The sequence below is a fragment of the Lissotriton vulgaris genome, chromosome 7 (genome assembly GCF_964263255.1).
Source record: "Lissotriton vulgaris chromosome 7, aLisVul1.2, whole genome shotgun sequence".
Taxonomy (NCBI): domain Eukaryota; kingdom Metazoa; phylum Chordata; class Amphibia; order Caudata; family Salamandridae; genus Lissotriton; species Lissotriton vulgaris.
The window spans coordinates 987,513,419-987,657,597 of record NC_141695.1 but is presented as its reverse complement, the minus strand read 5'-3'; positions in this window follow the sequence as shown (position 1 = coordinate 987,657,597).

Below are 144,179 nucleotides of genomic sequence, written 5' to 3'. Positions count from 1 at the left end.
TCTTGAGTCTGAAATAGTAATAATTTATATGAGGTCACATATTTGGAACTTATTCTTTCCTTTCTTTGCTAACTCATATCTTGGTTACAGCTTTTTTACCTTTGAGTTATCCACAATTTTTCTATTGGATCTTCTCAGTTATTCCCTTCATTTAATTTAAGGGATTCCCCTAGTTTGGAGGTTTTTGTTTATTCCAAGCTATAAGAGAAAGAAGTTATCAATTACCTCATGCTACTAAAGTCTAAAGCATCCTGCCTCAGTTAAGTATTCCTACTAACACTTACTTGTAGTAGGAAGAATCTTGGTCGACGTCGTCTCTTCTCTCTTCTCGTTCTGCAAATGAGTTAAGGGAGACTTCAAGTTCCTATATATACTCTATCTAATTGGTAAATTACCAGTTAATGAGCTCTAATTTGGGCTATTCGTATTATGTGCTTTAATCTTTTGCTGTTTTGTGGCGGCGATCTTGTAGGATGTTTTTATTATGCCTCTTTATCTTACTGTTTTTATTTCTAGCGTGCCTAGATCTTTTCTATTATTTAATTCCCCACTATTTTTATCTTTCCTTTATTTAAAAAGCCTTACTTGCGCTTTTTCGTTAAAAATTGTATGTTTATTATTACGACTACGGCGTTTGTATAATTACGCGCTTGTGTTTATATATTTCCCTATTTGTTCTTTTACCCGTTCGGGAGTCTTCTCGTTCTTTTTTTCTGGGGTTAACTTGTTCATTCAATTACAGCGCGTCTTATCCCAGCACCATGTTGCGCATTGGTATATCCTGTTTCCCTGTTAGTCCATTTTCTATGACTATTACCTCCTTCGAGTCTAATGTAGTACTCTAGTATATTCTTCATTATGTTAATGGCAGCCATCTTTGACTTTCTATGGTGCCTCGGTTATTTATTAACTCGTATTCCACATTTATTACTTATAATTATTTCAAACTTGTTCCTATCTCAATTTGAATTTTATATCTCACTCATACAAATGTCCAATTTTATTACTGGTTTGATATAGTTGCGATAGCTCCTTTACCATATTCCCCACGTATTCTAATTTTCACTCTTTTTTTTAAAGTTTGAGTTTATTGAAGAAATAAAAGATCAGAAACGGAAAGTGAAGAAACAGAAAAATTATAAGCCATTAGATCACACAATAATAAGGAAAATGTAGTCATAAAGTACAAATAGGTAAATAAAAGGCATTCAAAATCTTATAGAAGAAAACAAAGCAAGCATAATAATTTACAAAACGGAATAAATTAAGTAATATATTAGATACATAATAAGTAACAATCAGTAATAAATATTAGGAAAAAAGGCAATGGGAGAATCAAGGTGGTTTACGTACTTCAACAGAACTAGGATCCGGGGTGGTGACTGAAGGAGCAGATGAGGAGAGATAATTTACCAAAGGAAGCCAAATTAGGTCTCTTTTAATCGCCAGGGAAATGGGGGAAACATAATTAGTGTCTAAACGATGATGAAAACATACTGCATTCCACCACGAACGGAATGGCTTGTTTCCAATTAGAGGTAATAAGATGAAAGGCAAGAGCAATCAAAAGGTCAATGAGTAAAAGGTCAGGAGAAGGTCCTGGAAGGTCAGGAGACAGGGAACCTAGAAAAATGTAAGAAGGAGAAAAGGGGACTTGAAAGTGAAATATCTTTTGGATTTGGAGCCAAACTAGATTCCAAAACTGGAATATGGGAGGACCATCAAATAGCATATGTTTTAAATCTGCAGAAGGACAAGGACATGACCAGCAAGTAGAGGGAGTGTCTGAGGAGAAAGTTGATAAATCTTGTGGAGTAAATAAAATTCTATTATAAATAAAATAAAGAGTTTGGGTGGTATTAGCAGCTCTAGAGGTCTTATGAACTTTAGACCAAATTTTATCCCAGAAGGGAATCGGCCAATCTTGAGATAAGTCAGTCTCCCAGGGAAGCTCAATTTTAGTTTTGGACCTATCCGCAAGGAAACGAAAAGAGTTATAAAGAAAGGATGCAGAGGGAGAGGAATCTATTACCAAGGATATGGATCTGTGAGCTGTAGGAATGTCATTGGAAAGTGGTAACGATTGAAGACATTGAATGAGAATAGTGTACAACAAATTATACTGTGAGCGAGAGCTGGAGGGTAGAGAGATTTGGGATTGGAGGTCCGAAAAGGAAAGGGGAGTGTTATGAGAGAGAAGTTGAGAAATCCAGCGCAGACCATGTGAGTGCCAAGTCTTCCAGAAAAAAGTACGATCACGAATTTTAAGCTGTTTGTTATACCAGATAGGTTGTTCATGTGTCGAAGAAAGTGAAGGGTAAGATGAAGATAAAAAAGGAAGAAGAAGCTTATCAGAATGAAAGATGATAGGATTATGAAGACGAGTCAAGTTGGACGTAAAAGATAAAATTTCACGAAAGTCAAAAGGGGAAATAAAAGAAGACACTATTTTTAGCCAAAGAGGAGAATGGAAAGGGAGATCAGTTTAGAGCCAGCGAGATGATTGTTTTAAAGAGAAAGCACAGTGGTAAGCCTTAAAATCAGGGAAGCGAACACCAGCCTGAATTTTGTCTTTCCGTAAGGAGGCAATAGCGATACGAGAGCGTTTACCATTCCATAAACATTTCAATAAAATGCAGTCAACCTTTTAAAAGTAATAATCCGGAATGCGTATTGGAATCATAGAAATAGTATATAATAGGAGAGGTGAAAGAATCATTTTTATAGAGCTCAAACGGCCCCACCAAGACAGAAAGAGTGGATTCCACCGGGTGATGTCCGCATCTAGTTTCTTAGAAATATATTCAAAATGTATTTTAAGAGTGTCGGATAAGAGAGGAGCAAACCAAATGCCTAAGTATTTTATCTTAGTAGGCTGCCATGAGAAACCAGAATGGACGAAAAGATGTTTTAGGCATAGAGAATTTAAACAGAGAATTTCACATTTATCAGCATTAAGACGACAACCAGACACTGTGGAAAAAGAGGAAACTTGTTGAAGAAAAGAAGGAAGAGAAGAGAATGGGTCAGAGCAGTAGTAAAAGATATCATCAGCATTAACCGAAAGTTTAACTTTTTGAGAAGCAAAGTGGAAGCCAGAAATTGTATCATCCTGACGAATTTTAGTGAGAAAGGGTTCCAAAGCTAAAACAAACAATAAAGGAGAGAATGGGCAACCTTGTCGTACACCTCTTTTGAGAGCAAAATAGTCCAAAACCATACAGTTAAGAAAGATGGACGACTGGGGGTCAGAGTAGAGTAATGAGATGATAGAAATGAATCTGGGACGGAAACCTGCCCAGGTGAGAGCTTGAAACATGGAATGCCAACTGATCCTATCGAAGGCTTTTTCAGCATTCCGGGAGATAGCAGCTATAGGAAGATCTAGAGAGGATGCTTTCCTAAGAATGTTAAAGAAGACTCGAGAATTATCGGAGGATAGGCGGCCTTTTACAAAGCCCGATTGTTCAGGGCCGATTAATTCAGGTAAAAATGGGTCCATCCTTAGAGCTAAAATCTTGGCCTGTATTTTATAATCTGTATTGATCAAAGAGATGGGTCGGTAGTTCTTACATAAGGAGTGATCTTTATCGTCTTTAGTGATTAAGCATATTAAAGCTTGTTGAAAAGAGTCGCTCGATAAACCGGCATCAAGAAAGGATTGAAATAAAAGTAAAAGTTTTGGTAAAAGAAGAGAGGCAAAGTGACTGTAAAATTTGATAGTAAACCCGTCTGGGCCAGGGGCTTTACCGTGACAGCACGAGAAATTTCAGTAAGCGTGATATCAAGATCCAAAGGACCAAAATCTACATGTGGAGAAGTGTGGCTCAGGGGTTAGAGGCGGCAGACCCGGAAGCTGAGATCGGCCCTGGATCAGGGTTCAATTCCCCACCTCGACGGGGCTTGGGCTCAATAATTCCACGGACTCGATAATTCTCGCTCCGGTGCCTACTCAACTCACGGGTTCACACTCTGCGACTCTGGGCAATAGCTTGCTTAATCTCCACATTGGCCCCTCGCGGCGGGATGCCTGGCTTTCACCTTGTGGATACCCTGCCGGGGTTATCTCACAGGGGAATACCAGGACGGGTTCCCTAAGCAAGCGCTTAGATGCCTGCGATGTGGGCGGTTTGCGCTATATAAATACATGTACATTTACATGAGACGAAGGAGGGGAAGGAATAGATTGGGAATAGGAAAGGAGATCTGCCGTGGTAGGGACATGTTCTGGGGTATAGAGAGTTTTGTAAAAATTGACAAATTCAGTGAGAATGTCCTTATCTTTAAACCGAGATTCGCCAGAAGAAGTCTTAATTGATTTAATTTTGGTACGCTCCTTCCTAATTTTCAAATAATTAGCAAGTAGTTTCCCCATTTTATTTTGACCACCATTGTATCGAGAGTTACATTTCAATAGAAGATTAGAGGCAGCATCTGTGGTAAATGTATTAAAAGAAATTTTGGCTTCAATAAGTTCTTTAAGGGATGATTCAGAGTTAGAGGAGTGGTAAGCAAGTTCAAGTTATTTGATATCAGCAAGTAGCTGAGTAGAGTTGGCTTCTCTAAGCTTATTCCCCCACAACACAAAATTGATAATAAACCCCCTAGAGGCTGCTTTAAAACAATCCCAAACCATAACTAAAGGGGAGTCGGAAGTCTGATTAAGTAGAAAAAAGTCAGTAGCAAACGTAGTAAATTCAGTACAAAAAGTGGGGTCGAGAAGTAAAGTGTTGTTAAATCTCAATCTGCCAGAATGAGGGGAAGAGGGAAGGAGATCAATATCAACCAGGACGGGAGCATGGTCTGAAATTAAAATGGAACCGATGTCAGAGCGGATGGCATGTTGAGTCAATGATTTACTAAGGAAGATATAATCAATGCGGTACTGTGAATGGTGGGATGGAGAGTGAAATCTATATTCTCTGAGGTCAGGATTACTTAACCTCCAGATATCTACTAATGCATTGTTCTGAACTGCTTTGGTAAACTGGGAGTGCATCTTAGACAGTAAGAACCTAACCTTCGAGTGACGGTCAAGAAAAGGGTCATAAATTTGGTTGCAGTCACCACCAAAAATGATGTAATCATCAGTAAGTGAAGCTAACTTACCTGAAATGGAGGGCCAGAAGGATTTATCAATACCGGTGGGAGCATAAACATTGAAAATCACAAGAGGGATATTATCTATAAGTAATTTAACAAGTACCCAACGACCATTATTATCACATTCATGAGAGACTGAAGAAACATTTAACTTTTTATGGAACAAAATCAAAACTCAATTTTTCTAATCCACAGTAGGAGAAAAGAATACATGATCCACCCAGCAACATTTAAGTTTCAAAGCCTCAGTCTCTGAGAGGTTGGATTCCTGTAGAAGGGCAACATCAGTTTTAAGTCTGGCGAGATGGGACAACACGCGTTGCCTTTTAATCGGATTATTCAATCCTTTAACATTCCAAGTAGTAACACGGAAGGTAAAACCAAGAAAAGGTAACTAGTAATATTATACTCACTAAGTTCAAAGAGAAAAAATGATAAAGAACATTACAAAATCAGTAATGAAAGAGAAGAAGAAGCGATGAGGAAGAAAGAAAGGAAGGGAGAGAGAGAGACAGAAGAAAAAAGAGAGGAAAGAGAAAAGAGAAAGAGGGGAAAGAATCTTTGAGGAGGAAGAAAAAGAATAGAAATAGATAAAAAACAAGAAGACAGTACATGTCCGAAACAGACGACTGAAGAACATACTTACCAACACAAAACGCAAAACGAAAACGAGGGTGGAGGCATCAAAAGACGACAGCGACAACATCAAGAGCGGACATCAGGCCTCCGCTTCCAGGAATCCAAAAAGCAGCATACAGAAACAATATGACACATTGGAGTAGTAAGAAAGAGGAGAGAAATAAAATTATGATTATGATGGTTGTGAAAAAGAGGGAAACATTAAGTCAGGATGATTCTAAACAGAGGATAAATATAAAAAGGTAAGACAACATCAAAAAACGGGGACAACGAGATGAGAACAGAATCAGCATAACAAAAGTATCATCACGTCCATTTAAACATGTCTGGAGGTGTCCATAGCGTCTGCTCCATGGTCGCGAAGGAATTCTTGTAGAGTTGCAGGATCTTCAAATGTGGTAGTTTTATCTTTATAAGTAACCTTGAAAAGACATGGATGAAGTAGACCATGACGGAGTTGTGGCGGGAATCTGCTGAAAATGCACAGAAAGTCAATATATTGAGGGCGCTGGTTACACCTCATGATACAAAGTCCAGAACAGCGTTGGATGCCAGGAAGCTGCTGGGAAATCCGCCAAAATGTGTTGAAACGCAGAGGCCGATGTCGTAGCTCCGACGGGATGCTGCCATCTTACACAAGCCATGCCCCCTAATTTTCAATCTTAATTTAGGGAAATTTCGCTCGATCTCTTTGGGCGCTTCAAATATCTTATTTTATTTTGATAGTTGCGCCACAATTTATAAAGGATCTAATGCTCTTTCCTCTTTTGGGTCTGTTATACCTATCTGGTATGCCCTTCATTATTTTAGTAGCGGCCATCTTTGACTTTCTGAGGAGCCTCAGTTATTAACTAGCTCATGTTCCATATTCCTTACTTATACGTATTATTACAAACTTTTTCCTATCTCAATTCGGATATTATAACTCAAAATTGAGATATTCAAGGCTTATGTTTAACATTGTTCCCTTGAGTGGTATTGATGCCACGAGGTTCGCTAGTTTGCCCTGTTGTTGAAGATACATTTTTATGATCTACTTATTCCTTAAAATGTATTTTCCACATTTTTTCCCTTGGATTTTTTCTTTTGTTAGCTCTCCTATTTTTAGTACCTAACTTCCTAGTTGGATTCATTCTGAAGTGGGTGAACTAGTTCTACAAAATTATTTCCTATTCCTCCCTATTGTTTAGGCCTCTTTTGTATGTATTAAATCTAGACATATGGTACTGTTCCCTTTTCTTTCGTTTAGTCGTTAAATCTTCTCCTCTCTTGTTTAGGCTGACTACTTCTATTATGCACCAAGGTCAAGCTGATCACACAGGAGTTTAATGTATTTGAGTGAGCCAGTAGGCTCTAATCCCATGACACAGGTCAAAAGGCATGAGCATAATAACTAATCACTCTCTATAAAAAAAAGCTGTACTGCCACCACCGCGCTCGTGCTACTCAATTCCCAGAGAAGATAGTAGCTCTCCACCTTTAAGAGGGTAGAGTGTGGTGCGCTCCTCCAAATGAAACCAGACCGCAATCCATGAGACAGGACTAGATCACGGCACACACGCATGATCCATATTCGCTCATGACCAGAAATTGTTAACAAAAACCAGCCTGTAGAGACTTCTTCTCCCTCTTTGGCTTAGAATTATGCTGTTCCAGCCCTTTGTGAAACCTGTTAGCTAATCACTTATGAGCCAACATTGCACGTTTTATTGTATCCTTCACTGTCAAATCAGACAGGTATTGCCTAAGTGGGGGAGAGCACTTCTCCTTGAGTTGTCACCATCAGCTGGTTAAGAGACTGAAAATCATTGTCGTTCATCCCTGAACACTCATTCCAGTCACACAGTACACCATGAATCCAAGCCTCAAACAGAACACAATCCGCACTCTTGCAATCATGGAATCTCTGCAGGTAATAAGCAGTCTTCAGCCCAAATCACTTAATGAGAGCTTCCTACATTTTGCCATTGGCATCCTACCATTAACAGATGTCACTTCCAATAGCATGCACCCCATTTAGTCAGCTGCCTTAGGCACCTCATTTAAGGCCTGCACTTTGCAAGCAATCTCAAGCTCACTATTCCAAAATTTCTTGAATTTCCACATGCAGAAGATGTTTTGGAACCTTGGCCACAACCTGGCCTGAACTGGAAGTATATTTCCTTATCTCAGAAGGAGTTGCTGTTGCTACCAAACTAAGTTTTTCTCTCTCCCTCATGAAAATAATTTTGCCTTTCCTGCTCTCTTTCCTTTTCCTTCTGGTTCTCCTTCAACTCTTTCTGTTTCTCCTCTGTCTCTTGCAATTTTTTCCTCCTGAGTCCATTCAACGTGTTTCTCCCACCTCCTCTCCACTTATTCCTGGTGAGCTAGTCTCATCTTCTCTCTCTCTCAAGCTTTCTAACCTTTTCCTCTTCCTTAGCCTATGCTTTCTGAAGTGTCAACTGCAAGCTCAAGGTCTCTACTGTACTCAATGCACCCAAGGGATTTAGGACAAGATGTACAAGATGTACAACCATTTATGGCTGTCACAAATGGAGATTTGGGGTATTTGTGATCGCTAAAAAGGTTTGTAGCATGTATCAACCCTATTTTGCAAGTCAGTAACCTGTTACTAGGGGCCAGATGTACCAATTACTGGTTGTAAAATACTGCTCGCTTGATCAGAAAGGAATATTACAAACCAACCTATGTGCCAAATGGTCAGTTTGTAAAATCATGATTCAGAGTAGATCATAACCTGATCCACCTCATACTAATTAATGAGGTGGGTCACAAATTGTGACTCATCCTGATTGTTGGCGATGACAGAGATCATGTCAACCAAAAACCTTGTATTGTCAAAGATAACCAAATTGCCATGCTTCATTTGACAAGACGGGCGCTGGACAGAAAAAAAAGTAGACCCAGTCCTTTGATAACAATAAGACATTTATAAATACAGGCTGGCGTTGCAGATAGTTCTGTCCACAAAGGATTTAATTAAATCACACCCTGATCAACTGGATATTGATTATTCCTGAAAATAGATGAACCCTAAGACCATCCATCAAGCTGAGCTAAACCTACTGGACCAACCTACTACTACTCATTACAGTATGCAGAAAATAAATATTGCCTTACTTGTGACTGCATAGACAAAAAGCTAAGTCAATAATCTTGACAAAAGAAACAGCGATGCTGATATTTAGGTGCTGTCAGTAGTACTTGCCTATACAGTTCCTACAATCTTCCACTTCACCTTTTCTGATCCACTGTCTAACTTTCTGTCTTCTGTTAGCATATAGCACCAATCACCAGCAAAAATAAAGGGGGATGTTCTCAAGAACATGTGATAATTATCGCAAAATTAGCTTAACGCAACTTTGCATATCACAGTCTATCGTGGGAAAACTCAACTCGAACTCAAGAACTACCGCCCCATCTCGCTCCTCCCGTTTCCAGCCAAAGTCATCGAGAAGACCGTCAACAAGCAGATGGCCGCCTTCCTCGAGACGAACGGATCCCTCGACCCCTCACAGTCCGGCTTCCGAGCCAATCACAGCACCGAGACCGCCCTCATCGCCGCCACCGATGACATCCGAGCCCTGATGGACAATGGAGAAATAGCGGCCCTCATCCTCCTAGACCTCTCCGCGGCATTCGACACGGTCTGCCACCGCACCCTAGTACAGCGCCTCAGCAACATCGGAATCCAGGACAAGGCGCTGGAATGGATCATCTCCTTCCTCGACGGAAGAACACAGAGAGTCCGCCTACCACCGTACAAGTCAGAGGCCTCCGAAGTCATCTGCGGCGTCCCTCAAGGATCATCTCTGAGCCCCACCCTCTTCAACGTCTACATGAGCCCCCTCGCGGCCATCGTACGCAAACACAACCTCAGCATAATCTCCTACGCAGACGACACCCAGCTGATCCTCTCCCTGACCAACGACCCCGCCTCCGCCAGAGCCAACCTGCACGAAGGGATGAAAGAGGTAGCCGAGTGGATGACGACCAGCCGCCTGAAACTGAACTCTGACAAGACGGAGGTCCTCATCCTGGGCTCTTCCCCCTCCGCCTGGGACGACTCCTGGTGGCCTCCCGCCCTGGGCACCGCACCCAAACCGACAGACCATGCACGCAACCTGGGATTCATCCTGGACTCCTCCCTCTCCATGACCAGGCAAGTCAACAACGTCTCCTCGGCATGCTTCAACATCCTACGCATGCTACGGAAGATCTTCCGGTGGATCCCCACCGAGACCAGGAAGACCGTCACCCAGGCCCTCGTCACCAGCCGACTGGACTACGGCAACGCCCTCTACGCCGGTACCACCGCCAAGCTCCAGAAGAGACTCCAGCGGATCCAGAACGCCTCAGCCAGACTCATCCTCGACATCCCACGAACCAGCCACATCACCGGACATCTGAGAGACCTTCACTGGCTCCCCGTCAACAAAAGAATCACCTTCCGCCTCCTCACCCACGCACACAAAGCCCTACACGACCAAGGCCCGAGCTACCTCAACAGCCGGATCAACTTCTACGCTCCCAAACGCCACCTCCGATCAGCCAACCACGCCCTCGCCGCCGTCCCCCGCATCCGAAGAGCGACTACAGGAGGAAGGTCCTTCTCCTACCTGGCCGCCAAGACCTGGAACTCCCTCCCGACCGACCTGCGCCTGACCCAAGACCACCTCTCCTTCAGGAAGAAGCTGAAGACCTGGCTGTTCGAGCAGTAGCGGCACCCCCCCCCCCAGCGCCTTGAGACCCTACGGGTATGTAGCGCGCTCTATAAGTGTCACTGATTGATTGATTGATTGAAAATGATGCTGTGTTAACGCTGTAGTCTCAACAGGGCGGTACCATGCAATAGTCTCAAGATAACGTTAAAATTAATGCGACACCTAAAAAAGGCAAAACGTGAAAAATGGTGATGTCCCAAATCGCGATACAAAAATCAGAGATAACCAGTGACAGGCCTGCAATTCCCATGCGTCATGTGTGAAAATGCACTATAAAAGCAGAGAAAGAAAATTATAAAAAAATGTAACTGCGCAGCACCATGGACGCACCCGGACCGATTGCATATGACAACGCAAACCCCACAAGCCCCACAGACGACCAGCAAGGAACATCAGGATTGGGGAAGGCCAAGAAGAAGTGGAAGACGAAGACGCGGTTCAGTCTGCAGGAAAACAGGATCATCGTTACGGAGGTGATAGAACACTACCAACAACTGTTCGTCACCTCCAACGTGTCATTGGCTACAAAGACGCAAATATGGCAGACCATCTTGGAACATGTGAATGCAGTTGCAGCGTTGAGGAGGACAATGGAAGAGGCCAAGAGGTGCTCGAATAATGTGATGGGCAAAACCAAGAAGAAACTCAATGCCAACATAAAAGCAGCAACACAGATTGGAGGTAGGGGTCTAGCGGCACACCAGGATCTGGATGACATGGAGAAAATGGTGGCCACAATAATCAGTCAGGATACTGTGCCAGGATTTGGGAATCCGGACACTGCTCGCATGACCCAACACAACATCAACAGGGTGAGTACCAACCTGGGACTGGGTTGGATGGGGGAGATGAGCACAATGGCACACATGCACAATTAAGTAGAGCACACTGCATACACACAATGATTCTGGATCATGTGCCTCATCCCTGTGCCACACTGCAGCAGACATACAAACACCATGTAGGCCACCGTACACCATGTGCCCAAAGGAGTCCCACCCTACACATCACCAATCTCACCACCAACACATGCACACTTGCAAAACTCAGCAAAGACGCGTATTTGTGAGCCACACTGGCAATGCAAGTGACACTATTTGACGATTAGCATGGCTGCAGTCCAATCATCATGACATTGTGCATGCCACAACACTGAGGTGGCTGAGTGTGGACTACATCCAGAAAGGAGCAGGTCACACTCTGACACATCCACATGCACAAACAACCCCTAACATCAACAACATATCTGAGGACAAACCATGCCCAAGAGAGACAACCCGACCAAGAGCCCAATTTACCCAGGTCCGCAACATCTCAGCACTGTAGAAGCACAGAAGACATAGGTCTACCGCCTGAGAGGGATAAGGGGCAACCAAATCAGAGCTGCAGGGGTAACTCACCCACAATGCAGCACACACGGTATACAACGTTTAGCACGCATTTTTTACAACGCACTACCATTACAACGCAGGCATTACCACGCATACCATTACAACGCATTGCGCTGGGGGGCGCTCTAGTATAGGGAATACGTTTAATTTTATATCCAACACCTTCCCTAGTGTCCACGGGGACTGGAGTTGGAATATAAAATTATACTTACCACTATCCAGCACCTCAAAGCGCTGTGCGTTGTAACGGTATTCGTTGTAAATACCGCGTTGTAAAGGTATGCGTGGTAATAGTATGCCTGCTAACGTCATACATCCAGCACACACACATAAGTATATGAGCACCTCAACATTAACAACAATGTGGTACAAACTGCATCACTTTCACAATAGAACACAGGACACAACTGGTGCTGCATGTGTGTACAAAATGGACAATCACATCTGGCATAGCAGGAAACTGTGAGATGACAGTTTACGAGTACAACCTCACATCCGTGATGTAGTACAAATTTCTACTGTCCAACATCAAATAGGCATCTCCTTACAAACAGTCACAATGTGCATTGTCATGCAGTCTGTATGTAAACTTCGCCAATGCGTCAACATACGTGGAACACACTGTGAAACTGCATCTCCCCTTTACATTGCAGAGGGACAATCAAGACCTTCTGCAGAGCAGACCCTACATCACGTCAGTGATGATGGAGAGGACATTGACTAAGACCAACTTCAACGCTTCATGGACAATCTCCGCACCCCAACCCCTGTAGCATTTGGAACACATGTGAAACGCTGATGAGTGGGATTCCGTACTATCTTTGACACACAGAAATGGCATTTCGGATCTGTGACACTCTAAACAGCCTCTCTGTACAGAGGTGACACACCCACCATCTATTGTCAATTTCTGAGATTGTTAGAACTACATGTTGCACTTACACTTATCATAGTGATGTGCTTGTACAGATGAGTGACATGCACTCAGGGAATGTGTGTTGTAATGAATGTATTTTCACATGCTGTGCCTGTGGTCATTTTGTACTGTCCCATGAATGCTAAGGACTATCACAATGTGACGTGCTCATGTAAAGACATTGTCAATGATGGTATTCCTACGGGCTATTCCTGCTGCAGCTGCAGTTGGGTGTGGTCCACCTGCCTCTTCTTCCTCATCATTGTCCAGTGCATCTGGCACTATGTAGCCATTTGGCATTGGTGTGTACTCATATGTTGTGCAACACACAACATGCAAAGATCATCTTGCACACAATGTCTGGGCTGTTCAGGAGCCTTCCACCTGTGAAGTCCAGGCACCTGAAACGTGACTTTAACACGCCAAATGTGCATTCCACAATGCCACTGTTGTGTTTGTGGGCCAAATTGCACTGCCTCTGGGCCTGTGTGGTCGGGCTCGGTTTGGAGAGGTGTCATCATCCAAGGGCAGAGTGCATATCTTTGATCACCTGTGACAGTGCAGAGAGACATGAGCCAATAGTTGGTTATGCATGATGTGTTGGCATCCTCACTAGTTCATTGGTGTGTGATATGTGTGTCTTAGTGATTCCTGTTTGACTTGTACTGCTTGTAGCAAATGAGTGGTATCCATGTGTATTACGTAGCCTTACTGCTGCTCCTCCATCCCCCGAACCTATTTACTAGTGTGCACAGCGGGGTTGCATCACTTGCAATCCTACAACACACCATTGTCATGACTGTCTGAGCATGACCACAAGCCTAACAACGACACAGTGATGTTGTGCGTTGAAGGTGGGTGGCCTTGTGTGTGTAGGCCTATGGTTAGGATAGGGCAGGCACAGATGTAGAGTTCCTGGCTGACTGAACTCACAATGCGGTTGAGGGTAGACCTTTGGCTTATGCTGCGGTAATAGCGATACACACAACAGTTGGCATGTATGATCCCGGACCCTGAGCTGGCTTGCGCTCCTTCATTTATCCCTTCGGCCGAGCCCACACTCCGGGGGCATGCTATATTGCAACATTGTCCATTGCGGGACGGGTGGCGCCGACACTACAACAGAGACACACGCATTAGTTACTACTTTGGCAAGGGCAAAACTTAACCCTGTCCAGTGCCCCGGGGTGATCCTCCACACCCCTATGCTGGACTGTCATACACCAGCCCACTCCGCTTACGCTTACAGGGGGGCAAGACACAGCTACATGTCCCAGGTCTCACCCACTGCCTGAGGTGACATGGTTGCGTCCGCTGTACACAGCACAATGTAATGTGGTAGGGCCTGGGGCCCTCATCCATACATAATGACCACACAGACACACTTAGATAGTTTGTGGAACTAGCTACGGGCACGTGCGCCTGGCCCCTTATATTGCTAGGGTCACATGTCCAGTGTCACCTGTGCTGGATGGGTGTGGGGTGAGTGTAAGCCAGCCCTCAGGGAATGATTGGTGCTGGGAACAACTACAACAGTGAACAGACAATCAGAAGTTCACAGTTCAAACAGTAAGGGTCAAAGTCTTGAGCTGCACAGAGTTAGTGGCCCTCGGTGCACTGCGGCAGGCACAATGCCCCAGGATGGTGACTTGCAGTGCACTGAGGTAGGGCCACGAGAGCTGAGCGGGTCCTCGTCGATGTCGAAGCAGAATGTCGCGGAGTGTTTTGGGGGACAGTGGAAGGTGTTCTTCCAGGGCATGATGCAGAGGTGGAGTACGTCAATGAGAAAGGAATGCTGGGGGCCTGTGTCGCAGAGGCCATGACGGTCTGAGGAGGCTGCCAAGCTCATGGGCCTCGGGCTTGGAGCTTGCTCAGGCACGTGGTGGGCTCTCTTTGACACACGCCGGTGTCAGCAGGTGAGCAGTGAAGCCTGGTTACGCAGGGGAGGCCAAGACCAGTCTGGGGACCAGCGGCCTGGGGTGCAGCAGGCTCACAGGATCGCAGGTACACCCCGCTCATGGCGTCGGCCTCGTGTCGGGCTGAGAGGTGCCGCCCTTGCAGACACGTTGGCCATTCTGGAAGAGAACCACACCTAGAGCAACAGGCTTTTATTCACACCCCTACGCTGGCCTGCCGTACTCTGGGCCAGCCCACTCAACTTATGCTTACAGGGGGGGACGTAACAAGCTACATTTCCGCTATCTTCCCCACTGCCTGGGGTAACATTGTTGCGATCACTGTCCACTACACTCCACACAACAGCAGTATATGTCAACAGGGACATGTCTGTGGTCTGCATACTGAAGTCTGGCCAGCACATCCATGCCAAACTTGGCATTGTGTACATTCTCATTCAAGGGTCACTTGCCTCCTTCGCACATGCCTGGTTCCCACCTCTCCACTCATTCTGCTATTGTTTGGCTGAGGTGCCATGCCATTGATGTCTTGTGTACATATTATAAGAAAAATGGCCAGCAAGGGGTTTTATTGGTTTTCTATTTTTCAGCACCGTTAGGACCTGTATTAAATAATCAAGGTACCTGAATCTGAGATTGATCAGTGGCTGTCCTAGGTTATTAATTTTTTAGAGAAAGAAGTCCAATAAAATCAGGACAAACAGTGTTACCACACTAACACAATATATACAATGAATGATAAATAAAATGCGAGAAACCAGGGTTTTGTATTATCTGAAAATTATTATTTGTATTCAAATCAAAAAGTATATTTATATACAAAGAATAGGGTACATACATGGATATTATTTAGATATTCAAGGTAATAGTTGTTTCCTCCTTTGACATATCCAAACATTAAGTCCAGACTGCTTAAACAAAACAGAAAATTGATTTCAACTCAAAATCAGAAGAAAATCAAAAAATGACAAGAAATCAAAAAGTGCAGAGATGGACAAAAATAGTCGACGTTTCGGTCTTTTTGGAAGTTTTTCATAAGACCATCATCAGGACAGTATAGTTCTATATACAATTGATGACCCTCTGTAAAGAAAACAACATTGTGTTACAATATGTACATATATGTTTAAATACCTGGTTCACAAATCTTTATTCGTACAAATCTAAATATATTTACATTTTTACGCACCCAATATTAGGTTTGCTTAAAAAGTCGGTGTGGTGACTGAAGAGAATAAGCAAAATAACTTTCTAGGTAAAATAATGGTCAAAAAGATCCCAAGAAAATATACAGTGATATTTTCAACTCACTTTTACTTTTTTAAATATACGTCTATTTAGATTCAAGACGGCAGCAGCACTTTCAATTGTGGCGTTGTTGCGAGGCAAAGAGATGAATCTTTTGTGCCAAAATTTCACTGTAATAGATGGAGGCAAACGATAGTCTATCTTACCACTACTGTTTCAGACCAAGTCATTTAAATAGACCATCAATCAAAAAGAAGAAATGTTGGTAATTTACCTCGTATTATACATAGGAGTGCTGTCTATAATTTCTGACAGGGTGTCCAAGTTCGATCGATTTCCAAACACTTGTATATTTCTAATTGGATAAAGAAATATATATAGATATTTGTAGATTCACAATATGTTCTTGTTAGTTGCCAGCCTTAAAGTGTTGCAAAAATAGTGCACTATATGGTTTGGCTAGTAATTGTTAATAAATAGTGCTGGTTGACAGGTGATGGTAAGGCTACTCCCAACATCATATTGAAACGTTTATTATATTTGAAATGTAGCGTTTAAAGTGGCATGTCCATTCTGCCTTGGGAAAACCTATGGTTACATAATTCACTGGTGGTGGTCGATTAATGATATCCATTCAATAAGAAATGGCACCATATTTTTTAGAAAATAAGTAAGTACCGGGGTAGCCGAAATGAATAAATGTCTACTGGTACAGCCGAGATGCAAACATTAGTGTAACTAAAGGTACACCTTTTGGGTAACAGAGGTATACCGTGTAGATAACGAAGGTATACTGGCTTTTAGAACAAATCGACGAAACGTAAGAATTTAGCTAGGACCAATGCCAGCGGTAAAAGAGTTCTTTCCTTAGCATGACTTACTTCAAATCTCGGACGTGACCGCGCCAAAAGCTTCCAACGAATCCGGTAAAGGTTTACAACACTGTTTGCGTGTCGGTGTTTATTTATAATGCGTCCCGACTAACCGCGAGTTGCGTGTTCTCGTGAGACTACGCGATCACAACAAATACAATATTTGTTGGTACAAAACAAAGCGGCCATCCTAGCCTATGCATTTAGCTTATGGCAACATGATACTAAATATCAGTTTTGGTTATTCAATGAACCTTTGGTAATAAATATTGATTTTTAGAAAGAGGTGATTTCAACTATTATGTGACTGATTAAAACGGAGGTTTTGTCGAAAAAAATAAGTAAAATCAAAACGATAGGTTTACATAATAGCCACTGGTCCTGTCGACAGCAATGCGCTCACAATCTTAAAGCTTTTCATCATGGGGTATTCAAAACTTTTAGTCATAGAATGATAACAATTGTTCTGTATATCTAGACAAAAGAGAAAAATAAATAGAACAATGAGTCAGATTGTGACAGATTTGCATCATAGCCACTGATCCTGTCGACAATAATGCGCTCACAGTCTTGGGACTTTTCATCCAGGAAAGATCAAAAACTTTTTATCATGAAATAATCTCTAACAGTATAAGCAGTTCTTAAACATATATAGATAGAGATATGGTTGACAGCACATTGCATTCAAAATATATCTGTTGTAGGCTATATTATATGAATATGCATGGCTCTCAGTTTGACCAAGATTTAAATATACTGTTCTAAAAAGATTAAGTCAAACATGCCAGGGTATGCCATTCAGTGCAAGAATTCAATCCATTTTTCACACTGTTAGCAATTTCCATCCAGCGATTCTCTTTGATAATCAGGCTTTTGTCGCAGTTTTTTTGTCTGATAGATGGTTTTACAACATCCATTACCCACCAGGTCATCGCTTTTTCAGAATGTTTAGCAGAAGAGTAGTGTTTCACTAATGGGGCATTTTCCACTCGACAACGGATCCGCGACTGGTGTTGCAGGATTCGCTGCTTGATCATCTGTGTGGTTTTCCCTATATATAGTTGACCACATGGGCACTGTATGCAGTAAATTACACTGTTGGTTCGACAGTTGGAAAAGTGTTTGATGGTAAATTTGCGTTCATTAATCTCAAAAGTTTTGATATTTTTGGTGGTATTACAAGCCATACAATTGTTACATTTGTAATCGCCTTGTATTGGGGACAGTTGTTTCATATTATCAACAGTGTTGACATCCTGTCTTTCGTACGCATGTACTAGGCGGTCTTTCAAATTGGGACCGCGTTTAAATGAGAACATTGGTTTCTCTCTCAGTTTTGGTAGTTCTTTCATAAGAGACCAGTTTTTGGTTACAATCTTTTTGAGTTGTTGGCTGTATGTGCCAAAAGTAGTCACACATACTAGTGGTGCCTGGTTGTTTTTGGGTTTAGTCTGGAGCAAGGCTTCTCTATTATTATACCATGCACGTTTCATGGAGTTCTTAAGGAGCTTGTTAGGGTACCCTCTATCATGTAGTTTGTTCTTCAGAATTTTCGCCTCATGAAAATAGTCACACCGTTTGTAACAGTTTCTACGTAATCGTAGAAACTGCCCAAAGGGTAACCCGTCACGTAAGGATTTCGGATGGTGACTGTTGTATTTAAGTAAGGTGGTACGTGTGGTGGGTTTCGTATACAAAGTTGTATAGATGGTATTCTCCTCACTGACTCTGATGGTTAGGTCAAGAAAATTCATTTCATGTGCATGGTAATCTAAGGTGAACTGTAGATGTGGATTTCTTTTATTTAACCACTCATGGAATTGTTTCAATAGTTCATGATTGCCTTTCCATATAAGAAAAACGTCATCTATATATCTTAACCAACATGATATGTTGGCTAAGAATGGATTAAGGTTATTATGGATGAATTCTTTCTCAAAGTTGTTGACATAAATATTGGCTATATTAGGGGCGTAAACTGCCCCCATTGCCACGCCTTTAAGTTGTTGATAAAACTTTTTTTCAAAGAGAAAAAAGTTTTGACACATAGAGATCTTGATACATTCCACTATAAATTCACTAGGGACAGTGTGTGGTCTCTCTCGACTGTCTAGAAGGTTTTTAATGAGTATCAGAACTTCGTCTTGCGGAATGTTTGTGTATAGACTATTGATGTCCATAGTTACTAGATATTCATATTCCGAATTATACTCATGGTTTTCAAGTTTAGTTATCACAGCGGTTGTGTCCCTGATATATGTGTCTGCCTCAGTTACAAAAGGTCTAATAAAAAAATCTGCATACTGGGCAAGTGGCTTTAGGATTGAATTGCAGCCAGCAACAATTGGTCTCCCTGGTGGTTTCGTGGCATGCTTATGGATTTTAGGGAGGATGTAAATGGCTGGCACAGTTGGTGATTTGTTAATGAGAAAAGCAGCCTCTTTTGTGCTTAGCCATCCTCCCTCAAGTCCTTGATCACTTAGTAATTTGATTTCTTTTTCTATTGAAGAGGTGGGATCTGTTCTTAGTAGTGTGTAGTTCTCAGTTACAGATAGTTGTTCCAACATTTCTTGTCTGTATGCTTCGCGGTCCCATAGTACTAGCCCCCCTCCCTTATCGGCAGGGTTTCAAGGTTTTTTAGCGCTAAATGTTCCTCTTTACTAAGGTTGTTCCTACAAAAGATTTGTTGTGTAAACAGTGTTTCTGTTTCAATAAGAACAGCATTTTCAAAAGTCAAGATATTTTTTGAGACCATGTTATTTTGAGGGAAAAAGGTTGAGGGCCGATGAAGGCCTGTCACATTCTTTTCTTGTAGATCATCTCTAGAAGCAAAACATTTTTTAAGTCTTATTGCTCTAAAAAATCTGTAAAGTTCACATTTGGTTAGAAATTGAATATTCCTATAGGTTGTAACAAAGGATAGACCTGAAGTTAGAACAGATGTTTCAGCTTCAGTCAAGATATGATTGGAGAGGTTGAATATCTGAATGGTGGACATGTTGTTTACCATTGGTAAAACTGATTGCGAGTCTGTCGTTGGCCTGGGGTGTATTGGTTTCTGTACCAACCTCGTTTCGCTCCCCTGGGTTTCTGTGGCTGCCCCCTCCCTCTCCTGTTGTCCTGGCCTAAAAAAATCTGGCGTGAGGTTGACGGCTGTTGGTCAAAGGAAGATCTAAAGTGATCTGTTGGTATTTGGTCACCGTCAGATTCAGACCCTGTTTCAGAGAATGTTGTCCTTTTTTGTTGTTGGTGATTGGGATTGGGGCCTCTGGAATTGTTTTGTGCCTGATAGAAATCTTTGTTTAAGTATGGGTATGTTATTTCTTTATTGTATTTACGGATATCCTTTTGAAGTTTGTCTGTTTTTTTCATAGAATTAAATTCCTCAAATTCTTTTATCGTTTGCGTTATTTTATCTAAAAGAGCTTTGGCGTTGGTGATACTAGAGTCACTATTGATTTTGTTCTCTAGTGTCTCAATCTCTTTTAAGAGTAGTTTAATCTGTGTAGCCGCAGTCTCAATGCTCAGCACCATCCAAGTGCGTGAGCATTGGTTAGCTGCGTGACTAAATCCAATTTTAAATTCACGGTCCTCGGTGAAGAAGATAGGAATGTTACGGATCTGTAGACCAGTCGGAATGATATTTGCGCTAAGACAATCTGTCAAGAACTTGGCATGGAGTTCAGTTCTGACTAGTTTTTTCTTCAGACGTTCTAGTTGGTTAAGGTCCGATTCTACTGGTAAGTTAACTGGTGTACTTTTATTGCCTAGCAGGGATGGTCCAGAGGCAATTTTGAGGATGTAGTCCTCAGTATATGACAGGGTCTCTGCTTCAGACATATAAGCAGAGCTATTGGTCAAAGAAGGAACTGTTGGATAACAGTTTTACCACTTAAGAAAATGGCTCACAGCAGAGGTTGTCTGCGCAAATAAAATGGATGTGTAGGTGATCAACCCAATATACCCTTGCGGGCTTGGGCAAAACTTATTATAAGAAAAATGGCCAGCAAGGGGTTTTATTGGTTTTCTATTTTTCAGCACCGTTAGGACCTGTATTAAATAATCAAGGTACCTAAATCTGAGATTGATCAGTGGCTGTCCTAGGTTATTAATTTTTTAGAGAAAGAAGTCCAATAAAATCAGGACAAACAGTGTTACCACACTAACACAATATATACAATGAATGATAAATAAAATGCGAGAAACCAGGGTTTTGTATTATCTGAAAATTATTATTTGTATTCAAATCAAAAAGTATATTTATATACAAAGAATAGGGTACATACATGGATATTATTTAGATATTCAAGGTAATAGTTGTTTCCTCCTTTGACATATCCAAACATTAAGTCCAGACTGCTTAAACAAAACAGAAAATTGATTTCAACTCAAAATCAGAAGAAAATCAAAAAATGACAAGAAATCAAAAAGTGCAGAGATGGACAAAAATAGTCGACGTTTTGGTCTTTTTGGAAGTTTTTCATAAGACCATCATCAGGACAGTATAGTTCTATATACAATTGATGACCCTCTGTAAAGAAAACAACATTGTGTTACAATATGTACATATATGTTTAAATACCTGGTTCACAAATCTTTATTCGTACAAATCTAAATATATTTACATTTTAAGGCACCCAATTTTAGGTTTGCTTAAAAAGTCGGTGTGGCGACTGAAGAGAATAAGCAAAATAACTTTCTAGGTAAAATAATGGTCAAAAAGATCCCAAGAAAATATACAGTGATATTTTCAACTCACTTTTACTTCTTTAAATATACGTCTATTTAGATTCAAGACGGCAGCAGCACTTTCAATTGTGGCGTTGTTGCGAGGCAAAGAGATGAATCTTTTGTGCCAAAATTTCACTGTAATAGATGGAGGCAAACGATAGTCTATCTTACCACTACTGTTTCAGACCAAGTCATTTAAATAGACCATCAATCAAAAAGAAGAAATGTTGGTAATTTACCTCGTATTATACATAGGAGTGCTGTCTATAATTTCTGACAGGGTGTCCAAGTTCGATCGATTTCCAAACACTTGTATATTTCTAATTGGATAAAGAAATATATATAGATATTTGTAGATTCACAATATGTTCTTGTTAGTTGCCAGCCTTAAAGTGTTGCAAAAATAGTGCACTATATGGTTTGGCTAGTAATTGTTAATAAATAGTGCTGGTTGACAGGTGATGGTAAGGCAACCTCTGCTGTGAGCCATTTTCTTAAGTGGTAAAACTGTTATCCAACAGTTCCTTCTTTGACCAATAGCTCTGCTTATATGTCTGAAGCAGAGACCCTGTCATATACTGAGGACTACATCCTCAAAATTGCCTCTGGACCATCCCTGCTAGGCAATAAAAGTACACCAGTTAACTTACCAGTAGAATCGGACCTTAACCAACTAGAATCGGACCTTAACCAAGTAGAACGTCTGAAGAAAAAACTAGTCAGAACTGAACTCCATGCCAAGTTCTTGACAGATTGTCTTAGCGCAAATATCATTCCGACTGGTCTACAGATCCGTAACATTCCTATCATCTTCACCGAGGACGGTGAATTTAAAATTGGATTTAGTCACGCAGCTAACCAATGCTCACGCACTTGGATGGTGCTGAGCATTGAGACTGCGGCTAAACAGATTAAACTACTCTTAAAAGAGATTGAGACACTAGAGAACAAAATCAATAGTGACTCTAGTATCACCAACGCCAAAGCTCTTTTAGCTAAAATAACGCAAACGATAAAAGAATTTGAGGAATTTAATTCTATGAAAAAAACAGACAAACTTCAAAAGGATATCCGTAAATACAATAAAGAAATAACATACCCATACTTAAACAAAGATTTCTATCAGGCACAGAACAATTCAAGAGGCCCCAATCCCAATCACCAACAACAAAAAAGGACAACATTCTCTGAAACAGGGTCTGAATCTGACGGTGACCAAATACCAACAGGTCACTTTAGATCTTCCTTTGACCAACAGCCGTCAACCTCACGCCAGATTTTTTTAGGCCAGGACAACAGGAGAGGGAGGGGGCAGCCACAGAAACCCAGGGGAGCGAAACGAGGTTGGTACAGAAACCAATACACCCCAGGCCAACGACAGACTCGCAATCAGTTTTACCAATGGTAAACAACATGTCCACCATTCCGATATTCAACCTCTCCAATCATATCTTGACTGAAGCTGAAACATCTGTTCTAACTTCAGGTCTAGAATTTTTTGCTTCTAGAGATGATCTACAAGAAAAGAATGTGACAGGCCTTCATCCGCCCTCAACCTTTTTCCCTCAAAATAACATGGTCTCAAAAAATATCTTGACTTTTGAAAATGCTGTTCTTATTGAAACAGAAACACTGTTTACACAACAAATCTTTTGTAGGAACAACCTTAGTAAAGAGGAACATTTGGTGCTAAAAAACCTTGAAACCCTTAAAGACACTGTAATTAAACCTGCCGATAAGGGAGGGGGGCTAGTACTATGGGACCGCAAAGCATACAGACAAGAAATGTTGGAGCAACTATCTGTAACTGAGAACTACACACTACTAAGAACAGATCCCACCTCTTCAATAGAAAAAGAAATCAAATTACTAAGTGATCAAGGACTTGAGGGAGGATGGCTAAGCACAAAAGAGGCTGCTTTTCTCATTAACAAATCACCAACTGTGCCAGCCATTTACATCCTCCCTAAAATCCATAAGCATGCCACGAAACCACCAGGGAGACCAATTGTTGCTGGCTGCAATTCAATCTTAAAGCCACTTGCCCAGTATGCAGATTTTTTTATTAGACCTTTTGTAACTGAGGCAGACACATATATCAGGGACACAACCGCTGTGATAACTAAACTTGAAAACCATGAGTATAATTCGGAATATGAATATCTAGTAACTATGGACATCAATAGTCTATACACAAACATTCCGCAAGACGAAGTTCTGATACTCATTAAAAACCTTCTAGACAGTCGAGAGAGACCACACACTGTCCCTAGTGAATTTATAGTGGAATGTATCAAGATCTCTATGTGTCAAAACGTTTTTCTCTTTGAAAAAAAGTTTTATCAACAACTTAAAGGCGTGGCAATGGAGGCAGTTTACGCCCCTAATATAGCCAATATTTATGTCAAAAACTTTGAGAAAGAATTCATCTATAATAACCTTAATCCATTCTTAGCCAACATATAATGTTGGTTAAGATATATAGATGACGTTTTTCTTATATGGAAAGGCAATCATGAACTATTGAAACAATTCCATGAGTGGTTAAATAAAAGAAATCCACATCTACAGTTCACCTTAGATTACCATGCACATGAAATGAATTTTCTTGACCTAACCATCAGAGTCAGTGAGGAGAATACCATCTATACAACTTTGTATACGAAACCCACCACACGTAACACCTTACTTAAATACAACAGTCACCATCCGAAATCCTTACGTGACGGGTTACCCTTTGGACAGTTTCTACGATTACGTAGAAACTGTTACAAACGGTGTGACTATTTTCATGAGGCGAAAATTCTGAAGAACAAACTACATGATAGAGGGTACCCTAACAAGCTTCTTAAGAACTCCATGAAACGTGCATGGTATAATAATAGAGAAGCCTTGCTCCAGACTAAACCCAAAAACAACCAGGCACCACTAGTATGTGTGACTACTTTTGGCACATACAGCCAACAACTCAAAAAGATTGTAACCAAAAACTGGTCTCTTATGAAAGAACTACCAGAACTGAGGGAGAAACCAATGTTCTCATTCAAAAGCGGTCCCAATTTGAAAGACCGCCTAGTACATGCGTACGAAAGACAGGATGTCAACACTGTTGATAATATGAAACAATTGTCCCCAATACAAAGCCATTACAAATGTAACAATTGTATGGCTTGTAATACAACCAAAAATATCAAAACTTTTGAGATTAATGAACGCAAATTTACCATCAAACACTTTTCCAACTGTCGAACCAACAGTGTAATTTACTGCATACAGTGCCCATGTGGTCAACTATATATAGGGAAAACCACACAGATGATCAAGCAGCGAATCCTGCAACACCAGTCGCGGATCCGTTGTCGAGTGGAAAATGCCCCATTAGTGGAACACTACTCTTCTGCTAAACATTCTGAAAAAGAGATGACCTGGTGGGTAATTGATGTTGTAAAACCATCTATCAGACAAAAAAACTGCGACAAAAGCCTGATTATCAAAGAGAATCGCTGGATGGAAATTGCTAACAGTGTGAAAAATGGATTGAATTCTTGCACTGAATGGCATACCCTGGCATGTTTGACTTAATCTTTTTAGAACAGTATATTTAAATCTTGGTCAAACTGAGAGCCATGCATATTCATATAATATAGCCTACAACAGATATATTTTGAATGCAATGTGCTGTCAACCATATCTCTATCTATATATGTTTAAGAACTGCTTATACTGTTAGAGATTATTTCATGATAAAAAGTTTTTGATCTTTCCTGGATGAAAAGTCCCAAGACTGTGAGCGCATTATTGTCGACAGTATCAGTGGCTATGATGCAAATCTGTCACAATCTGACTCATTGTTCTATTTATTTTTCTCTTTTGTCTAGATATACATAACAATTGTTATCATTCTATGACTAAAAGTTTTGAATACCCCATGATGAAAAGCTTTAAGATTGTGAGCGCATTGCTGTCGACAGGACCAGTGGCTATGATGTAAACCTATCATTTTGATTTTACTTCTTTTTTTCGACAAAACCTCCGTTTTAATCAGTCACATAATAGTTGAAATCACCTCTTTCTAAAAATCAATATTTATTACCAAAGGTTCATTCAATAACCAAAACTGATATTTAGTATCATGTTGCCATAAGCTAAATGCATAGGCTAAGATGGCCGCTTTGTTTTGTACCAACAAATATTGTATTTGTTGTGATCGCGTAGTCTCGCGAGAACACGCAACTCGCGGATAGTCGGGACGCATTATAAATAAACACCGACACGCAAACAGTGTTGTAAGCCTTTACCGGATTCGTTGGAAGCTTTTGGCGCGGTCACGTCCGAGATTTGAAGTAAGTCATGCTAAGGAAAGAACTCTTTTACCGCTGGCATCGGTCCTAGCTAAATTCTTACGTTTAGTCGATTTGTTCTAAAAGCCAGTATACCTTCGTTATCTACACGGTATACCTCTGTTACCCAAAAGGTGTACCTTAAGTTACACTAATGTTTGTATCTCGGCTGTACCAGTAGACATTTATTCATTTCGGCTACCCCGGTACTTACTTATTTTCTAAAAAATATGGTGCCATTTCTTATTGAATGGATATCATTAATCGACCACCACCAGTGAATTATGTAACCATAGGTTTTCCCAAGGCAGAATGGACATGCCACTTTAAACGCTACATTTCAAATATAATAAACGTTTCAATATGATGTTGGGAGTAGCCTTACCATCACCTGTCAACCAGCACTATTTATTAACCGCATCGCTGCGGCGGCTTTTCCCGCTGAGCGCGGCAAATTCAAAATTACCGCTTTACGTGACGAGCTGGCCTTGTCATCCGCGCAGGACAGGTAAGCGCGATGACGAGCCCAGCTCGTCAATAGCCTCGAAGGGGTTAACAATTACTAGCCAAACCATATAGTGCACTATTTTTGCAACACTTTAAGGCTGGCAACTAACAAGAACATATTGTGAATCTACAAATATCTATATATATTTCTTTATCCAATTAGAAATATACAAGTGTTTGGAAATCGATCGAACTTGGACACCCTGTCAGAAATTATAGACAGCACTCCTATGTATAATACGAGGTAAATTACCAACATTTCTTCTTTTTGATTGATGGTCTATTTAAATGACTTGGTCTGAAACAGTAGTGGTAAGATAGACTATCGTTTGCCTCCATCTATTACAGTGAAATTTTGGCACAAAAGATTCATCTCTTTGCCTCGCAACAACGCCACAATTGAAAGTGCTGCTGCCGTCTTGAATCTAAATAGACGTATATTTAAAGAAGTAAAAGTGAGTTGAAAATATCACTGTATATTTTCTTGGGATCTTTTTGACCATTATTTTACCTAGAAAGTTATTTTGCTTATTCTCTTCAGTCGCCACACCGACTTTTTAAGCAAACCTAATATTAGGTGCATAAAAATGTAAATATATTTAGATTTGTACGAATAAAGATTTGTGAACCAGGTATTTAAACATATATGTACATATTGTAACACAATGTTGTTTTCTTTACAGAGGGTCATCAATTGTATATAGAACTATACTGTCCTGATGATGGTCTTATGAAAAACTTCCAAAAAGACCGAAACGTCAACTATTTTTGTCCATCTCTGCACTTTTTGATTTCTTGTCATTTTTTGATTTTCTTCTGATTTTGAGTTGAAATCAATTTTCTGTTTTGTTTAAGCAGTCTGGACTTAATGTTTGGATATGTCAAAGGAGGAAACAACTATTACCTTTAATATCTAAATAATATCCATGTATGTACCCTATTCTTTGTATATAAATATACTTTTTGATTTGAATACAAATAATAATTTTCAGATAATACCAAACCCTGGTTTCTCGCATTTTATTTATCATTCATTGTATATATTGTGTTAGTGTGGTAACACTGTTTGTCCTGATTTTATTGGACTTCTTTCTCTAAAAAATTAATAACCTAGGACAGCCACTGATCAATCTCAGATTCAGGTACCTTGATTATTTAATACAGGTCCTAACGTTGCTGAAAAATAGAAAACCAATAAAACCCCTTGCTGGCCATTTTTCTTATAATAAGTTTTGCCCGAGCCCGCAAGGGTATATTGGGTTGCTCACCTACATATCTGTCTTGTGTACATGGCTGGCCCAGGTTACCACAGTAGGTTATGCTGTCATGTCTGGTAGGTGGGCATGCTGTTTGACATGTTTTATGTGAGTTTGTAACGTGTGCATTTCCAGAGTTGTGAGTTGCATGATTGTGGAGTTGAGGTGTGTGGTGTGTTCATTTGGTACTTACCAAACGAGCAGTGCATTTCCGTAGGTGCCAGCCTCAAAGCACTGGTTGATGATGGACTGTCGGAAAATGAAGGAATCATGCACACTGCATGGGTAGTTGGCAACGACATTGGTGAAGAGTCCCCGGTGGGCCACTATTGCCTGCACATTGATGGAATGCTTGTGCTTTCTGTTGGGGTAATTGTGTGCAGTATCGCAGGGGGTACAAGTAGGGCATGTGTGCAGTCAATTACCCCCAACACATGTGGAAAGCCAGCTATGACATAGAAACCTCGCTTGGTCTCCAGCTGTTCCTGCACAGTGTGGGGGAAATAAAGGTGCTGGGGTACCAAGCTGATGATGGCATCCAAGACAGGTGTGATGGACTTTAATATGGCTGGCTGTGAGACTCCTCCGACTCTGGCGGTTGTTGGTTGGAAGGTACCAGAGGCCAAAAGGTGCAGCATAGCCATCAGCTTTGTCTGTGGAGGCATGTTGGTTGTCTGCTGTGTTGGTACTGTCAGCCTGTGGGCAATGATAGTCAGGATGCAGAGGATGGTTGTCTTTTTGAGCCTGTAATGGGAAACTACTTCCTCTGGTGTTAAGTCTGTGAGGCTGGTGCATTTTCTGAAGGTCGGCTATCTTTGTCTGCATTGCCTCTGTGGTAGTCGGGGGAGGGGATGGGGTGTCCAGGGGGAGATGGCTGGCCTGGGTGTGGTGGTGGTGGGTGTTGTGGCCCTCTTGGGACTTGAGCTGCATGATCAGTAGCTCCATGGCATCTGGTATTCTTCTAGTGTGGCTGGGGCTGGGCCCCCATTTCTGGTGCAGGTTATTGACCGACTTAATACCAGGAAAGAGCAGGTGTTAATTACTGGCTGCTAACGCAAGTTATCACATGTTTTGCGATCTTATCGCCGATCTGGCTGGTCGGTGAGAATGTTGCGAAGTGATGTTGTCACAGCTTTAATGCACGGGAACGCCTACTCTGCATCTCATTAGCGTTAGTTGCCTGTGTCATCTGTGGCAATGTTTTTTGCAGCTGCTATTGCAGGAAAAACTGGCGATATTGGCTGTTAGTACCAGCTTGTTAATAGGGCAATAAATCTATCGCCACTTTGGATGCGATAAAGTGCTGCTAACCCGGTGATAAGTCCTTGAGAATATGCCCCCAAGAGTTAAATATTAAAGAAACTGATATTTCCAAAACAAGGGGTCCATTAGGATGGCGGACGGACATCCCGGTGGTCCCACCATAGCAATTATGATGCGCCCGCCACAGTGAATGGCGCATCCAGCATTTTTAACATTTTGGCGGGCGGTGCTCTCAGCACCACCCACCGTAATGCTAAAAATGAACGTTGTAGATTTCAATGCACAACATGACAGGCACCGCGTGGTGCCTGTCATGTTGTACATTGAAATGCTGGGGGTACCGTAGGAACCCCCATTCAAAGTGAGTGTGGGGCACACATAGTGGTTAAAGGGTGCTACTTTAAAACGAGCATGGGTCAAGTGACCAGAGCACACTGTTGTAGATAGAGCCAGCCCACACCCTCGCCCAAATGCAGTACAATACCCCAGCTCATACCTCCAGCTTCCCTGATGGAGTCACCCCAGTTCAAATCCTTAGCCGCGGGTTGGAGAGGCGACAAGAGCGCAGTGCATGACCCCACCTTACCTAGGGAGTAGCCCAAGCCCATATCTTGTCACCTGGGAGCAGCAGGGGGGCAATACTACAGCTTATGTTTCAATGTCCCAAAGGCATAATAGCTAGTAGGCCATATCGGCCAGTATGGGGTGGAAGGGCCAACATCCCGGAACATGACTTCTGCTCCCAAAGGAAGTATTCCCATTCCTTTTGTGTTACCCTAGGGTGGGAGTTTTCCCCACCCTTTGATTCAGTGTCCAAAAGAGATATATCCAAGTCCATTTCTGTCACCTAGTTGGAGGCGTAGTGTTGGTCGCCAATGCACACTGAACCGTGTTCCAACCCTGCACCGGAGGGAGCCAATCTCAAGTCTCCAGAAGTGCCTCGGGGCAGAGGGGTTTTAATGCCTGCTCACATCTCACAGGTGGCATTAGCAGACCTCATCTTCTGCTAGTCCACACTCTCTCTCGGAGAGCCACGCTTCATAAATATCCGCCCGCCCGCCTCCCACCCTCAGCAGAAACATAACCCAAATCCCGGTGCCACTTACACTGCATGCTCGCGTACTGCTGCCATCCGAAGGGGTCGAGGCTGCTGAAGCAGGGGCTGAGTGGGGCCTTGTGCAGCATGCAGGTGCCCAGGTTGGTGACATTGTAGACCGGGTGTGGTGCCACCATGAAGGCTTCCGTGCAGTCATGCATGGTGGGGCTCTGGAGGGATCTCTAGGGGAGTTGGTTAGCCGACCTCAGCTCTCGTTTCCCTGGTCCTATTATCAGTCGCCCACCACCTCCTCCTGCTGCCCCTCTGTTTAGCACTGAAGATTACCTTTTGTAAGAGTCACAACCTGCGGGCCAGAGGTCTGGTCTAAGCCTGAAAAGGGGAGGGTAGGGGCTGATTCCAAACAGGCTGCGGGTATGCAAGGGGCTGACCAGCAACTGTAGGCCGTCCCTCCACACGCACCTGGGCGGCGCTTAGGGCTGACTGTCAACCTGCCTCCTGTGTCCAGGATGCTGACGGAGGCAGCCCAGACCCTCCTTTCAAATAGGCTGTATGTTAACAGTGGTGGGCTGATCAGCCCCCACCTTCACTAGAGCCCGGAGAATCTGATCGAGCACCGCCTCCACATAATCCAGCCTATCGCTCATTGGAACAAGTGGGAGGATTGGGAGAGCGCGGCCGAGATCAAACACAGTGTTTCCCTTGCGGGAGTGAGCAGGGGCACCATATGTTTGCAAGTTAATTACAAACAGATGTCACCAAAGCTCGCTCCCACAAGGGAATCGCCAAATGTGCAGGCGTTGCTATTGAAAGTTTTTAGCCTAAAAAGCTGATCGATTCCAAGAGGTCTCCTCCTAGGTAGCGCATGCACGCTGCGTAGGCGAGACCTAAAAAGGGGCCTCAGAGCTTATTGTCCATTCAAGCATTAGGACAGAGGTGATGATCCATCAGGGTGGGGAAGAGGTAAAAGAGGCAGAGGAGATGGCCTGCTACTCAGGCCTCCAGTTATCATTAGTGCAGCAGGTATAGTTGCATTGAGGTCAAAGATTGTGAGGGGCTCACAACACCCCAATTATGAGGAGCAGTTTGTTTGGGATATCTGTTTTTGTTTGTTTCATTTCCTGTTTTATAAGTCTCATATTTGGTGCGGTTCATAAGCATTAGAAAAAATATTCCTGAAATCATCTCTTAAGTCCCGCTCCCTGCACGCAGCCATGTCCCTCCTACTCCCCCAATCCTTGCCATAAAGTTTTGGAGGGGGGCCCGACCTCAAAACATTTTGCTTAGGGTTGGTGCAGAGTAAAAAAGTTTGAAGACCTCTGCATTAGAGACACCACACCAGTTTGTTACCGGGTGTTCTGCAAGGGGCCTAGGTGCTCAGCAACATAAGGGAGTCGATATTCATGGTTCATACCCCATTGCTGGAGTGGCTCTCAGGGAGAGTGAGTTGCTAAGCAGGGACCAAAGCCAAGCCCCTCCTTATTACTATTTCTACTTTTTAATACTATTATTATTGCAATCATTATTATTATAAGTAGTAGTAGTAGTACTAGTTAGTAGTCGGTTTAATTTTATTAGTAGTATTGAGCTGGGAAAATAAAACACACCAAACTCCAATAAACTAGAAATTCTTCAAAGTGAAGATACACCCCAGTTTGCGCAGTTGAACTAAGGCTTTCGTGAAATAATACATCTTATTTTTGCCATCACGAGATCAAGAAGCAGTGTGATAATGTATCTGAAAATATTATTGGCCGGCTTCGATGTGTGGCTGCCACTTTAATTATGCATGTTTCCAAGTGGTATTCTGCGACAACACCAGTTGCTGTTTTTTTAACATGCCTGCTTGTTTCAGCAACGCCTCCGCCACCCCTACATCAGCAGCCTGTGATGTGAAGACGATCGGACTCCATCTGTGGGAAGCAGATTTGGAACCAAAATATGTGTTTTGATTGGAAAAATGAGAGAGATGGCCAGAAAATGAAAAATGAAGAGGTACAATTCTCATTTGAACGCTTGTGGCTTTATAGAAATGCCTGTTTGTGAATCCTTGGATTTCTGAGAATTCTCGAGCACAAATAGTCAATCGCACATATGTATCTCATGTGTCCTTCGAGCGCGCGGAAGAACAATGAAGCGTGAGTCATCAGCAACACGATGTGAACCAGCTTTACAAAGTAACACAATTGAAAGGGGTCACGCGGTCTTTCAAGTCCAATTCTTTTTCCTCCTGTATGTGTCGAACGTTCTGCTATTTAGCAAAATTAGACACCACTTTACATCCAGATTTATTACATTAAAGGTATGTCGCCCTCGCAGCCGATTTGTGGCACTGTGCCTCGCGTGGTAATACGCATATACATTCACCTTGATCTTTCTTCAATTGAATGCTATTTCTCAATGTACAGAATGCCATTTGACTATAGAACAATGGATGAAGATTAGCAGTATAGCTCATCTGATTGTCCAAGGATACGTGAGGGAAGTAAAGGACAGTAACTAACTTTATTCACTCAATTCGCCAATAATGGTCGATGGACACAACCTGCCAACATTTGTCGCACCCCCGTTAGCCATCAGCAGCAGGTGCAGTGGCACTGGGCTACCAGAGGCATGGGGTTGCCCTGCAGCCACAAGTTGAATTTCAGTCTGCAATCAGAGGTTAGAGTGGAATACTTTACTCGCTTGCAGGGGTGGCATGGAACCTTTGCCAAGCCACTCTCTGCCCCTCGTGTTGCTTCCCCTTCTTCCAGCCCAAACGTTTCTGCTCATTCCGTCCTGCATGTGAACTGCGGGTTCGGAGAGGGATCCCTGAACATCACAATGCTTCTGAGGTATAAGACGTCTTTCTAATTAGAAATGGTATTAGGAACTGATGGAACGATTTTTATCAATCATAATGCACGACACATTTACAGGTTGAAGACACGAAAAGCTGAAAGTATACTTTACACAGGTTGGACACAGTGACACATGAAAATGAGACAAGTGGAGTAGAAGGACAGTAAGACTGCTTTAAAATAAGATGAAGAAAACATAGATGTAAGGTAATACTAGTAGATATAAATGAGTTGCACTAATAAGAGTTTTTTATGAAAATGTCGTTTATGAAGTATATTGATTGAATTATGCTACTAATAAAATGGTCTGGTCTTTCTAATGCTCTCTGTTTGAATGCACCATTTAGAAATCCGATGCAAAAACGTATAGAAACTAGATACACTCTTGAAATTGCACATAATAATACTAGAGATTCTATAATTTATGAGAACTAATTGTGGAAGTAGGGTATTTCTAATGTTAACTATTATCATGTAATAATGTTTGGTGAAGGTTATATATATTCTCTATTTTGAATTGATTTAATTACATTCGATTTGATGTTGATTTAGAGCTCATTTCATTTTAAACGTGATGGTAACTTAAAGGCTTTTTCGAAAATGCTTTTTCTCTAGTGTTGACCTTTCCCCTGACTTAATACAATTGAACATTTGCGGCCAGAAATATGCTGATTTATTTGTCGTGTAAATTTAATATTCTTGAGTGTTTCTTCAATGTTCATTGTGAAATATTCATCTGGGCACAGGATTTCACCTATTGCTAAAGATGGTTACTTTGTATCTCTTTTTCCAACATTAGACCTATGTGGGATCTCAAGGCTTACGTCTCTCAAAACCAGCATGCGAAAGCTTCTCACTGTTGTAAGTGGTGACATTATGTAAAGATAACCATGAGATAGTCTTTCGATGGTAACGTGATGTTACATTACCGAAACATTGTTATAAACTTTATAAAAGAAGAAACCCCTGAGGAGGAGCAAAACCATGGATTTTCGTTTCTTGACAAAATGCCATAATTTTTTATTTTCCCCCTGTGGGAAGATGCTTTTGTGATCGATTTTTAAGAACTTTCTCTTACTTTTAGACTGCCTTGCTGATGCTTCAGTTGATAGCTGACGGACTGAAACCTTATTTGCCGAACCATTTCTGTTTTTCATTTGCTCTACTTCCTTGTTTATACTAATGGGCTCGCCCTTAATGGACTTTCAATTTGAAACCTTTCCCCTTGTTCTAGGATTTGAGCTGCTACACAATGAACTATTCCTTCATCCTTAATGGTGGTGGGACTCTGTAACTGTATAAACTGATTCTGATAACCATTCGATAAAACCTGCTTAAATGTTTGGCGCTTTTATACAAACTATGATATTTTTAACCGACATTCTTAAGAGATTGTTTATTACAATGAACTTTGAATCTTTAATGCAATAACAAAATTAAACAAATATATGTCTCAATTTATTATTGAGTCCTGGTGGTTCTTTCATTCAAACTGTGCTGTATTAAATGCGTTGAAGGGAGATCAGCGAGCTGTAACAGAACACCAGGTGTTACTTCTTTTGCTTTGCATTCTTGTACAGAGCTTTTGGTCTGCATAATCCTAACTCGACTTAACTTCTTCAGGAGGTTGGGTCTCCATGTTGCTATCCTTTATTTCTACAGAATAGTTTTAAGAGTGGTTTATCTTTATCTGATCTCAAATTTGTGAGTTGGCTGTAAATTAACAGTCCTCATTGGACAGCTAATGTAGTGGTTGGCCACCCTTATTCCCAACCCTCTTATCAGTGGAGAAAGATTTGTCAGAGGATCATTGCCACATAGTGAATAGAAATGTTGCAGTTTTTCTAATTGTAAAGGTCTCAGTATGGTGAGAGTAGTAAAGGAGAATAATTGCTAAATAAAAAGTTTCCCACATTTGTGCTGCAACAAATCTGGCAGTAGAGGATGGTTCTGCTCAGTTCAGTGTGAATTTAAGGTGCAAAAATAGTCCTGTTCCCAAGTCAAGAGAGTCCACAATTTTTTGTTTGGAAAAGAGAAGGATTGATGGAGTGCTGATGGAGTATCACTCTGGATAAAGTTGACTAATGGCAGCAAAGGAGTGTGAGTATTAATAGGGATGTGCTTTGCTATTGATTTTGCTTATGATTGAGGAGAGGTGTGGCGCCGCGGCCAGGGTGACTGACTCCGGAATCTGGGGATCACGGTTCGGGACCGGCGGCAGATTAGCCCAGCACCATGTGACTTTGGGCAATAGCTTGCTTAATCTTTCTGACTGCCCCCAGGGCCTAGCGACCCTAACGGGTGATGGTTTGCGTTTTTTTAATGACTTTCTGTTGTTGAACGGAGTGTAGTGGTTAAGTCCACATGGTTAAAGTCCAACTAGGATTGTGGCTCTTTGTGCAAAGCTTAGGTTGTAAACGGATCTGTCGTCGCCTAAGATCTCGAGATTTTTACCTGCAGGTTGTCTCAGTGTAGAGGACACTGAGTAAGTTGTCTGCTGTTTTGTTGTGTTGGTCATGAGACATCGTCGATAACACCTTGTTTAGAGTTCTCTTGGTGTTTTAGTGGTAAAGATTGGTATGGTTGATCTCAGGTGCACAGGGAATAACTATATGATTAAGGCTGAAATCCCCCTGGTCGAGGTTTCATTTGAAGCAAATGAGTATAGAAAAGTTAGTTACCTTGCGAGAGTGAATATTCTTTAGAGGAACAGACAGTTTTATTTGTTGCTTGAATTGTATTGTCATTTTTGCTTAAAGAACAACATGCCAGAGAAAATTGCGAAGGAGGGTGAGCTGCTGTGAGGAGCAAGATTGATGTCAAAGTGTGGTCCTGTGAATTGTCAGTTGGTGTAAAGCCATGCTGGGATTGGTTGACTACGTCATAAGAGTCACCCTTTCATTTGTCATTGGTTGGGGTTGATGAACAGTTGAATTGTGGGATAATAACATTTCCTGGATTTTCGGAAATCTTTTGTGAATAAAGAGTTGATGAAAAATTAAAATTTTCAAGGAATTGTAGAAGTTCGTAAAGAAAGATGAGACCATATCTGTTAAAGCAAAGGGAAAAGCACCACATTAGGATATGGCAGGATACATTGTCATGATGGATAAAGGATTACATTCTTGTCTGCGACTCAGGTTTTGGCATAAATTCACTGAGCAAGATGAGACTTTACAGTTCCCTCGTTATGGAACATTTAATTTGAGGATTTCAGAGAATTTAAGTAAAAGAATGTATGAAATTAAAGCTCCTGTTAGAGCTACTGTAATTCAGGCTTTGAATACCTGGGTGCTCATTGCTCATTAACAAGAAAAAGAGGAATAGCAGGGGAGGTATAGAAGAACTATGGGCCATTACGCAGAAGCTAGGTGGTATGCTCAAGTAGAAAATGTGGAAAGCAGATTTAATACACAGAATACAATTGTATCCATACTAGAGGTTTAAGAAGATACTAAGGACAAGAGAAAAGAAAAAAAGAAGCATTTAGAGACAGACAAAATTGATTCAGAGAAAGAGGGAGAAGATAGTGACATAGATTTGTGAAGAATTTCAAAAGTTTTTTTGATTGACTTGAATACTCTGTTTGGAACTGTGGTTCCAGGATATTTGTGGGCTGAATGTAAGGTTATTGCAGAATAGCCTGAGTCCCAACCAGAAAAAGATTATAGAACAGGAGCAAAATCTCCAGTGGTAATGAGGAAATACCTGTAGGTAATAAATCACCTGAAGACCAAAAATTCCCCCAAGGAGTTTGACTGGTTGCAGATTGACAGGACAACTCAAGCTAAAAAAATCAGTACATACCTGTTATGAGAGATTAATACAGGTTTTCAAACAGTATAGTGGATCAGACACTATTGCGGACAAGGAGGGATATTTGTTTACAGGTTTATGTTCAGTTTGAGACCTGAGATTACCAACATGATTCAACAACAATTACTTTGCTGGCAAAGTAAGTCTGTAGACAAAATTCTACATCATGCCAAATATTGTGGGGATGAGATTGAGATGAAACATAAGAAGCTTAAGGAAAATTAGTGATTGCTCATATAAAAGCAATGCAGAAAGTTCAATATCAGATGGGTTCTGGTAACACAGTACAGGTACAGGGGGGTTATAATTAAGCTTCGATAATGCAGGGTGTTCATGGTTTTCGACAACCAGAGTTTTCTGTCCCAAGGCAGAGGTCATAATAATCCTGTAGATCCTAGAATTGGTGTTGATGTGTCGCTTTTAAAGAAAAGTAATCCATGTCATGCTTATTGAAAATATGGATATTGGAAACGTGAGTGTAAGTCTATTTTGACCATTTATTTTATTTCTCATTTATATTTGCATTTGAACACTTCACTGACCAATCCCCTTATATAGTAAAGGAGTTTATGTTCATAAGGAGAGAGCATACTCTGTATATTCTTAGCCTACAATAAAGAAATTGAATCAGAAGCAAGTCCCCCATTGTTTGGGGAGGTTTTCTTCATATTCTTCAAACCCTCATGTGTTTCAGGTATAAAAGCACATTTCTCATGAAGGTGCATCAGCAACATGAGGGAGGCCCAGGAGCAGCCACTGCAGTTAAGGCAAGTGGGGCAGGGTGTGGGGGGGAGTCACCAGATGACAATGAGGTAAAATAAAATTTCAAGAAAGAAAGAGACCTCGCGCTCGCTGCATCGCCGAGCTAGCAATGCAGTGAGCACAAGGTAAGTGTTTTATTTTATTTGATAAAATCTTATTTTTCCTTGTCGTCTGTCGACTCCCCCCACACTCCCCACGGCTCTTACCTGCATGTACCACTCTTTAGGAGACCTCGCCTGAATTGTCATGATGCACATGTACTTATCTGATTTATGTAAATTTGGAAAGTGTCTCTTATATGCCTCCAGCAGCACTGTACAGAAATCATACAAACTGCATGAGAGATATTTCATTAAATGATGATTGAGGCAGCAACTTCTCTGACCCTTCCAAGCACGGACCATCCTATAAAGGTGATTTCACCTCCTTTACAGAAGGTTTTGCAAAAATGTTTTTAACACCATGGTTTGCGCTACATCAGCGACCACAAACACTGCAGTTGCCTGTTTTGTTGTTTATTTTTTTACTTGAAGGGGAAGCCTCCTAGGATACGTGACTTCCTACCAGCTCCCAATCAAAGACAGCACTTACTAAATGTAAAATGGTACTCCAATATTATCCTATGCTATACCAGGACATATAAAGTTTAAAAGTACATATCCAACTTTTTAAATACAATGTACTCTGTCCCATGAGCCCATGAGCTTTACAGGGCATATCCTATGGATGACTTATATGTTTTCAAATGGAAGGTTTAGCCATGGCTAACAGGTTTATTTTGCCAGGTCGAAATAGCAGTATAAAATTGAGCACTCAGGCTGCACAGAGACATGTTTAAAAAGGCTACTTAAGCAGGTGGCACAACAAGTGTGGTTGGCCCTCCAGTAGCATTTCATTTACAGGCAATGTGTATGTGCGATACCACTTTACCAGGGATTTACAAGTAAATTAAATGTGCTATTTGGTTGTAAGCCATTTTTACCATGTTTAGAGTTAGAGAGAGCATATGTACCTTAGCATTGCTTAACAGTGGTAAGGTGTGCTGAGTACTAAAGCCAACAAAAATGGGCTCAGATATAGGAGGGTGAAGGCAAAAAGTTTGGTGGTGATCCTGCAGAAAGGGCCAGGTCTAACAGCAGTATTGAGAGCCTATATGGAGTAGTGTTTCCACCACCAAGATGGTGAAGTAGGAGAGCTTAAACAGCTGGTCTGGAGTCACTTTCTTTGAGCAATGGTTTCACTCTTTTCAGTAAAGGAAGCTTATAATGGAACCTCCTGTTTGCATGGTCAGCCCCTGCTCTTCGCTATATTATATTGCTCGTGCATTGACTCTGAACACTGGGGCATGGCCGTCTACCTCCCACTGAATGTGTTGTGCCCTTTAAAACATGTAGAATTGGATAATCCCCGGTTGCCATATTTAAGTCCCCAGTATATGGTACTCAGGGTTTGTAAGTTATATTTCACTACGACTGCAGCACCTATTATGGCATCACTAAAATGACAGTACAAAGCATGTGTATATGCCTTCCTCTGAAGCCTGAGTGTGAAATTTCAAAACAGGAAATTCAGTGTGCCAAAATACACTTTTTCCAAACCTAAACTTTCCTTTTTCATATTAATAAGTCACCCATGAGCTAGGCACTACATACCCACAGGGAAGGGTGCATAGAATCTAACACGTAGGACATATGTACTTAAGTTTTACATATTCTGGCAGTTAAAAATATCCAAAGTCGGTTTTCACTGTGGCAAGTATTGTTTTACATTAGAACACCTTATAATGAATACCTTAAGTTTGGGAATAGCTACAACAATGGTTCAAGGACCCAATAGTGTCTTAAAATCCAAACTGATAATAATGTCAAAAATTAAATTACTAGTTTGAAAATGCCACTTTTAGAAAGTTGTCATTTCCAAATCTAAATCCCCTGGCAGTCTTATCAGGGAAAACCCCCAGCTATTACCTGTCAGACTGCGGGGATGGTTGGATTGTTCCTAGAAAATAGATCACAAGTTCCTTGTCTTGGAAGAGGTCTTACCTCCTTCTGACAGGATGGCCCTAGGGTTGTGCTCACCAACTGCACAAGCTTCAAAAGGGCCTCTCCAGTCCCAGACAGATGTAACTCACACCTAGGCATGTTATTGCCCGAATCAGTACCAATCTCAGTGTGGGGTGGGTGGGCAGTTCTAAAACTGGTTTCCCTGGGGAGTTCCTCATTTCACTGGACTTACCTCAGGGGTGTGCTCAGAGCTCTGGCCAGGGGAATAAAGGTTCTGCTATGTTGGATTTTGGCAGAGCTGTGCACTTCGGCATTGTTTTGGGCCAATCCCACCAGGAAGTGATATCAAAGTGGGAAAGGTTGCCTCTGTGGACTTTTTCCCTATTGGTCAGGGAGTTACTCCCACCCATAGGCTACTGTCAGGCATAATAGTGTCACTCCCTGGATACATCACTCAGAACCCTGCAGGACCTGGGGAAGACAGAAGAATGAATGCACATGCTGGACCCCATTTTTACTTCAGAATGAGGACTGCACCTACTGTGACCTGTGTAGAGAAACCCCAAGGGGTGGACCTGCTCCGACTTGAACCCAGGATAGTGGGCTGCAAGAGCTTGTTGGCTAGCCTTCTGCTAAGCTACAGGGACACAAAAGCTGCAAGAAGCCAACCTTCCTAAAGGGTCTGGCTGACCAGTTCCAACTGGACTTGTCCTAGATACTGATGGTTGCTTCCGCTGGAGTATGTCCCAAGCGGTGTCCCTAAGGTCCTGTGGTCCTTGGATAACTTTCAGAGTGTACTACTACTGCCTAACCCTAAAAGCAGGAACTAAGAAATGTTTTCAAGATTTTTTGCCAAAAGAACCAAACACTACCATCAGTCCTCCGGGACGTTGAGCTGCTGGGTAGAAACAACTTACTAGTTTGATCCTGACTTCCAATTCATTTTTAATTCAGAATATAGAGGACTTCATGGGTCCAATGCCAGACAACACCTTCCTGGGCTCGACCTTTGATGTTGAGAGCTTCAAACATCCCACCAGCACAGAACTTCTCATTGAGGTCCTGCACTTCCGCAAGCTACCATCGACGAGCTCCTCTTCAGATCTAGCCATCACGTCAACTCACTGATTGCCTCATTGATGAGGATTTTCTTTAAGAAAAAGACTAAGGGCCTGATTAAGATTTCGGCGGATAGGTTACACTGTCACAATGGCGACCGATATCCCGTTCACCAAAATTTAAATGACTTTATTTCCTATGAGATTTAGATTTCCTTCTTTTTGTCACGGAGTAACCCATCTTCCGAAATCTAATTCTGGCACAAAGTCAGGAAGTAACTTTCCATCAGACTGCCTCAGATCCACACTCCATCATGATCTGCCTTTCATTTTGATTTTGATGTGGCCTAGGCTGACAAACTATCCGCGGGTGGCTTTGCAATGCTAGAAACACATACAACTTAGAAAAACATATCTCTGGTTCCTTCATCAAATTTTTGCCAAATTGGTTCTTCACTTGAAGATTAAAATATCTAAATTTTTATCAATTGGAATGAGTATTTATTGTGTTGTGTTTTCCATTTATTAACTGTTTTGGTACTGATAAATGCTTGATACTTATATTCCTAAGTTCAGCCTGTCTGCTTTGTGCTGTAGCCATCAACCCTAATTTGACCAAATAAGGAATAGTGCTGTTATTATTTGAAGAGCACTACAATCCACTTCAACTAACAATCTAATTTCTCACAGAGTTGTTACTAAGTTGTCCTATTTCCATGGTAATGCACTCCTTGAGGTGAGGTTAGTGTGAATCTGAATGGCTTGGCTCTGTGTGAAAGTTGGGGTTCGTAGTCGTCAAGGTTTCGCTCATTGAGTCAGGTTTGCTTATTGGTCTTGACAAATAACAATATTTCGGTCTTGGTAGACTTGTGCAAACAACCCTGTTTTTTGTTTGGTGCAAGCAGTATAAGGCATTGAATTTCTTGAGCAGAGGTGGCTGTCAAGTAACATTCATTATTTCTGCACTACTTATGTCATTAAGCTCTGCTTGTATACATTTTTTTGGGGGGGGAGAGTCATTGGATCAAAATAGTTTCCTACTAGGATAATATATATGTGTGAGGAAAAACAGTGTAAACTTTAAAAAGTGTAGAAAATAGATAGGAAATATCATATTTTTTAGGAAGTTATATACAAATATATTGTTCAAAAGAAAAATTAGGATGAACAATGAAAAGCAGCTCTAAGTGTTGCTATGAAAAGCAAAATTGTTTCAAGTTTAAGCAATTTCATGGAATATAAATGGTTATCACTAGTTGTAAAATTTAATGCCATTGCATTTACCTAAGTTGATTTGGGAAAGTCATATCGTTTTTTGGCTGAGTCTACATAATATTTCACACATTAAGTTCTTGGCAATTCTGTATCATGCCAGCCTGGGTGAGGTCTTTTTCACATGTCCATAATGTTTCCAGACAAATTGACTAAAACCTTTTTGTTTTTTGCACCTAATTATTACACTAATATTTTTCATTCTTTTCTTTTTGCTGAGTTTTGTAGATTTACTTTATCAATGACTAGCAGCCCGTCCCGACCTTGTCCGGGTGCATTCAGGCTTTCCCTACCCCTGCCTACCCCGACATTGCCCAGCAGCCCGTGCCCCTGACCGCCCCGTCCCGCGCCTGCCCTGTCCCGCCCCTGCCCCGTCCCCTACCTGGCCTGACACCCGCCTGCCCCGACATTGTCCCAGGAGCCTTACCTCAGCCGCCGCTCCTCAGTTCACCGCTCCTCGCTGCTCTGCTCCTCACCGACTGTCCGCCGCCGCTCCTCCCCTGCGCCATGTCCGCCTCTCCGCTGCTCGCACCGCCGCTGGCCTGTCCGCTGCTCCTCATGTCACCGCTCCTCCCCCGCGCAATGTCCGCCGCTCCTTGGACGCTGCTCCTCCCCGTGCTCCTGACGTGAGCACGCACGTCGCGACCAGCGCTACATTGGAGGGACTACTTTTTTTTTTAATATAACGTTTGTAAATAACGTTTATTTTTTATATTTATATAGCCTATAACCATCTACACACCCTGACGATTTTAACGGTGTATCGGGTGAGTAGATTGGCTCAGTAGTTCCCGAGTTTACCCACCTCAAAGCCTGAAAGTTCTTACTTTATTATAATAGTAGGGATTACTGTTTCTTGGGTTCAATTGCTTTAGCATTGTTACTGCATTTTATTCCTGATATAAAGATAATGCCTCTAAATTTGAATGTTGTATGTTTCTTGAATTCATGTATTGGTATTTTTTCAATGCTTTGTTGACATTTTCATTAATAACGGTTGATTCTGTGGGTTTTTACCACATTTGTGGATCTTTTCAATATGAATTTTATAAACAGAATCATGCTTCTGTTAAGCAAATCAATGTCTTTTAGAAATGGTTTTTGCTGTTTATTATTTGTATAACTGTTTGTTGGTGCTTGTTGTTTCTTGGTGGTATATTTGTTTATGGCATGCTACCATGTTACCTTCCAACCACATCATAGTGCTTAACTACAGAACAGTTAGGAAACACATATTTGATGTGTTAATATATCATCTTAGGGATATGTGTTGTAAAAAATCAATTACTCATTATCTTAATTACCCAAAAACCTATCCCTCCCTGTCCCAATCCATACCATGTGAGGAGTGCTTCCTCACAGACATGGTTTGGAAATACCTATTTCTTTGATTAGTTTCTTGAACCTCCCCTTTTGACCAAAAGTCCCCTCCTCATGCTGTAAAATTCTTTTATAATAGGCTGAGGAATAGAGACTTCCCGGTCTGGAGGGATGGATCAATCTTGAATTGGGAAGGGGAGAACTAAGTGTTCTTGTAATGAAGGTTACTGGTAAGTTATTTTTTCATTACTCCAAAACCTGACCCCCGCATCCCAGTCCAAATCCAGGGGTATTAATCCTCCTCCTTACTGCCAACTCCTATTGTTTGTGAAACTTAGACCAAACCTTGGGATGGAATTTCATGTCTAAATTAAGCTCTATCCTGTTGGAGAAAAATCAGATATATTCAGTGCTATTAGTTGTCCCAATACCTATAAGCATTTTGCGCATGTAATCACCACTAAGGACGTCACTTTGATCGTAAGCCATTGAAGTGTTTTAGATTCCGTTTGTTCAAAGGGGAGAGTTTGAAGGCCATGTATAACCATTGGCAACATACCACTACTACACAGGTGAGACTACAATAGCTATTTTTTAATCCTGAATCCCCCAGTAATATTTTTACATGGGAAGGTACTTTTGAAAAACCTAGGAATGACTCATTCACCCCTTTTTCACTACTGATTGGGAAACCCTCCCGAAGAAACTGTAATATTTTGAAAGGATCCCTTTGAGACAAGAAAATGTCCAGTTATGATTGGCCAAATGTTTTCACAATCTGACTAAATGTTGTCTGACTTAAATTCACCAATTAGGGTGTTTGTCTGCTTAAAGAATCTGCCTGGAAGTTGTCCTTCCTGGAAATGTGCACTGTTGAGGGACAGGAATTGATTCTCCACCCAAAGACACATGACATATGTGTGACACCCCAGAGGATCCACCCTCATCCCTCCTCAACAGTTTATGCAACATTTGTGACACCTGGTTGCCAGACCACACTGGCACTGCTTTGTGGTAAATCTAAAGGGGAAAATACAAAAGTGTTTTGTCTATGGCCCCAAATTCCCTGAAACTGGTAGGTTGGTGAGCTCTATCACTGACCATTGACTCTTCGCCTCCTCCTCCCTCAATATTGCTCCACAGCCGAATTGACTGGCATCCATGCTGATTGTAGAGCTATACCTTTTAATAAATTACCTGCATCCTAACACCATACTAGAGCCTGGGCTAGAAACTGTAACATCTTCATTTCTTTATTTCAGAAAATAGATATCAATAAGCCATCTTGATAAGAGAATTAAAGTGTCCAGTTACCCATGTAGTAACAATAGACCCGGCTAAGATAGAGGAAATAATGCTCAGTCACTATGACACAATCAATAGTCAGCAACATAGCATAGACCATCGTAAGCTAGTAACCTTCTAACTAAAGTATACAGTGCACACACTATCTCAAATTGAACAAATAATAATGGCAAGGCCATTATCCTTGGAAGTACTAGAAGCGGTTGTTAGGGAGCTCCCAAATGGGAAGACCTCCGGTCCGGATGGCCCGCCTGCGGAGTTTTTTTAAGTTTTTTTCCACGCTTTCTCTGATTTACTCCTTCAGTTATTGAATTCGATATTGGGGGGTGGTTCAATACCAGACTCTTTTAGGGAGGGCAGTGTGGTGAGCTTTTCGAAGAAGGGAAAGGATGCCAAAGACCCAAATTCATATCGACCCATAACTTTATTAAACACAGACTATTAAATAGTAACAAAACTTCTCTCAAAACGATTTATTCAGTTTTCAACAGACTTGATTCATCCAGATCAAAATGGCTTTATCGCCTTTAGGCAATTGGTCACAAACACCCATTCTTTAATTGAAGCTTTGGATTATTTTGAGACACGAGGTATTCCCGCTTTGGTTTTGTTATTAGACACAGAAAAAGCTTTTGATTTGGTGGTTTGGGAGACACTGTTTATTATTTTGAAGCACTTTGGTATTCCAGGTAAAATCATAACTTCAATTCGAAACCTTTATACCGGGGCCCAAGCTAATGTTATCATAAATGCGTCATTGGTTGGGTCAGTTTTAGTTAAAAGCGGCACGAGGCAAGGCTGCCCAGTCTCTCTTGTCCTCTTTGCCTTTTTCTCTGAACCGCTGGCAGTCACATTAACCCCCGGTAGCTTGTCTCCTTTCTGGTGAAGAATTGGCTTGGTAGTTTAGTCTGCCCTGTTCCCATGATGCACTGAGCCAGGGACAGACTGATTTGCATATAGCCAGGTTCTGAGCTGGGATGGTGCAGTGAGATAAATAACGGTGATGGATCAAGCCCTGATCTTTCGACTGGGTAAGAGTGGTCTGCTTAATTCAGACACTCTGTTCATCACCACCCCCTTTTCTGAATCGGCAGTCACATTAAGGCTCTGTGCGGAAATTCTTTCTCCGGTTCCATCAATGGCCAAGGTTAAATTATACGCAGATGACATAATGCTTATAATTAAACCTGATTTACAATCCAAGCCAAAGTATTTTTGATTATTGAGGAGTTTGAAGCTCTGGGGGGATACCGGATAAATAAAAAGAAAACAGAAATCCTGGTGTGTGGAGGTAAAAATCTGGTTTTGCATCCCAACATACACAGCTGTATCAATATTAAGCCTAAGAGATATCTTGAAGTCTTTTTCTCAGCATCAGTTAAAGATTTATATGGTTTAAATTTTGATCCCCTTCTTCAGAAAATTCGGGCATTATTTGCTGGTTGGAATGCATTACCATTGACAATTCTAGGCTGGGTGGCCCTGATAAAAAATGTCTATCCTTCCCCTATTTAATTTTTTGTTCTCCACTATCTCATGCTTTTTACTGGGGTCTGCACTAGAGTAGAATCTATGTTTTCGGCTTTTATTTGGTCGAAGAAGAAGTACCTTATATGAGGACCAGGATCAGGGAGGACTCGCCCTACCAAATCTTAGGGATTACTGTAACGCTTACTTTGCACAGTATTTATCAAGATTCAAAACCCAAATTCACAGCAGCACTTTATATATATATATATTTTTTAATTTAATGCGCTTAGAAACTCAGATACCACCCCCCCTGCAGGTACTCAAATCTCCCAAATTAGTTCGCTATAAGTCATTGTTAAGGTTCTTTAAAAAATGCTGCACCTTGTTTAAAAGATATTCACTTCCCCCATTAACTCAATAACTTTATTGGCCAGTATTTCACCATTAATAGGGTTAGATCAAGGGTCAGAGCTAGCTGAAAACTGGGCGGGGGCAGGTTTTCTCAAAGTCACTGATTTTTTAAGGAATGGAGGTTGGATAACCCCCGTGGAAATGTTGCATTTAATTCTTAGGAATTTTATGTTGTTAGGGTCCTATAATACGCTTTATAAGTTTCTGGTGCAACTTGATATTATACAGCTAAGCCAATCAAGTCAACTAATCAATGATCTTCTAGTTAGCCGAACTGATAGAAAACCGGGGGCCTGGAAGCGTTGTTTAGCACAGAGCAGGAGGTTGGATTTGAATCAAAAAGCAATTAAAAAATGGCAGGAGCAGGAAAACCATTCTTTGTCTGTGAATAAATGGACAATTATCAATAAACAGAACTTTAGTACGTTACGGGGTGCCAATTGGCGCAGAATGCTATTTTTTTAGCAAATGGTTGCTGTACCGTACACCTGCCTCCATCTCTAAAATGTACCCCAACCACTCACCAGATTGTTTTAGATGTTTACATCACTCTCCAGCTAATTGCAATGGCTCACTGCGACAAGATTGTGGAGTTCCGGGAGGACATTTTCACCTTTTTTCAGACTCAGTATAATATTATGATTTCTGTCAATGTTAAATTAATTCTATATGGCTTTTACATCGAGCTTATGCTCTCCAATCAGCTAGTCAAATTACTGTACATTGCTATGGCAGTAGCAAGATCACTGGTACCATAGCGATGGCGGTCAGAACAGATTCCATCCATGCACGAATGGCTACAAAAGATGCAGAGATTTAAGACAAGTGAACAAATTTACGCATTGCGGGTCAGGGGGTAAGAAGATTGAATAGGACCTGGGGGTCATTTTTTGATTGAAATTCAGGAGGGGTAGTGAGGATGGAAGTTAAAAATTTGTATTTTCAATGTTGTGACAATTTTGTGTCGTACCTGAAGGGATATATTTTTTTCGTTTGTGTTTGCAGGGGGTGGCAGCTGCAGGGGGTGTGGCAGCTGCAGGGGGTGAACCAGCAGCAGTGGTGGGTGGTAGTAAGTCATATTTCTTACTTAATGACAATACACTTGATGCAAGGGTGTACACTGTATTGTTGTGAACACTTGAAGAAGACACCCATTACTTGGCATTAGCATTAGCATGAGTAACTCTTCTATCTTCAAGAGAAGGTTTTATGTAGAAGACTAAGGGCCAGATGTAGGAAGCCTAATACCGGTCAGTAACGGCCGAAATTACCGAATTTCGGCCGTTACCGACCGGTATTAGGTTTTTCAGATGTAAGGGCCTAATTTAAGGATTCAGTAATTTACTGAATCGGTAATTTAAGGAATCGGTACATTACTGAATTCTTAAATACCGATTCGGTAAATTACTGAATCCTTAATGTAGGAAGCACTCAAGTGAGTGTTTTTCACTTGTAAGGATTCGTTATTTACCACCAACTACAAGTTGGTGGTAAATATCGAAAACCCTAAAAAAACAATTTTGTGCTTTTTCCAACTGTGCCATGTGGCAGACATACATTTCCTTAGGGCATGTATGTGTGCCACATGTGCACCCATGCACTATACAGGGGTGCAACAGGGTGTCAATGTGACACCCTGCCACCCTTGTAAGTCTACCCCCTTTTACCGATTCGGTATTTACCGAATCGTTAATTCTCATTCATTCCTATGGGCCTACAGGCCCATAGGAATGAATGGGGGATACCGAATCGGTAAATATCGAATCGGTATTTCCTCAATTTTACCGATTCGGTAAAATTTACCAAATGATTAGCTACATATCATTTACCGATTCTAAAATACCGAATTTGTAAAATTCGGTATTTTAGAATCGGTAAATGATATTTACCTACATCTGGCCCCAAGAGTCAAATGGCATTGATTGGTTGATGAAAAAGGGAAAGAAGGATGGAGAAAGGAAGGACGAGTGACATGTGATATATGACTGCAGAGAAGGATGTGTGGCTGAAGGAAGGGGCCCGGGATGCATATAGGTGGCTGATAGGATGCATGGGTGGTTGCTGGATGGGTGAAATGTGAAAGAAAGAATGCCTGCCTGTATGGGTGAAAGAAATCCTCTGGGGAGGTCTAATGGGTCAAATTCAAAGGCAAGCAAGCAAGGATGCATGGGTGGTTAAATGACAAATGTATGTTGGTGAAAGGCTTGTTTGAGATGATAGCCATGTTTTGATGAATGGATGCCTATATGGTATCATAGATGAAGACTGGATGAAGAGAATGTAAAAGAAAATTAAACTGTGCCAGAGTAGAAACGCCATGGGTGAAGAATAAAAAATATGCTAGAAGAGAAATGCAATGATAAATGAAAGAATCCCTGGGAATAAAAATACACAAGGACTGTTTTTTTTCAAGGTTTTCGATTCAAAGGTTTGAGGTTGTATTTCAGAAAAGTCACTTGACTCACAGTATTTTGCAAGCACACTATATATATATTGTGTTTGTACCCACCCATCATCAATCGCCTTCTTCCGGCTCCGAGGCCCACTCCTGCTCCCTACCCATATAATTTCGAATGTGTCAGCCATGGGTGGCCTCTCGCCATTGGCTGCATGGTTACAAGCAAAAAATAGTAGTACCTCTCTTCACATAAAGTTGTGACGTATATCATCATTCATATTAGTAATCAATATCACCTGCCTTGTTGTAGTAATAAGGGTGAAAGTGAAATTGAGCATTTGCCATTGATTTAACATAACCGAAACAGAAAAATAGATAATTGTGTATTATAGCTGCCCCACCTGCAGACAGTAGTAAAGTAACCTGAGTCTGCAACATAAGTATGTCTGTCTCGGGTGCAGGCTGACTGAGCTGGCATGCCTACAAGATTAATTTAGCTAAACAAGAGTGAGAAGAAGAATATGTGTCTACTTCATAGTGCCGAATGCCTGAAACTCTAATCACATCCAAATCTTAGGGGCTGAGGAAGTGAGGATACCACAAATTCTATGTACTTGTACTGCCAATGCTACTGTGCCACTATAATATTATGTGTGTAATTTTGTGTTACTGTTTTGCTAAGAGTTTTGGTTACAATTGTCTTTTTTCTTTCTTGATGTAACTACTCCTTCCCAACCCAATAGGCAGGAGTTAGCAGCTAAGACCCAGCAATGGAAGCTGGAAGCCATCAGGGATGAGTATTGGCGGCTGGTGGCTCTGGTAGAGGAGGAGGAGGCAGCAGCTGTAACCTCCAATGTCTCAGGCCCCAGCCAGCCCCACCCCAGTGCCCCCGGTAGTACGGCACTGTGGTCTGGCAGCCACCTGCCACAAGCCAACCACAGCTGCCCACCCCTGTTGTTCCTGTAAAAACCTTAAGTGCCGCATGGTCCTCTGGATGGTGCGCCTAGAGGGCAGGATGGAGGAGCGCTTCCACCTTGTTGAGCGAAAGATCTGACTAGCCCGCTGCTAAACCTCAGTCTCTTGACTCTTGTCCCTATTTAAAAACAAATGTGGGGTGGGTGGGACTTGTTGGGGAGAGATAGGGAATGTGGGAGTTGGGACACACATGGGTGTCCTTTTTGATGGACATTTGCTTTTATGGATAATTTTTGGGGACTTGCACTGCTTTACTGGACATTGGTTGGGGTTAGGGAGAGGGGTGGGTCAGGTGTTGTGGGTTTCTTTCCTTCTAGTTTATATTTGTTGGGGGAATACATTATTTATAGTTTTACATATGATGTAAATCTTTTTTGGGTGTTACTCTTTTACTTCACACTGTTTCCTTTGCTGCAGGGCCGCAGCCAGTTTTTAAAATCTGCTGAAAGTGTAACACACCAACATATATATGTAATACCCTCACTTGTACTCCTCCTAGTCTATGCAGTCTGCAACTAAAACCCCTATGGTCTCAGAAGGATGTTGGTGAGTGAATTAATTAATTTCCATTGTATATACAATATTACATCCCCCACACTTCTTCTTTTACGTTTGATTGATGCTTAGGTAAAGCAAGGGCTGCATGGTGATGGTTTGGTTTCCCAAGGTGCCATGATGGTGGAAGTAGTAGTAGACAGTAGCATATGCAAAAAGAGAAAATGAGACATTCACCTGAGGAAGACTAGGGAATGACGAGTGGAAGAACATTACACAAGAAGAAGACTGACAAACTAGAAACCATGATGATAAGCAATGATAAAGTAAAACAAAACAGAATGGTGGGCTAGCCTAGTACTAGTTATTGCAAAGTCAAGTTGCTTCGAGCTATGAAGTGGACAAGCGTAACCTTTGGTCCTGGAAGAATGATGATGCCTGCAATTAATTATGATGGATTATTTTCCTCTGGCAAAAAATTGAATATTGAATACTCTGCATCAGTGGGCAATCTCATCTATATATTGCCAGTGTGGGCTGATGGAGCAAGGATTCGCACGTAACGCGGCTTGCTTGAATTCAGTCCTCTTGACATAACGTTAATACGTTAACCAACATGTTTGCTTTATTAATATTGCATTTCACAAAGCATTGGGTATCTAGAAGAAGCTAGCATATGTGTTTTTACTAATGTTAATCCTCTTGCAATAAAATGTCCACTGCTACGCTGTATTTCTTACTGTGCATGCATCTGTCACACTCAAGTGACATGACGTACACTTTGCTTTGGAGTCACCATCCCCACATATAAAATCTGAGTCTTATTTATATTTAACTTGTACCCGGAGAAGTGACCAAACTGCTTTGCCAAAGCTTCAACGGTTGACAACGCAGACTGGAGATCAGTGGTTATGACCACAATATCGTCTACATAAGCAAGGGCTCTATATTCAACCTCACATATTCTAACTGATTTGATATGTATTTATTCTGTTAATTTAACCCAAAAAAATCAATATATAATGCAAATAATAAAAGTGACATAGGGCAACCTTGCCTTGTGGCACGTAAAATCGGAAAGAGGTCAGATTCCATTCCAGCTAGGCGAATAGATGCCTTTGGAGCCAGATAAAGAGTTCTAATTGCCTGGAGGATTCGATGCCCAAACCCCTTTAAGCGTAACACGTCCCAAAGCTAAGGCCTGGCAACCCCGTCGAATGCCTTCTCGGCATCCAACAGGGTCACGCCTATAGGAGTTTTAGTCACCTCTGCCCAGTCCATCAAAGCAATTACTCGCCGCACATGATCTGTCGTATCACGGCCAGGGATAAAACTATGTTGTAGATGTGATACTAAGGAAGAGATCATTGAGGAAAGTCGCATAGCTAAAATTTTGTAATAAAGCTTGCTATTGGCGTTAATTAAAGATATTGGCCTGTATGATGTTGGCAGCAAAGAAGGTTTATCTTTCTTTAAAAACACTGTTATTGTTGATTTTTGCCAGGAAGCCGGAGGTGAACCTCTTTGTGCAGTGACACAGACTTCCAACAAAAATTCCTTCAAGATTGAAAAGAAGGTGCGAAAAAATTCCAAAGGAATTTCGTCAGGACCAACCGCTTTCCCGACTGCTAAAGATAAAATGGCCAATTCAAGTTTCTGTGTGGTATAATCCTCCTCTAAAACTTCCCTCTGTATAGCATTAAGTTTAGGAATGTCTTGATCCCTCAAAAACTCACCAAGCTCATCTGTAGTGTCAGGGGAATCCTCATTTGCATAAAGATTACTATAAAATTCCTTAAATGCTCCCAAAAATGTTTCGGGCTCAGTATAAATTAGACTGCTAGCGTCTTGTATAGCATCTACTTTCCTAACCACTGCCTTCTGTCTTAACCGTTTAGCTAATAGCCGTCCTGAATTTTCCCCAACCTCGTACATGTCAGCACGGTGGATCGCTATTTGAGCAGCTATTTTCTCAGCAAAACATTAATATATTTTATTTTTTGAACAGCAAGGTCACGCACATGCTGTTCATGTAGTTGATTGGAGGTATTAGTTTGCATCAGCGCCAGCTCTAAGTCACGCAATTTGGTCAATTCCTTATCTTGTTTGGCCCAGATCTTGCGCAGCTTATTAATGGAGAAACTTAATTTTTCCCCACGGACACTTGCTTTAAAAGCATCCCATACTATGCCCGTGGAAGCGGAGCCAGAGGTGAACTCCAAAAACTCTGGAATCCATTTAGCCATGTGTTGTAAGTACGCCTGATCTAGTAGTAGCTGACGATCGAAAGTCCATGAGCTCCTGTTGGAATGAGACAAAGTATCTAATGTTAATTCAAGAATGACAGGGTTGCGGTCTGATATGATTTTAGGGAATGACGTAAATAATTAATTTACTCTCTTAATTTCTATGCAGGTAAGTACCTAATCAATAATAACTCAGATCGGAAGAAAGAGACAGAGTCCGTGGTGTTAGAGTTCTTAGGGGTTTTATTCCTTAAAAAGGAATGGTCATGGCAAGGATATCATGTTCTGACCACCACAGGGGTGTCAGAAGGGATAGAGCGCTACATTTTTATTAACAGTACATAGCTTATATACTTATTTTACACCATTGAAAACAGTATGGAAGGCGTAACAGCTGAGAGAAGACAAGATAACAGTATACACGTGGTACAAGTGCGTAATCAAGAGGCGTGAACTAGAGGTGTGTGCTAGAAACGTCACTGATAGGTGTCACAAAAGGGGTGGCACTAACAGAAATGTTGCAATGTCAGCAGAAATCGGAAGCTCAGATGCGCGCGCAGCTGCATGACGTGTGATTGACGTGAAACTGGAGAGTGCAGGGGGCTTGACATTTACACTGACGGAAAGAGACAGAAGTCTGGCATGTCAGATCAACTTGTGCTTCTATCATATCTGATATCTGATGTTTAGGAACTAAGCTATCTGGGCGGAAAGGTCTCTAGGGCAGAAGCTATTCTATACTTGCTGTGAATGCGTGTATAAGCGCCTGAGTGTCTGTATGAGAAGCGTGGGGGCATGGGCCTTCCATGGGAGCATGGCAACAGAGGCTATGAATTACTTGAATTAATTGCATAGAGACAGGTCGGCCCTTTGGCCCTGCAGCTGGGGAAGGATGTTTACTGAAACTAGCAGGCAGGAATGTATTTTCGGGGGGGAAACAGATAACTCGAAGGTTGTAGTCGATCTTGGCAGGCAGCAGGCTGAGCCGAGCGCGAGGGGCCGCGCTGAAAGTAAGTCAGAGTTCACGGGTACAGAGGCAGCCTGGGCAGAGGCCCTCGGAGTCAGAAGCCAGAAAAGAGGCTCGGTGGCAGAGATTCAGGGGCCTACTCAGCCAGAGCTGAAAAACGTAGGAGTACACTACAAAAAGACGTTGGCATAGCATACTTAGGAACGGACCATTCAACCCATTCATGGTGGGTCTGAAAGAGGACATGTTAACGTTGGACGCAAATGTATTTGCGTCTTCATAGCTGGTACAGGAGGGAAGTTACATGCACTGTAACTCGTACATGGAGACGGTGGGGTACGCGCTAGGGAACACATCTTGACCATAAAATTTATATTTCCTCATTCCCTCCTTGTTCCCTACGGACCCTTCATGATATATCAATCATCATAAATTGATCAGTTTGTTCTTGCAACATCATTTGCTCATCTTTCTTTCTTTGACGGTTTGAGAGGAAACTGGAATGTTCAATGCATGATGTGGCACACAGTCCACATATCGCCGGCCCACACTGTAGGCACAGGCAGCAGCTGAATACTATGACAAGGCCGAAACCTAGGAAGGATAGGATCTTCCATCCCCAGGCAGTTAACGTTGTCCAGAACCAACCGGACCAAGTCCAGGTGCCTGGATTCTGATGTATCTGATTTGCAATTTTATGCAGGCGGGTAATAGCTTGATAGACAGATGGTGCATTTTGTGGAATGAAAACACAGCAACTTGACCCGATGACCTTACAGGCTCCACCTCTATCTGCCAAGATGACGTCAATAACAAGACGATTTTGAAGGACAACAACCCGCATAGCAGACTGCTCCTCTGTTAAGTTACCTAAGGCGGAGGCAGTTTCATGTACTACAGCTTCAAGTGTTCTAGTTAATCTACGTATTAATTTACTGTTTTGGACAGGTCCTAGAAAGAAAAAGAATCCTTTATTGAAATCAGTGTATTATTCCCATGCCGTTTCTGTGTAGTCGACAAGTGGAATATCTCTTCTGGGTCTATTCTTTACTAGATTCGTATTTCTATGGTAATCAGGGGGAGCTAGAAAAACAGGTGGTAGAAGGAATGCAATATAACAGGTACCATCCCAATCTGGAGGCAAACGTATGTATGCGGTATGACCACAAACAAAATAGGAATGATTGATAGCTTTAAAGGACGATTTACCATGGTCACTGAATTCGACCACAGTAGTGCATTTACTATGACCTAAGTGTACTGAACCTTTCTTTCGGACACATAATTCACCAGTGACTGGTAATACTAGCATATGGGGCAGAACTGGAGTAGCTTCGGATTCTACAGTAAGGATCATAAGGCTAATTGTGTAGTTACCTAATCCATATACTTCATTTTCTAGATCAGTTCCTATTCGAGTAGGGAGTCCCTCCTTATCAGGGTAACAGACGTCGAGCAGGACTAAGTTCAAGTTTCCCCAAACCCAGCCTCCATCGAAAACAGCAATATCAGGATCTAAGGAATTAATTATTTTAAACCATGCCCCACAGGAGCCATTGTGAGTGAACGGGTACGGAAAGAGGGGCAGAGCTCCCTTGTAATTCTGGTAGGGAGGGAGTCGGCCACATATCCAGCAGTCTGTGGCATTGTTCGTCTGATGGGAGTGGTGTAACATACTAATGAATGTATTGTTGCGCAGCGCAAGTCTGTAAGAGAGTTCGTGTGCAGGTAATTCACTGAAAGTGTGTTCAGCAGAGACATTGTAAACAGATTGTTCACGCCTGAAAATAGGCCAATAGATAGGTAGCAGAATGCTGGCAATAATAATTAGAACACTTAGGAAAAACATTATTAACAACGTCACTATACAGTGACTACGCAGTGATTTGCAATATGTATTTCTTTTGACTTGTCTCTCTCTCTCTCTATCTCGATCTAGGGGATACATGTCAGAAACTATTTAACCGATTCACCTAGGGGAGGACTTAAACAATTAAACTGTCTGACTTGCTAGATCGGAGTTTCATGCGGTATTCTTCTTGGGGAGTTTTTTCTCGTTCGGATACTGTAAAGTCTTTTTCCTCAACACAGTCTTTGGTGGGGGTGGACGAGTCTCGATCAGGTTTCAGTCCACAAAATTTCTTCACATGACTCGTGTGGACCCACCCCTTTCTCCCCTCAATCTTCACGGCGGTCCTCGTGGTGAGAAGGACGGTCTTCGGAGATTTCCAGCGGGGTTCCAGCGGACCTTTCCGGTCGAAATTCCGGACGAGTACCAGGTCCCCAGGACGGACCTCGTGCGGCTTTACATCAGTGTTGTCAGGGAAGGCTGCGGCAACCTGTGAACGACATGATTGGAGTGCAGACATCAAGGAGGCAAGGTAATCTGTCAACATATTACAATCAACATCAGTGATTTTCTTCGGAATGGGCGTCCCCCACATATTCGGTGGTCTGCCAAAAACCACTTCGTACGGGGATAGCCCTGATCTCGAGTGGGCGACCATCCTCATGTAGAATAGTGCCACGGGCAGGGCGACTATCCAGTCGACCCCTTTTTCCTGACATATCTTTGCAAGGCGGATTTTTAGTGTCTGATTATGCCTTTCTACAAGGCCTGCTGCTTCTGGATGTCGGACACAATGGAATTTCCACTGGTATCCTAGCAAAAGGGAAACCTGCTTCATTAACTCGGATGAGAATGGCTGTCCATTATCTGAGTACACGACACGGGGCAAACCGTACCGTGGGAAGAATTCACGAACCAGCTGCTTGGCAGTGGTCGGAGCAGTGTAGTCTGGAACTGGGTATGCTTCGGTCCAACGGGACAGAGCACAAACAATTACAAGGACATACTTGAATCCTCGACAACTGTTCATCTGGATATAATCCATCTGGAGGACTTCGAAAGGGTGATCGGGAGGATGAAATCCACCTTGCTCTACAGGGACACTTTTACCTGGATTGAACTGACAACAGATCATGCACGTACGCACTTTCTGTTTTGCTGCTGCTCGTAAGTGTTTATTGTACCAGAGATTTTGTAAACTGTCTAACATCGCTTTCTCTCCTAGATGTGCCGGGCTATGTGCTGTATTAATCATGACTTGAACCATAGAGTCAGGGAGAAACCATGTAGATTTTCCCTTCGTCATCCAACCTTGATCTGTCTGGATCCCTCCTAGTTCAGTCCATTTCTTTATTTCATCTGGGGTAGCGTGTGTCTGGATATCGATTACGTCTAGGGTGGGATCTCTAACTGCCATACACTTTGTCGGTACTATTGTCTTTGTCACATCAGTAATCTGGGTGTGAGTCAGTGCTGTATGTTTTGCTGTCTGGTCTGCCAGGTCGTTACCCTGGGAAACAGAATCTGTAACTTTAGTATGTGCTTTACACTTCATGACTGATATGCCTGAGGGCAAATGTATAGCTTCTAACAGTGCTTGAATGAGGGGACCATGTTGTATCTTGGCCCCATGAGAGGTCAGGAAACCTCGTTCTTGCCAGAGGACTCCGAAGTCGTGTACAACTCCGAATGCATAACGTGAATCTGTGTATATGTTAACATTTCTGTTCTTGGCTAGAATACAAGCTCGGGTCAGAGCGATGAGCTCTGCTGCTTGAGCAGACAGTGTGTCAATACGATGTGTTTCTTTAACTTCAGTTTCAGTGGTCACGGCATACGCGGCCACTAATTCTCCTGTATTTGTTCTCATGCATGAACCGTCCACATAAAGTGTCAGGTCTGGATTTGTCAGTGGGACATCTGTTAAGTCTCGTCGTGGCTTTGTTACTGCATTAATGATTTCTATACAATCATGTTGGGCTGGATCTGTCATAATTGTAGGTAACAGTGTTGCGGGGTTCAGGATACTGCAGCGTCTGATTTCTATGTGTGGCTGGAATAGTGTTAATTCATAACCTGTCAATCGTGCTATGGTTAAGTGCTGAGTCTGGGTTCTGTTTAACAAAACCTCTACAGAGTGTGGTACTTGAACTGTTAACTGATGACCTAAAACAATTGAGTCGCTTTGTCTGATTGCTAGTGCTGTTGCTGCTACTGACTTTAAGCACGCAGGGAGTGCCTGGGCTACTGAATCCAATGTACTAGAAAAATAAGCGCAAGGCTTATGTGAACCTGCTTGATCTTGGGTGAGGACAGACAACGCTGTACCATCACGTTCTGTAACGAAAAGTGTAAACGGTTTGCTGTAACATGGTGTCGCTAAAACTGGTGCTTGGCATAATGCTTTCTTTAATTCTTCAAAAGCCTGTGTGTGTTCCTGAGTCCAAGGGAGGGCAGTCGAAGTCGCTGCCTCCTGTGTCGTTAACTGGATGAGTGGTTTAGCTAGGAATGCATACTGAGGAATCCATTGTCTGCAGTACGAGGTGAGGCCTATGAAGGCCCGCACTTCCTTTTGTGTCTGGGGTTGCGGCATATTTACAATTAACTGAATGCGATCGGGAGTGAGCTGTCTCCCCACTTTGGACAGCAAGTGACCCAAGTACACAACTTGCTGAACACAGAATTGTAGCTTCGAAGGGGACACCTTGTGCCCCTTGTCGGCCAGGAAATGTAAAACTGTCAGTGATGCTTTTTCACATTCGGGCTCACTTCGTGCGGTGATCAGTAGATCATCGACGTATTGCAGTAAAGCGGTGTTAACTGGCATTTGAATACAATCTAGTTGTCTTTTCAGTGCTTGACTATAGATGCTGGGGCTTTCTGTGAATCCTTGAGGTGCGCGTGAAAATTTGAAGCTGCGTCCATTTAAACTGAATCCGAAGAGATATTGGCTCTCTGGATCAATAGGCACGCTGAAGAAGGCGTTCTTGAGGTCAATTACAGTAAAGAACGTTGCTTCTGAATCAATGGCCGTCAATAGGGATGAGATATCGGGGACCACAGGGTACTGTGGTATAATGCATTTATTTAATTCTCGAAGATCAATCACCAGCCGATATACTGGCGGTGCATTGGGATCAGTACGTTTAAGAATCGGAATGATGGGTGAGTTACAGATATTGGAGTCGGTCTCGACGACCACGCCTTGGGCAATGAGCTCGTCAATTATTTTCAGCAAAGCCACTACAGCATCGGGTGGTAACTTGTATTGTCTGATTCTGGGTAATACAACTCCTGCTTTTAGTGTAACGCGGTATGGTGTGATATGCATGCAACCTACATCAGTTGGGCCTTTTGCCCACAAGTAATCTGGTACATTTTTCAATCTGACATCGAATTCTCGCAAAACATAATGACCCTTGAAATCCCGCAGAAAGAGTCTAACTCCCTCCGGGGAACAGCATATTATGGCTCCTAGAGCCTTCAATGTTTTAATTCCTAACAGATTTTCTGGACATGATTTTGTAAGTAACAAGTCTGTAACACGTGATAATGGACCCACAGCCAGGGGGACTGGTTCTGATACCTCGTTTACAATAGGCTGTCCTGAAAAACCCAGGGAAACATTCTGTGAGCCTGAGAGGGGTGCCCCTGGGACTTCATCATGGCTGATTGTGGTGCGACTTGCCCCTGTGTCAATTAAGAATTTTCTGTCTTTTCCCAATACTTGACTGTGTACATAAGGACCTTCTTGATCTACAGGAATCTCAATAAGAGGCAAGCCACCTTCCCTCTCTAGGCTGTTTCATGTATATCGGGAATATTCGGGATAAGCGGACTGGGCATACTGGTACATCTGTTGTGAAACTTGCTGAGACGCGGCAATGGGCTGTGGCTGTGGTATTGCTACTGTCTGTGCTGGAGTCGAAGAAGCATGCATAGGCTGTGTATTCTGTGTATTCTGTGAAGACTGATGCTGGTTATGGTCTTGTCTAGGCGGATGCGGTCTTTCTTTAGTTTTACCTGTCGCTATGTTATGTTTCAGAACTGGACATTCATGTACATAGTGACCTGGCTGCTTGCAATAATTGCATGTCCCTTTAACGGGAGCTGCGGTGTGACCTGTCTGGGTCGTACCCTTTCTGTGACTGTCGGCTGGGACAGTTTGAGCTACTAACATTTTCATCTTCGTGTCTTTCATACGTTTCTGTTCCTGGTCTTGTTCTTCTCTAATTCGGTTCTGGTGATATTGTAACATTTGTAACATCTGTGATGGCGTGTTTGCTTGCCATGTACTCTCGACCTTGTATACACGGTTTTTAACTAACGGTAGGGAATTCTCCACTAACTTTGATACAAAAAGGTGCGGGTACGACTCGCTACTTGGTTTGAGGCCGCTATTAATAATAAAACATTTCTCGAATCTTGAATAGAAGTCACTAGTATCTTCATCATGTTTCTGTTTACAGGACGAGATGGCGTCCCAATCTTCCTTTCTAGTTGTCAATAATCTGGGCAGAACCTGTACTATCAAACCTGGTAATGCTTTAGTTTTGTCCCCAAGGCCTACCCCCGGGACCCGTTTTCTTTCTTCCTCCTCTATTTCTGCCCATGCAATCTTTGTGTCCCCCACCTCCCATTCCTTTTCTTTTAATTTCTCGAAGATACCCGTGGGCAACAGTACTTTTAACATTTTCATAATGTCATCATACGTGTAATCCCCCATTAGTAACATGTCTTTAAGCTCTCTGTGAAAACCTGCAGGGTCTTTATCATGGCACGGGACTAGTTTCTTCATTTCTAACAGTTCTAATTTAGTCAGAGGCGTGTGTACATACACGCGTTTCAAGACACGATCCTCACCCATAACAGGGTGCACTTCTCGTAAGGGGTTCTGACTTTCAACGCCACTCAGGCGTTGCATGTGATACATTTTCCTTTCTGGGGGCGGGGCGGGAACATATTCAGAGCTTACAAAGGTATCATATCTATGTCGTTGTTCTAGAATTATTTGAATTAATTTGGTGCTTAAGCCTCTCCATCTATCCATGAGTAGTGCTTCTAGTGTTTCGTGTAAGGGACCTGGATCAGAATAATGCTTTCTGTATTTTATGAGAAGGTGCTGAATCATGTATACACCTGCTAATTTCTGTTCGTCGGGGGAGAGGTTCAGAAATGTCTGCGCCACCGTGTCATCGTTATATATGTCTGCATTTTCGGCCCATGATACAGCTGATCGGGCTAGTTCTTGTTCATCCATAGAATTGAGTACGTGGTACCCAACTCGATCTCGAAGCCTTTTATCAGTTTCCTGGAACTGATGTTCAGCAGAATTCGGATTTGTCAAGGCAGAGAAGAAAACTCTCTTGCTCTCTGGACGGATACCCTTCCTAAGTTAAGTTCCCTTACCTCCATATGCTATGGTACCTGTAGTCTTTTCTGGTTCTTCAGATTCTTCTTCCTCCTCGGAGGAAGCTTTGTCTTTCTCTTTTTGGTGCACCTCTATTACTGTTTTTCTTATTTTTCTGTACATAGTGGCTATGCAATTCTGTTTGTCATGTTTTCCATCGGCTATATTTTGACCCCACTTGTTTAGTGCATCTAATTCACTTTGATCTGTTCCAGGCCTATCTCGTTCTCTTATTAGACAATTTATAAAAAATCGTAGTATCTGCGCTTGTATATCAACTTTCTGGTTTTCCATGGCATTCTTGATACTGTCAGGGTCTTTCCCTGTCTGAACAAACTCGTATATTCTGTCTAGGCGGTCCTTCATTCCCACATAGCTTAGCAAGATATCAGTAGCAGATCTTAACCGTAGTGATGCCAATATCATTAGATCGTCTTTACCAGGTACTGGATCGTATCTACAAACTGAAATGTTTTCCTTGAATGCGTCCAGACACGATAAGTGAGGAGACCTGAACGTGAGGGGACTCTGTACATCCCTAACATTTAACCTGTGTGTCACTGGCGGGGTCCGAGGACCTGCGGTCGCACCCCCTGAAGCGGAAGCTTGGATATCATCTCTGTGTGTAGTCTGTATTTGACTTTGTCTTTTAGTAGGATCTGGTAAACGTGGTTTCGGTAGATCTGTTTTGAGTGCAGGAAGCGGCGGGGCTGGCGGAACAGGGGAGGTCTGTTGTGGTACTGGCGAAGCATGATCTGGGGGCGGGGTGCCACCCCCGTCCCCGTCAGTAGGCAGGGCACGAACAGGCAGATTGGTGTAAGCTGGAGCTACATCTTCTAGGTAGGAATTCAGGAATATATCTTTAGTAGTCTTATGCATTACTTTAGTTGGAACCAATGGTGGCGGCAGATTTTTCGGTATTTCTGAGATGGCGTCAGGTGTACCCTCGGCCATAAGATACATGCCGTTTACTTGGCTATTTCGGATGCGATCTATTTGTTCTGTTTTTACTCGGATTCCTTCGGTAACTAATTCGTTTTCTTGAGCTCTGTCTGATTCTTTAAGTCTGTCTTCTCTACGGAGTGCTCTTTCAGCACGTTTATGTGATTCCTTACGCCAGAATTCTATGGCGTCTTTCTGAGATTGTCTGGCTTTCTTTTTCCGTAATGCCTCTTCTACCTTTATGATGCACTCGGCATCCCATGTTCCATTAACTGGCCATCTGTGTCTCTCGTCTAGGTGCTTTGTATAATCGGTCCATAATTCTAGATACAATATGGCATCTATGCCATGCTTATTATACATAAAGTTACCTGGAGTGTCCCTAGGGGGGATAGGAATTTCTTCCTCTAACATCCCTTTCCTAGTTCCTATCTGCTTTAACTTGTTGAAGAACGGCATTGTGCCTACTTGATACTGAGATGCGCGATCCTTGATACTTAATTCTGAATATAACTAGTTATACAAGAAGACACAATAATGCACAAAAAACAGTCACATTCATACCACGACATTAATCACATGAAAAGACATTTGGGACATAGATGACTACCCCCTATACCGGATGTACTGCTAAACAGTACAGATACACTGGTGTAACAGTGCAGAAATTCAGAAATTCGGAATACTAGATATACTGCTAAACAGTACAGATACACTGCCTAAAAACAGTGCAGACCGGACTTGTGTACCCAAACCCGTCTAGATACGTCCCAGCAATGGTACTCACCGGGAAGCACGGAAACAGAAGGCCTCGGAAAACTCGACTGGACTCGACTCGATACTTCGGAAAACTTCGGGAAACTTCGGAAAACTTCGGAAAACTTCGGAAAACTTCGGAAAACTGGTGGGCCTCTTGACACCTCGGACCTTGTTTCCTTCGGCTAGGCTCTGGTCGGGATCCTCCGCACTCCTCACCGCCTCGTTTGGGCACTGATCGCAGTCTTCGTCACCTCCGTGGGTCAGAGGGAGATGCAGGAAATCCTGCCGGTACGCGTATGGTCCATCTAACTGATGGCAGGGGACAGAGCTTGCAATGCGCCAACCGGCGCGTGAGGTGGGGGAGGGGTCCCTGTTTGGGCGCCAAATGACGTAAATAATTAATTTACTCTCTTAATTTCTATGCAGGTAAGTACCTAATCAATAATAACTCAGATCGGAAGAAAGAGACAGAGTCCGTGGTGTTAGAGTTCTTAGGGGTTTTATTCCTTAAAAAGGAATGGTCATGGCCAGGATATCATGTTCTGACCACCACAGGGGTGTCAGAAGGGATAGAGCGCTACATTTTTATTAACAGTACATAGCTTATATACTTATTTTACACCATTGAAAACAGTATGGAAGGCGTAACAGCTGAGAGAAGACAAGATAACAGTATACACGTGGTACAAGTGCGTAATCAAGAGGCGTGAACTAGAGGTGTGTGCTAGAAACGTCACTGATAGGTGTCACAAAAGGGGTGGCACTAACAGAAATGTTGCAATGTCAGCAGAAATCGGAAGCTCAGATGCGCGCGCAGCTGCATGACGTGTGATTGACGTGAAACTGGAGAGTGCAGGGGGCTTGACATTTACACTGACGGAAAGAGACAGAAGTCTGGCATGTCAGATCAACTTGTGCTTCTATCATATCTGATATCTGATGTTTAGGAACTAAGCTATCTGGGCGGAAAGGTCTCTAGGGCAGAAGCTATTCTATACTTGCTGTGAATGCGTGTATAAGCGCCTGAGTGTCTGTATGAGAAGCGTGGGGGCATGGGCCTTCCATGGGAGCATGGCAACAGAGGCTATGAATTACTTGAATTAATTGCATAGAGACAGGTCGGCCCTTTGGCCCTGCAGCTGGGGAAGGATGTTTACTGAAACTAGCAGGCAGGAATGTATTTTCGGGGGGGAAACAGATAACTCGAAGGTTGTAGTCGATCTTGGCAGGCAGCAGGCTGAGCCGAGCACGAGGGGCCGCGCTGAAAGTAAGTCAGAGTTCACGGGTACAGAGGCAGCCTGGGCAGAGGCCCTCGGAGTCAGAAGCCAGAAAAGAGGCTCGGTGGCAGAGATTCAGGGGCCTACTCAGCCAGAGCTGAAAAACGTAGGAGTACACTACAAAAAGACGTTGGCATAGCATACTTAGGAACGGACCATTCAACCCATTCATGGTGGGTCTGAAAGAGGACATGTTAACGTTGGACGCAAATGTATTTGCGTCTTCATAGCTGGTACAGGAGGGAAGTTACATGCACTGTAACTCGTACATGGAGACGGTGGGGTACGCGCTAGGGAACACATCTTGACCATAAAATTTATATTTCCTCAGGAAAATATCAATTTTGACACCGGTTGCTAATTCTATGGGGGCAAAAAAATAATCAATAAGGACATGCTTTTGATGTGGGGCAGAAAAGAATGTATAACCCGGGGTTCCTGAATGTTTATGCCACCAAACATCTACTAACCCAAGCTTGTTAATAATGCCCTTAATGGCTTTAAAGACCTTGTATTTTCTACCAACATAACAACTATTACTACGAATATCAAAATCTCCAAGTAAATGAAAGTTAAAATCTCCACAAATCACGAGAGGAGAGGGCCATGAAGCAAGCTTGTTACTGATATCATTAAGCATTTCCAGGTCTTCTGAGTTGGGACCATATATAGAAAATAGGGTGATTGGAGAGTTATCGACCCTTAATTCCACAATCACCCATCGTCCGTGCTGATCTACTTTAGCGCGTTTACACTCTCCCCAGCCATATTTTTTTAGAATTGCAACCCCTCTTGTTGTTGTTCCCTGTCGAGTAGAGGCCAACAATTCAAAACATAAATCTTTCAAGCAAGCCCTATTGTTCCAAACAATATGTGTCTCTTGAACACATAGAAGCTGTACCCCCATATTTTTAAGAATCTGAGCCATAACCCCCCATTTCTTTCTATTGTTCAGCCCACAGACATTCCAAGAAAAAATAGTGAATGTAACCATTGTCAAAGAGAAAGCAAATAAACAATGCTGGCAATTTATTATTACGACATCTCGATTGCATTTGTGAATAATGAAATGATTTCCAAACTCCGTTCCCTCTGTTCCTTGCCCCCTGAACCCCTACCCACTACCCCAACCTGAGAAACCCCCCACCCCTCAGCACCCCCCCTCCCAGCACCCCACCAACCCCAACCCTGTGAGGCAAAGGGACTGGAATGTCCCTATAAGTGATGGAAAGAAAGTGGTGGGCGCTCTCCTACCCCCCCATCCCCGTGCAATAACTAGAAATCCTCCACTAGAAAAAAACTGTGAGAAAGAAGAAAAAAAGATCCAAGAAGTAAAAAAGGGAGGTATTAACAAAAAAAAAAAATGACAAGAAGACCCTACATATGTAGCCATATGTGACCAGGAAATGGCAACAGTATATACAAACTGATTAAAGGGTATCTAAGAACTCCTTTGCTTAATCTCCAATGTAAAAAAGACCTCATTCAGGAGGAGGGCAAGATGGCGGACACGGCTGTGTCTGAGAAAGCCAGGCTGTCGGTGCTCTCCTGCCGCATCACTTCTCGGACCCCCTGCTTTTCATGAAGACACTACGCTCTTTTGTAAACTAATTGGATTGTAGTGACCCGGCTTGTAAGAAAGCCTTGCTTGTCTGCTTTACCTGCTTGCACAGTCAGCTACTACATTGCCCTGAGACTTCTGACATCAATACGGGGCCATCACTCACCCAGTTATGTGGCGATGCTGCTGAGCCTACGTATATCGACCGCACCCGCCTGCCAGAAACACAGAATTCAAGTGCTGCGGACTGTCGGATTCCAACGTTTTCTTCCCGGTTTCTTTTCGGGCGTCTCGGGCGTCGTTGTGAATGAAAGTGGCAATATCTTCGGTCTGATGTGCGTAAACCTAGTGGGTCAAGTGAGGCGGTGTGACATTGGAATAAGTATAGGCTCAAACGCTGCTTGTCACAGTAAACAAGAGTCTTTTTCCTTGGGGCATAAAGCGACTTGGCAGGCAGCCTCTTTGACCAGGGTGCACTTGGAGGATTCCCAGCAAAACTTGGAGTGGAGTAAAGGCTCTCGTGCAGTTTGCTGTTGTGTACAGGAAATCCCTCCTAGGGCTACTCACACGGCCTGGAGGCAATCTGTTTTGTCGACCAGGGTGCAGTTCGAGGATCTCTTGCAAAACCCGGAGCGGAGTAGGGAAGAATACATTATGAGATTAAAGAACACAGGCTCCAGTACAATCTCAAAGGGAGCAACTACAAGGGCGGCCGCTGCTGCTAATACTCCAGGGGAGCATTACCTAGCTCTGGAAGCACGGATACTCATCCACAGATGGAGAGGAAAAAAGATAGATTAAAGAATGGTGGTCTCCAGGGAACTGAGACTGGGAATTATTCCGCTGGATCCTCAGCGGCACCTGTTTCTAATGAGTCTACGCAAGGCTTAAAGGTAACAATAGCTTCTATTTTTAATAAGAATAAGAAAAAGAATTTGCCGAGAGAGGATAAGAATGCATTGCTGGTGGTGGATGAGCCTCTGACTACTAGTACCGATACATTAGCTGAGACGTCTCCTTCATTGGTCTGCAATGCTACAGACCCACTCAATGAGGAATCTGCTCCCACTGACTCTGACTCTGCTATAATGGCATCACCCGAATTGGCGAATCCCCCCCTTGAAAAAGAAATGGCGAACGACCTAGATTCATGTGACTCAGGAGGAAAGTTCTACTCAATGTCTGATGTTTCGGCGATCTCGGAGGGTGAGGGTGAGGTTGATTTGGATCTTGATTGGGCAGATGATCAAACCTTAGCGAGTACTGCTCTCTTGGGTGAGGAGGAGGAGGAAAATGTCTCAAGTTCACCCGGGGGGACAATACGGTACTAACTGCTCAGGGGAATGGCAACCCTATACCATCACCGGCTTTCGCTGATCAGGGGTCCTCATCAGATGTGAATGGGGCTGCAGCAAGTCAAAAACTCCCTCTTGACGATACAGGGAGTAGTATCACTCTCCTCACTATATATCAGGCCATCATGATGCATCAGGAGGAGACGAAGGCGGAGAGTCTCTGCATCCATGGTGCAGTGCGGAAATTGCAGAACTCTGCCCAGAGTATCGCAAAGACAAGCTCCGAACTGTCTACTAGAGTGGCTGAGGCTGAAAATGGAATCTCTACAATTGAGGATGACTTTTCTGCTTATAGAGCTGATGTCTCAACCTTGCGCTCAGTTCGTGATGATATTAGCTGGAAATTGAGTGATATGGAAAACAGGGCGAGGAGAAATAACCTCCGAATATTGGGGGTTCCTGAAGGCTTGGAGGGGAAAGATATTCGAACATTTGTTACTGAGCTCTTTATTGACGCCTTCCCTGAGCTAAAGGGGTGGAAATGGGTAAGGGAGCTGCAAAGGGTTCACAGATTCCCCTTTCATGTTCGGGCAGGGGCGAGGGGTGCTAAAAACAAACCAAGGGCGATCCTTATTTGCCTTAATAACTTTCTATTACATGAGCAATTATATGACCTGGCCCGATCTGATCGTAAACGTAAGGCAAAAGGCTGTGAATTTTTTCGTCAGGCCAGATTATTGCCAGGCAACGGTACAACAAAGATGGCACATCCGCCAACTTATTTCAAACTTCCAGGGCAAAGGGGCGCAGGCATTTTTATTAAATCCCGCCAAGCTTAAGGTATTTTTCTCTACCCACCCTAATGTTAAATGATGAAGGTTTTGCATATTGTCGTATGTAATTGTACTGTTTCCTTCTCTCTTCCCACCCTTATGTCAAATGCGTAAAGACTGCTTTATAAAAACTCTGCATATTTTCATTCTAATCGTTATTTTCCTAATTGAGAATGTTCAATTATTCAATGCTTGGTTTATGACATTTAAAGATTTTAGATAAAGAGTATTGGTTATTTTATGAGTGCATATGTTCTTTTTCTACCTATTATTCTGACATCTTTGATTCCTTAGGACTCTAGGTACCAATGACGGAGATTGGTAAGTCAATGGTATAGGGCCTAAATGAAATGTATAAATCACTGATTAGAGTAAGTGCACAGGTCACCTGATTAAAATCTCATCATATGTTGTTTATGGGCCCAGGTGAGTATGGTAATCTGAGTCTCATGACCTGCGCGCTCTAATAGGGCTATATATATACTTAGAGCAGAAGCAGATCCTCGCCCTGCTGTGTGTTAGTTTTGCTTTCACCACATCCACCCCAGCAAGTGTGTGATCAATTACTGGTTTAAATTTAATTCAGTCACACCTCAATAAATCAGATCACATAGCCCATGGAAGAGGGTTAGGGTGTGATGAATGGTAGGGAAGGGGTTTTGAGGGAAAGGTTTGACAAAGACAAACACTACACATGGACAACACATGCATCTTGACAGCCGACCATCATAAATCTGTTAAGGGAGAAAAAGTAAAAAAAATGCATGATTGATGATGATGAGTACTACTAGACTAGCACAAGGCAGTATATTAATTATGCAATTGTCTGTCTGCCCCCAAGAGAGACCCATGTTACATACAATGTGTTCATTTGTACCAGGCTTCCATTGTAAGATTGCAAATACAATTAAAATATCTGGAGGATTCAAATATAAGCAAACATAAACAACACACACAGTCATCGTAATGATTGAAGAGAAAAAAATAAATTATTCTGTATTATTGCCAAATTGGGAGTTCCGCTTGGTCCTTCCTTGGACTGTCCTTCTGTCAATCTTGGGTACCTGGCGGATGTGGTTTGGTAAGGTAAGTGTGAGTTGTTTTTCCAGTATGGCACAGGTTGAAGGGCATATTGATGGAAAAACAAAAAGGGTATTGAAAAATCAAGGAGAAAAGTTAAACTGCATAATTAAGGAGGAGTGCAACAAGAAGGCTTTCAGAGGTGGCATGGCTAAAACATGTTTTTTTTCCGACAGTTTCCTCCAACAATAGGAACAAGCCTCCCCGCGCAACCTCCACTTAACTATGAATATGAGTCAGAGAGCACGATGAGCTCACATACACAAGCAGCAACATAGGATTTTCCAAATTAAGCAAAAAAGCAATGCACCACTGTGTGATTTTGGGGCAGATGCTCCTGATCTTGTTGTTGATGTTCATGGTATTGGTGGTTTTGGCTGCTGAGAGCCAATCACACTGCCTTCAGGCTCTGAAATTGAACACGAAGGTTGCCCTGCAGGATTTGTTGCACCCTGGAGTAGCGGGCCTCTAATTGTCGGCCTTTCTTTTTCTAGCTGAAAGGCTTGCACAAATATCCAAGTTTTGTAGCTGGCAACAACTCCTTCTGAAAATGGAATGAAAGTGTCCAGTAATGGTTTGTACCTTGGATCAAGAATTGTCGCACAAATGTAATGGTTGAATGACATAATGCCACTTTGCAACCTTGTATAAGCGAAGGGTTAAGCTCTCCACCAACTCATATGCTTCTTTGTTTCCCTCCACCCCTACATACCTTGCAGATACCTCCTTTAGCTGTTCCTGTAGCATGTGCAACAATGGGATAGCTTGGCCCATTGTACAGTCCTCCTTGCTGACTTCACGTGTGAATACCTCAAAGGGAAGCAGCATCTCTGTCAGGCATTTGACTAGGCCCCTTTGGTCTATCTCAATGATCATGCCTTTCACAGTAGCATCCCCTCTTTGCATGATATATTAATTGATTGGTCTGTACTGCTCAAACAGACATTCAAGCATGTAATAAGTTGTGTTCCAACGTATTGGCACCTCCTGGATGAGTGATTTAACTGGCATTCCATTATCACGTTGAATGATACTCAGCTGCTTCCGGGCTTTAAAAGAATGGCTGAAATGTGTACAGGTTATTTTACAGGTGGTCAGTAAGTTGCTGACTCAGTCTTCTTTTTTCAGAGAGTTTTGAACAATTATGTTAATGCAGTGCACCAAACACAGGACCCTGAAATAGCCACCATCTGCCATGACCTTAACTATATTACTGTCATTGTCCATGCAACAAAACCAATGTTAAGCCCTCTTGGGCACATCCATTCAAAGACCTTAGTGTTAAAGTCTTCTACAATGTTTGCAGCAGCATGGGATTTCTCCATGGTGAACATGGCCACTGTAGCATTCATCTGAGCGCCATTCAAAATGTCAGCAGTGTCAACACCTGCAAATATCTTTTCTCTGACCCCCAAAAAAAGAGATCCAGTGTGCAGTGATGTACATGTAATCAGTGGCTTGGCAACTGGTCCACATGTCTGTTGTCAGGTGGATAGTCTGAACAGCACTCTGCTGCAAAGCGTGTCCAAACAGTTCCATCATGTCCTGATGTAGTGCTGGAAGAGCAACTCTGGCGAAATAGGACAAGCTGGGAACCTTCCATTTCAAGTAGATGGCTGGCACAAATTCCAGAAAATTCACCTGTTGGAAATGGCCCTTTTTGCCATGTTATCCCCAAAACTTTTGCTTCTTCTTCCAATGTTGTTTCCTGACCTGTGTTTGTTGACTACAGCCCTCTGGGTACTTTACCACTGCTGATCAGTGCTAAAGTGCATATGCTATCTGTGTACATTGGTATTGTGATTGGTTATCTATGATTGGCATATTTGGTTTACCAGTAGGTCCCTAGTAAAGTGCACTGAGTGTGCCAGGGATGGTAAATCAAATGCTACTAGTGGACCTGTAGCACTGATTGTGCCACCCACATGAGTAGCCCTGAAAAGATGTCTCAGGTCTTTCACCTCGGTGGCTGTGTGCAGTGTGTTAACTGCCATGTCGGCTTGGCAAGTGTACCCACTTCCCTTTTCTTACATATAGGGCACCCCCATGGTAGTCCCACGGTACCCCCTGGGCAGGGTGCAGTATATGTGAAAGGTAGAAGATGTACTAGTGTTTGTAACATGTCTTGATAGTGAAATACTGCCAATTTAGTTTATCACTATTGAAAGGCTATCTTGCCCCGTAGGACAGAATGGTGAATGCTTTGTACCATTTTACAAACATATCTTCCCATAGGAATAAGATTGAAAATTGGAGTTTAGTATCCTTGAGCTCAGGATTTAATCAAACATCTTTTAGTAAAGATGTTTTTTAAATTGTGTGTTGGAAAATACCACTTTTTAGAAGGTGGCTATTTCATTGTTCTACTATCCTGTGTGCCTCTGCCTGTTTGTGGATTGACTGTCTGGCGTTGGAGTGACAGGGGCTGGGGAGGTACAATGGCTCCAGGAGTCTGCATCAGTCTGCAGTAGGCTGAATAGGCCTGATCTCCATTTGGAGTGGTGAGAGGATTAGCTCCGGTACCTTAATAGGGCTGTGCCTGCCTTCCAAAATGCTGGCTCTGCCCCTATGGTGTTTCTGGAGCCAAGGCTCACATTAACAATGGATTTTGTTGTGCACTTGCAGAGTGCCCCCCAGAACTGGTGTGAACTGGGCACAGAGCCCCTTGCACAAAGAGAACAAAGACATTCTGGGGTATCAGACCCCAAATCCTAGACTATAGATCATTCCTGGAATTCAAGAGGAACCTTTGCCAAGGAGAAGAGCTGGAGAGACTGAGGAGAAGTACTATCATTGCTGAGTGTCTGGGGTTGGCCTGCAGTTGCTGTTTCTGCCTGCTCTGTGCTGTGTCCCCTGCTTGAAGGAGATCTCCAAGGGCCTGAAGTGAGCTGGCCTCCTGTTCAAAGGTCTCAGGGACACAAAGGGGCCCATTATGATAACGGGCAGATCGCCGCCGCCTGTATGGAGGTGGTGATCCGCCCGCTGAAAACCACCGTCCGCTCCCTAATTCCCCCCGCCAGATTACCATGGCGGGGGGACCCCGGCGGACGTAAAGACAATTCGCTGGTTTTCCGCCCGGTCGCAGAGTCGACCGGGCGGAAAAGCAGCTAACATGGTGGCGGTGTCTGGGAGACACCGCCATACATATTAGCATGTGTGCGGGGATGTGCCTTTCCGTGGCAGCAATGCCCTAACGGAAAGGCAGTTGGTTTCTGCCATTGGGGGCCCGTTGCGAGTGAAATTGGTCGGTTCATACCACAAGTGATTTGAGCGTGGTGATTCAATTGCCACCCCTACGTGAGGTTACCCGTTATTTCTCTGCATATTTAATAGAAGGTTTTTTATATCTTGCAAAAAAACAATTATCCTGAGGATGGTCTTATAGACTGAGGCTACACAGACGGAAACGTCCACAGTCCCGTCAACTCCAAGAAAACCTATAATTTCCTTAGCAATATTTATTCATATCTGGTTAATATTTACTTATCATTTTTCAGGAGCTGATGCAGGTTATGACATGTATGTTTAAATTAATTTGTACATCTGTCCATAACGTTATTTGTAGATATCTATTTTATTCAATTGTACCCTGCTCAAAACTATTGTGCTCAAATCATATAAATTCATTTTATACGAATAGGATCTTCTGTGTGCTTTGCGTCTGTTTAAAATTATATTTACTGTGGTTGTCATGTGGGACACTGAGGGTCTGATTGTATGTGACTGACTCAAAATCAATTGAAACATAAGAAACTACGTAGTACAAGTGAAATCCCTTGTAGCCAGTCTTTACTTTGAGGCCTTCACAAAATGGCTCCCAGTCACATGGTCAGGCCACAACTACAAGTAATAAGCCTACAAAGGGAAGAAAATGCAGGCATGTGGCAAAAGCACACTGGCTGCTGTCACGAAATTGCTGCCAGCCACATTACCAGGCCACAAAAGCAAGCAATAAGCCTACCAAGGGAAGACAATGCAGGCCTCTGGCAAAAGCACACTGGCTGCCTTCACAAAATGGTCACCAGCCACATGGTCACAACAACAACAAACAGGAGCTCTGGAAAACAATGAACTCAAGCAGGCCTATATAGATGGACACAGACTTTGCAAAATGGCCCCTGGCCTCATGGGGTGACTCAGCCGAGGAAAATGCTGACCCACTATTACAAATACACTCACACACTGACCAGGCAAAGGAGGCATGCTAAACAACACATCTTTATTGCAACAATGCCAAAAACTAAAATCCACAGGGACAAAAAGCTTTGCAAGTTACAACCACACGCACATTCAACAAAGGTACACATAGAAAATGGTGAAATACCACAAAAAACACATTTTTTAATTTTAATCCAATGTCATCTATTGCCAAAATTATGTTTAAATTCAACAGAAACAGTTGTTTTATGCACCCATGATGAGTCACTCTAGGCCTACTGGCTGATAAATGCCTATTTTTGGCAGACTAAAAGGCTACATTGTGAACTAAATCAATATTGCAAATTCATTTCAAAACATGGAGAAAAGTTTAGTGAACTGTGCAATGTGTTTCCTTTATAAAAGAAGAAAAATTAATTACAAAGAAACAACTAGGCTCCTACCAAAACTACAGGCCACCCACCACAATAGATTTAAAAAAAAAAGATGAAAGTACAAATAAATCCAGGTGCATGGCCCCAAACAAACAAACATGAATTTTCCAGCTTACTTGTGAAATCTCAAATTCAAAGTCCTCAAATAAATCCAATGATATATATCATGCAGCAGACACAAAGAGTGATCCTTCCAGCTCCAAATCCAAATGAAAAGTGACCAGGAGATGGACAATGCCCTGGGAGGAGCCTGCAGGACAGGAACAGGAAGTTGGAGACTCTGGGCACTTCCTTCCTTTTGAAAAAAAAAGAAAAAGGACTTGTTGCACAAAAAAATATAGCCAATTGTCAATTTGAGGAGTTTTTTTACTCAAACTGTCATTTTATCCATGTGTGCTGCCTTGTGCAGCACCATGGAACAATCAAAATGCCAAGTTTTGTTTATGTACAGGAAGGTGTCCCTTCCTGTACATAAACAAACCTTTTTAAAAAATGCCATTTTGTCACTTTCATGTGTGCTTCATGAAGCAGCACACACGAAAGTGACAGAATGGAATTTTAGGATTGTTTATGTGCAGGAAGGGACACCTTCCTACACATAAACAATTCTCCCCTGCATGCAGACACCCTTGCACTACGGTGCAAGGGTGCCTGCATTGGCGCTAAGTTCTAAACTTAGCACCATCCCTGGGGTAAATGCAAGGCTGCATCACATTCCCGTAAATATGGTGCAGCCTTGCGTTTCAGAAGTGGCGGAGTGCGGCATTCAGCCAAGGAGACTATGCCATGCTCCACCACTTCCTTGTACCTATCCCCCCATGTGTCACAAAAGATCATAAAGGGGCATTTGTTCTGCAATGCGCTATTCTTATTGAGCAAAAAATCATTTTTCAGATCCTAGGACCTCTTAACATGAATGAGAATATTCTGGAAATACATACTTAATTTTATGCGCTTCCTCATTGAGGTTCAATGTTTTTTTTTTCAATAAGCTAACATAAGGCAATGAGGCCACCTCCTGAATGAGATACTGGTTGTCAGATTTAGACAAGAAAAAAATATGATGGATGGAATGCTAAACATTGTCAAACATTCACCCTTGTAAGTATAAATAGGCTGGTCAACGTTGCTTAACATTTAGGGATTTAAACAGTGGCTTAGTTAAAATGTGCCTCAAATCTGAGTAAAATTTGCAGAAAAATAGTATGTGCATTGTGGACTGCTTTGATGGATTATCACAGAGACAGTACATTAGATCACGTGACCAATTGTTAATGTTAGGAACGCTAGTTAGACAGTGAAAAATACCCAGCCTAAAGTGTGTCAATAAAAATCAGGGTTGGACATTAAGTACATGTGCTAAGTAAGGTTGATGATCAAAAGTGGTCAAGATCATCTGGTTTTTGAGTACAGTAGTTTTAGGCAATTCAGCTGACAACTTCATTTCTTCAAGCAGTGTTAAACACTCCAGCTTTAGCAAACTCCTCTGCATACAAATCAGGGTTTCTGGATGTTCAAAGTATTGAGGTTGGCCAATACGACTTAGGAGTTGATTGACATACTTTAGCTGGGAGATTTTTAAAACATACTCTTATCCAAGACAATCCCTTGCAATGGCTTGATTGAGCTCCGTGTAGTCAAATGACAAATTTTGTGCCAAAGCATAACTGGCTGGGCCTATATCATATCTGCTAAGTATGGTTGCACTCAGTTCCGAATGACAAACAAAAGTAGAACAGCTTTTAGGAACGGCAAGAAGATATCTGAAATAAGCATTTTCTGTCAGCTGCAAAGAATCAACACTTGCATATACCCACATCTCAAAACCATACATTGCAATAGACATTTAGGATTGTATATGGTGATGATCTCTTTTGGATGTTTAGTGTTCAGTTTCCTAGAGAAGTTGCAAAAGGCCGCATTAGATTTAAAAAAATTGAGTTTTCTGGAATTTACTGCACTTCTCCAATTCCTCTCCCAATCAAATAGGAACCCGAAATAAGAAAAAGAAGATGTATGGGATATAAGGGTGTTCTCAATTTGAATGTTAAAGCATTTTGCTGTTCTTCTACCTGTTTTCTTAACAAAGGTTTTGATCACATTAGTTTGAATCCCCAAGTTCTGCATATAATGAACAAATTCAGTGAGTAAGCCATGTAGGAGCAGCAGGGTGCAGGCCATAAGCACTGCGTTGTCTGCATATAGTAGGGCCGGTATGGGTCAATGCCCAACTTGCGGCAGATCTAAACATTTATTTGCGAGAGTTCTACCCAGACCATTGATCTACAAATTTAACAAAAAAGGTGCAATTACACACCATTGTTCGACCCCTCTTTTCATGCTAAACGGTTGAGTGCATTCACCTTTCAGGCTGTAATGTACCCTTGCAGTGCTGGTTAAATATAAATATCTAAGAAAATGAACTATAATGAAATCCACTCCCATTATAAGCGTGATGGATCAAAATTTGTTGTGTACTATGCAATCGAATGCAGAGAACAAGTTTACAAATACCATAAATAAATTCCCACATTTTATGTGCATGTATTTTCCTATTGATAAATTCAAGTTAATAGCCTGCTCCGTAATCCGAATTCCTAGTTGGAAATTATATTGTAGGTCCAAAATGAAATTGTTAAAATCAGTTAAATCCTGTAATCTGCATAAAAGCATGCTACCAACCACTTTAACTAGGGAGTCTAGCAGGGAAAAGGGTCTATAATGAGCAGAGCAATTACGATCTACTTTCTTTAAAATTGGCACAATATAGGACTCAGACCAAGAGTTTAAAAAAACCCAACATTCTGACAACATCTAAAAAAAGAGTTAGGAGGAGGCCCCAGAGATCAATGTTAGCTCTAAAAAGGTAAATCGGGATACCATCTAGATCCAGCACTTTATCTCCTTCACTCATCTTTAGAACAAATGTAACCTCATCAAGAGTAAAATTGAGATCAATCTAGTTGTGGGAAAGAGTGGTCCTGGGGGAATCAGCCGCGGGCACATATGGAAAGCAGTTGCTACCGCATTCTGTACTATAATATATTTTAGTAGTAAACTAACCAGTCTTCTTCTGTGATTGCAATCCCAATTCGAGGTCTGCCATTTTCTCTTAAGAAAGGTGAAATAATACCACGCCAAAAGGCCATGTTGTTGTTATTACGACATTTCTACCATTCACAAGAATCGCCCTCAAAGTGGTTTTGTTGAATGAATTGTAACATTGATGTATGGCTCTGTCAAACATGAAGGAGGTGTACAGCAAGTTACAAAGTCGTTTTTTAAATTTCCAAATACAAAAAACCAAAGTGGGATTCCGTATTTAAAAATAAAAAATACATTGACCCCCGCAGCATGAGAGTCCTCTCCCATAGCAATGGGTGCATGTTTATGTTTTTACTGCCCCGTACATCCCTTACTCTGTCCGAAAAGTTTGGCCATAGGAGTGATAGAGTAGTCTCTTCCAGTGACAAACCATTGTCCGCTTGCTTTCAAAGATATGTTGCGATGCTTCCTGCCAACATATAAATAGGGACCCAAGGCTCATCCCTGATCCCAATGGTTTGAGCAACACCTCTCTCTCTAGTTGTTTGTCTTAGAGCCTATGTCCGGCACCTAATTCTCCCAACTCTAAATGTTAATTGGTAAGTTTTGCTCTTTCTATGCCTGTACAATGAGCAGCCCTACTCCTAAAATAATATTACATTTGTATAGGACAAATGTTAATATGCCTGATTATTCAATTTGCTTTAATTTGTGCAAATAGATTGAAGATTTTTTTATTTTTTTTATTTATAACAGAACATTATTTGTGAAGACTAGAGGGTTTACCTCCATCCTCTTATTACAAAGAGATAAAGAAATATCAAATAGATGTATCTTTCGATAAATGCCAAAATACCTAATATATAAAATGACAGAGCTATGAATTTATGAGAACACATTCAATAGAGTGCCAAAAAATGAATAAAGGGATATAAAATCTTGTTGACCATTCCAGAAATAAAATCTTCACATATCAATCAATAGATTACAATCTATACTACTATTATGAAGCAAGAACTGTGAACCTTTGAGGCGGGTAAACTCGGGAACCACAGCGCCAATCCAAGCACCCAATACAGCATTGGAATTGTTAGGGTCTGCAGAGTGACATAGGCTATATACCACAAAAAAATATACGTTCCTTAAAAAATATACGTTACAAAAAAAGTAGTCCCTTGGAAGTAGCGCCGGCCGTGTGCGCTAACGACGTGCGTGCTGATATCATCAGGAGAGCTTGGAGGAGCGGCGGACAGGAGCACGGGGAGGAGAGGTGAACTTTGGCGGACTGGAGCGGGCTGAGGTAGGTCAAGCAAGGGGAGGAGCGGTTAACTTAGAAGAGCGGGGAGGAGCGGTAAACTTTGGCGGACTGCCTGCGCGATGCCTGATTGCTCCGGGAGGGTCAAGCAAGGGGAGGAGCAGTAAACTTTGGCGGAATGGAGCGGGCCGTTTGGAGCACGGGGAAGAGCGGTAAAGTTTGCTGGACTGCCTGCGCGATGCCTAATTGCCCCCGGAAGGGTCAAGCAAGGGGAGGATCGGTAAACTTTGGCGGACTGGAGCGGGCCGTTTGGAGTGCGGGGAAGAGCGGTAAAGTTTGGCAGACTGCCTGCGCGAAGCCTGATTGCCCCCGGACAACGTCGGGGCGGGCTGCTAGTAGATTTATATAATATGAGACATTTGTAGTCTTAATCAAATTTAACACGTTATATATGAAAACACAGCTATATAGACACAGATAATAAACCTTATATAATCCAAGAAGTTTATGAACTTCTCCAAAAGTATTTTCACCACATGCCACAGTGCTAGACTAATTAAGAAACATATTAACAGAAGCCACAAAGTGTTTACTTTTAAAGCAAGAGATATAAGTGGAACATAAGCTTTGTCCAGTCTATGGATAAAACACACAGTGTACCATCGAGAATTGAAACTTGGATTATTTGCTAAATTGACATCCTGGATATGGTTAGTCCTTTCTGTAGATAGAAATCCTAAGAAAACAACAGTAAAGACAAAGGCAATATTTTGTATGAAAAATTAAGTTAATCTCTGAAACCCTTTTGTAATTAATTGGGTTGCTGGTTTACTGGGGTGTGAGCCCTGGTGAAGCAACAGCCACAATCCCTTGGAGGGCGAACCACAAAAAATCACTAAATTAACCTGTGCATAACCCTGGGTAGCTTGGCACACAAAAGCAGTCAGACTTAACTTAGAGGCAATGTGTAAAGGTGTTTTGCAGCACACAAACTGTAGTACATTTATTCAACACATAACTGGGTTAAATGTCAGTGCTAAAACTTTATGCAGAGCAAGGTAGAACAAATGTAGGTAAAAGGTTGTATAGCTACCTAGGCATAGATTGGGGTACATAACACTATATGTAATAAAAGGAGAGTTTAAGGCTTGGCAATGGAATTTTCCTTTTAATGCCAAATCTACATTGCAGTTTAAAACTGCATTCAGGCTGCAATGGAAGACCTAGGACATTTTTTAAGATGCTACTGAAGTGGGAGGAGCAAAAAATGCTGTAGGCATGAAAAACTGTGTCTGATTTCACCTTTCAAGGGAAAATAGTCAGACATGACATCATTGGAAAAAATGGCCTTCGGTAAAATGTATATTAATACATATCCATGGTAAATGCAGCTAAGGGATTTTATGGTTTTGAAGCCTTACTTAAAACATTTCAAAAACTCAAGCATTATCCGAGGCGGAACAACATTTACTAAATCCAGACTGCTCCTCCCTGATAACATTACATTAGGTAAAACAGAATTGATTTGTAATGTTAAAATCTTTGCAATGATCAATGTTATCCACATTTACTAAGGGTATTGGCCTATGGTTTTTACAAAGCTTTAGCTCTTGACTTTCCTTGGTGATGTGATAGCCTCTTGAATAGTACCTTGGGAGGATTCAGGGCTTGTAAAGAATTTATATAAACTTAATTGCTTAAGGCGACAAATGTAAAAAATAAAAATTGATGGACAGAATGCTGATCAATATCAAAAATTCACCCCAGTAGAGAGATCTGGGCCTAAATCCATCACTCTTTTGCTCCCCCTGCCAATCCAGTTTAAACCCAGCCACATACAAGTCAGTGTTGAGCCTCTTTCCCATGGGAACAGTCCAGCTTGAACTGCCACTCCAGGTTCTCCCTGGACCAGAAAAAAGTATCCTAGAACCATTTTCAGGTTTTTACCACTAATCAGCCAGGCTAGCTCGATTCCAGTGGAATGGAGAGCACAGGACCCACGTCTGGGCATACCCGACCTACTTAGGTGATGAATGCAAAAATAACAATTGATGGACAGAATGCTGATCAATATCAACCATTTACCCCAGTACAGAGAACTGGGCCCAAATCAATAATTTTTTCGCTCCCCATGCTATTCCAGTTTAAACCCAATCACATGCAAATCAGTCTTGAGCCTGTTCCCCGTGGGAACAGTCCAGCCTGAACTGCCAAGGCAGGTTCTCCCTGGATCAGAAACAAGCATCCTAGGACTGGTTTTGGGATTTCAACCCTCATCAACCAGGCATGGAGAGCACGGGACATACTTCGGGATTCAACCCAGATCTGTGACCGGGGTAAGTGTCTGAAAAGTTTCAGCGCTCTGACCATCATCTCCTTGTGTTTGCTTTGTTTGTCCTAAATTGGCAGGATATGCCAAGATGTGGGTCACTTCCTCTCTTTGCTACTGGATTCATGCTAGCCTGGATGATGAGGGGTGTTACCCCTGAAACCGGTCCCATGATGTTTGTTTCTGATTCAGGGATAACCTGGCTTGGCAGTTTGGGCTGGACTGCTCCCATGAGGCACTGTGTTAAGACTGATTTTCATATTGCTGGGTCTGAACTGAGGTGGTGAAGTGAGTTAAAGACGATGATGGATTCAACCCAGATCTGTGACTGGGGGTGAGTGTCTGAAAAGTTCCGTCCATCATCTCCCTGTGCTTGGTTAATAGCTTGAGGCAGCATTTCCCAGACTATGGGTTGTGACCCACCATGCAATATCTGGTGGGTCATGAAATGGCAGTAATTAAAGATGCCTTTACTTTTTGTATTCATCTTGTCACATTGCTATGCATCACAGACGGAGGCCAAATATCGGGCCCTGCCTTCTGATAAACTTTGCTTATTGCTTTAACATATGGATTAATTTTTACTTTTCTTTCTCTGACTGCAAAGTGAGAGGAGCTTTTCAAGTGAACTGTGTGATACTCTTGCTGGGGTGTATGGAGTGTGAAAGTGAAGGCTTTTATATTCCTGTAAATGAACTGTATACGTATGTCAGAATGCATCAGTGGATAGATGAACAAAAATGAAGCATTTTTTGTAATACTGAAGTGTGTTGGAAACAAAGATTTTAATAAGATCAGTTGTGGGGTGGTGCAGCCAATTAAGCTCAGCATTTGAACGCACTCGAAATTGGCACCACTACACCGACGGAGCTGCAAGAGGACTTTCCTACCAGACAGCGCCTGGGTGATTCTGAGTATGGCACAGCCACGTTAACAAGGACAGTTCTATCCCGTCTGAGAGGATGCATCATTCGGATGCAATAATTTTGACGATAAATATATATTTATGTGCAATGCGCACAGGGTCCTTTTCGTCCACAGGCTCATGAGGCTATTGGCTTCTAACTCTACAAGTATTTGACCCTCCTTTCTAACTGTGCTTTTTACGTTTACAACTATTACTAGCCATCGCAAAAGGAACCAGAGACATTGCTCTGTAGTGTGTGTGATTTTTGTTACATGTGTGTATGCTTTGTCTTTTCCCCATTTCTTTCAGGACACCGCACTGGCACTGATAGTATAGTATACTCCTATTATAGACACTGTATTTTTTACTCATTCAGTTCACACATACTACATCTACAACACTCCTGATTTTTCCACGTTGTGTTTCTTTAACAGATTGCTAATTAAGGAATTTCTTTTATTTTTTTTATTTTTTTTTAGATCCTGAGACCATTGCATAACCCTCATGTTTGTAGCCTCAGTCTACACATAATACTGATATTTGACATTATAAAGACCAAACATGTGAGTAGGGTAGGGATCTGTGTACCCATCTTGAAAAAGAAGCAGCACGCATCGAAACATGTTGACACACACAAGAGGTTTTGTACATTATGACAACGCACCTCCAACCCACACCTTTTAATAATATCAGCACCAAGGCTTATTAAAATGCTTATTCCTATGGTGCCAGATATTTTTTTAATTATTCACTCACCACTCACTCCTGACCCTACCTCTCACTACCTCTCAAAACACACCACACATAGTGATTATATCAGTGCTCCCACGTACTTGTCGGTAGTAGCACGCCTCATCCCGTAGAGGGGTGCGAAGACCCTATGATGAAGCATGACAGCAAGGGCCCTTTTGGTGTGTGAGGGGTATTTAAGAAACACAATGTGCTCCCTGCCACTGTAGGAACACACTTGTCTTTTGATCAACCTTCATTTAATTACAATCTTCCCCGGATGGATCTCTCTGTTTATTAGGGAGGTGCAGCAGCCAGATTGGCTGACTCCGGAGCACGGGTCTTCCGGTTTGAGCCCCGGTGGCAGCTCATCACAGCATCATGGGACTATGGGCAGTAGCTCACTTACTTTCCCTGACGGCCGCCAGCACATTAAAATCCTAAGGAGTGATATGTTTGTGCTTTACAAATAGAAATAATAAATATTAATATTATTATTATTATTATTATTAAACAAATAAAAGCACTTTTACTTAGTGATGCACAAATGTTATATTTTCACTGAAACCTGATTTCCACAGATTCAGTTAAGAAATATTGAGTAAATAAATAAATAAAACAAATTACATTGTGCACTGCATCGCTGATTTGGCGTTGCAGCACGCGCAATGTAATTCGTTTTATTTATTTATTTATTTACTCAACTATGTTCGGTCATATCCCGGAGTTTACTACCCCCCAACCTGGCCCTATCCTGCCCCGCCCCACCACCTCGCAGCACTCCCTCAAGGAGCTGCCACTGAAGAAATCAGCCATGTCGCTCAGGGAGACCCTGGGAGTAACTGCCATTTTACATGCACACGTTTCTTAAGTTGCTTTCTTTTCTACACAATGACTTTTGACACATATTTGCTTGTATGACAGTGCAGGTATAGCTTCTCTGAAACCATATTGTTTACATTTTCACTTCATAGGTACACTATCATGAACACCTTGAACAATTAGTACAATGCCAAAACTTACATTGTGCAAATGTTGTTTGTTATTTGTCCGTAAGGACATAGCTGTCACAGGAGGATTAAAAAATGACGGTCTGCCTGGGGCTTTGGCACCGAAGCGTGGATGCTGTTATTATATATATACACATGCATTTCCGTGTTCATATCAGAGGAGCACTCTGCTGTCTGCCCGATGTTTGTTGGAGTCGCCGCCCAGCTAATTCCTGTTTTCCCTCCGTGAGGAGAGATGTTCAACTTGTGACCAAGACGGGGACCCAAGTACATTCACAGAGATAATTGGGAGTTAGATCATCCAATAGGGGATTTTGGAAGATCACCCAATTTAGGCAATTGGCTTAGGGAGCACATAGTAGGAGTGAACTACACACAGTACTTATATGCCAGCATATATACACTGCTTCAGCACAATGGTGGAACTGTTTATCCTTTTCATATTGATAATCACTCTCACCTGCTTTTGCCTATTAATCATTGCAGTGCATTAATTTTGCAAAAGACTCACACCAGCATATTGGTCTGGCACAATCCCAACATTTATGTTGGGATTATGAACTACATTCTCCCCCAGCAGCTCCGCTGTTGTGTCGCTGCCCTCGTGCACCTGTTGCTGGTAGGTGTTCAAGTTCCTCCTCCAGCCGCAGGCTCCAGCCAGTGCCTCATCCCTGGTGGTACAGAGGGAGAGCTCTTCTGCTGTTCCGCAGCTGTCTGTCTTGTGTTTGTGCTTGTTTTTCTGTTTATCTGATTCTGTACCTTTTTTCTGTCTATTCTGTTTATTGTGTCCTTTCTGTTTTTGTGTCCTTCTCTTCTTGTGTCTCTCCGGTTATTGTACCCGTTTTCTATTTGTTTTGCTGTGCTGATTCCCTGCCTGATCCCTTCCCGCCCGTGCTGCCCCCACATCCCCTCTCCCTGCTGGTTCCCGGTCCTGCCTCCCAGCTGCAGGGAGCGCGAGCAAGACCTCTGACCTCCTGTTCAGAGAACTGTTCTCACCCCCAGCAGGTCGACTGTTGTGCTGCTGCTGGTGACCTCGTTCACCAGTTGCAGGTAGGTGTTTGAGATCCTCCTCCACCCGCAAGCTCCTGTCTGTGCCTCATCTCAGGTGGTCCAGTGGGAGAGTTTTGCTCTTCTGCTGGTCCACTGTTGTCTGTCTTGTGTTCATGCCTGTTTTTCTTTTTATCTGTTATTGTGCAGTTTTTCTGTCTTTTCTGTTTATTGTGTCCTTTCTGTTATTGTGTCCTTCTTTTAATGTGTCTCTTCTGTGATTGTGCCCATTTACTGTTTGTTTTGCTGCACTGATTCCCTGGCCTGTCCCTTCCCACCCCTGCTACCCCCACAACCCCTCCCTCCTGTTGGTTCCCGCTCGCATCTCCCAACTGCGCTTCCCTCCCCCTTCCCAATTTCCCTTCCCTTCCCTATTTAATGGTGGCCGCTGTGAGGAAGCATGAGCAAGACCTCTGACCTCCTGGTCAGAGACCTGCTCTCTCCCCCAGTATCTCCTCTGTTGTGCCACTGCCAGTGACCACGTTCACCAGTTGCAGGTAGGTGTTTGAGGCTCTCCAGCATTTGCAGGTCCTGCCTGCACCTCATCCCTGATGGTCCAGTGGGAGAGCCTTGCTCTTCTGTTGGTCTGCTGCTGTCTGACTTGTGTTTGTGTCCATTTTTCTGTTTATCTGTTATTGTGCCATTTTTCTGTCTTTTCTGTTTATTGTGCCACTTTTGTTATTGTGTCCTTCTCTTATTGTGCCTCTTCAGTTATTGTGCCTGTTTTATGTTTGTTCTGCTGTGCTGATTCCCTGCCCGGTCCCTTCCTATCACTGCTGCCCCCGGGGACTCCCCCCCCTGCTGGTTTCCACTCCCTACACCCAGCTGTGCTTCCCTCCCACTTCCCTATTTAATGGCAGCCACTTTTGGCACACCAAAGGCAAACCTGTCTGCGCCTGTCCACGACCCAATTGTGACCAGCTCCAGGGACCATGTCTCTCTGACCACCCACCTCTATGACTCAGCTGCCCTCCTTGCACTCATCCCCGGAAGGAAAAACAACTTTCAGCTGTCCACGCCAAAGACCACACAAGGCCCGTTCTACTGTTGCCACTACCCACCGAACTCTCATCACCCTCCTCACCACCACGACCGCTACCCCCACACCAGACCCCAACTCCACTGAAGCCCTGAAGTGTATCGTTCTCAAACTGCTCTCCCTGCACAGACATGCCATCGAGATCTGGGACCTCCTCAACACCCTCTCACCATATTTCACCTTCTTCATGGAAACCTGGACGAACGCCTACTCTGCCCTGACATTTCCACCGCTATCCCTGACAGCTACAAGATCCAGAGAAAGGACCGCCCTGAGCGTCCACGAGGAGGACATGCCATTGCACACAAGAGCTCCCTCCGACTCTCCACCTCCACCATGAGCGACTCCTCTGCCACCACTAAACACCTTCACTTCCAGATTCAGACCATCCCCAGAACCACTCTTCATGGCATCCTTGCCTACTGACCCACATGACCCCATGCTTTGTTCGCCACTACCATTGCTGACCTCATCATGCCCTAAGCCATCACCTCCATGGACTACATACTCATTGGATATTGGAACTTCTACCTCGACAACCTCTGCGACCCCAACTCCACTACCCTCCTGTACAACCTCACCAACGTTGGATTGAAACACCTCATCACCACCCCTACCCACAAGGCAGGACACATCCTCAAACCCATCTTTGCAGGTGGGAACAACACCTGCTTCAGGCACACCAAGCAACCCCTCTGGATGGACTACCACTGTGTACACTTCTCTTTCAACACTGCCACCACTCCCAAACCCACTCCTCTCCCTCCTTGAAGGAACTGGAGCAAGGTCACACAGGAGCACCTCAACTCCACCCTCAGTCGCAACCACTCCTGCCTCGACCAATGCCAACTCTTCAGCCAATGAACTACACCGCTGGATCACCAACTGCGCAGACAAGCTCCCACCCCTCAGCAGCACTGACAGACAACAGCCCCTGAAGGCCACCTAGTTCACAACCGACCTCCAATAAGCCAGAAACAGAAAAACCACGAAAGACCTAACAACATACAAGAACGCCATGACAAAATACCACCAACGCATAAGATCCACAAAGAAGACCTTTATCTTGAACAAAACCCTCAACAACTCCAGCAACTCAAAGGAACTCTTCAGCATCATCCAGCAACCCACCAAACCGTCTAGCGAAGCCACAGACCTCACTCTCTCCCAAGACCTCTGCACCAAGCTCGGCTCCTACTTCCACCTGAAAATCAAGGATCTCTACGACAACTTCAGTAAGCATACTCGAGAAACCACCCTTCTCTCCAGCGATGACAGCCAGCCCACCATCAGCACCTGGACCCCTGTCACCATGGAAAAAAACAGCACGTCCATGAAGAGCACCCACTAAGGAGCCCCCATGGATCTCTGCCCTCCGCACATCTTCCACAGAGCCGCAGCCGCCATAGCACCCCAGCTAAGATGCACCATCAACGGCACCTTTCAATCCGGCACTTTCGCTGACAACTGGAAACGGGCAGTAGTCAAGCCTCACCTCAAGAAGCCCTCTGCATACCCGACGAATCTGAAGAACTACCGACCCATCTCTCACCTTCCCTTTGCAGCCAAAGTCACCGAAAAGATAGTCAATGCCCCACTGACAAACTTCATTGAAGAGAACTCCATTCTGAACCCCTCCCAATATAGATTCCGCAGCAACCACACCACCGAGACCGCCTTCCTTGCCACCACAGACGACATTCGCACTCTCCTCGACAAAGGCCAAACCGCAGCCCTCATCCTACTCAACCTCACCACAGCCTTCGACAACATCTCTCACCACACCCTTGCAGCCAGACTCCACAACACCAGAATACCAGGAACCACCCTTGACTGGTTCCGCTCCTTCCTCACCGGCAGATCCCAGAGGATCAGACTCCTGCCTTTCCTCTCTGAACCCACAGAGATCAACTGCGGAGTACCACAAGGATCATCGCTCAGTCCTACGCTCTTCAACATCTCCATGGCCCCCCTCACCTCCATCGTCAGAGAACATGGACTCAGCATTGTATCTTACCCGAACGACACCTAGCTCATTCTCTCCCTCACGAAGGACCCAGAAACCATCAGACTCAGCTTTCAAGAAGGAATGAAAGACGTCACAGCCTGGATGAGCAGCAGATGTCTGAAACTCAACTCAGAGAAGACATAAGTCCTAGTCCTCAGACCCTCCCCCTCTGCATGGGACAACTCCTGGTGGCCTCACGCACTCAGCACCCCACACACTCCCACGGACCACACCGTAGACCACACCCAGAACCTCAGCATCATAATGCTTTAACAACCACTGTATCTTCCGCAAGACCTTCAAGTGAATCCCCCTGAATCCAGAAAGACCATCACCCATGCACTCATAAATAGCAGACTGGACTACAGAAACACCCTTTACACTAGAATCAACAAACCCTGCTACATAAACTCCAGGCCATCCAGAACACCGCGACCAGACTCGTCCTCTGTATCCTATGACATGAACACATCACCCAACACCTGCGTGACCTCCACTTGCTCCCCGTTGAGATGAGAGTAACCTTCAAGCTACTCACCCATGCCTACAAATCCCTCCACAACATTGGACCCAAATGCCTCAACAAAAGAGTCTCCTTCCACATACCCAAAAGGAACCTCTGCTTCGCCGATCTCACCCTGGCAGAAACATGTTCTTCCATCTTGTCTGCGTGGAGTTTGAGACAGTTGTGATTCATCCAGTTTGCAACATTCATCATGCATCTGAGGAAATTTTATTTCGTGGTGGAGGAGTCTTCAGGCAGTGAGAGGATGAGCTGATTGTCATCAGCGAATTAGACGATGTTTAGACCATGTGATCTGATGGTGTCAGCCTGGGGTGTCATATAAGGGTCAGGTTGAGGGACGATCCTTGGGGAACTCCGCAGATGGTCTTCTTGGGCTCAGAGGTGAAAGGTGAAAGACGTATCCTATGGGTTCTTCCATTGAGATATTAGGTGATCCATTTGAGGGCGTTTCCTTGGATCCTGATGTGGTAGAGTCTGTTGATCGGGATGTGGTGAGAGATGAAGTCAAACGCAGTTGGCAGGTCCAGTAGGATACTCTCTCCTGTTTTCTCACAGTCCAGGAGAGCTCTGATGTTGTTGGTGACTGCAATCAGGGCTTTCTTGGTTCTGTGGTTAGCTGAAAATCTGGATTGGGAGGGGTCCAGGGGGTTGTGGTCATCTAAGTATCAGGTAAGTTGCTGGTTGATTGCTTTCTTGAGGACTTTTGCTGGATAGGAGAGCAGAGAGATGGGTCAGTAGTTCTTTACATCGGCTTGTCTGTGGAGGGTTTTGCCAGTAGGGGCCTCAGTTCAGCGTGTTTCTATTCCTCAAGCAAGACATGCTTAGTTATCCCAAAGGCTACGTGTAAAGCAATGGTACTCAAAACACACAGTAACACAATGAAAACACCACCAATGGAAACCAGACCAGTTTAGAAAAATAAAGTGTATTTATCTAAACTCACCAAGACAACTAATTCAACATACATGTATCAAAATATTTCAACATTTGTTTATTGAAATGTTCTCAGAGAGTGCAACAAAAGCAGTACATAGGCAACATTAGTCTTAAATACATTCCACCCCAATATGCAGTTTGCTCATGAAGGTTACAGCTCTTCCACAAGTTCCGTGGCGAATGAACTTTGATATATAACACAGCATCATCATAACATGTTGCTTACATGCCCATGTTTCTGAATTACAATCTACCCTCAAAAGAGAGTAGCATAGAGAGGAAATTTAATTATACCTAAAAATAAAAAGGAAACAAACATAACTGCAATGTCATAGCTCAAATTAGAAGAAAAAAAAGTGAGCGCGAGGAGTGGGTTATCAGGCCTCCACTCAGGTGCTCAACACACTATTCATAAATCCCATAAATGTGGAGTAATTAGATAAGGAACAAATGGAGGGCCCTAAGCCTTGGGTTGCAAGCCGTTAATGGAAGCCTCTCCGATAAGTAGCTGACCAACTTTCCTTGTGTCATCAATTATATCAGTCATGCGCTCCCAAGCCGAAGCCCTCCATAGTCTTGCATGCAATGGGTTAATGATGGGGCCTATTGTTTTTTCCAAGCCGTGGCAATTGCCATTTTGGCAGCCCCCAAACAAAGCCACAACACTGATTTGTCACCCTGTGTCTGTCGCTTCAAATTTGTATCGCTGACCCCCAACAGAACTTGTTCCATTGAGCTGCGAATAGGATATCTTAAGATAAGCTTGATTTGGGAAAATAATTCCTTCCAGAAAGGAAAGGTTTAATGGCGGGAAAGTCCCACCATATATGTCTGAAATCGCCTAACATCCCACGCCCCCTCCAGCACCTATCCGACTAACTAGGAAAAATCGTGTGAAGTTTCTGAGGGTACAAGTACCAATTGTACGTGATTTTATAGTGTGCTTTGCTGAGATACATTGAGCAGTTGAATTTCACTATGTCCCTACCTAGATGTTCCCAATGTTTATCCTCCAAAGGGGTGTCTGTGAGAGCGCCACAAAAGCATTTGAAACCCTGCGTCGATTTAGGACTCATTGATTGTATGAGAGCATACAGATAGGAGATACATCCCTTGGAAGAGGACCGAGACTGAGCAAACTTCTCGATAGGGAGCAACTCCCTGGTGGCGGCCACCGTACCAAGGGTTGCTGCACCCAGTGTTTCAGCTGCAAGTAGTGATATCCTTCTTTGGCAGTCAATGCAAATTGTTTCTTGCATACCTGAAAAGTGAGGAGTTCTCCTCTGTCAAACAAGTGAGAGATCATGTGGCAACCGCCCTCCCTCCAGGCATTGAAGGGACCTTCTTGTAGTGCGGCGGGAATGCAGCGTTAAAATGTTTAGGCGTGAGAGGGGAGGGAAAGGTCATAACATGCAGTCTGTTAGTGAGGATATCCCAAACCTTAAGTGTGGTGGACATAGGCGAGCTAATGTAGGCATTGAGTGGTCTGTCTTGCTTGGGTTTCCAGATCCCAGATGGTGCGCCCTGTTATCTGTCTGTCTATATGAAGCCAATGCTTATCCGAAGCCAGCAGCGATCATTCTGTAATAATTTGCATTTGTGCCGCTCGATAATAGAGCTGAAAGTCCGGTAATACTAGGACACCCTTTTTGCGCGGTCTAATTAGCAAATTATAGGGAAGTCGTGCCCTTATCCCCTGCCAAATAAATTTGGTTAGCATATGCTGCAGCTCCCTAAATAAACCTCACTCCACTAGAATAGGTAAAGTAAGCGAGGGAGAACATTCATCTTAATGGCATTATTCCTGCCCAACCAGGTGATGTAAGCCGCACTTCATTTACTCTAATCAGTCTTTAGGGATGTACGGCTTTACAACGCGTACATTTAAATCGCGTGCCGTTACAACGCGGTTTTTTCAACGCAAGTCGTTACCACGACTTGCGTTGGAGGGGGTGCGGACTTAGGAATTTTTTAATTTACTTTTCCAATACCAGCCTACGTACAGTAGGGAAGGTGTTGGATAGTAAATTAAATATTTCCTTGTCCTGCAGCGCCCTCCAGCGCAAGTCGTGGTAACGACTTGCTTTGAAAAGACCGTGTTGTAACGGCACGGCGGTGTAACAGCCGCATCGTAAAGGCTGTTCACCGTCTTTAGTTGTCGCAGAAGGAGGGGGAAGTTGACTTTATACTGATCCCGTACTCGAGGGGTAATCTTAACAGCTAAGTAAGTGATCTCCTTAATAGTGAAGCGAAAAGGTGACACCTCTTCAACCCTTTGCCAATTGTCTTTTGTTATAGTTAAATTCAGTAAGAAGCATTTGGTCAGGTTGATCTTAAATTCCCCCACCCGTTCAATCGACTCCTGCTCTGCTTGATGGCCAGGAGCGAGACAATAGGGTCTGATACTGGGAGAAGCATGTCATTGGTGAATAGCGATATCTTATGGTAGTCTGTGCCAAAACAAATTCCTTGGATCTCAGGGTTTCCTCTGATCCTGTGGGCCAGGAGTTCTATGCTCAAGGCAAAGAGGAGGGGGGATAAGGGGCAGCCCTGTCTCGTCCCGCGAACCAGGCCACAGGGGGAAGAAGCAACTCCATTAACAAGGACTCGAGAGCTGGGAGAGTGATAGTTAGCGCAAATTATCCCTATAAAGGTTTTATTGAATCCAAAGCGCTGGAGCACTTGAAATAAAAAAGTCCATTCCACGCGATCAAAAGCTTTCTATGCGTCCAGCGAGAGAAGCGCTGTTGAGATGTTTTTCTAGCGAGCCTTTTCAATGATATGGATGAATGAGTTAGCAGCGATGCAAATGACTCTCAAATCAGAACTCTCCACCCATGGTCACGGCCACTTATTGGACCCTATCTTCTCCAATTGGGAGTCGTTGGCCGTCGATCCCCCAGTGCCAGTGGTATGGTCGGATAGCCACCAGATTTCTTTCCAGATAGAGGCAGAGAGGGGGAGAGTACATAAGACAGATGACATAACTAGACGCAGGAGATGGGTAGGCTTCTCCAGAGTTAAATTCGATTATCTTTTGGAACAGGGTGGTCCCCCAGTGGGTCTAGAGATCGAGGCAGCATGCGAAGCGCTTGATAGTCACATCTTACAAGCACTGGACCACACAGCCCCCTGGACCAAAAACAGACCCTGGAGGCAAACTAAATCTGCCCCATGGTTGGGGCCCGAGCTTGTTAAGGAAAAGGCGGCATTTAAACGCCTCATGAGACGCTGGAGGAAAGGTTTCTGTGTGGCAGACAGGGTGGCTTACAAAGTCAAGCTCAAGGGCTACCATGCTCTTATTAGGAAATATCGGACCTTCTACTATAAAGATAGAATAGAGGGAGTGGAAAATTCAGCTAAGGAATTGTTTGCTGTGTTTAAGGAAGTTACCTCTCTGTCCAGCTCCGCCACACCTCTGAAAGACGGGTGGCACAATTCTTCGCGGACAAGGTTGGGAAAATGTATTCCTCTTTTCTGGTGGAGGCCAGAACAGACGGCATGACAGAAGAGGCCAAAAATCTTTCAGTACTCCCCAGCACGATATCCTTACTGACATAGCGTCTAAACTTAAATCAGGCTCCCCCAATGACCCGGCGCCTGCGAAAATACTTAGGGAAAGTAGTAATACGCTGGAACCCCACATACGCCATCTGCTGAATCTTTCATTTGGATCAGGAAGTGTCCCATCAGCGTGGAAAGAGGCAGTGGTACTTCCGCTCAACAAAAAACCTAACCTTAGCGCGGAGCAGTTAGATAACTTGCGCCCAATCTCTCTTCTCCCCTATTTCTCTACAATTGTGGAGAAAGTTGTTATTAAGCAACTGACAGAACATATCGAAACATATAAACTCCAACACCCTACCCAATTAGGCTTCAGGGCGTCCTACTCGATTGAGTCTGCCCTACTCCTGTCTACAGAGACCATATGCTGGCTGGTGGATGAAGGCCACACCACAGCGCTGATCCTTTTGGATTTAAGCACTGCTTTTGACACTGTAGCACATCACATCTTGCTGCAGTGTCTAAAAAAAGGGGGTGTGAGAGGACGAGTGCTGGAGTGGCTGGAATCGTTCCTCCAGAATCGTAGCTTTCAAGTAGCTCAGGGATCCCACCGGTCGAAGAGTATTAGGCTGAATCAGAGAGTGCCCCAAGGGTCTAGATTGAGCCCCACCCTTTTCAATCTCTATGTAACACCAATAGCAGAGATCACTGAAAGGTTTGGGGTTCAAGTTGTAACCTATGCAGATGACACCCAACTTGTCGGGGCAGCAGCCAATAACTTCTCGCTGTGTTTACAAGCTACAGCGACCTGGATGGCCAATAATTGCTTGAAATTAAATGGAAGCAAGACGGAGGTGCTTGTGGTGGGGAACGCACCATCAGTGTGGACATCAGCATGGTGGCCGCAGGTATTGGGGTTTCTACCCTCTCCCAGCGATCAAGTCAGGAATTTGGGTATCTGGCTAGATAGCAAAATCTGCTTCGAGTACCACACCAGATGTGTGGCAGGACAATGCTTCGGTATCCTGAGAAATATGCGGAAAACACTTGACCTACTCCCGACTTCGGCCCGGAAAACCCTGGTTCATGCTCTCATTACCTCCAGGTTGGATTATGGGAACGTCCTGTACCTGGGAGCTAATGTTAGATGTATCACCAGGCTACAGCGCATACAGAATGCGGCTGCCCGTATGATCTTGACGTTGCCCAAAAGAGCGTCAGCAAAGAAAGCCCTGGAATCTCTTCATTGGCTGCCGATTAAAGAACGGGTGCTCTATAAAACCTTGCTGATTAGCCATCGTATCATGCAGAGGAAGGGGCCATCTTATCTTTTGGAACTGCTGAGCCCGTATATCCCTGGGCGCGAGTTGAGATCTTCCGGGAAAGGGATGATAAAGGTTCCAAAGTTTAGAAGAGCTCGGAAGGGAGGGCGCTCCTTCAGAGTTCAAGCGGCTCAACCTTGGAACAGACTTCCATCCGAAATGCGAGCAGAGACTTCGGAACGTATTTTCCGGAAACAACTGAAAACCCACCTCTTCCCTCGGGTGGGAGAGTGAGGAGGTCCACATCTGAGGAGCTAGAGGAGAGATATGAATGACTAACTGTAGCTAGCCATATCACAACGCGGGGACAAACTGATCTCAGTGTAACCAGGCGCTTTATAAAATTTCTTATTATTATTATTAGGAGACGCTGCAAATTATCATGGGTTTGTTGCCCCTTAATAAATCCTGACTGATTTGGATATATGAGACCAGTGAGAATTGATTCGAGACAAGTGGCCAGGATTTTAGAGTACATTTTTGCATCTAGATTCAGAAGAGCAATCGGGCGGTAAGAGGAGCAACCTGAGGGATCCTTACCAGGTTTAGGAAGCACTGCCACAATTGCTTCACCCATGGAATGTGTGACTTGTTGCGTGGAATCAATGATATTAAATAGTATAGTTAAGAAGGGAACTAGCGCCGGCGCAAAAGTACGATAGAAGTGGGCTGAGAAGCCACCCGGACCTGGCCCTAGAGCTTTCTTGAGTTTGAGGGAGTCGATCACCTCAGCGGCTATGTGTTTCACCAGCTCTTCATTGGAGCTAGCACCAACCTGAGGGAGGTCCAGGGGGTCCAAAGACCCTGTTGGGTCATGCGTCCCTGGAAGCTCTGAAGTGTAAAGGGTCCTATAGAAATTCTCAAAGGCCCTTGCCTTCCCCTTCTCTGACCTGTGAGAAACTCCCTTCTCATCAACTATCAGTTTGAGATACTCTCTTTCCTGCTTAGCCCATAGATGGCGCACCAACAAGGATCTCACTTTATTCCCACTTTCATAACCCCTGGATTGTAATCGTAAGATGGTTTTCTCTGCTCTGTTGGAGTAGATAGCCTGCAGTTTCCCCCTTAGGGCCGTGACTTTCCGTAGTGCCGGAGCCAAGGGGTTGGCCTTATGGGCCCGTTCTGCAGCTGTTAATTCTCGTTCTAATTGAAGGCGATCATCACATTGTTGAGAACGTAAAGTAGTGGCCCGTTCAATGCACTTGCCTCAGACTACTGACTTAAGGGTGTCCAAGGTAGTTGCATGAGAAATAGCCTCAGGGTCATTCAGCTCGATAAATTCTCTAATGGTCTTTCTTAGGTCATCACAGAGAGTTCTATCCCAGCATAGGAAATTGGGGAAATACCATCGAGCATGTTTTGGGCGTGAGTTAGGCCAAGATTGTCATCTCTAGGGGGGCGTGGTCCAATAGGCAAATCAGGTACAGATGGGAGCAAGGATTGGCTCATGAAAATAAATGTGATCAATACGGGAATACATTCTGTGGGAATTAAAAAAGAATGATTAATCTTGTGTCATGGGATTAGCATCCCTCCATACATCTGCCAACCCCATGAGCTGAAGCTGTGAATGCTGTGCCTTTCCAAACGCCACTCCTGGCGCCCTGTGTGAGTGTGTTGTGTCCATATCCAGATCCCAGACTAAATTGAAGTCCCACAAGTGTAATATGTCCCCCTGAGCAAAGTTCTCCAGAGTCATAAGGAAGGAGAGAATGAACTCTTGTTGACCTGTGTAAGGAGCATAAAGAACTGCGTACATGCATTGGCTGCCTCTAAGGGCGTCCTTAACCATACCGAACCTCCCGCTTTTGTCTGTTTTAGTGTCCGGAACTTGAAAGGGGATCCCTGAGTGAAACAACAATGCCACCCCATTTTGTTCCGAGGAGTGTGAAGATCAAAATATGAGGGGATAAGCTTTGAGGTAAGTCTCCCGAAGAGCTGCTATTTGGACATTTTGATCAAGCTTAGGGGAATTCAGTCCCGAGCTTTCCAAGTAATCAATCTAACTGCCATATGCACCTAGAAGGAAATGACGCCCTTTTGGCAAGGGGCTCCATTTAAAAACTCCTTTTGTTTCTCCCCTCTCCCTCCCAGGCCATAAACAAAAAAAGAGTAGCACCATGACATCTAACTGAAGTAAAAAACCAAAACAGATACTTAAAATCAGTGTGTTAGATCCCCCTCCTAGAGGGGAATCAAAATATCAGAATACACTTGAGGAACATTACCATTTCCAATCCCCCAGCCCTTATCATGGCAAAGATCAATGCATATGTTGCTAAAAAAAACTCCCCCCCCCAACTGAATAACAATTAACAGTGGAATGTAGGCCTTTGCAGTGAATGAACTTATCGAAATGCCTCAGATGTAACTCAAACGTTTAGTAATGTGCAAGTCCTCGGCCACCATCACCCTCCACCCTGACCCCCCTACCACAGTATGGATAATACTGTCCCCCTGACCTGTCACCGCAGATACAATGTTCTCACATGATGCCCGTGCAAAGCCCTGGGATTAAAGCATCAAGTAGCACCTGGGCACCCAGGTCCCATCCAGGTACGGAAGATGCCAGCCCTCTGTCTTCAAAAGAACACAAAAATTGCCTACACCATTCTTACTTTAAAAAAAACTTCAGGATCAAACAAAAATTATTCTTAGTTTGTCCGGGTACTTTTATTTATACCCTTTGAATTGTTCAATTCTTTTTATATTTTCTTTATCACATTTGTGTATGAAAAGGAACAATTGTACATTCAGCAAAATTTACACTTATATACAACGATATGTACAAACACATATTTACAATCCACATATTAATTAGTGAAACTTGGACAACATACACCCTACGTGCAATAACTTATACAAACCAACAATAAATTTACATTCAAACAACAAATCAATATCCAAGGAGTGAGATAGGCGTGAGATAGTGTAATCAGAGAAACATCAGGAATTTCCGGTTTGCCTAATTCACGCAGGTAAAAATTGATACTTGTATAGCACACTACTCAACCGCAAGGGTCTCAAGGCGCTTGTACAAATACCGATGTGGAACCCACCCTGGCTTTCCCTGTGAGGCATCCACTCCTGGGCACCGCCAAGGTGGAGGCCAGGAATATTTTTAGTGTTGTGGGTATTAAGCAAGCTATTGCCCAGAATTGCTGAGTGGGACTCCATTATTGGAATAGGCACCAAGGCGAGAATTATCAGGTCTGTGGAATTTTGAGCCCAATACCCGCCGAGGCGGGGAATTGAACCCTGGTTCCGGGCCAGACCTCTGCATCAGGGTGTGCCGCTCTAACCATTGAGCCACACTTCTCCACCTTAAGACACACTTCTCCAGGTACATTTTTATATCTGCCCAGTACAGTAGTGTAATTATAGAGAGTGAAGCAAATTTGATGTAGTAAACAAAACGTTATTTTTTTTTACATCTTACACAGATAAGCGACAAAGCCCTGAAGAGAATCCGGGAACTGGTTTCCCTCGATTTGAAATGCGTCGGCATATTTGAAGGAGGGAATAACATCATTTATTGTGGAAACTAGCAATTGCTAGTTTTGCAATCAGGCGCCTTTTGGTGAAATCATCTCCTATTTTCCGACTTTGCCTCTAAATATTTTTTGGATATTGATTTTTCGTTTGAATGTAAATGCACAAAGATTTATTGTTTTGAAATATATATGGTCCAGCCTACTCCATGTCCCAGGACCTAACTCCTTAGCTTTGCAAAGCCCTCTGTCTTCTGCATGATGCTCCTTAGAGTGGGTAGGAGGGGACAGGGGGCACAGCCCCATCAGAATTGCAGCAAATTCAGTCAGAGGGACTTCCAGGCAGTTGCACTTCCAGTGGTGCAAAGTGAAGGGCCCCTCGTGGTCCCCCGATCAAAGATCTCAGACTGGTCATTTTGTGTTTTTCCTGCCCATTGTACGACATTGTCCTCCATTACTTTGATCCGGTTGACCCCTCATGTCTCGGTCCGATTTGGATGTGGGAAGTTCCAAACCTAGCAAATCCGCCACCTCCGATAGTTCCACACATTGGCGCTGCTTGTTATGCCATTGGAAAGCAATCCCAAAGGGGTATGTCCTTTTATACCTGCCTTTCTTCTCACACAGATGTTCATTGATTGGGCTGAACTGTTTGCGTCGCAGGAGAGTGGCCTGAGATACATCTTGATAGAGCATGTCCTTGGCATTCTGGAAGGTGAGCGTGTCAGTAGCCCTTGCTCTCTGCAGGACCAATTTTTTGACATTGCTACCAGTTCCTCTCGTACCAAAGCGCAGAATATTTCGAAGGAAGCCTCCATATCTGCTTTGATGTCAGCTCTGAGCTCGGTTCGCAGCTCCTGTTTGAACTCGCGAAGGGAAGACATAAGGTCATCTTGGGTCAGCGCCATGTTTGCCAGTTGTGGCATCGTCTCTTCTTCTCTCACCCCTGTTCTGGCTGATGGGAAGTAATTGGAGACCTTGTTATTGGGGGTCTTTTTGGGTGGCACTCTGGGACCCTCCGCTCAGTCAGCGCTTTCTGCCCCTTCAGATAGGTAAAACTAGTGCGCCGCTGTTCTCCACGAGTGGGGACCCCTTCGCTTGCTCTGCTGCTACTGGGACCACACTCCTTGACCAGACCAGTCCATCTCGGGGGCCCCACTGGGTGTCAAGCGGGGGGCAGCAGACTCAACCAGATGCTCAAATAGTGCAGTCTGTTATCTACTTCGGGGCTCTCTCAGCGGTGCCACTTCCCTTCAGTCAGGCGCCTCGTGGTAGCTGCAGGTCTGTAGGGGATGCCTCCATGGCAGCCATGTTAGGGGCAGGCAACGCTCACCGGTGCTTAAGCGTGTGGACCTCTGACTCCTCTGCTGCCTCCCGCCTCACTACAGCGATTTACCCGGCTATGTCCAATCAGGGGCGAGGAACATGCTCAGCTCCTCCAGATTCACCGTCGGATCTCTTTCACAAGTATTGGAGAGTGTGGCTTACATAGAGACACCAACAGTAGATTCCAATCCTCCATCCACTGTTCAAAAATGAGGCAACCTCAAGGCAGGAGGGGCGCTTCACTCTGATGCGGGGATGCCGTTACGATCAAGACCTCGCTCTCCGGTGGATCATAGCCCCGACACATCAGCAGCACACTTTTTGAGTGGCACATTGTCCGGACTGGATCATTCCTGTGTCTCGCTCATCACCTCTCTGGCGGTGACAAGGGAGTCCGTTGGGTGAGGCGAGCTCCCCTGCGAGTAGTCTTGCCAAATACCCCAGGGAAAAATCCGTGGAAATGGGACGTGGGTACTCAGCACCTCTGCCCCCGTGAAGTCGGCGCCTGGGTGGCTGCCATTTTCTCTCTTGTGACGCCAACCACTCTCCTCTCACCCGAGCCTCTCTATTCTCCCAACGGGGCTTCGTGTGTGTCAGAGTAGCTCCCTGTCATCAGCGCCACCTCGACATCACTGGGCTGTGCTTTTTTAGCCATAAGATGCCTTTTTTCTTAAGTTTCAGCACGGCCTGGGAAGGAGCCAATCGGATTCATGTCTGATCGGCCATGTTGGTTGGCCACGCCCCCATGTATCAAATTATGACTTTACAACTGCTACTTCAAAAATGGCACTTGTAGAAACAAATAGCTGCACCATGGGCTATTACAACGTTGTGACAGTCAAAAATTGGAAGTACAGCGCTGACTGTGAGGTGCATGACATTGGGCACGGAGTTGCAAGGACGCCTGTTGGAAGTGGGGGTCCTTATCCCTCACTGCCACCACCAAATGCTGGCGGAGAGAACCCCCGACTCCTCGGTTCAACATTAGGCTAAGTAAGCACACAGTCGGAGATAGCCCTGCTCACCCCCTTAGTAGCTTGGCATGAGCAGCCAGGCTTATCTCCAAGGAACTAGTGTACAATATGTGGAACCACACACACAGCATCCCAATGATGTCACCACAAATAGACTCCACACAAGTTTTTATAAAATGATGATGATCTTTATATAAGAAGTTATACGATATGACCACACAATACAAAATCAACATATAAGAATGAGTAGCATTCTTTCCGGTGGGTTGGTAGGTTCTAATCCCAACCACTGCTTCTAATCAAGAGTTAAGCTCACTTCTAACCATTTCCAAAAGGATAGGCAAGTCGTATTGCTAGAATTACACATGTTGCAAAAGGAAAGAAATACTACAACGCGTAACTATATTCTCATGTACTGTGAAACCGAGAGACAATGCCATATGTAGCGCCACAGTCATGTACTTTGCAATAGAAGGAATAATGCTATGAGTCTCACTACCAGAATGCCCTGTACCAGGAAGAAACAAAGGAATGTGTCACGCTTCAATCATGTACTGTGCAATGAAGAAATATTGCACTGCGCCACATTATGATGAGGTACTGTGCAATGATGAAATATTGCACTGTGCCACGTTATGATCAGGTACTGTGGGATGAAGAAATAATGCAATGCGCCACGTTACAATCATGTACTCTGCAAGAGAAAAATAACACTTAATGAACCAAGCATGTAGTTTATCAGGCACAAATGAGGTCAGGTGTCATACGTCAGTTTGATAGTTCGTTAGCAGCAAAAATGCACGGTGTAATACTTCTTCATTCAATGCACACAACAACCAGGCGCTCCTCACATATCGAGCAGGCGCTCCTCACTAATGCCTTGGCCTGCACCACGACGGACTCCCTGCGCGTCCGAGACTCAGCTTACTCTTGCGTGTCCACAATCAAAAGGCACAACATCTGAGGGTCTCAAGCTGCAAAAACACGCACACACCGCGTTGCTTGGGACTTCTGGAAAACTTTTATGGTCCTGTGTTTCCAAACATGGAGCCAGCTTACCTCGTGCCCTTGGGGTAACAAGACACAGCACAAAGCGCAGTCTTCTTCAAGCAGGGGGACCCAGCGCCTCCAAGCACAGTCCCATCAGCCTCTCCCTTGGTTAGAACAGCAGACTGCAGACCAGTCCCAGAAAATGAAGCAAGGATTGGTCTTTCCACAGCAGTCTCTTCAGTTGCTCCTTTTTTAGCAGATGTTCCTCTTGACCACATAATGGGTCCAAGCCTTTTCAGTCTCAATCCATTTCTGTTTCATTCCAACGTTCAGGGATTTCAGCTCTCATAGTTATATCCCCTTAATGTTTTTGAAGTTTGTTTGTGCTCAGGGGTCCCTGACCCCTCCGTAATCAGTTCTGGGTGTCTCCCTCCCAGTGTCACATTTCTCCCTTTGATACTGGAGGTCTGGATCTTTAATCACTCAGCAGGTGATGGGTCAATTGGTTTATATCAAAAGGAGGGAGATTAGAGAAGGAGATCAATCGATCGACGGACACAGTTAACCACCCAAGGGGAGGGTGGAAGGTCCAGTTACAGCTTGTGTCCGTGTTTCACACTAAGGGAACAACAAGGGGTCGCTGTACCGTTCCTATGGGAATAAGAGCAAATGTCTAGCTGGCATGACCATGGATGTTGGAGTAACATCCTGGGGCATCCATTTTGTTGGATATAATGGCCTCACACACCCCGAAGGATGTCATGCTTCATCATCGGCGGTTGCTCCTCGTCGGGGAGGCGGTGCAATCCCCGACGGGCTCACCTCAAAGAGGGGCACTTTAGCGGAGATCTTTTTCCAACTGCCTATTGGTGAGGTGGGGGTGTGTGTGACCGGGCTAGGTGTGGTGGTGTGTGGGGTATTAAAATGTAGCAAGGGGTACCGGAACTCAATTTATTCTGATGGTCCCCTGGCTGCAGTTAAAAAAGAGGGGTTTAGGCTCACTATGAGTCAACAAGTTAGGTCAGGTGACCCTAGATGAGGCTAAAAGTGATAAAGGTCGACATGTTTCACGCTCTGGGTACAGTCACCCGCGATTCATCAGGACCGTGTAAATGTGCAGTGTCAAAACATGCTAGTGTCATGTATGTCTCATGTTTACCTCTATGGGGTACTCCTATGCCTAATGGTTGAGGACTACCTGCCACATGAGGGGTCGGCGGGATTGGACATCAGGGAGAGCCCAAGGTTAAAGCTCGTTGCTCCTGTGTCTGTGCCGATAGACCTACCCGTCACCGCCGAGCTCGAGTGAGACATACATGACACTAGCATGTTTTGACACTGCACATTTACACGGTCCTGATGAATCGCGGGTGACTGTACCCAGAGCGTGAAACATGTCGACCTTTATCACTTTTAGCCTCATCTAGGGTCACCTGACCTAACTTGTTGACTCATAGTGAGCCTAAACCCCTCTTTTTTAACTGCAGCCAGGGGACCATCAGAATAAATTGAGTTCCGGTACCCCTTGCTACATTTTAATACCCCACACACCACCACACCTAGCCCGGTCCACACACCCCCACCTCACCAATAGGCAGTTGGAAAAAGATCTCCGCTAAAGTGCCCCTCTTTGAGGTGAGCCCGTCGGGGATTGCACCGCCTCCCCGACGAGGAGCAACCGCCGATGATGAAGCATGACATCCTTCGGGGTGTGTGAGGCCATTATATCCAACAAAATGGATGCCCCAGGATGTTACTCCAACATCCATGGTCATGCCAGCTAGACATTTGCTCTTATTCCCATAGGAACGGTACAGCGACCCCTTCAATTGGTTTATAGCAACAGCCCAGGCCTTTTCACCTCCCGGGCTTCTCCTACCCCTACTTTCCAGATGTAGGGCAGCCTGGTGCCATCTCAACCCCTCCCTGGGTCAAGTCCTCTCCCAGCTCTTCTCACCTCTCAGATCTAGACAGCCAATCCACATTTCAGCATAGACACACAGAAATGCCTGAAAGCACAATACTCAGCCCCTTTTTCAAAGAGTGGTTTCTGAACACAGTGACAAGACCACCTTCACAGAAAGATGTGTTATGACACTGGGAGTTCATACATACTAAACGTCACCTCTCCATTATAAACTTACAAGAAACTAGGCTAACAAACACAATACCCAGCGTCCCCCATTCTGTCCTATGGGCAGGATGGCTTTTCAGCAGTGAAAAACACCGTAGTATATGTTGTGCCTTTTATTTACACTACACCCTGCCCAGGAGTTACCTGGGACCTACTACAGGGGTGCCCAATGTGTATGCAAAAGGAAACGTCAGGCCTGGCAAGTGGTTGCACTTGTCAGTGTGCTAACTTAGCAAACTGGACTCAGGCCCTACACTGCAGGCCTGAGTTCCCTTCTCCGTGCGCCTTTGCATTACTAGCCCTGGCACACACAGTGCACAACACTAGGGACTTTACTAGTAAGACAAGCATACCAATAATGGCCAACAAATTAGCATTACACTTTACATGGGAACCACTTGTACTTTGACACTGATCAGCAGTGGCAAAGTGCACAAAGCATCTAAATTGGCAAAAGTATGTCAGGAAAATTGTCTAGGGGGAAAGCAAAATGTTTTGGGAACTTTAGCCAAAAAGGCCAAGTCCTACAACGCCCAAACAAAAGTACCTTGGAAACTAAGTCAATTGAAGATGCACAGCTTTGTGGAGGTGATGCATTGTTGCTGAGGTTGAGGCTGGTTCCCTAGTTGCCACGGGGGGAGTAAGGTGTCGGGTCCATGAGGAGGCAAGGCGCCAAGTCCAGGACAGGTGAAGTTAGGCAACGTTGTCAGTGAGGAGTCGGTTCTGGTGAGACGATGCAATGCGAAGTCAAAGAGTTTGCGAAGTCACCCTTGTTGGTTATTGGTTCTGCAATAACAGGATGCAGACGCTTGCAGTGACGGCATTGATGTAAGCTCAGGCATCAGGAAGGCCGATAACTGCAGGTGTTGGCAGGCATCGAAGGGCGTCGGGGCTGTGGTGCAGTTGGCGGTGCGTAGTTCACTTCACATGCAGTGCCCCTTACCTTGGTGCAGGTCGCGGGGTCAGTGGCAGTGTCGCTGATGGGGTCAGAGTTGCTTTTCTTGCTTTGCAGCACCAACCACACAATTCTCAAGACCCAGGAACAGATACTGGCACCCTTTTGAATGTAGGAGTCCAGGTGCTGGTCAGTGTGTTTCAGGTGAAGTCTTTGTCCCTGAGACTTCAGAACAAGAGGCCAGCACATGCAAGCCCTTGTAGATTCTTTGTCAAGCAGGATCACAGCTAAATTCTAGTCTCTGTCCTCTCCTTGGCAGGAGCAGCTACTGCAGGCCAACCCAGCATAGAACACACATCAGAGGGGCAGTACTCCTCCTTACAACTCTCCAGTTCTCCTCCTTGGCAGAGGTTCCTCTTGAATCCAGAATTGATCTAATTCTCTGGGGTCCAATACATATACTGCATTCTCTCTTTGTGTCAAAGGCCTCTAAGCCCAGTCCAATCCAGTTCTATTCTCTCTGGTGCAGCCTCACTACAGAAGATGGAGACAGCATTGTGTTGAGGAGACGCTGGCTATTCAGGTGCTAGTGAAAACTATTCCAACCACACTAAATGCAGCCAAAATGAAATTGGCAGTATTTCATCATCAGGACATGTAAACCACACAAGCACATGTTCTACCTTTTACGTACACTGCACCCTGCCCATGGTGGTACCTTGGATCTACCTGAGGAGTGCCTTACATGTAAGAAAAGGGAATTTTGAGGCCTGCCTGGCAAGTGCGTTCACTTGCCAGGTTGACATGGTAGTTACAAACTGCACGTGCAGGCACTACAGTGGTAGGTCTGGGACAGATTTGAAGGGTCTACTAGTGTGGGTGGCACAATCAGTGCTGCAGGCCCACTAGTAGCATTTGATTTACAGGCCATGGCACACACAGTGCACTTTACTAGGGACTTACCAGTTAATTGAACATGCCAATCATGTTTAAACAATCAAAATAACAAATTCCATAGGGAGCACTTGCACTTTGACACTGATCAGCAGTGGCAAAGTCCCAAAACAGCTAAGCCAGCAAAAATTAAATCCAGCATACCATCAAAAATACAGGAGATAGAGGCAGAAAGTCAGGGTAAACCATTCCAAGGATGCCAAGCCTAACAGCCCATTGCTCACATACATTTAATTCATTTTAAAGCAATGGTAAAGGCTGGCTTTGCTATTAAAAATGTACATCTACTCAAACAAATCCTTTTTAGCAACATTTGGAAGAGATAATGAAAGATTGGGGTAAAAAACTTAACATCCGAACAATTTTATGCAGTTTGCCTGCAAGCTCTTTGATGATTGTTAGTAACAGTTACTGTTCAAGTCAAGTCAAGTCAAGTCAAGTTACTGTTCTATATTAGGAATGTACCTCATTGTGTATGAAAACACAAGGATTTCGGTGACAAAAACAGTAATCCACTAAGCTATCCGTACAAAATACAGATTTGTGATATGCACAGTGTATGTTGGTTGCAGATGGCATATTAGCCCTCTGCCAACTTAATGCTACTTGACAAAAATCTCTCTCTAACAGGAACATTAATAACACGAGCTATTTTGACATTTGTATTGCTGCCTGAAAGCTGGATGCACAAGGAAATCTGCAGAAGTTGTTTTGAAATCGTAAGTTGTTGCTCACCACGGCGACTCCTCCCAAGGTCAGCCCCCGGTGCCACTACATAAGTCGACCGCCCTAAAGTCAGCCCTGCTTGTGTATAATAGAAATATAATGGATATGTTGGGGCAAATATATATTTACCTCTTTTATCATGCTTTCCACGGAGCATGCTTCAGATTTAGGTTTAATTTTTACTTACTAGGTTTCTCAATTCAATGAACAGGTCTTGGTATTCAATTTCGCTTTTGTGTGGTGACAGCTCATGCATGACTTGAACTGGCAGTGGATTGCTTTGTTTTCCGACAATGAGCATGTTTCAAACGGGCAAACAAGTAGGTCAAAATCACTATTTAAAAAATATGCATCAGATAGGCTCCACTAGAGTGCCATAGCACATCTTTTTGTGGCAATAACATTTTCATATTTGTGAGCCCAGTATGATCACTGGATTTAGGGTAAATGTCTACACGTGGAAAGTACTCCTGCAATAACCATTTACCATATGTATACTGGTGTTACCAATGACCTTTTGGCAGCGGTAGTCTGTTATGATACGTCTACATTTCAGTAATGGTGCATGACTGCCATACTCTTTAATGTGGTTAATGAAAAAAACACATGCTTCACGAGGTTGAATATATTGAGCAGCACACTTATGATTCAGGTTGTATTTTCTGTGAGTCATTGCTCAAGGACATTTAACATTTTAATGTAATTGTGACTGCTTCATCTATTTATAGATCTGACAGGTTTCTAGGAATTTCAAACGTGTTCTATTTTGTCTTCTTTACCACTAAAGGTTGTTCAGATAAATGAAACAAAATACTTAAACACGATTCACTCATTATACTTGAAGCAGTAGTCTTTTTAACTTTTGTTTGACTTCACGAATTTGATGTTACCATCCAATCTTTGTCTTTTATGCAATGTGTTTTGTATTATAGTGTTAAACATCAGGTCATCCTTACAGCTATAAGCTCAATAATTGTTATTGTGACATTCTGCACCAGGCCTTGGATCTCATTTAAACGTACGCCTCCAGCAGCAAAAATGTTGTTGTGAAAGAAAAAGATCCCCTTCACAGTAGCCATGACCAGGCCTTCTAATTTAGAGTTTTCCTTCGAAGTGCTTCGCATATACTTAGCATACATGGGAGGGATTTCAGGGGGAGATTACTAGCATGGCCGACCTGTGATCATTAAAGTTAGGCTTGAAGAGTGACTATCAAGGTCAGGCGTCCATGTTCAGCAACAACATATTAATGTAACTCATGACCTAGGATATGCCTACCAGAGCGTAAGTGAGACAGTAGCATGTTTTCTGACCGGGACTGCCATGGTTGATATGTTGGCCCCAGAGACAAAATCTGCAAATGAAAATGGCATCAGAGACATTGCACTTAACTGGGCAATGTTTCATGCAGTATCTGGGCTTGCTCGGGTGCGTTCCTAAGAAAGGTGTTAGCAGTCTCAGCTATCTGCATCTGTCTTACCACACACTTCATAAGAGTCATATGAATGATAAGGAGAATAGACAAGAAACCTGAATGTCTTTGGCATATGAACCATTACAGCCCTTACCTACGAGAGGCCCTCAATCGTGTTATGACTTTTGTCTTTTATATCTGTATTTGGCATGTCTGTGATAAACAACTATGCTTTGCCATCTTAGCAGTTGTGGAGACATGTTATAGTTTTTTCTAAAATAAAGTCGGAATAACTCTTTGGTTTTTTTCACGTATGACTATTTTTCTACTAAATTTGTCAGTAACAGATGTACATTTCTCTGTCAGGTTCAAATATCTAAAAAAGCCGCGTGAACACCATTATGTGTGCCCAGATCAGTTCTTACCCGGAAGGGGGCGTATATTATGACAAACAGCAAAGATGTAGGTGAGGCTGCAATGAACAGATATTTAATTATTGAATGTATATTGGTCTATAATGAGTGAGATCTGTACCTGCTTCAATGACTACTGAGCACTAAGAGATACCAGAATTCTGCAAGTTGCCTTGTTGCTTCTTCAGAATATAAATAATATTAGTGATATAAAAAGCATTGGCACAGTGTTGTATATTTATCTTTCCTCTATTTCCATGCTGTACCATGATTCTTACCTGTGTCATTCATTCCAGAATGTAGATGGCTCGGCTCCTCCTAGTGTTCTAGGTGGTGACAGTTTGTGCCTGGCCAGCTTGTGTCGAGGTTGTTTCCTTCTGTTTTCCTGCAATAAACCACTTGTGGTACACCTGTGGATTCCAGCTCCTTACTACAATTTTGGCGACGTTTTAATGCTGGCCAGTACCTTTGAAGACCTCCACTTGATGCCTGACTCGTTCAAGACATCGTACCAGTGAGCAGTGTGTAGCGGAACATCCTCGACAGAAACGAACCTGTTGCGTGTGGACTCTCTCAATTTCCACTTGGTCCGCCTCAATTCCGGTAGAAGATGCCCATGTGGTGAAATTGTGAGTACTTTTGGCTCTTGCGCGAGCGAAGCACGAGCGCAACCACAGCCTTCAGCAACGGCTTAGTTGTAGCTCCGACGTCATCGTCTTGTTGTTGTTGCCTGCTGTTGCCTAGGAGACGCTGCATCGGCCCGCTCTGACAACGCTCAACCTCGTGCGTTCCAAGCCTCAATAGGTTGTGTTCCAAGCCTCGTTTTCGTCTATGTCTAGTGGCGGCCATTTTAGCTCCTACTGTTTGCTTGCCAAGCCTCGATTTCGATCGAGTTTCGGTGGCGGCCATCTTAAGTTGCTTTAACGCAAATTTTTCATCGCTAAAACCCTAAAACCCTTGCTCATTCCTGTCACAGCGCTTAAACATCGTTTTTCGGACATTTGCCAGATCTTCAAGCGAGAGAGGTATGTTACTGCTATAATTACAAATTTACCTGGTTGTGCAAAATTTTCGTTTTTCTTTCATTTGACTTTATTATATTTTGAAAAATGGCACAACAGTTTGTAGTTACTTTACCTCCTCAGTTCTTACCCGAGCCTGGGGTTCCTGAGATACCTTGGGAGGACTGGTATATAATGTTTGACAATTACCTCGAAGCGCTAGATGGACAGGAATTTTCGGCCAAAAGGAAAAAGGCAATCCTTTTGAGTACTCTTGGCAAGGAAGGACAGAGGGTTTTTAGATTTTTACCGATCACTCTGGGAGCTAATGGACAAGACATTGATGAATTTAAAGAAGCGGTTGAACGTCTGGAGATCAGATTCGCTAAGGAGGAGAATTTGGTATGAACCGCTATAAATTTTATACACAACGCCAAAAAGATTCAGAGACAATAGATGACTTTGTGGCTAGACTTAGAGAGTTATCCATAAAGTGCAAGTTCGGTGCTATGAACGACAAACTTATAAGAGACCAATTAATTGTCCAGTGCTCAAGCAAGAAAATCCAAGAGAGGTTAAGGGCTGCTAAGAACCCGACCTTGAAAGATGCAATTGACCTGGCTAAAGTTATTGAGGAGTCCAGCAAATGCATGAAGGTCCTAGACTCACATAAGTCTTCTCCTCATCAAGAGGTCTCTGTTGTTTCTGACAAAGGTAGTGTGGCGGAGTGTGAACACTGCTGTGGAGACAATGTTGCTGTAGTGAAAAACAGACCCAGACCTCCTGCAAAAAAAACCTCCACGAGTAGATTCTGCAATAGCTGTGGCAGTAGTAGCCACTCTTCTGACGCGAGGTTTTGTTTTGCCGCAAACAAGGAGTGTTTGAAGTGCGGCAAAGTTGGACATTTCTCCAAAATGTGCAAGGCCAAAGCTAAACAAAGAGTAGCTATTGTTGATGACTACGTCGATGATCCTGTAGTTGAGCCCGATAGACTCCTGGTCATTGATGATGTGGATGTCATCTGCGATGATCCAAGACAAAACAGACCCAAAGCCATTTTCAAGATTGACTCCCATGAGGTGTTGTTGATGGTTGACACTGGTTCTCGCCATACCATCATACCTAAGTCTACTTTTGATGCCTTTTGGGAGGGGGTGAATTTACATGACAGTGATATTTCCCCTAAGGGTTTTAATGGCCAGATAATTGAAATCCTTGGTTTCTTCGAGTCTGAGATTGTCTTCGAGAAGAGGTCTATATTTGGGAAGGTTTATGTTTCAATTGATGGTCCTCCCATCCTGGGATGGGTACATCAATATGACCTCTACATAGTTATCAATCCTAGGGCAAAGAATCAAATAATGGTTGTAGATGACGACTCTATTGAGTTTATCCTTTCTGAATTTGGGTCTGTGTTCAGGGAGGAGTTGGGTGAGCTTCGTGGGTATACCCATCTCATTAAGTTGAAGAAGGATAGTTTGCCTGTACAACATCGCGTAAGGAGGATTCCCATTTCTATCCGCAATGAGGTGAAACTCCTTATTGAGGAGATGCTTCAATCCGGGGTGATGGAGCCAACAGAAGCATCAGCATGGGTTTCGCCCGTTGTGATTTCTAAAAAATCAGACGGAAAATTGAGATTCTGTGTGGACCTCATGTCCCTAAACAAGTGTGTCGTTGCGGACACCTTCCCTTTACCCAGCATTGCTGAGATGGTGTCCACTCTTCAGGGGGCTAGATATTTCTCTAAGCTCGACCTGAAGAGTGCCTATCATCAGGTCAAGCTCCATGAATCCTCGAAGCACCTTACGGCCTTTATCACCCCTGAGGGGATTTTCCAATTTACTCGCCTTCCCTTTGGGTTGATATCGGCAGCGAGTGTCTTCCAAAGGTTGGTCAGCGAAATCTTCAAGGGGCTCAAGAACGTAGTGTTCTTTCAAGATGACATCTTGGTCTTTGGAGACTCCTTGGCAGATCACAACCTTGTTCTAAGAAATGTTTTACATAGAATCTGGGACACTGGCCTTACCTTACGTAAGGAGAAGTGTTCTTTTCTTGTTCAGAACATTGAGTACTTGGGACATGAAATCTCAGTCAACGGAGTCAAACCAAAGAAGAATCTTCTTGATGCAATACGCCTAGCCCCTTGCCCGTCTGACAAGGACCAGTTGCGGTCATTCATGGGCTTAATCGAATACTACTCCAAGTTTGTGGAGAGGTTCTCAGAGAAGACCTTGCCTCTGAGGGCTTTGTTGAAGAAGGGTTGCAAATTCACTTGGGGCCCTGAACTGGAAATGTGTTTCAGTGAGATCAAGGAAGCTATCTGCAGTGCTAAGGTGCTGGCACCCTTTGATACTTCCAAGACTTCCACTCTGTTGGTAGATGCCAGCGCTCATGGTCTTGGTGCAGTTTTGTTACAGTCCCATAAGGACGGCGACAGGCCGGTTGCCTTTGCCTCACGCACTCTTTCCAAATGTGAACAGAATTATTCTGTTATCGAGAAGGAGGCTTTGGCTGCTGCGTGGGGTGCTCATCATTTTCGACCTTACTTATGGGGCATTCGATTCAATCTTAAGACTGACCACAAACCCCTTATCCGCATTCTTTCTCCTGGGGGGGGGGGGCCTTTGGTTCTCCAAGGTTGGCGAGGTTGGCTTCCAAACTCCAGGAATATCATTTTGACATTTCCCACATTTCTGGGTGGAGGAATTTCCAGGCTGATTGTCTGTCTAGGTTGGCTGTTCCGTCTGGTGCTGATGTTGGTTTCAGTCTAGAGGGTTTTGATGAGAATGTTGCCTGGATTGATGATGTTCTTCTACTAACTGAGAGCTCTTTCTCTCGGTCTGAGTGGGTGGATGCCATGTCCAGGGATAGTGTCCTACAGGAAGTCATCCAGTTGATAAAACTGGGTTCCCGCAGGGAGAGCTGTGTCCATGTTTCTGTTCGCCCTTTCCTAAAGGTCATTGATGATTTGTCTGTATGTAATGACAATGTTATAATGCGTGGCGATAAATTTGTGCCTCCTGTTGATTTGAGATCCAAACTCATTTCTTTAGCCCATGAGGGTCACCTTGGCCAAACCCTGACGCAACAGCGTCTCAAGTTGAACTTCTGGTGGCCCGGTATGGACTCCATGGTATCTTCTTGGGTTGAGGACTGTTATACTTGCAAGGTAGGTGAGAATAGACTTAAGGTTTCTGTGGGGTCCCAGATGGGTGTGTTGCAGTTCCCTGAAATCCTGTGGCACACTATCTGTTTAGACTTCATAGGTCCCATGGCCGAGCTACCTCTTTCGCAGAGGTTTGCTGTCGTCATCGTAGATTGCCATTCCAAATGGTTGTCAGTGGAGTTTCTGAAGGATATCACTACGGACACTACCATCAAACACCTGAAATCTGTATTCTTTATGGAGGGTTTTCCAAGTGTCCTTATAACTGACAATGGCACACAGTTGGTTTCGCATGACATGCAAGTTTTTTTGGCTGATTGTGGTATTTCTCACCATAGGACTTCCCTCTACAATCCCCAAGGGAATGGTCTTTGTGAACGCCTTGATAGATTGGTGAAAGGTACTGTTCAAATGGCCCTCTCCAGCAGTTCTTCTGTCTCTTCTCTTGTTCGTGAAATGGTCTATGCGTATTGTACCACTCTTCATGGCTCTCAGCCCAAGTCCCCTTTTGAGATGATGAGGGGTAGGGTTCCCAGCACCAAACTGATTCCCTCTTGGCTCAAGGACATGGTTTGTCAGTCGGTTTTGGGTGAGGTGCCGAGAGTCGCTCCAAAGCCTCCTTGTAAGAGTTCTGTGGGTCTGCCTGCTAAGTGTGCTTCAAGTAAGAGTTCTGTGAGTCTGCCTACTAAGGGTGTTTCACGTAAACTCGTTATAGGCAACCTGGCTCAAGGGGTCCCTAAGTCTTCTGGTAAGAGTTCTGTGGGTCTGCCTGCTAAAGTTGTTTCAAGTAAACTCGCAAAAGGTGACCTTGTCAAAGTAAAGTCTGGTCGTGTTTCGGGTGGCTTGTCTAAATTCCGTGGTCCCTTTCTTGTAAATATGGTCTATCCTCACTATGTTATCCTCTCTAATGGGGAAAAATGGAATTTAAGGAGGGTCGCCCTCTATCAGAAAGCTGGTGCATGTCCTGTTTCTGTTTCCTCTCCGTCCTCCCTTTCCTCCTCTGTTTCTGCCCAGGACCTCTCATCTTCAGGGTTCATGTTTATTCCCTCTCAGGATCCAGCTCCTGTTGTGCCTGCTCCTGTAAATGCTTTGGTGAGGGGCGATGGTGGAGGGGATGCTCCTGATCCCGTTGTATCTGTCCCAACCCTGTCTCTGATCCCAGCCCTCCTTTGTCTGTCTCCAGACCTCAGAGGTGCCGAAGACCCCTTGCATACTTGAATGATTTCTGTTGCGATTAGTTTTTTTAGAGGGGTGACGTGTGTCCCTTTCAATGCCTAGTTTTTATTGATCAATTGTTGTGTCTTACTGCTTCTTTTATTGCTCAATTGATATCGCAATTGATATCGCTGTTATCGCTAACCTTCTTTAGTTTTGCGTTAAGTTTCCTTTCCATGACATGTTTACTTTTTGCGTTAAGTTTTCTTTTATGACATGTTTCTCTTCTTTTTATTCTACGGGAGGAGATGTGTTGTATATTTATCTTTCCTCTATTTCCATGCTGTACCATGATTCTTACCTGTGTCATTCATTCCAGAATGTAGATGGCTCGGCTCCTCCTAGTGTTCTAGGTGGTGACAGTTTGTGCCTGGCCAGCTTGTGTCGAGGTTGTTTCCTTCTGTTTTCCTGCAATAAACCAGTTGTGGTACACCTGTGGATTCCAGCTCCTTACTACACACAGACAAGGGGGAAGAAGATGGTGGATTGACAGCGCCATGAGTAGCGGCGTTCTGCGAGATCTCCTGGCCGATGGCTGTCTTTTACGGGAGAGCAGGAGAAACTGCAACCAGCTGAAAAGAAAACAACGTGGGACTCGGGATTTGAACGTTCCAACGTCCCCCCCCCCTCAAAAAAATGGGAAACTTTGGAAAAAACGGATCTTTACTCTCTATAAACTTTAAAATACAAATATGTACTTCTTATGTTCCGTCGAGACGGGAGATACCCGTAGCTCTGTTCTCTATCGGTCTGGGAATCGCCGGTCCGTATTCCATTGGATTGGTCTGGCAGCTTGTCTTCAATCTGGCTGGCAGGTAATGGCTCCACCGAAAACGAGTACACAGCGAATTGGACGACTCACACGGAACTCTGCTGCAATCGGCACTGATAATTTCACTATGGAGGGGGTGAATGCCACATCCAAAAGGGCCTTTTCTCGAGTTGGTAAACCAGGGAGGCAGGAGTTACACTCACCTGCTGTTCAGCGTAAGTCACTGGTGTAGGCGTCTGACGCTGCTCTGTCGGTAAGCATTTCTAAACGTACTGAAGGCGTCTCTATCTCAGATCCTAGTGATGATTTTGGAGGCATAGGTGACTAGGGAGTAACCTCTGATCTGCAAGCTGACAAAGAATATGCCACAATTGCCATCAAGTTGCTGTGCTGACTGAAGCTCTTTCTTCTGGGAAGGTGAGTAGTAGGGAGATAGACAGACATAGGGACAATTTAGTATCTGTTGCTTTGATTTCAGGGAACCCGCACACTTTTGCATTAACTACGGTAGACACGGCTGTGCCATTGAACTCAGTAGATACTTCACCGACTGCTATGGAACTAACAGCAGAGACTTCGATATTTTCTTTATTATCTGCAAACATAGATGATTCGCCTGACCACCTCTCAGAGTCTCTAAATGTACACCCTCAGTCTATTAAGGCGGGGTGGGGGGGTAGCAATACAAAGCTGGCAAAAATTGCAAAGGCTACCAAAAGTCTGGCGTATCTGATAAAAAACCTTATTCTACAACAACAAGGTAATAATAAAAATACATTGCTAATAATAGCAACTGTAAATTAAGTACACAAGACAGCCCCTTGCGAAAATGAGTTACATCAAAGGGGGATGTCAGAGCGATTGTCTCGAAGCTATCTGGTCTAGCTCAAAATTTGCCTAATACCAGTACTCATCTCCCCCTTCTTCTGTAAACTCTTCTATAATAGATTGTTTGCCTAAACAAACAAACACAACTGGCAACTGTAGAATGGTTGAATCCTCTGTCATAGTGCCTACTGTCTCACCTTGTTCTCCATCAACATCAATGGTTTCACCAGAGCCCTCTTTAGCTTCAATCACGTAGGCTCTGTCAGAGCAAACATCTGAGGCTCTGGAATACTACATGCAACTTAGAGTGGACAGTGCTACTATACAACATTCATTGTCAGCAGTAACTAATAAAGTCTCAGAACTTGCAACCGAAATGACAACCTTGCAACAACGACTTTCTGACAATGAATATGCAGTAACATACTCCACCAAGCTGCTTCAATAACATGATACACAACTTAACATTTTACAAGACAAAATCGAAGATTTAGAAAATTGTCAACGTCAGAATAATTTACGAATATTTTGAATTATGGAAGGAAGAGATGGCTCTGATCCACGGTCATTTATCGAACAAACATTCCAGAAAGCCTTTCCTCATGTAGCTGACTGGGATTGGGACTCTAAAATACAAAGAGCCCATAGGCTACCAGCTTTCCTTAATCAGATCAGACCGACTCACACCTACCGTAACCAATACTCATATATGTTGGTAACTTTTTACTCCGCCAAGCCATTGCTATTAAGGCTCGGCCTAATACACCAGTTTTAGTGAACTCTTTCTCCACTGTTGCACGGTCCGATTTATGCAAAATTAAAATGTACAAAAGGTGGAGGACGAAGCAACGTATTGACCCTTGGAAAGCACTAGAGCATTGACTTATTTGCAAGAACCTGCCTGGTTGAAGGTTATCAAAAATGGCCGGGCACAGATCTATCTTACTGACCAGGAGGCAAAGATGGCTCTTACCAAGTTACAACACCATTCTTAGATAAGAAACTGACTCAAAATATTCAATGTATTCAATAGATATTGGATATGTGACATAACCCGCTTTAAATTATTATGCATATTGGGGGATTGTCACTTTTTTTTGTCTTTTTTCTCTATCATTGTCTGTGTACTATATTAACAGCCGATTCTTGAAACTCCTGTAGAACTCTGCTCCTCCATGCTGTCATCTATCAACAGCAAGTCACTGGAGGTTATTCCTTCTCTAGGACACAGGGTGGGAGGGTGGGCAACCTGCCAAGGTTTGGGGTGGGGTGGTGATAGGGGGTGGGGAGGATTGTTGCTGACTAAGGTGTTATGCGCTGATAAACAACTGCTTGGGGGGGTGTAAAAAAATAAGCATTGGAAAACCCAATAGGTCTTAGCTGTGAAACCTATTGGTTTTGCCAGTGCTTTTTTCATTTGAGTTAGTATCCCCAAAGTCGCCATGGGAACCAGTCCCTGCATATCCATCTACGGTGTCCATCTTGGAATGGGATTCATTTAGATTTTCCCTGCAGAACTACATACGTCTGCAGCAACCGTTTTTTGATGCATTTTCACATGTTTAGATAAATACCATTGAAACATAGACACTGTGGTTGCGCGTCTACCTCGGCTCGACATGTTTTAATGCATTTTACTTCAATTTACCAAGTCCCATTCAAGAGGGCAACAGTGGATGCATTAGCATCCACAGTGGCCTTCTTTGATGGAACTTGCTAAAATAAAACAAAAGACACTTGAAAAGGCCTGTAGTACCTGCATGAGTGGTGTGGTACATTCCAGTGTTGGTACGCATTTTGCAGTTTCTGTTGTCTTTTTAGAGTGTGACAAGTGTTTGCCCTCTGCACCTCTGACAGAAGACTTGATGCATGGCAGCACAGCTGATCACTGTTTAGAGCAATACGCTTTAATGTGTGCAGAAACTAAATCTGAGATCGTTGCCCAGCAACCATGCAAAAGGGTTGTTTGTGGCATGTTTAGATGCACACAGTTGATCGTGGTGGGCATGCATAGTGTAAGAGAGAGGAGATAAGAACACCTAGTAAATTCCTGTTGACAGGGGAGAAAATTACACGTGAGGAGAAAGTGAAGCAGGACAACTATTAAAAAATATATATATATATGTGTGTGTGTGGGTGCGCGTGTGTGTGTATATTGTATCGTATTGTAGTACATTTAGCCTATCCCAAGGAATATGTCCACCACTCAACTCAAGGAACATGTCCCGGAAATTGGGACACTTTTTGAAATGTTCCAGAGTAAACAGCATGATAAAAAAAAGTGTGTGATGAAATAATTGTAATTAAAGGAGAGACGAGCACAGAAAATCCTGAATTCTGTGTGCTCTTCTGTTTGATTGTTGGTTTCAACAATCATTTTAGATTTTGTTTTTATTTTTAATAAAAAATTGTAGCAAGGAAAGGTAATGTATAAAGGATTGACATAAGGCCTAAGGGGGATGGTGGGCTACCAATTTAAAGGAAATTGCATTTTTAGAGATTGATAAAACACAAAGCAAGTGTTGCAGAAAGTAAAGTATGTGTGTTGGAAAAAGAAGACAACATATGAGGCTGCCCACTGACTTAAATACCCCAAGGCCAAACTCCATTTTATGCCAAATCATTAGCAAGTCTACCTTTGACTTAATACTGTCTGCCTTGGGGGCGTGGCTTGCACGCCGCTGTGGAATGGCGGGTCGCGCTTGAGCTCAGGGTGACAGAGGCCGTCAGGGAAGTTTGCAACTCCCATACCCGGTTAAACCTTCCCAAAATCAGCGTAATTGGCACCGGAATATGCCGTGAGCAGTCTGTGCGGCGCAGAGCCCCTCTCTTCTGAATTCGCGGGTGGTCGTCATTTTCTGTCCTGGTGGCGGCGCTTGCGTTTTTTCTTCAAGTGCCGAGCATATCACTGGAACCTGCGCTACACTATGGGGAAGAGGTGATATTTGCCCAAATCGGTTACCTGAGCTCCTCCAAGAGGGCTTTCCTCCTGTTATGCTGTTTTTGGGAGCTTTTGTGAAGTGGAGACTTACGGTACCTAATAGTGACTGTCTTCAGTACTGACTCGACGAACCCTATACCGGAATAGATGGTGAGCTATATGTGTCATTTTTACTGCTCCCGTTGCCTCGTTTGATGCTTCTTCTATCACGGAGCCTTTCTCTGGATTCTTCTTTGCAATCAGCCACCATTTTGTGTTCTGATGGTGACGATTCCGTTTTACCTCAGCTGCTGCACCTTATATCTGACGTCTTTTTGACAATTATGGAGGAGGCAATATTTATGATTGTGGCTCCGAGGTTTTGCTACAGGAGATGTAAATGTAAATGTATTTATATAGCGCAAATCACCGACCCGGTATCTAAGCGCTTGCTTAGGGAACCCGTCCTGGTATTCCCCTGTGAGATAACCCCGGCAGGGTATCCACAAGGTGAAAGCCAGGCATCCCACCGCGAGGGGCCGTTGTGGAGATTAAGCAAGCTATTGCCCGGAGTCACAGAGTGTGAACCCTTGAATCGAGTAGGCACCGGAGCGAGAATTGTCGAGTCCGTGAACATTTTAGGACTCAAGACCCCGCCGAGCCGGGAATTGAACCCTGGTCCCAGGCTGACCTCTGCTTCCAGGTCTGCCTCCTCTAACCAGTGAGCCACACTTCTCCTTTGTCTTTGGCAACTGATTCGATCCATTGAAGGCCTAATACTAGTCATGTGGTCCTGCACTGCTATCTTTTTTTGATAAATGTCTCCTCAGATATGTTCCTCAATATGGCGACGTCTGTTTTTTAAGTGCAATACTGTTTGTTTTTTCTACTAATGGTGCCTGAGATATTTTTTCTTCCACTGGGATTTTTTCAATGGGGACATTATATGGAGTTATTTGCTGTAAATTCAATATCTGTTTAACCATATTCTGATTATGCTACTATTTCCCTTGGCGCTGTTTTTGTTTCTGATGTGACTGCACCTTTCTTAACGGAACTCATACAGGCGTGTATTTTTGTTTTTCTTGCATACCCTAATGGCTGACAACATGGTTCGTTCGCCCAAGACCAAAGACTTGAAAGGTAACCTTAAAAGGTCGAAGCTAACCTCTCCTACTCCGGAGCTAGCTCAGAAAGATGCAAGTACTACTTTAGATACTATTTTGTCTCATTTGAATGCTGTCCATGATATTACGCAATCGACCAACACTAATACTGACTTACTTCAAGTTGAGGGTGCAGCAATCAGAAATGATTTCAAGTCCTTATCACTTCGTGTTTCGGCTGCGGAGTCACGGATAAGTGGTGTGGAGGATACTGCCCAACAGGACTCTAAATCAATGCAACAGTTGGAACGCTCCATGTCGGCGTTAAGGAGAGATCTTACGGAACAGGAAGATCGTAATCACAGGAGCAATCTGCGTATTTGTGGTCTGCCCGAGGATGTGGAGAAGTCAGCGACCTCATTGATAGACTTTTTATATCAATGGATTCCTTCTGTTCGACAGATTTCCTTTCAGAGAGACTTTGAAATTGAACGTGCTCATCGAGTGCCCACATTCCGGTCCAAATCTTCACCTCATCCTAGGGCGGTGATTTTTAAACCATTGCGTCATCAGCATTCTGAACAAATGTTACCTCAGATGAGGAAGATCAAGGCGGTTACACGGGAGGGCCACAGGATTGCTATATCCCAAGACTTTGCCAGGGACACTGTTATCAGACGGAAAGGTTTTCTTAATCTATGAAGATTACTTGACATGAACATTCCGTTTTCCTTTGCTGGTCCTTCAAGATTTTGTATAACTTTTAGAGGTCATACCCAAATCTTCTATGAGCCTTCGGATCTTTCGACCTTCCTGGATAATCAGATGGAGTCCCAGAAGGATTCTTCACCTACTCCTGGCCCCTCTGGTTCTTGAGTATTTCCTGAAATGTTGTTCTTCTTGTAACCTTGTTGGTTTGTAAGTTTTGTTGTAGGCTAATACAATGGTCACTAGTCTTCTAGATATACATATGGTTTATGATAAGCTCCGCGGTTGACATATTTTAACCTTTCTTTGGATTGCAGGTTTTGTGTTTATTTTGTTTTTCTTTCTTTTATTGCCTTTATGTTTTATTTTGCTTACTCCCAGTTTGATGTTCTTGTTTCAGTTCAAAAGCTTTTATTCGATTTGTAAAACAAACCATACAAGCAGAACAAACAAATACATATATTACGTTAGTTCCTAAAATTTCATCAGAATGCTAAATCTAAAAAATCAAAATAAACATGATGTTTATAAAAACTCAAACTGACCATTAAAAATTAGGATTTGAATGATGCCCAGTCTGTATCCTGATATAGACAAAGTTCATTTAAGGTGCATACAGATATACGAACCAATCCACAGACAGGAAGCCATGATTAATAATGAAACACAATCAAATCTATCAGAGAACTATGGCTTTCCTGGCAGCAGTACATTTTAGTATATATGATGCTACGAAAAAACAGATATCCAGATCCTTTAGGGAGCATAAAAGTTGTAAAGCGTTCTTCGTAGAACGAACATTATTTTTAAAAAGATGGGTTTTAGATAAAAAACCCTGTAAGAATGATAAAATTTACAAAATAGTAAAAAATGACAACAGCTCTGGCGTGAAATGTTATCGCAAGGACATGCGGTATCAGATCTGGCTTTCATTATAGGGAATGCAACGAGGTGATGTACGATTCCCAACCTTAGCCGCGTTAGAACAAACCGATGAGAATTGCGTGTAACACCAGAAAGGTAATGTTGGAAACCGGGATTTAAATTGCAGTCCCAATAAAACATCACAGATTGTAGCATTCCGGACACCCTGTCGTGACACTCCTTCTTATTGCTTAGAAACCTGTTTTTTATGTCTTTTTTGGGAATAGAAACAGCAGATTTAGGGTCGAGGAGTATATCAATCTGGAATAAAAGATGGAACCAGTAGTATATGTACTTGATCCACTTGATACGTGGGGAGTGGTCCAGCCTGAGGCAATCAAGGATTATCTCCTCGGTAAATAATGTTTCAGTTTTTGCCCAGATTGAGCGCCATAACAGCAGGGGACGTAATGCAGCTAGGTCCGAGATGCGATTGATTCCGACTTCTTCATGAATCAGTTCTACTGATGCAGAAGTCAGTACACATAGCAATTTTCTCAAAAACTTATTTTCATCTCTCTGTATGGAAGAACCAATGCAATGTCCCCTCACCCCCGTACCATACAGCGCTGATGTAACGCACTTTACATTGTAAATGTTCATCATGTCCTTGATGCTCCTCACCCCAAGTTTGGAAGAAAATTTAGAAATACTATTGGTAGACCTCGCCGTTTTTAGACTAATGTTGTCAAACTCGGATTGCCACAACCCGTTACTTGCATAGGTGATGCCCAGATAACAAAAGGTTTTGACTTGAGTCATTTTAACTTTGTCAATGAAGAAACTGGTTTTTGCTTTCTTGGCTTTCATCCCGCAAGACATTACAAATGTTTTGGTTTTGTTTACCAATAGTCTCCTACTTTCAATAAACAACATAAAACTGTCAATAAGACGCTGTAAACCAATCTGTGTGCGGGACAATAGCACAGCGTCGTCCGCGTACAATAGGATTGGGACCGGATTTCGTCCTATCAATGGTGCATCTGCGGGGATCTGGCACAGAATGGAATCTATTTGATTGATGAAAAGAGAAAATAAAAGAGGGGCCAGTACGCAACCCTGACGAATGCCTCTTGAAACTTTGAGGTAAGGGGTGCATTCGCCCTAGGGGGCCATAACGCACCTTGCATGACAGCCTCTCATATAGCTGGCCAAAAAATGAACAATCTCCTTAGGTGCGCCCAGGTCTATCAGGACCTGCCATAATATAGAGTGATCAACCAGATCAAACGCGCTGCTCAGGTCCGCAAAGCAAAGAAACAAGCTACCAGTCTTGACTTCCGTATATTTGTTGATTAGGAGCTCAAGGTTTACACATTGTTCTAGTGTCCCCATGCCTTTCCTGAATCCGTATTGGACCTTGGTTAAAATAGCCTTGTCATTTGCCCAATTTTCCAGTCTCTTCAGCATGATACGACTCATTACCTTGACTGATGCATCCAGCAAAGAAATAGGACGATAAATGCACGCTTTCGATTTACTGCCTTTCTTGAATAGCGGTATAATAACCGACTGACCCCAGGATGGTGGAAGGCGGCCCTCTGCTGCTGCATTGAAAACCCTCACTAAGATAGGTGCCCACAGGTTCATTTCGGTTTTCAGTAAGTCTATAGGTACTCCGTCCGGACACGGAGCTTTTCCTCCTTTACTGTTGAGCAGGCCTTCATAGACCTCGTCCAGGCTTATACCTAATGGTAAAGACAGCCAAACAGAATCCGGGATGTCCTGGGTTTCTAGGGCCTTCCCCTCAGGATTAGAAATGCTAGAAAAGTGATCTATCCAGGCGTTACATGCAACGTAAGATGTTAGTTCCGGAATGCCATCAATATTTAGAAAAGGGCTATTGATGGTTTCCCAATAAAGTTTACTGTTTAGTGTTTCAGCTGCTATGTTTAGGTTGTGCCATGCTTCTTCTTGCAGAACCTTTTTCCTGTTGGAAAGCGCCACCTTGTAATTAGCACACAATATTTTGATGTTGATAATATTGCGGGGTTTATTGCTTAGTGCTTTTTTAAGTTCGCGGAGGGACGAGGTGCAAGGTTTATCAAACCAACCCATCCTGGTAAGTTTGGTTTTAGGCTGTTTCTTTGTGAAGATCCCTTCGATGTTTACATTCATCCTAATGAAGCTCGAGAGTACGGTTGTAGGATCGATGACATCTCCCAAGCAATAGGAAATTTCGTTTCTACATCCATCCACTACCTCCTTGTGTTTTTTCGCTGGATCAATTCAGGCCCATTTGATCCTTGGGCCGTTCGGTCTCGTGGGGGCTATATCCGTGGAGCAGGATTCCTTAGCGGGAGTCTTTGTACCCCATCCCAGTAGAATCAAGGGGATACTATTATGGTTACTGAGGGTTTCTTCCCTGACCCACAAACTGGTATATTCACTATCATTAGACACCAGAATGTGGTCTATATTAGTGTTGGCATTCCTACCAGTGAATGTGGAGCAGGTGAGATTAAACTTATTTTTATTGCAGCTAAGCAGATCTAGGTCTAATTTGACTAATAGTTTGTTTAATATCGTGCCATAGTTACAGTGTGGAAAATGCAAACAATCCGAACTGTCTACCACACCACCGTTACCCATCTCTTTTCGAAAACCACAGGGGTTACCCAATGCTAGAGGACATGGCTGAATATTGAAGTCACCAGCCCATAGGATGGATGCCAGTTTACATGATGATGCCAATACCCTTTTGATTTCACTTTCCAGTGCGAATAAAATGTTTCCCCTGGAAGCGTCAAAATTGTTATTATAAAAATTAACAAGAATTAGGTCGCTACCCTTGTTAGATTCCAACCGTAACACCTGACTGTGTGTTCCTACTATAGAGTATTTTATAATTTTAAAATTGGTCAACTCATTGGAGATTAGTAGCAGTAGACCCCCCTTAGCTCTGCCTGATGGAGAATTAGAAGCATTTAGACTAAAAGATGAGTAGCCTTCTACGTAAATAGGTTCTTGACACCATGTTTATTGGAGACAGATTATGTCATGACCGGCCCCAATAAACTCGTTCCAAAATGGGGTATTCAATTTACCTGCGATACCGGCTATATTCCAGGTAAAAAATGTGTACCCTACAGCTACAGCTGAGGTTAAAATAACGCGTTCTCGTTGCTGGTCAATCATTATATCAGGGGCTCCCAACTTCACTCCTGTAGACACTACCAAAGACTCCTGTTGGTCCACTGATAGAACTTCTTCTATATCAGATGTACTACCTTGATTTGGGGTGCCCACTGTCTGTATAGTGATGTTTAGGTCATTAGGTGGATTTGGTTCTATAGGGTTTTCTGAAAAAATACCCAGGATACAACTAGGCGAGTTATTACTATAGGGGATAACTAACGGTCAATCGACCATATCCAGGCAGTTTTATCTATTGCTAACCGGAATGCCTCTCCACCCCCCCTGTTATATGGTGGTCACTGCTGTGGTACCGTGGATGATGTTCCCAGTCGCTACTCCTGTTCCCCTGAGTATGCCAGGAACCCGCATAGCTCCAAGGGCGCTCGGGTGGTTGCACCCAGTTTGGGGCTAGCGGGTACTGGCGCTCAGGAGGTTGCATCCAGTTTGGAACTATCGGATAATGGCGCTCAGGTGGATGTCCCCAGTTTGGAACTATCGGGTGCTGGCGCACTGGTGGTTGTGCCCAATTTGGGGCTATCAGCTGCTGGCGTTCAGAAGGTTGCACCCATTTTAGGACTATCGGGTATTGGTGGCTAGGCCTGTGTGGATAAAAGAAGGAAAGGTGATAGGCATCTATCCCCCCTTTCTTGTCCAAGGCAGGTCAAGAGCAAATATGGTCCACAATATCTGGGTCATCACAGGTTACAATGATGCAGTCACCCTGAATACTTTTGGGTTCAGCCCCGATCCACGAGGCTCTACGTGCTGCTGAAATACGGCTTGTATGGGGTGGTTTTAGGGGCCTATTTATACTAAGCTACGGTGAGACTTTATTCCTAAGGGACCAGGACGGCTCCTCTTTGTCTATAGGCAATTCCGGGACCCCAGTAAGAATAACAGTGTAGTGGGATGCTTCCGGGGGTAGGTGGAAGGGGCGTTTGGACTTAGAACCCCTCTTTCCCTCATCCGGTCGGTTCGATGATGGGTTCGATGATGGGTGCTGGGACATTGATGTGAGAGTGGGCCTTTGGTTCAAGAGCTGGGTTGATCCCTTATTAGTACTTGACTGGGTGGGGGTAGGCTGGGAAATGGTAGGCTGAGTAGAAGAATTGGTGACCGTGGTCTCGGCCGCAGACCCACTCCCAGGAAATGAAGGTGTTTCTGGTTTTTTGGGCTTAGATTGGATAGGTTGAGCTTTTGTCGCCTTAAAGGATTTGGCTGCCTCAACTAAAGGAGCCCCTTGTGTTCCTGCTCTGGAGGGGTTTGTTATACCTGCCCCAGGGTTGGTTTGACCCAGACTATGTTGAAGCGAGGGCTTCTGGGATAGTATTGCAAGTTGTTTTTCAATTGACATAATACTCCGTTCTAGCGGTTGCAAGAAGTGCTTTAATAGTTCCCTGATGTTTGCTAAAAGCTGGGAATTAGCAGTACATGAACTACAAATACCACCCTCCTTACCCGTAGTTATTAGGTTTGCTGAAGGATCTGATGTGTTAATAAGTGAAGTGATAGAATCACTTAGGGCACCCAACGGCAATGGGGCAGTTGCCCCCTTCATGTTTTTAAGTATGTTTTGGGGTTTTTTGATGTTGCCTTTCTTCTTGTCTTTACCCTGTTTTGGTATAGCACCACCCTCAAGGCTTCAGATAGAATTAGCTGGAGGTCTGGGGTTTTCTCCAGATTCCCCGTAGAGTCAAAATCAGAGGTAAGGTTGGTAGCTGACAAGTCAACTGATTTCGGGATAGAGTGGACCTCTGCCGTAATATTTGGAAGCAATAGGACCGGAATGGGTGATACAGATTGGAGTGGGGATAATGCAGACGCTAAGGGACCCATGGAGGATCTCCTAGCAATTGCCAAGTCTTGTGACACCCTTTGTTCCAACAGGGAAATACTTAGGTTAATAGCCTCATTAGTTTTGATGATGAATTGATCAATTGGTCTGGTGATTGATGCAGTTTTCATTGCTGTTCTACTTCGAGAACCCCTTGTCATGGTTGAATGTTATACAGGTTTCTTGGCACAAAAATTATGGAGTACAAGTAACAAAGTATCCAAAGAGCAAATAAATAGCAGTACCTTTAACGGGATAAAGTGACAAACGGATCGTAGAACCAAGAGGGACGGCCCAGCCCAGCCTAGAACAGTCTAGAACGGGCTAAAACGGGCCCGCCCTTGGCCAGAGCTTCGCCCGGCGTCCCGCTAGCATCCCGCGAGACAGGTCTCACGCTCTTTTTATGCGCCTCCTGGCGCCAAACGCTTCCGTCGAATGCCGCTAGGGCTGCTGGGGTATGTCGTTTTCCCAGGGCCCGCCCACACTCCGCTCGGCGGCCCTATTCTATGAAGGCAGAGGAGTTAGGTGGCGGGAGGCGGGCAGGCAAAGACCCCAGGCGCTGCACTTCTCTTTCTGGATCTTGGCTCACTTCCTCTGGCAGAACAAGGTAGAGTTTAAATCCCCCCGCTCGTCGGCGCTGACGCTCTTTTTATGCGCCTCCTGGCGCCAAACGCTTCCGTCGAATGCCGCTAGAGCTGCTTGGGTATGTAGTTTTCCCAGGGCCCGCCCACACTCCGCTCGGCGGCCCTACTCCGTGAAGGCAGAGGAGTTAGGCGGCGGGAGGCGGGCAGGCAAAGACCTCAGGCACTACACTTCCCTTTGTGGTTCTTGGCTCACTTCCTCTGGCAGAACAAGGATAGAGTTTAAATCCCCCCGCTCGTCTGCGCTGACGCTCTTTTTATGCGCCTCCTGGCGCCAAACGCTTCTGTCGAATGCCGCTAGGGCTGCTGGGGTATGTAGTTGTCCCAGGGCCCGCCCACACTCCGCTCGGCGGCCCTACTCCGTGAAGGCAGAGGAGTTAGGTGGCGGGAGGCGGGCAGGCAAAGACCCCAGGCGCTGCACTTCTCTTTGTGGTTCTTGGCTCACTTCCTCTGGCAGAACAAGGTAGAGTTTAAATCCCCCTTGTTTCATTGCCGGTATTTTGTCAATATGTCTCCTACTTCATGTGTTTCATCTCTTTTTCCATTCCTATGAATGCATTGTTACGTAATGGCAGTGTTTCATTGTTTATTTTGGATGTTCTCTATGTTGTTCCTTATTCTTTATTTCTTTCTTGCATATTTGTCGTTTGTATTGTGATTTGATTTTTTGTGTGGTTCGGTGTTTTTTGGGTATTCTGTTTACACTGTTATTCTTATTTGTTGATACATTTATACTTCTATAGTGTTTTCTATATTAATTGATCTGCTATAGCTGCCTTTATTTATCTTTGTGTGAGTGTATCATCTGTTTCCGTTTGATGTCTATCTTATTCCTTTTTGTTTTGGCTTTATATTTATTGTTCTTTAATGTTTAAATGTTCTGGTTTAATATATTGATGTCTAGAATTATTTGTATTTTGCTATTTATTCTAGGCTTGGGCAATATGAATTAATATCTTTTTGTTCATTAGTTGTTCCTCTACATCTGCCTTTATTTGTCTTTATGTGAGTTTATCATATGTCTCCATTTTATGCTTCTCTTATTCTTGTTGATTTGGTTTTAAATGTATTGTTATTTATTGATTATTCGTCTGATTTAATATATTGGGATATGTAATCAATTGTATTATACTATTTGTTCAAGGCTTGTGAGATGTGAATTAATATCTCTTTGGTTTTTATGGCCATTTTGATGAATTTACATTTATTGCTATTTCTGTTATATTTGACTTATGCTTATACTTCTAATGTTATACATTGCGATTTTGTTTTTATCTGTTTTTATACATTTATTCTGTAGCTTTTTCTACTGTTTGATGGTCCCTGTTTTGACCGAACTTGTTCTTCTCTTTCTTATCACTGGATATACTTTTGTATAGCTATATCATGTGTTTATGAATCTCTCATATGAATCTTCGAAGTTCTCCTTATATCTCCCTTTAGCGTATGGCGTAATGGGTTTTTATTTCTTTTTCCTTGTTGGCCTCTCTGCTTCCCTCTCCATGTTCCCCCTCGTATGGATTTGGTCTCTTTTAGACCTCCCCTGGTGGGTCTCTTTCTTCTTGTTTTCCTATTTCTTTTTTCTGACTTTCTTTCTTCTCATTCTCTTTTCCCTCTCCTTCCCTTTCCTTTCTTACGTTGGATTTCCTGCTGGCGCTTATTATTTGTGGTGTCTTTGATGTTATTGTGTCTGTGTTGTTTTGTGATTATTGTCTTTGAAATATCTTCTCTATTATCAGTGATTAGCGAGTTTTTTGTTCTTCTGTTTTTATGCCAGGTTTAAACGTATTGTCGCTTAATGTACGTGCATTGAATCACCCGGTGAAAGGGCAAAATTTTGGGATTATTGTAAACATTTCTCTACTGATTTAGTTTTATTACAAGAAACGAAAATATCATACAAAGAAGCTTTACTTTTTAGTAAAGAGTGGGTCCTTGATGTTGTGTGCTCAGATGATTTTGGTAAAAAGAATGGAGTGGTAACATTAATTTCTAAAAATTCAGGGTTATCTGTGGTTTCTGCGGAGCATGATTCAGAAGGACGATGGCTGCTGACTTGACTTTCTAATGGCTCTCTCGATCTCTATGTTATGAATTTTTTTGCTCCAAACAGTGATGATCCATCGTTTTGGCGTTTGATTACTAAAAAACTGTTGGATGTTCCTCATAAGGGTAATCTGATAGTAGGTGGAGACTTTAATCTTCCAATGGACCTAATTTTAGATAGACATTCTGCTTTTAAATTCCGTCCCCCTAGGGCTCACAAACAGATGACTAATATGTGTGCCTCTGCTAATCTTCAAGATCTGTGGTGACTACATAACCTTACTGGTAGTGACTTCACTTTTTTGTCTTCTCCTCATTCTAGCTTTTCTCGTATTGATTATCTTTTAGTCAACTCAGCTCTTTTACAGTTTTAGTCATCCCCTTACATCCATCCTATTCTTGTCTCTGATTATGCTGCTGTATCCTTTTCTCTCCTCAATCTTGCTGATAAGAAAGAACCTCGTACCTGGAGGTTAAATACGGAAATTCTGTATGATCAACCTCAAGTTGCGGCTTTTAATGAGGAGATAGATAATTTTTTTTCTGATAATGAACACTCGATCATCTTTACAATAGTTTTGTGGGATGCTTTTAAATGTACGCTTAGAGGACACATTATTAAACGTATGGCGAAAAGAAAGGAACTTACTGATCTATCGAATAATATCAAGACACAAGAGTCTCTCTATCGTCATTCTAAAGACAAACAATTATTACAAAACATTAAGAATTTAAAGTTTTCCTTACAATACTATTGTCACTAAAAGAGCTCACATTGGGGTTCAAGCCCAGAAATCTAAACGTTTACTTTTAAAAAACTGCACAGGTAAGATTTTGGCGGTGACGTTAAAGTTTCAGGAATCTAATATTAGGTCATCTCAGATATCTTGTATTACTGATAGCTCTGGTACTAAGACATTTCAAACTAAGGAGATTCTTGAGGTTTTTCATGAATACTATAGTAAATTGTATACTCCTCTTAATCAATCCTCATTTGACCAGTGTCAACAATTTTTAAAGACGATCCCTATTCAGACTGTTTCGGATAATGATGGTGTGAAGTTGGGTGGTCCGATTACATCTGAGGAGATCATTCATGCAATTAAAGCCACTCGCTCTGGAAAAGCTCCGGGTCCTGATGGATTTCTTATCATGTTTTATAAGACTTTTCTTCCGTCTATTGTTCCTCGCCTTAAGGATGTATTTAATACTTTTATTTCATCGGGTTCGGTTTCGGGTTCAGCTGCAGATGCTACTATTGTGGTGATTCCAAAAAAAGGTAAAGATCATTTGGATCCTAAGAATTTTCGCCCAATATCCCTCCTTAAAATGGAAGCGAAACCTTTCGCCAACATTTTGGCCAAACGTTTAGAATCCTATATCCCACTGCTTATTCATCCATCTGAGACGGGCTTTGTTAAAGGTAGATTAGTTAGAGATAATATCCGTACCTTTTGCCATATCATAGGAAAAGCAAAATTATCTACCCTTCCGGCGGCTGCTCTTGCCCTTGATGCCGAGGCTTTTGGTAAGGTCTCCTGGCCTTTTTTACATGCAGTGCTTTGTGCGCACAGTCTTGGTGATTCTTTTGTCAATATGTTTATGTCCTTATATGCACATCCTAGAGCGAATATTAAAGTTAATGGTGCCACATCCTCGTTTTTTAATCTTTGACAAAGTTCTAGACAAGGATGTCCATTGTCACTTCTCTTGTTTTTATTGTCTATTGCTTAATTTATCTTCATCAAGATATTAAAGGTTTTAAATTTGGCTCACACTGCATCAAAACAGCTGCTTATGCAGATGACGTGCTCATTTTTTCTGGTGACATAGTTTCAGCAATTCCTGCTATTTCAAATACTATTAATCTTTTTTTCTAGTGTTTCTGGGTATTCCCTTAACAAAGACAAAACAGAGATGTTTCCCCTCAATGCTTGTTGTTTTCCAGCACATATGGGGAATGCTGGCTTTAAATGGCAATCAAAGCAAATTAAGTATTTGGGGATCTGGTTTCGTAGTACTCTATATGACACAGTAGTCTTTAACGAAGCTCAAACTTTACTCAAGATTCGTCAACTTTTAGATACCTGGTCTCCTAAGCATATCTCTTGGTGGGGACGCCTTCAAACTTTGAAAATGATGATAACGCCCATTAGTAAATTTGTGTCTTCTACTGGATATTGTGGTGTTTTTGGAGATGACCTCTCTGGCCTCCGGTTCCATAGTTGGTACCAAGTTTACCCCAACTAAATACAGTTTTACAAATCGAACAAATAACTAGGTTTTCCGCCTTTTTGATAATACTAAAGAAGTCCCAAACTGGGGAGTTGAGATTTCTGGTGGTGGTGGTGGAGGTGCTACTTTCAATGCCAGATGAAGTGGAGGATGAGCATGGCCGAATTTGACTCTGTTTTGCACTCACAGTTACAGCACCACTACTTGAGGTAACAGAGGTCGAGCTGGATGGAGGTCCCTGCCGGCCCTTCTGAAGAGAAAATATGGCAGCTGTAGGTCGTGTTGGTGTAGTAGTTACCTGTGTTGGTGGTGGTACCAGTGCCACGCCGCCCACATCCAGCTCAGCAGAAATTCTGGATAGGGTAAATATTTCTGTCTGCTGCATGCCCCCTGGGACTGGAGTGATGACTGAGATGACTGGGTCGTCATCGTCAGACTGTTCATCAGCAGCAGAATACACCACTTCTTCAACTTCTTGTTTGTCGTCATCACCCATAAGTGAAAGCCTTGCGGGAACCTTCCTTTTAGGCTTAGCTACCTTTGTCGGCTCATGGCGTGCCTCCCTCTCAGACTACATTGGTGGGTTCCAATCAAGATCTAGATCATCAGAAGGAAGGGGGTTTGAAGAAGAACTTGTACTAGCCCTCCTTGACCTTTTTCTTGCTGGGGATCTGGAAGACAATGGATCATCAGGAGGAGTGGCTTGCTCGGATGATACCTCCGTTGAATCTCGATTTCCTGATGTGCCCCTACTTCTGGAGGAACAAGCATTGTGGGCAGTTGTGCCTCTCCATGCGCCTCTACTTGCGACTCTCCATGCACCTTTACTTGCGCCTCTACTTGTGCCACTCCTTGCGCCTCTACTTGCACCTCTACTTGCGCCACTTCTTGAGCCACTTCTTGAGCCACTCCTTGCGCCACTCCTTGCGCCACTCCTTGTGCCACTCCTTGTGCCACTCCTTGCGCCACTCCTTGCGCCTCTCCTTGCGCCTCTCCTTGTTGCACCTGTGGTTGTCGTTGCAGCTGTGGTTGAACACTCGTCAGATGAGTCACACCCCTTTTTTAAATGGATGCTACTTTCTTGCGATGAGTCAACGCCAACATCACTGGTCGAAGGTGATGGAGCAGTTAAAGTGGATGCCTCTGCGCTACTCATGGCCTTGGGCCTAACTTGGCGTGGTGGCACTGAGACCAATGAAGCTGAGGTGCTGCTCCCACCTTGGTCGCCAGCAGACACCGCTGCTGCAGGTGTAGTTTTTTATCCCCCAAAAAAATGTCTGTGGGCACACCAGTCTCCTTGGTAAGTGGCGCCACTTGCTTCTTCTGCTCCTTCTTACTGGCAGTGGCACTGGCAACTTTCTTGGTGGAGGAGCTACGGCCACCTTTCTTTGGGCCCATCTTCTTCAGATGTCAGAACAGCAGGCCGTGAAGTCACGTGACGTTGTGCTGCACACACTGCAGCAGGACTTCTTCCTGGCACTGAGGATGAGGATGAGGATGATTTGTGATTCTCTTTGTGCACCTATAAGCAAGGAAGCCAGAGGAACATCAGTTAAATAAATGTTGCATATGTCATGCTTCAATTAATATTTGCAGCTAGGCATTTAGAAGTATTACAACACACCCAAAAACGGTAAGACCAAAAATAAAAATTGCAATTATTTCTAATCAAAAATGGATGTTTACTTTAATAGAAGAGAGACCACACAGAGAGGGTTGTTTCATGCACCACTGAGTGATCCTGGGCATAATGGATGAAAGCAAGGCAGACTGGGTGCAGGCCTATGGTACAAAGCACACTGCATGGGTTCAAAATGGCCCCTTGACCCCCACTAACATGGCCAGGCCCTGCCTGGACCAAGCTTCAAAATCGACCCCACCCACATGGCCAGGCTCCAACAACACCCCAAAAAATAAAAAACACACAAAAATCACCCCAATCCAATTCCATCCATGCCCTAAATGATGTTTAAATTCAAGACAGCCCACAGAAAGACTTGGTCCATGCACCAACGACTACCCCCTGGGCCTACTGGCTAGTGTGGCTTTACACGCACCCCAAAATTAAAACAAAATCCACATATAACAGTGAGCTATTCAATTCCATGACATAAATGATATTTAAGTTCAACAAAACTCACAGAAACAGTTGCATCATGCACCCATGACTAACCCTGGCCCTACTGGATACTGTGCCTACCCACAATATTTTTTTTTTAAAGTTGTGAAAACGTTTAAAAATTGTAGTTGCAGCAACTGCAATGCCCCAAACAAACAACACCAACTAACTTGTAAAATCTCAAATCCAAAAGTAATCCAAAAGTGATCCAAACAAAATGTCCTCAAATACAAATATCCAGCAGCAGCCACAAAAAGTAATCCTCCCAGTTCCAGATCCAAATGAAAAGTGACCAGGACATGGACAAAGCACTGGGAGAAGCCTGCTGGACAGGAACAGGAAGTTGGAGACTCTGGGGCACTTCCTTCCTCCCACCCCCTCAAAAATGGACTCCTTGTACAAAAAAGTGCAGCCAAACGTCAATCTGAGGAGTTATTCTAATCCAAATCATCATTTTCAGAAGGTTTATGCTGCCTGCTGTAGATTTCTTGTGCAGAATTGCAATTTTTGCAAGTTCGAGAAGGAGAGCTGTTCAAATCTCCCGCCGGATGTCAGCTGCGCGGCACATCTACGTGTTCGCAATAGTTTACTCCTACGATGTGTGATCGCGGGCCCTTATTACATAGTCGCGTTCTCAAACTCTCACAGTGCAAGATGGCGGGCCGCTATGACCTACTCGCGGTCAAAAAGTCTCGCACGATCACGCAGCCAGTTCCAAAATGGCGCAGCGCACGCAAACCAGGGGAAAAACAACTCGGCGAACTCAGAATCATGGTAAGTCAACACCGCACGCACGAGATTGTATTTTTGAAGCACGATCAAGCAAAAAAAACCTGCCAGCTTTCCAATTGCGTATTTTTTGACAATTTCGTGAGATTCGCGGACCCCGAAATTGCCAAAAAATCGCACATTCCGCGAGCGGAACGAATTTTCAGCCCATACTTATAAATTACTTACACAAGACGCTGGTAAAAACAGGGGCTGACTTTCCTTATGTAGGTCGTCGGGGTTTGCCCGTCTGGCTTTACACAGACGACGCTGTCCTTATTGCGAGAACAGCAAAGGGCTTGCAGACCCTTCTTGACACCTTTCGGAGCTTTATGGCAGACCACGACCTAGAAATTAATAATTCAAAATCTAACATCATGCAGGTCGGGATGCGCCCAAAGAAGGAGTATCCCTTTAAAGTGGGTAACGAAAAGGTGCCCCTGACAACAACATTTTCTTATTTGGGTGTCTTGCTGGATGATAAATTGAATTGGGGGTCTCTTATCCAGCGGACTAAGGGTGAGGTTACAAGGGCCAATACAGCAATTTTCAACTTTGCCACCAAAATGGGTTAGCGCCCAGTGGCGGCAATGTTGAAGTTATACCAGTCAAAAAGTATTGCCATTGTGAGCTATGGGAGTGGACTATGGCGCTATGCTGCAACGGATGCCATACAGGTGGTGGAGAACAATTTTTTAAAACGCCTCCTTGGAGTGCCAAGGGGCACATCTAACCTGGTGGTCCACGAAGAAGTGGGGTTGCCTTATATCAGTGATAAACTGGCTATGCACCCCCTGTTGCTCTGGCTCAATTGCTGGTTGAATGATGATCTAGTTTTTAACCATCAGATTCTAAAGGATGTTCTAAGTCTGGATTTTATGCTACGAATTCCGTGGCTAAAATATATAAAGGGCTGTTTTGTTGAGTTGGGGTGGCCTGATTTATTTCTAAAACCTGATCCTATTACCAGAGAGGATGTGGGTTATGACAATTAAAAAGCTGGATAGAGATCACATTGAACTGGGAAAACATAGTGTTCGTAAATATGTGATGCTTAAAACCATTCCCTCCATGGAACCGTATCTTTTGTGGCCTTTATCTGCACACAAGTGGTTTTTATTGGTAAGGTTTCGTTTGGATTGCTTTCATTTGCTTTTAGCTCTCCCAAAGGGGAGCTGTAGGGGACAGGTGCTAGCACCCTGTGGCTGTGACGGAGTGTCTCCACAGGATTTGTTGCACTTTGTTTTTTTGTAATTTTTATATTGTTCCTTGTAGATACTTTTTTAATTCTATTTTTGAGGAAGCTGAATTTTATTCAGGTACGCCCTGCCCTATTTTATCTACAATTGTTAAAACCGGATTGTATACCATTTGTAGTAGGCTTTTTAGAGTCTGCCTTGCGATCCAGAATCTGTATGGAGAACTGATTGTCATTTTATGGCCCGATATCTCTATTTGTTGTTTTTGTATTTTGTATAATGTCTAATCCCTAATTATCCTCCATAATGTTGTGTCAGATGTAGATATTTTAACCCTACTGTATTCTAGTTGATCAATGTATTACTTTTGGATGATATTAATTGTATTTTGTGCCCTGTTCACTCTCTATAATCATGTGTCAGATGTAGATATTCTAACCTTACTGTATTCTATTGGATTCTTTATTTATTTTTAACGATATGAAGTGTATTTGGCGAACACCTATTACACCAATGAGACAACATCGCGGGCGCATTACAACACACCTTTTACATCGTGGGAACCTTTTCAATGTATGCTCTTACATCGCGCATGCTCTTAAATCGCGGGTTTCCACATCTCAGGGATTTTACATCCCGCATGCTGTTACGTCGCGCACATACAAACAGTGTTATTTTGACGCATTTATTTACATGTTAATGCAGTACCTGTTACTGCAAAGTGCGGCATGGCATCTGACTCACCCAAAAACATGCAGAGTACGGAACAAGCACGTCACAACCAACTTTGAAAAGGACGTCTAAGACCAGGGCCTGCGGGTAGACTACAAGGGGAGGGATCTGGTTCCACAAAAATGTACCACGGACACCTGAAGTTTCAAATAACTCTTTTTACACAAGCTGGCAGGGTTACTCCTTGAAGGCTCAAACATGTGAATTCAAATGTCAGCACAGCAGTTTCAAAATTAGTTACAGATTAATGAGCCAGACGGTCGCATCCCACAACGAGGGGTGCCTGCTTAGACTGGTCACGCTTCATGCAGCATCTAAGACCTGGTTTCCTTTACACAGCATTAGCGTATTAATTTGTAAAGTAAAATACACCACGTGGACTTGTGGAACCGAGGTCATCGATAGGTGCATTACGCGGTAAGACAAATCTTATGGAACTGTTACTTGCTCAAAAAAGTTGCATAGAAATAGTAAATTAAAACAATATGATTTTATACTCGAATGTACAACCCTGAAATTGCTATTGGGTGTGAACCTGGAAGAGAAAGCATGCGGTACAGAACTACTGGCAATCCAGTGCTACGAGAGTGTGGAACAATAATCAGGAAAGTAGGGTGAGATGAGGCAAGTTATAAAAAAGAACATCGTTTTATGAATGAATAATCGTTTATTGTATAAAATTACTAAACTAGCCACTACAATAAAATCTCTTTACACGGATGACCTGGGAGCAAGGTTACTTCTCATCTTCGGGTGTATGCAAAAACGATAACCAAATCAGGGATGCCTAACCCACTGGAGTTAAAACCTGCCCTGCTTATAAGAGGCGAGACACAAAATGCAGCCTTCGGAGGTGGGCTGGAAAAAGGAACTCTCGAATCCGCCCCACAGATACCAAACCTATTTCAGGTAAAACACTTCCTCGCCATGGCAGGTAACCTCAGTCACGCCAGTGTAAGTGATGGGTTACCAGGTGACGCCATCTCACTGGGACATAACCCCATATTGGAATTTCCATCAACAAATTGTCTTTTCTGGCGTCTGAATAGTTTGTGTTACATTTAACTAAACAGAACTACAACTCCCAGAATACAATGAGTTTGCAACCAGAAAGAATAGGACTGGAGCCAACTGGTCATGCACTTCGTGGAAACAACAGGTCGTTCAGGTGACATGCAGCCATCTCCTAACCGGCGGAATATACATGCGAAGTCAAATTAATAAATGTATTTTTATGGCATAGGTAATTAAAACCTTCACAAAACGAAAAAAACAAAAGTCTCTCCATGCCCACCATATCAACGATGTGAGGCAGAACCAGTGCTTTACATTTTGTAGTAATTTTCACAATCGCCGCTTCCTAAAATAGCAAAAGTGATGTCTAAAAAGATGCTCTTCGTTAAATGGCGTTCCGCTTCAATTCATTTGAGGTGATCTCAATGCAAATGAAGTCTAAAACGTAATAAGGCACAGGGAAAAATAACAATCAATGCTACGCGACTAATTCCTAACCCACCTTGCAGACAGTGTCAAATCCTGTGGACTCAACATAATCTCCTATGCAGGTGACCCTCAACTCCTCTTGCACATCGAGGACCCCTACTATGCCAAAACCAATGCCATGACTGACATAGCCAAATGGATTAGAGACAACTGCCCCAAACTCAGGTCGGACAAAACTAAAGTACTCATCTTTGGGGAAAAAGACCTCTGCATGGGACCACAGCTGGTGGCCGGTCAAACTTGGACCCAAACCCACACCGACCGACCGACCATGCTCAAAACATCGACATCATCCTTGACAGCCAACTGACCATGAAGCAACAAGTCAAGGTATACACCACCTCCTGCTTCCACACACTTTGCATGATCTGCAGAATATTCAGATGGATCCCAACCAACAACAGAAAGAGTGTCACACTGGCCCTTGTCACCAGCCACCTTGACTACATCGACGCCATCTATGCCGGCATCTCCACCCAGCTCCTGAAAAGAGTCCAAACCATACGTAACATGGCTTATCCTAAACCTACCTAAATGAACCCACATCACCCCCACCTGAGAGATCTTTAGTGACTCCCCATCCAGAAGAGATGCTAGTTCAAGATCCTCATGCACACCTACAAAGTCCTCCATGATCTAGGGCCTGCCTACCTCATCCATCAACTAAACTCTCACCAAACCGCTAAACACCTCTGGTCCTCTTCACTAACTCTTGCACAAACTCCATGTATCCATTACAGCCACAGCAGTGGCTGCTCCTTCCCCTAGGTTGCTGCCAAGACCTGGAACAACCTTCCCCTCCAGCTTCGCACAGCCCTCTCTCTGGCTGACTTCAGTAAGAGTCTCAAGACCTTGCTTTTCAATGGAGACACAGTGCCCAGCTACCCTTAGGGGTGACAGTGTTGAACTTTACAAATTCTGTTTGATTGATTCAGAAAGCTGTGAAACAAACAGGCATACTTTATGTACATGATAACTAAAGTAACTGTAAAGAAGAAAAGAAGGTGTCCTAGACCACTTATCTTTAGGAACACCTTAGGTTTTAAAGACATCTTGCACTAACCAAGTAAAAACATCATCAACTCTCTCAGCAAACTTAAAAAAATATATTCTATTAACAGGCATGAGTGTTTTGCCTTAGACGATCAGATTATATCACTGCACTTAGAGACATTTATTAGGAGTGATATTTTTAAAACACAATCTTGGAAATAATCATGCTACCCCCATTCTCAAAACAATGTCCTTAGTAAACCAAGATGCAAATCTTTTATCAGGTGCATTGTGTGTGTAGCCTTGGCTGGACCAACATATTTAATTGGCTAAAACACAAGAAAAGGTTTTGTAAAGCAGACATCCTGAATGCGTGTCATTTAAGGGGCTCTCATTTGTGGTAATGAAGAAATAGGAGGCAAAACGAAATTAACCAATTGCCTAGGATCACAATGTTGTCAAGTGCGGAAGGCAGGACTGATACCATATTTCCTAGTTTCACAATTTGTAATTCAGCCACCAGATGAGTATCTCTTTCCCTCTCATGTTTTACATTAGAAATGAATGCTTTGACTTTAATTCTTGGTGCATGAGAATAGAGAATTGGTGGCAGCCAGAAGTTATGATTAGGACTGGTTTGTTGTCCACACCATGCGTCTGCTTTGCATCCCCCCTATGCCCTCCTTTCATCACCTCAACCCTCACATTGATGGCATTGGTGTGGCCCTCCGGCATGTCAGTGACAGTACTTTGGGGCCCTCTGAGAAATGTTTGCAAGTTCCCAAGCTCTACACTGCTCCACTGTTTAACACCAAACTCTACAATATTCAACTCTACAACACTACACTCTATGCCACTACACTGTACCTCTCTCCTCACAATGGCACTCCACTCTATGCTGCTCTACTCTATGCCACTCCAGTCTAAACCACTGCACTCTATGGTACTGTACTCTATGATATCCAACTGTCTGCAATTCCACTTTTACCACTCCACTCCATGCTATTCCATTCTATGTCGCTCCATTGTACGCCACTCCACTGTACACCACTCCACGGTATGCTACTCCCCTATATGCTATTCCACTCTATACCACTACGCTGTGTATCACAGCACTGTACAATACTTCCTTCTACACAACTCCACTGTATGCCACTCCCCTGTACTCTATTCCACCTATCCACTCTACTTTATGCCACTCCATTTTACACTATGACACTCTACAACACTACACCCTATGCGACTCCACTTGTTGCCACTCCACAGAATTCTGCTCCACTGAACACACACTCCACTATACGTACCTTAACATATATAAGGTTCAAATAGATATTCAACTCCCAAACTATATGTTTAGTGGGCATGTTTGAAGCAGACTTTGGATGGTTAACACTAAAGGTTCATTTGATTACTGTGATTATATAATCCCCTCGAATAAGAAGCTTTATTCACAAATCACTCTACACTAGGGAGAAAAACATGTGACCAAGACATGTGATTAATGTTTACCAATGTAATCCCAGTCACCATTTCTAGTTGCCCCTTGCAAATCGTACCCACCCGGCCCACCATTATTACCTACATCCTGAATCTGAATTTACACTTGGATTGCTCTTTCAGCCATTATAACTCATCCTTCAATATTTCTCTTGTGGTTCCCCAGGCATGTATCACATCATCTCTATCATCTATTGTTAATGTGTTCCTATCCCATCTCATGTTGATATTCAGGCATAAATAGCTCATCTTCTGCCTCAGTGTGTGTCCCATCCCTCCCTACCTGTAATTCTCCCACCCTCAATTGATCTTTTGGCACTATAAACTGATTACTGAACTTTAAAGATGATTTCATTGGACTTGTTTAGAGTCACACTGAACAGAGTGCACCATAGAATAGCATTTGACAATCTAAGCAAAGATTTGTGATTAGCAGTTTTTAATTTTGAACCATTGTACAAGGACTACTGCCTGATTGAGTTCTTAACCATTTATGCAAGGACCCCATATATTGTGAACTTGCTGTTTCCGCTCCTACCTTACATATTTTCCTTAACAGCGATAGTCACTTAGTTGTGCAGAATTCGAATCCGAGAAGATGAATGATACCTTCTCAGCAAACTACTAAGGGGCAGATTTACAAGCCCCGTGCGCCACTTTTGCGTGACTTTGAACATGGGAAAAGTGGCGCAAAAATGGTGCAAGGGCTTGTAAATACGCCCCTCAGTGTGTTAATGAAGAACATTGATTCATAGATGATGCATCCAAGTTTTGTATTTCCAAAATTGATCTAATAATTTCCTGCTGAAACGTATATTGTGATCGCCCCTGGGATATGTAGAACTTAAATCAAAAAAACTGCTTCTCTCTCCAGCCCAGTCAAACACGAAAATCTGCAAAAAAGAGAAAACACAGCACCTAGTAATCAAATCAGAATTTTCTCCTAGTTTGATTTAGCTTCATGCATTGGAGTATAGAGGTAATACTTTAATTTACAGAATTGAATAGAGTGAACAGAGTGGTTAAAGGGCAGGGTGTCACTAGAATATTTAAACCTAATTGCATTAGGCTTTAAGTTGATTTAAAGTTCACACAACCTCTCTGGATTGTATTTTAAAGGCAAATCCAGATGTGCATGTATCCTTTGCCTGACATTGAAGAAAATATTTTAGAATTCACATTGCATATCAGAAAGAGAAGGATGCACAATTATCTAATTGGATAGAGTATGTGTTAAACAGATTAACTCGTAGACTGCTGTCTCAGCCCTACAAAAGATGATGTTCAGGGATCCTCACCTCCACTTACCTCCTGGCAGTTTGCCATTTCTTCCTTTTGTAACATTTATTAGTGCTAAAAGTCCTCTTTGCTAGTTCATACCTTTGCTCTGTATTATGATTGGCTCTCCTCTCCTTTGGTGTTTTAGCCAGGAAAATAACAATGTGTTTAAATATTGGGTCTGACAACAGGACAAACAATTGCATCTGTACTGGCCATCTACTTGTGATAAAATGATACAGTAGTTTTTTTATTAGCATCACATTTTTCTCAAATTTGAATACTGAAACAAACATAGAGGAAAGAATCCAAAAACATCTTGTCAAAATTTAGTTTATACTAAATGTGATATCTATAATGTTTACAGTTGTATTGTGCTATCCACTGTAGCGTGGTACAAAAGGGGGTGGTGATGGACGGAGCATCTGAACCAATCCAACACTCACACCCAGTCAACAGTTCTGGGTTTAATACATCACCGTTCTTTAGCCCACTCTGCCACCCCAGTTCAGACATGGCCATATGCAAATCAGTCTGACCCTGTACCTCATGGGAACAGTCCAGCCCGAACTGCCAAGCCATGCCTTCCCTGGACCGGAAACAAGCTTCCGAGGACAGGTTTCTGGCATTTCAGCCGTCTTCAGCCGGGATTGCTTGAATCCAGTGGCAAAGTGAGCAAGGGACTCACGTCTGAGCATACCCTGCAAACTCATGGCGAACAAAGCGGTACAAAAGGGGATGGTGATGGACGGAGCATCTGAACCAATCAAGCACTCACACCCAGTCAACAGATCTGGCTTTAATCCATCACCGTTCTTTAGCCCACTCTGCCACCCCAGTTTAGACATGGCCATATGTAAATCAGTCTGACCCTGTGCCTCATGGGAACAGTCCAGTCCGAACTGCCAAGCCATGCCTTCCATGGACCGGAAACAAGCTTCCGCGGACTGGTTTTTGTACCGCTTTGTTCACCATAAGTTGGCAGGGTATGCTCAGACATGAGTCCCTTACTCACTTTGTCACTGGATTCAAGCAAGCCTGGCTGAAGACGGCTGGAATGCCTGAAACCGGTCCTAAGAATCTTGTTTCCGGTCCAGGGGGGAGGCATGGCTTGGCAGTTCGGGCTGGACTGTTCCCATGAGGCACAGGGTCAGACTGATTTGCATAAGGCCATGTCTGATCTGGGGTGGCGGAGTGGGCTAAAGAACGGGAATGTATTAAATCCAGATCTGTTGACTGGGTGTGAGTGTTTGATTGGTTCAGATGCTCCGACCATCACCACCCCCTTTTGTACCGCTTTGTTCGCCATAAGTTGGCAGGGTATGATCAGACGTGAGTCCCTTGCTCACTTTGCCACTGGATTCAAGCAAGCCTGGCTGAAGACGGCTGGAATGCCAGAAACCAGTCCTAAGAATCTTGTTTCCGGTCCAGGAAAGGCATGGCATGGCAGTTCGGGCTGGACTGTTCCCATGAGGCACAGGGTCAGACTGATTTGCATAAGGCCATGTCTGAACTGGGGTGGCAGAGTGGGCTAAAGAACGGTGATGGATTAAACCCAGATCTGTTGACTGGGTGTGAGTGTTTGATTGGTTCAGATGCTGCATCCATCACCACCCCCTTTTGAATCCACTGCAGCGTGACATGCTTCCTTATTAAATGAGGATTATGTCATTAATAATAATAATAAAAGGCTATGAGCAAACACTTCACAGAAAAGAAGACACTGAAGGAACTATGAAATGTTTTAAAAGGAACAGTGGTGTGATGGTAGAGTCTAACACTAACATTTTGAATTATTAAGCACATATTAGTGGTGGTTCAGTGCAATTGCTCTAAAAGCAAAACCCACAAACTGAAAGTTTGGATGCCAAAGAAAGAGACAAGGTTCAAATCAGGGGGTCTTTTAGAGTCTGATGTGAGATGTGAATCATTCAGTTCCCTTGCCATGCTTAGAAGTGGGATTGCAGTAGGGATTCCAATGGCGGAAGCAGTGGCTTAACATTCGTCTCCGCAGCCCCCCATGTGTGGGGTCCCCTCTGGCACTGTGCACTGATGACATCAGTGATGAGATGTCATCAGCGATGTCATCAGTGATGTCACTGACAATGTCATGAGTCATGTAATATGTGACGCTATCAGCAGTGCATTGCGGGGGCGTAAGTTATAGTTAGCTCAGCTAACTATAACGGCTGAATTTCTCTGGTTTGGTACAAGTGAAATATCAGCCTAACTATAATGTCCCTGAAACCTGTGTTTTTTTCAGTGAGTATCTAAGGGTTTTTAAATGCTAATTCCTAACTATATTGTTCCTGAAACCTGTCTTTTTTCAATGAATTTCTAAGGTTTTTTAAATGTTAATTACTAAAGATAAAGTCCCTGAAACCTATGTTTTTTTTCCAGTGAATTTCTACGTTTTTTTAAAATGCTAATTTTAACTATTACAACATAGGTAGAACATGCACAGAAAGAGGAAGAAAAGCACAGAAAGAAGCAAGAGAAGTGCAGAAAGAGGGAAGAGGGGTGCAAAAAGAGGAAGAAAGAAGCAATAAAGTGCAGAAAGAGGCAAAAGCAGTCCTGAAAGAGGCAGAAAGGTGGAGACAAAAGCAAGGGAAGTGCTGAAAGGAGATACAGATGTGCAAATAGAGGCCTACTGTGACTGTACCTGTCCACAGACTCATACAAAGTAGCCTACTCACTAATCCTTCTCCAAAGATGTCTTAAACCTCACTTTTCTCTTGAAGGTTCACTATTAATTGACTGCTCAGAATGTCAGGCCTACCAGATGTAAAACAGCAATCCTAATCATATCACTGTTGTAAGTCTGACTAAGTTTGTGAAGGTATGCATGCATGTGTCTTTGCTTTTACTTAGTGACATGTTACATAAAAATAAACATACAAATACTTGAATATCTGTGTTTTAAACAGCATACTCTATAAATGTGTGTACACAAAGGAGTATATATTTCTTTATGCTCATAATACAGGGCACAAAGGTATTCAATGGTAAATTTGAGGGGCTCTATAACACCTATATACATAAGACATGTCTGCCTTCGCAACCAAATGACAGAGCAGAACTAAGAAGATTTAACAACCTGTAAGAGAAGCTACCCGCATTTTAAGCTACCATCTTCAGATGCAGAACACATTTGAGAATACATGTACAAGTAGACATATACTTCAGTCACAAGAGCACACAGACCTTTAAACTTGTTAGCTTGAACTTCCCATTTGGAATGAGGAGTTGGCCTAATGGCTAGGGCGGTCGGCCTCAAATCCGGGGAAGCCGGTTCGAGTCTCGGCAATGACACTGAATATCCTGTGATTCTGGACAAATCACTTAATCTCCCCATGCCCAACAAAAATGAATGTGTCCTCATGTAATGCAACTGGTGCTATGTAAAGCTCTCTGATACCCATTACATTCAGGTCAGGTTTGCGTTATATAAAACTCTGTTAAATACATAGAAACAGATGAGAGAAGTACAGAAAGAAGCAGGAGAATTGCTGACAAAAAAAACAGAGGTGCTGGAAGAGTAAGAAATTTGTAATAAGAGGCAAGAGGGGAGCAGAAAGAGGCAAGAGAGGTGCATAAAGAGGTAAGTGAGTTACATAAAGAGGCAAGAGAAGTGCTGAAACAGGCAAGAGAAGTACTGAAAGGGGCAAAAGAGGAGCAGAAAGAGGCAAACGAGGTGCAGAAGAGGGCTACAGAAAGTGGCAAGAGGGGTGTAGAAAGAAGTAAGAGAAGTACAGAAAGAAGCAAGAGAAGAGTAGAATGAGCAACAGGGGTTCATAAAGAGGCAAAATGAATGCAGAAAGAGGCAAGGAAAGTGCGTAAAGAAGTAATAGAAGTGCAGAAAGGGGAAACACTGCAGAAACAGGCATAAGAGGTGCATAACGAGGGGACAGGGATGCAGACAAAGGCAAGAGAGGTACAGAAAGAGGGAAGAGGGGTGCAGAAAGAAACAAGTGGGGTGCAGAAAGAAAAAGAGTAGTACAGAAAGAAGCAACAGAGGTGCAGAAAAAGACAAGAGTGGTACCTAAAGAGGTACAATAAGTACAGAAAAAAGCAACAGATGTACAGAAGGAGGCAAGAAAACTGCAGAAAGAAGCAAGAGATTAGCAGAAACAGGCAAGACACGTACAGAAAAAGGCAAGAGAAGTGCTGAAAGAAGCAACATAAGTGCAAAAAGAAGCACGAGAAGTGATGAAAGAGACAAGTTGCAGAAAGAAACATGAGAGGTGCAGAAAGAGGCAAGAGAAGTGCAGAAAGAAGCAACAGAGGTACAGAAAGAGGCAAGAGAATTGCAGAAACAGACAAAAGAGGTACAGAACGAGGGAACAGGGGTCCAGACAGTGGCACGAGGGGTACAGAAATGTGTAAGAGAAGTGAAGAAAGAAGCAAGAACAGTGCATAAAGAACGAACAGAGGTGCAGAAAGAGACAAGAGTGGTGCAGAAAGAGGCAAGAAAAGTACACAAAGAAGCAAGAGAGGTACACAAAGAGGCAAGAGGTGTGTAAAAATGTGCAAGAGGTGCAGGAAGAAGCAAGAGAAGTCTAGAAAGAAGCAAGAGAAGTACAGAAAGAAGCAACAGATGTGCAGAAAGAAGCAACAGATGTGCAGAAAGTGGCAAAAGTGGTGCAGAAAGAGGGAAGAGGCCTACAGAAAGTGGCAAGAGGGGTGTAGAACGAAGCAAGAGAAGTACAGAAAGAAGCAAGAGAAGCACAGAATGAAGCAAAAGAGGTGCATAAAGAGGCAAAAGGAATGCAGAAAGAGGCAAGGAAAGTGCGTAAAGAAGCAATAGAGGTTCAGAAAGAGGAAAACACTACAGAAACAGGCATAAGAGGGACAGAAAGAGGGGACAGGAATGCAGACAAAGGCAAGAGCGGTACAGAAAGAAGGAAGAGGGGTACAGAAAGAAACAAGAGGGGTGCAGAAAGAAACAAGAGTGGTGCCTAAAGAGGTACAATAAGTACAGAAAGAGCAACAGAGGTGCAGAAAGAGACAAGAGTGGTGCCTAAAGAGGTACAATAAGTACAGAAAGAAGCAGCGGATATACAGAAGGAGGCAAGAAAACTGCACAAAGAAGCAAGAGATTTGCAGAAACAGGCAAGACACGTACAGAAAAAGGCAGGAGAAGTGCTGAAAGAAGCACCATAAGTGCAAAAAGAAGCATGAGAAGTGATGAAAGAGACAAGTTGCAGAAAGAAACATGAGAGGTGAAGAAAGAGGCAAGAGAAGTACAGAAAGAAGCAACAGAGGTACAGAAAGAGGCAAGAGAATTGCAGAAACAGGCAAAAGAGGTACAGAAAGAGGGAACAGGGGTCCAGACAGAGGCAGGAGGGATACAGATATTTGCAAGAGAGTTGAAGAAAGAAGCAAGAGCAGTACAAAAGAGGCAAGAAAAGTACTCAAGGAAGCAAGAGAGGTACACAAAGAGGCAAGAGGTGTGCAGAAAGAGGCAAGAGAGGTACAGAAAGAAGCAAGAGAGGTACAGAAAGAAACAAAGAAGTGCAGAAAGAAGCATCAGAGGTGCAGAAAGAGACAAGAGGGGTACAAAAAGAAGCAAGAGCAGTGCAGAAAGAAGCAAGAGGTGCAGAAGGAGGCACGAAAACTGTACAAAGAAGCAATAGAGTTGCAGAAACAGGAAAAGCAGGTACAGAAAAAGGCAATAGAAGTG